This window comes from Pogoniulus pusillus, chromosome 11 (assembly GCF_015220805.1).
Source record: "Pogoniulus pusillus isolate bPogPus1 chromosome 11, bPogPus1.pri, whole genome shotgun sequence".
NCBI classification, from domain to species: Eukaryota; Metazoa; Chordata; class Aves; order Piciformes; family Lybiidae; genus Pogoniulus; species Pogoniulus pusillus.
In genome coordinates, this window is record NC_087274.1 from 11,481,699 (window position 1) to 11,621,701 (window position 140,003).

The following is a 140,003-nucleotide window of genomic DNA, read 5'->3' on the forward strand; positions in this document are numbered from 1 at the left end:
CCACTGGAGCCAGGCTCTGCCTGCTCATACCAGCACCACGCAAAGGTGAGAAAGGCTCTGCCAGCTGGAGCTGCTGAGCTGCACGCAGAGCCAAGGGAAGCAAGGCTGCAGATTTCTCTCCAGAGGTGAGGAGCCATGCCCCTGTGTGCACAGGGGCTCTGCTCTGTCCATCTGGGGCAGGAGAACAGGATGAGAAGTGTGAATGTAAACTCCTGAGCTGCAGAAATCCATCTGTAAGCAAAAGATCCCAAACCCCAGGCAATCCACGGTGCACAAATGGCTAATGCCTCGAGAAAGAAAAGGTAACAGAGCACAAAATTATTTTCCTCCAAATTAGGTCTGTTCCCCCCCTAATTTCATCCCTCACCTGGCACAGAAGGTTGATTCGAAGGAGTCTCAGAGGAAGGAAGAGACTCAGTTCTCCCAAACTCCTGCTGGATCCTGCACAGCACGTTCCTGCCTTTGGGAGAAGGGACATTCAGCCAATCAGTGCGGCAAGCAGCCAAGGCTGTCGGCTCTCCTGTGTGCTGGGACCTGCCGCACACCAGAGCCGCCGTGGGGACGGAGACAGTGATGCTCCAGCTGAGGGCTGAAGGCAGAAATGGCTGGGCACTGGTTAACTGTGCAGGTTGCCAAGGGCTCAGCCCCATGGCTTTGTGGAACAGGCCTGAGAACCAGGGCTGTAGCAAGGCTGAGCCCACTCCACCCACACCAACATGAAGCAAAGAAAGTCTATGCCCAGGTCTAGCCTGTGCCTCCAAGCTGATGTCCTGGACACTTCCCTTTACACCATCTCTCCCCACCCCTCGGTGCCAGAGCGGGAGCTGAAACGCTGGAGTCTCTGGAGCCCAGTGCGTGCTTCCCACTGCCCCCAGATCAGAGCTTGGACTCGCTCAGGACAATGTTTGCAGTCACAAACACAAAGCAAGAGAAGCCCCAGATGAGCACGAAGACGATCCAGAAGGAGTGGTGGAAAGGGGAGCGGTGCTTGTTAAGTGTCCCGCTGCCGAAGACCAGCTCAGTGTCCTTCCGACTGCAGTAGGCCAGGAAAGCTGGAATGAGGTACTGGATCCCATTCCCAGCATAGGCTCCTGTGATCCCCACCAAGGACTCCAGGTCGTGGGTGCAGAAAGCTACCAGCACTGGAGGGACCAGAGTGATGGCAGGAAAGACAATCCTGTCCACCACCCAGGGGTAGGTGCCCCCCTCCCGGTGGAAAAGGGTCTTCCAGTTGTTGCGGAGGGTGACAGCGATGATGGGGAAGTTGGTGCTGATGGTGAAGACGGGGAAGAGGCCCAGGAAGTAGCGAACGAGGGCGAGGCTGACGACCTCGCAGTTGGTGAAGTTGAGCGTGTACATGTCCATCAGGCTGGCGTTGCGGAAGCAGTAAATGGCGGTGAAGGAGAGGAGGCTGTAGAACGCCAGGATCAGGATGTAATCGAGCAGCACCAGCTTGTTGATGTGCTTCTTCTTGGAGATTGGGGTGACGAGGGAGGGCAGCGAGTGCTGGCACATGAAGGAGTAGACGCACACCCCGAAGAGATTGCGGATGCCTGACAGCTGCGCCATGGACGGGTGACCTTCAGCCTGGCCTCTGCTGATGCGGATGAGGGCCAGAATAATCATGAGGATGAAAGCTGGAGAGACAGAGAAGGTTTCAGGTCAAGCCCAGGTCTGCACTCCTCATGACCCTCATCCCAGCAGCACCTGCAGCCTTGGCACTGGCTCTCTCCTTATCTCGGGAGAAGGTGCTACATCAAAGGCAAGGTGTGCAGGAATTAATCACCACCTGCTTTCAGCACCACTCAGCAGATAAGGGAATGGCCTGGAGACTGCCTTTGGCAGGCATCTTCCTCCAGTCTCCTTCCTGCAGGACTCAGCCTCCCCACCCTGACAGCAAATGGTTGCTCTGAGCCTGTCAGAAGTGTAACAGGAACACAGCTGAGCCCTCTGCCTTCAAGGGTCTGTGCCCATGGATGCTTCTGCCAGGCACCTTGACCAAGGATCACCAGTTACAAAACAGCTTAGAGATATTTAGGTTTTGACCTCTAAAGGAAAAAGAGATCAAACCTGGCTGCAGTCAGTCCCAGTAATATTCCTACACATTTGCAACTGGACTAAGGCTTGCAAGAGCTCAGCTCTGTGCAGGGGCAGGTGCACGGGAGCACTACCAAGCTCTCCTGTCCCTAGGATCTGTCAAGCACGATAGAGCAAGGGCCAGCCAGCCATTTCCTGGGCAGCAGGAACAGGCTGGCTGTAGTTAATCCCAGGGTGAAGCAGGTCTGGAAGGGACTAAAGCAGCGCTGAAAAGGCTGCTATTAAAATTCATCACTTCTAGGTACAAAGTCTGCTCCCCTACCCTTGACTTGTGTCAGGGACAAGCCTAACAACATTTTACAAAGCTTATCACAAAAACCAACATGCTAGGGACAGGAATGAATTGAGGAGCCTGGGCTAATGCCCTTATTTACTCTGCTGCTGGAAACTCCAGCCAGCAGCAGTTACTGCTCAACTGTTATTCCTAGCATGGCACATAAAACCAGCAGAAAACTAATTCCAGTGTCACAGAAATCACATCAGCCTGGGAAAGATGATCATCAGCTGCTGGAGTTAACAAGGAACAGGGGGGAAAAAGGCTGCCTGGCAGGGCAGCGAGCAGCAAGATTTACAGCCTGGTGCTGGCAATGGATGATGAGCCAGCGTGGCTGGCACTGGGCTGGCTGCTGCACTGGTTTGAGCCATGGCAGCAGAGCTGTGAATTATCAGGTAATGGAAGAAGTAACAGAATGCTGAGGCTACTGCTACAGACAGCTCCAAGTGTCAGAAATATAGAGGAGCTAACCAGAGCTGCAGGCAGCCATAGGATCATTCTGGCTGGAGAAGACCTCCAAGATCATCAAATCTGACTGTCAGTCCAATACCAGCATAGCCATTAAAGCATGCCCCAAAGTGCCATGGCCATACATTTCTTGAACACCTCCATCCCTGGGCAGCCTGTTCCAATCCCTGACTACTCTTGCAGCACAGAAATGTTCCCAAATATCCAATCTAACCCTCCCCTGGCACAATTTCAGCCCATTTCCTCTCATTCTATCACCTGATACCAGGCAGAAGAGACTAACTCCCACTTCACTCCAGTCTCCTTTCAGGGAGTTGTAGAGAGGAACAAGGTGTTCCTTCAGCCTCCTTTTCTCCAGATTGAACAATCCCAGGTCCCTTGGCCACTCCTCCTGCAGCCAAGCCCACAGGAGGCTTGCCATGGGCACTGGGAGGCAAGCTGGCTTGCCGTGGCTTGACAGGGACACTCACTGGCTTGCTTCATGCTCAGTACTGCTCCAGGCAGCTGGTGGTAGGGAGCTCCTGCCAAGGAGGGGACTGGCAGTTACAGACCAGTCAGTGAGCAGTGCTGCTCTCCAGCGAGACCAGATTAACCTGAAGTGAAGGCTGCCCCCAAGCTCAGGCTCTCCTCTCACATCAATCCTCCAGGACCAGCATCCTGCTGAGCCCTTAGCAAGTCACACAGCACACTTCATCTCCTGCTGCCTCAGGAAACCTCTCACTTCCCACTGCTTCCCAGTGACAGGACAGGGCTAAAAGCTCAGCAAGCACTGGACTGATGACAGCAGATCTACTCCTTCACAGCACCAGGCCACTTTGGGAATGCTGGGCTCTTTTTACCCTGAGCAGCTGCAGAGGGCTCATTGCTCTGGGGATGTGCAGTTCCTCTTGCTCTCACCCAAGCCAGCAAATGAGGGACACTGAGCACTGCTATGGTTGCGGTGCCTCCTCTCCATGGCTCCCCGGAGGGGAGATGTGTGCCAGTTGTATCTGCTACAGCAAGAGAGCTGGAAAGAGCTGTGTTCAGGTGATGTGACATTGGCTGTGCTCCCTGGGGCTGCACAGGCTACAAGGAAGAGGAGAAGATGCCCTGAACAATAAGACAAACCAGGTTAGGCAGCTCTGGAAATACCCCAAGACCACTCCTTTCCTTCTTGCCCGAGCGAGGTGCTCAGCCTCTGCAGCCCAGTCCTGAGCTGGTCCTGTAGCTGGACTGGATGTAACAGCACAAGGCTCACAACCCTTCTCCTGCACACCAGACAGGAAATCTCCACCTGCTCTGCTCAGCAAAGTGAAGAGTGACCTATTTCTACCCCCCAAATTCACTCTCTCCATCAACACAGAACCTCACTTTTCCACACCAGTACTAACAGGACCAGTTCAGGGGAACTTCCACGTTGGCACCACATTCTCACATCACCTCTTCAGCTACAGACTCACAGGCTATCCTTTGCCTCAATGTGCTTTTCTGGTAGGAGCCACTGAAAGAGAATTCCTGTGGGTTCCCTTGATGATGGATAGAAGTTTTTGGCTTAAGCAGCTAGAATTCAAGCCTACTTCATTCAAGAAATTAAACACCTTAAAGTTCCAAGAAGAGATAATCCAGCACCAAGATCCCAGATCCCACTGTTTCCCACAAGGCAAGCTGTGCTACTCCTGCCTTAGCACTGGTGCTCTGCAGATGCATGATCCTGGAGAGGTGTGGGTGCTGGCTAAACTGGAAACAACCCCAGCACAATGCCAGCCCCAGAGGAGACAACAACAACAACCCTGCCCCAATGGTTGTGTTTTCTCTCACTCCCTGCAGCAGAAGAGTCTCTGGCGCCTGGAACTGGAGAGCTAGAACATTTGCATGCCAGATTTATCTGCTCCCTGGGAGGTGGTGAGTCCAAAACTGAAACTCAAACCTAGTCATGCTGGATATATCAGGACGAAAAGAAGATGACAGACTCTGACTGACAGGCAGCTGTGAGCAGACAAGAGGCAGCTCAGGATCCTCAGGCACACTCAGAGCTCCTGTTCACACTCTCTTCTACCTGGACAGCAGGTTGGAGGCAGAGTCACACTACACCACTTCAAGTCACCTGAAGCTGCCACATCAGCTGTCCAACAGCATTCCTGCACCACAAGGACCCTGGCAAGGTCAGACATCAGCTCATAAAAAACGCCTTGATACTCTAGAGGCAAGACAGAGCATATTAACAACATGCCCCAGGGATGAAACACCTCCAGATACCACCATCAACAGCCCCCCCCTCGGCACAAAACAAGGAGGGACAGTGATGCCACCACGGACTGTCAGTAGGTTACATCAAAACTATGTCCCAAGCCATGTGTTACACAAATGCTTATAAAGCAATCCAAGGTTTTGCTTCTCCTGATTTTCCATCGGTGTCCAGCCCCTCACACCACAGACAGGCTCAGCAGCCAGCAAGGCACAGGGGACACTTCTTGCCTCACACCTCCTCCTCAAGATGTTTGAGCATCATTGTTACTGAGAGATATAACAAAGTATGTATGTCATGAAGGAAAACTTGTGACAAATCTCACCGTAACTGCTTGTCCACCTTCCCTAAGACCCCTCCTGAAGGAAAGGCTGTGATGAATCTCACCATAACTGCTCATCCCCCTCTCTCCCAGACCCCTCCTCTCTGGCTCTTCTCAAAGCAGACCTTGCAGACAGTGACAGCTGCCTGTCCTGCTCCAATCGGGAGATGCTGATTGAGAGACAAGGCAGCTCTGCTATGGTCTTTGCAGGTGAACTAAGGCTGAATATGGATGAGCACACATCCAAGTAAGAGCACTCTGGGAAATATGGGAGTCTGGGGATATTAAGAAATACATTTTTGTGAACTTTGGTAGAAGTCTAACAGAGCTGCAGAGAAGCAGTGAAGATAATTTATCCATTCTAAGTGTAAGGCTGGCTTGGCAGAGTCAGAGCAAACCCCACTGTAAATGAAAGATGCTGTTTGTACACCAGCTTCATCTCTCTGCAGAAAGCCTATTGCAGAACAAAAAACACCAAGAAATCCAAGGCTAAAACATAGTTGGGTTTTGGTTTTCTTTCTTTTTTTTTCCTCCTACCATGGTAGGTTCCTGGAGGAAGAACTGATACTCAGAATGAATTTCTGGCTTAACCCTTCCTAGCACCTCTGGGATGATCTTTCACCAGGTGCCCCATTTTTGCAAGATAATAGAGGAAACCCTGCACTGAGCCACGCTGGGGAACAGGGAGAAGAAAGATGTCCTGTCATGTAATTCAGAAAGGGGTGGCTTGGGAAGGGGGAAGCAAGCTCAGAAGTGAGGTTCAGCAGAACCATGGAAGCTCTCTGTGACTGCAGAACAGAGGGCCAAAGAAGTTACACACCAGGTTCAACAGCAAACTTAAACCTTTGAAGCACTGCTTCCAGTTAAAAGAAGGATGGTTTTAGTAGCTCTAGAAACAACAAACTAGGGATGGGGGAAAAGTGAAACACAACAAAGGTTACATCATGACCACCTGAATGTTAGGAGTCAGAAGGGTAAAGTCCAAGGAAGAACAATTTTGCACATTCATTCACTACAGCTGGAGGAGTCACTGTCCACACCATCATCAAATGGCTTATGTTGGAAGGAACCTTAGAGATCACCTACTCAACCTCCCTGCCATGGGTAAGGAAGTCTCTCAAGTAGATTTGGCTGATCAAGGCCTCATCCACCCTAGCACTGAGCACTTATAGGGTGGAACACCCACACCCTCACTGGGAAACCCATTCCAGAGACTCAGCACCCTTGTATTGAAGAGCTTTCTACCTAAGATGTCTACAACTACCTGGGGGGAGGCTGTAGTCAAGTGTGGGTTGGTCTCCTCTCCCAGGCAACCAGCAACAGAACAAAGGGACACAGTCTCAAGTTGTGCTGAGGGAGGTCTAGGATGGACGTTAGGAGGAAGCTCTCCACAGAGAGAGTGATTTGCCATTGGAATGGGCTGCCCAGGGAGGTGGTGGAGTTGCCATCCCTGGAGGTGTTCAAGCAAAGCCTGGATGAGGCACTTAGTGCCATGGTGTAGTTGATTGGCTAGGGCTGGGTGGTAGGTTGGTCTGGATGATCTCTGAGGTCTCTTCCAACCTGGTTGATTCTATGATTCTAAGATCCAGTCTAAACCTACTCTCCTTCAGCTTAAAGCCACTCTCCTTGTTCTGTCTCCAGACAGAAAAGTCCCTCTGCAGCCCTCCTGTAGGCTCTCTATGGATACTGGAAGGCAGCTCTAAGGTCACTCCAGAGTCTTCTCTTCTCCAGGCTGAACAAGCCCCAGCTCCCTCAGCCTATCCTCACAGCAGAGGTGCTCCAGCCCTTGGATCATACTTGTGGCCTCCTCCAGACTCACTCCAACAGTTCTATACATCCTTCTTATGATTACACCAGAACTGAGGTGGAGGTCTCATCTTCTCTGACTCTATCCTAACTCCCATTCCTTCTTCTGGAAGCAAAGCCTGCTGAGACCACCACCCTACCCACTTGCCACCCTTCCCAGAGAGGCAGTGGCATCCAGCCACAGCAGCCTGCTGCCAGCAGAGCCAACCGCTGGCTGCAGCCCTGTCTCCCAGCCTGGATGTTTGTGTGAGCAGGCATCGCGCAGTGCCGCTGCCATGCTGGTGGCAGGGCCCATCTATCATGGCAGCTGACAAAGCTCTCCTGTCGAAGCAGGGAATCAATATGCCAGGCAATAATGATAATGAATCACCCTCTTGCGACGCCTGCCCCTCGCTCCCCTTTCCATACAATAAGTGGCATGATGGATTCCAAGAGGACAATGTTTTCATGAGCTTCTGAGCCCATTCTCTTCAGAAGGAGGAAGACCTCTCCCCAGCTTAACCTTGGTCTTGATACTTCATCAAGCCAAAGCACAGCAGACCTGTCTTAAACAGAAGAAAAGATCTCATTTAGTTCAACCTTAAGTAGCTCTTTCAGGAGAAAGGGCATCAAACTAAGAGCAGGGATGTGTTGCTGTGTGACCTGCTCTAAGTGATCCTGCTCTGGCAGGGGGCTTGGACCAGGTGATCTTTTGAGGCCCCTTCCCACCCATGACATTCTGCGATTCTATGTAGAGCTTCTGCTCTGTGCATACTGAACAGCACAGTATTGGGACATAGAATCATGGAATCAGCCAGGTTGGAAGAGACTTCTAAGCTCATCCAGTCCAACCTATCACCCAGCCCTAGCCAATCAACCAGACCATGGCACTAAGTGCCTCATCCAGGCTTTTCTACAACACCTCCAGGGATGGCAACTCCACTACCTCCTTGGGCAGCCCATTCCAGTGCAAATCACTCTCTCTGGCAAGAACTTCCTCCTAACATCCAGCCTATACCTTCCCTGGCACAACTTGAGACTGTGTCCCCTTGTTCTGTTGCTGGCTGCCTGGCAGAAGAGCCCAATCCCACCTCACTACAGTCTCCCTTCAGGTAGCTGCAGATAGCAATGAGGTCTGCCCTGAGCCTCCTCTTCTCCAGGCTGCACACCCCCAGCTCCCTCAGCCTTTCTTCTCAGGGCTGTGCTCCAGGACCCTCACCATCTTCATCGCCCTTCTCTGGACACATTCCAGTACCTCAACATCTCTTGACTCATTAAGGTTGGAGAAGACCTCCAAGATCAAGTCTAATCATGTCAAGACAGTCCTACCTTTGCACCTCTATCCAACAGTTTAGTTGTCTACTTCACTGCCAATGCAAATGGAAGGATGCTGATGTACCCCTTGGAGTTAGGTGCCTTCCATCAGAGTTTTGGGTAAGTTTAGGAGCCCACTGCAACTCTGAAAGTGCTAGGCAACATGGAAGCTGCAGCATCTGGAGTATTATAGCATGGCTGGAGCTCACCATGCTGGCAGAGTAATGAAGACATTGATTCTTACATTGAAAACTCATTTACCCAGTTTCTCCTGCAGAAGGTATATCCTGTCACTTGTTCATGACCTCCAGTTCACTGTCAACTCCAGAGCAGCCCCTGATATATTCCTCCAACCTTCAGAGGAGGTTTCTATATGAAATTAAAGTACAGAGGTAACATGAAAACTAGGTTTACTCCATCAGATGTGGGAGGTGGAGTACTTAAGGAACACATTTGGCAATGATAGAGCCTAAAACACTATCTCTAGGAAGATGAAGGATTTATGAGTGCAGAGACTCTGTGGAAGCAAGATGGATCTGTTCATAGAAGACAGCAATTCTCTGGAGAGAGATGCCAGGAGGAGGAGAAAAATTACTTCCCAAAAGAAAGGTATGAGAAGAAGTGCTGGGACCTCACTGTGGGTTTTTTTACCAGAAAGCAGGAACTTGCAGGGACAATGTTACCCTTCCAGCTCCAAAGCCTAAGGCAGGGGACCATACAGCAGAGGAAGCACGGCCACATCTGGGCACATGAAGACCACAGAAGTGGGATGCAGTTTGCAGGAAGGCAGTGAAAAGCCTCTTAGGCATCTCCACTCCCCTGCCATATCACTCTGCCAGGTTTGGCTAGCTCCTGCTGCATGCATTTCTGATGACACTGTTGTTGCCCTGGCTGTAGGCCAGGCAGAGCCCATTTTGCCCACAAACTTGATTAAAAAGTACCACCAGGACTTCTGGGCTGTCAGCAGTAGTTCAGCAAAGCTCCTCTGCTCTGAAGGCATCATCATTTCCCTGCTTCATCATCTGGGGAAGAGTTTGCTACGTGATAACCAAGATTTACAAGAAGCCTCCCCAACCATGGTAACAATTTCTGCTGTAGAACTAGTGGAGGAGTTGCCCTCTCTCAGCCCACATCAGCTGCTGTCCACAGACATCTGCACACCAGCAACAGTTTACAGGGAAAAAAAAAAACCAACCAAACAGCTCTGCACTGTAGTCTTTATCACGGATGCTTTATCTCAGCATATGGGAAGCAAAGAGCAGCCAGTGAGGCTTGTTTGCTGCTGGTGGAAAATTACCTGTGTAGTTTATTGTCCTCCCTCCTCCAGTCACCTTTGGCAGAAGCACCATAAAGCCTCTGCTACCAGAACTCGGCTCTCAGCTCTGCTGTTGACTTGCTCTGTTAGCTTTGACAGTCACTTCTCTCCCCGTGCTAGAATTTGCTCTACTGTCAGAAGGGAACAGCAAAAGCTTTGGTGTCACTACCAGCTGGAGCTGGGCACACTTTGGGAAGCACTGGGTACAGTGCCCTTGTGTTCCAAGAAATCTAAGTGCCCTGCAACCTTCTGCCATCCTGCTTTGGGCCCTGCTCAGTGAAGGTTTTATCCACTGCACACCAAACGAGAGGAGGTTAGAAGGCCTCACAGCCACTCTGACCACCCGTGTGAGAACCATCATAGAATCGTTTTGGTTGGAAAAGACCCAGGAGTCCAACCATCAACCTAACACCACCATGGCCCTTAAACCATGTCCCCAAGTGCCACATCAACACATTTTTTGAACACCTCTAGGGATGGTGATTCCACCACCTCCCTGGACAGCCTGTTCCAATCCCTGGCCACTCTTGCAGCAAATAAATTTTCCCTAATATCCAACCTAACCTCCCCTGGTGCAACTTGGGGCCAGTTCCTCTCATTCTATCACTTGATGCCAAGAAGACCTAGACCTTTCTGCAGGGCTTTCTGTTTTCAGTTCCCCTTCCCCAGCTCTCAGACCCAGCAGTTCACTTCCTGCTGCCTGGATAAAGTGTTCTTTTCAGGAACACTTCAGACAGGATCACAGTGGCCCTGTCCAGCACTGCACGTCACTCTCCATCTGTTTCCAAAGCTAACAAGGCTCTTCCACTCACCCAGGCACTGCTTCAGCCCACTGCCCCCCACAAGCAGCAGTGGGATGAGCTCCTCAGCAGACAACCCTGAAAGCAATGATGACAGAAGCACAGCCTTTTAACTAACTCTTCATGAATATATTCACTTCTCTTAGTGAATTATTTACCCCAGGCTCTGGGAGCAGCTTTCTCTGCTCCAAAAGGGATGCAGGAACATGAAGGAAGTTTGTTGAAGAAGCCTGTCAGAATGAGCATGCAACAGCGCCCTGATTTACAGTCCAGTTCCTCCTTCCTTGCTACTCTTGGATGCCCTGCTCTGTGAAAGGGAAGGAATGGGCAGAGATCAAACTGGTCCATTCTTTAGCTGTTTGCAGATAACTCCATTTCTGAGGTGAAAGAGAGGCCACCTTGAGGACTGGGGACACTGACAGACTAAGCTCTCTGCAGGAGACTGGAAATGCAGGACTTCAGACAATCGCCACACCCGCTCCTGTGTCAGCCTCCTCTGTAATTCTGTCTCTGCAGCTGAAGGGATGTAATAAAGTAACCCCTGGTTTCTACACCAAATCAGACCTTCTATGGATGGTAGCCCTGCTTACTACAGCAGCTGAGACCTTCCCACCAAGTGAGATGGGTTGAGACCGCTTCTCTGCAGAGAAGTGATGGGGAGTCCTGTGAAGAGCAGGGTTCTGGTTGACAGAGCAGAGCTAGCAGAGGAATTAGTGGATATGCAAAGTCAACCACACCAGCATGCTCTGGAGTGTCCTTTCCTAATTTATTCCCTATAAACCTTCTATCAGGTGCACTGGCAGGAGAAAAAGAAAGAGCTTAACACTGACTTCCTGGCCATTCTTGACCTTTTTTCTCTCCTGGACAGGGGAAAGACTTAGGGGAGAGAATTTACTTGTAGGCACATAGCTGTGAGATCATAGTTTGGACAGGGTTGGGAATGCTCTGTCTCAAGGGCTGCAGTTGCTTGGATAGATGTGGTATGATCTGATTGTACTACAGGGAGAGAAGTGAGCCTGCAGCAGCCAAGCCCAGAAGTTTATTCCTCTCTAAAACATCTCTTTATTAAAATACAATACTTTCTAATAACTACAATGCAGCATCATGAGCAGCACACAGAGCAAATGTGCCACGTGGGAGCTGTCTGGGAACATTTGCTGGAGACTCTTCAATAACAGCAGTGATAATCATGCTACCAGTGCCTTTAAAGCCAACAGTCCTCACCTATAGAGCTGGGCAGCTCAGGCTGTAACAGGCTGCAATTAATCGGGTTAACTGCTTAATACACAATAGCCCAATGTTTGCTGCTGAGCTCCACCAAGCCCTGGCCTTTTGTTATCTTTCCTAATCCATATCCTCTCCCATGACGCTGCTGGATGGTTATTATCCAATAATAAAGAGGTAGGGATGTGTCCCAGTGAACTGTGTCCCCTCCTCTGCTTTAAGAGTGCATCAGAGTTGCTCAGCTCAGTCCCTTGCACCAAGTTGTGCCCTCCAGCAGCTCATCCCGAACACCATCCATTGAACAGGATTGGAAAAGGGAAGGGAGGAAAAAAACCCAACAAACCAGCTAGATATTCAAGTCTCTTTAAGGAGCAATCCATCACCACCACAGATTTAAATCCTCCAGAGAAAATGAGCCTGAAGGCCAAACAGCAGAACTGAAAATACCAACAGCTCTAATTTATTGATGGCTTAGTTAGTTCAGCCTTCTGCAGGAGGTGCCCTCTTCCAGGAACCTTGTATAAGATCCAGAACGGGCTCCAAAACGGGTAAAGGACTTGGGTTGGTAACAGCTCCACAATTCTGGGAGGTTGAGGAAGAAAAGCATTGACAGGAAGGAATGAGTTGGAATTTGGGGAAGGAATCTTCACCCCAAGGGGAAAGTTCATATTGACCTGTTCAACTGGTCTGAGGTCTGTCTCTCAAGAGCACTGCTCAAGAGCTGGGCAAGCTAGCAAGGTTTGATCCTGAACTCAAGTCAAGGCTTCACCATAAGCACCAGCAGCACCAGGGTTTCAAACAAGTGTTTGTTCCTGTGCAGCCCTTTCTCCAGGAGAGCACAGCAGCCAGGTTTCCCATCACACCCTTAGGGTGCCTGTACTCAGTCTCCCAAGGGCTGACAAAGCAGCCTGATGAGTTTCTACAGCTGGAAAAGGGCTGAGAGCTTGTGCAGACAAACCCCTACACAGCGACAGCTCCCAGGGAACAGAGATCTCTAAGCCCAGCCAAGGCCAGCAGTTCGAGCACTGGCTGCTGCACTGAATTTAACCACTGGCACTCACTCATGCAAGGTGGCAATCAGTTCTGCAGTCAAGTGTGTAAGTTGTTACTCTTCAGAAGACTGCCAACAGCTCAATGCCTCTGGAAGCCCTCCCTGCCATCAGCCCCACTGCACCTGGAGACACAGATCCACCCTCTGTGCTCTATCAGTCCTGACAGAGAAATGCCTTGCTGTGCCAGCTTGGTTTCCAGATGAGCTCTGTGTTCAGCAGGCCCAGACAACCACAGTCCATCTGTTTTAGCTGTCTAGCAGGACAGCACTTGGGCTTGCAGCTCCTTCAACTCTCTCCTTTTTGAGGCTTCAAAGGTGCCTGTCTTGGCTAGTCTCTTCCAACAGGCAGATGAAGGGTTGATCCCTGCCACATCCCCACGTTCTTTCAACTGACCATTTTCAATCCCCAGTGTTTAGGACTGGCATTTTCAGAGACAGACTGAATTTTTCTCATCTGTGAGGTGTGGAAAGAGACTGCTGTAGGCTGTTAGCTGACGTGCTGCCCGCAACAAGCACGAGGCTCTGGAAAGAGGCTACTGACATTTGATTATCACTTAAATCAGGAGGAAGAGGGAAAGCAACCTTCAAAAGGCAAGGCTGACACTGTTACAAACACCAGCAGAAATGACCTTCACACACAGCTAGCTCTCCCTGCTGCCAAGAACCATCCTCTCAGCCACTGTCATCTGAATCGCCAGTACACCTGGGGCGGTGCAGCTTTACATCTCCGCTGCTGCTCCGAAATCCAGGGGCTCTCCAGCAGGCTGGGGAGAAGGCTGCACAGAGGGTCCTGCTGTAGGCACGTTGCAAAGCTTGTGCTAACCTCCCAGCTCAAGGGGGCTTGATTGTTTTTCTTTTTTTCAGATCACGATGCAAAACGTGGGGCAGCTTCCCATCCACACCAGCCCAAGAGGCAGAGCTAAGCTGCAAAAGCCACTGTCCCTCTGGGAAGGAAGATCTGCATTAGAAATCCTTTACAGAGAGGCTGGTGAGATGCTGGAACGGATTGGGCAGAGGTGTCATGCATGGCCCCTCCCTGGAGGTGTTTGAAGCCAGGCCTTCAGCAGCTTGATCTACTCTAAGGTGTCATGCCCATGGTAGGGGGGTTGGAACTAGGTTGATCTTCAAGGTCCTTTTCAATCCAAGCCATTCTATGAATCTATGAAACAAAGAGGTAGAGGCTGGCAGCTCTGGCTTTCAGCTCTCAGAAGGCTTTGCAAGACAATCACCTTCAGCACCACAAGGCTCAAAAAGAGCTAAAGAAAGGTGAAGAAAAGCCATCTGTGACTCTGTGAAAAGGCACAGATTATGGCAGGCCAACATCTCCCCATCTGGCCACCAGTATCCAGGCAGGAAAAGTTCAGAAGATCACAAAACGCCAGCCAAGAGCATTCCTTAGGATCTAAGCTTTCAAAGCATCAACAGAAGCCCAGCTCACAGCTCTGCTTTTGGAGGAGGGAACAGGAGCGACGTGAGGACACGGGAGAAGCCAGCTTGACAAATAGGGGCAGGGCCAGGATCCATCCTTACCCCGGAGTCTGCAGCCAGAGCTTTTCTCTGTTCCCTCCATCACGTGGCTGTTTGATAAATTGTCTTTCCTAATAAATCTATCTCTCCCTGTACACATACAGAATCCGTAGCTCTAAGTAGCCACTGAGGTGCTGTCAGGGTCATTAAATATCATTATCTGGGGCAGCTGTTCCCCAGCGTGCTGACGCAGGAATCAATCAGGCTAAGGCATGAATTTCCCCTACCCTTCTCCAAACACTGCCTTTGTCCCTCTCCATCAAGCGATGAAAAAGAGAAACAGTTCTGCCTTTCTGCCAAGCTTTAGCAGTCCTCAAACTGGAAGGAGCTGGCTGAAGGGAAACCAGCGGCAGAGAGGCAGGCATCAGGTTGTCAGAGAGACAGGATGAGGGCTGACTGATGTCTTTAGCAGGAAAGGGGATGTGGGGTGATTGGAAACAGGCCAGCGAGCTGAGCAGAGGTTACACTTTCTGCTATCAAAAACCACCCCGAAACTTCCTTTAATACCCCTTATGAGATAACCTCTCCCTCTGAAGAGCATGGAGGGCTTTCAAACCTTTCATGTGCTCAGACAACAAAAGGGAAAACCAGACATTCTGATTTGCACACCATCCAAGGTCAGGATTTGTTAACTCAAGCTCTTCAGCAGCTGAGACTTGAGGGCTTAAAAGCCAGCCTCATTTTCCTGGGTGATAACTGCTTAACCCTGCCTCAGATGTTCAAGAACAGAGCATCTCTGTTCCTCTCCAGCCACTGCCAGCCACTCCCAAAGACAACCACAGGCATCTGAACCTACAGAGAGTGGATGATACCGATATGAAGTCAGGTCAAGTGTAGGTGTGTGGTGGGGAATAGTCTGAGATTAGCTTTTGTTCCTGTTCCAGGTCAGTGATGAGTATAAACAGAGTCAATTCTGTGCTTGACTGGTCTGGACCCATGAAGCAGGAGGCAATCTGAAATGCTGCTGATGCTGTAAGGCCCCCTCTGGTAGCCACGAGCAGCTTTTCTGTCTCAGTTACATGAAACAAAACAAACCTCAGGATAAGGATTCTGTGATAAGCTTCCAGAACTTCACCTTCCCCTCAGCCTTGTATGCTGTGTATGCTCACACACAAGGCAGATGTGAGGCAGCTGCATCTTTAGATGACAAAAACACTGAAATAGCAGTGTCTTATTTCCCTGAAGGGAATTCTTGTCTTCACCAGAAGCTCTTGGCAATAAAGTGTTGACAAGAAGTCACAAGAGAGGAGGTTCTCAAGGACAGACTTGGGTTTGGGGGTTCCAATGCAGCACATCCTGTGCTAAAGCAGGCCCAGGGAAAAACAATGCAAGCTAAGGATGGGAAGCCTGACAGAAGTGTCTTTTGTTCTCAGACCAAACCAAAGACTGTTCAAAGTCTGTTGGCCACATGCTGAGAAAATGAGAAACTTACTGCTCAGCAGCAACTGGTGGGGAACACAGAATCACAGAACTGAGTTTGGTTAGAAAAGCCCTTTGAGATCACTGAGTCTAACCATTCTCTAACTCCACCATGGCTGGTGCTAAACCATGCCCCTCAGCACCACTTCTCTGCACCTTTTAAACACCTCCTGGGATGGGGATTCAACCACCTCTCTGAGGAGCCTGCTGCAGAACTTGAGCATTCTGGAACTCGTGTTTCAGAAGCTGGAGAACTATTTCAGTGAAGAAGTTTTGTGTAATACGCAACTTAAACCTCCCCTGCTGCAACTGGAGGTAATTGCCTCTTGTCCTATAACTTATTCTTTTTGAGAAGATCCCTGCTGGCTCCCCCTCTTCTCCAGACTGAACAAACCCAGTTCCCTCAGCTGCTCCTCCAAGGACTTTTTCTCCAGACTCCTCACGAACTTCATTGTCCATCTCTGGACTCATTCCAACACCTCAATATCCGTCTTTGAATGAGAGGCCCAAAACCGAATCTAGTACTCCAGGTGTGGCCTCGCCAGTTCCTAGTACAGGGTCCTATCACTTCCCTGGTCCTGCTGTCAGCCTTCTTGGCCACCTGAGCAGATGCTGGCTCATACTCATCTGAGTGTCAATCAACACCCCTGGGCTAAGCAGTTTTTCATCCACTCTGTCCCACAGCTGGAGTGTTGCAAGGGATTGTTGTGATCCACGTGCAGGTCTCAACACTTGGCACATTGTTCCCACCACAGCAGACTTTGCCTCTGCCTCTCACACAAACCAGCTCCATCTCCCAGCTCCCATCTGATTTAGAGTTATTTGTTTGGTTTTAATCTGAAATTTCATCCTAGAACAACCCCCTTTTTTCCTCAAAGGTTTATCAGGCCTGGACAATCCTTCTCAAAGAGGTAGTTTTGTCAAGCACTTGTTTCCAAACAAGAACACCTTGCTTAAGAGATGCACTGGCAGCATGACTCAGGTTCTATCTATAATAAAAAGATGGCCAAGATTCTGCCAAGACTCACCTATCCATCTCATGAGGGATGTCACAATTTGAAGATACTTGGTCTTCTGCACGTTGAAGAAGGTGAAAGGGCCCAGGAGGAGAGTGAATGCTGCCTGGAAGGACAACAAAAACACACAGTAAGTTAAAATCCAGAAATGGTATGATCAGAGAATAGTTTGGGTTGGAAGGGACCTTAATGATCATCTTGTTTCAACCTCACTGCCATGGGCAGGGACACCTTCCACTAGACCAAGCTGATCAAGGCCCTTTCCAACCTGGCCTTGTACACTTCCAGGGAGGGGGCATCCACAACCTCTCTGGGCAACCTCTTCCAGGGTCTCACCACCAAAATCTGCTAGTAAGATGAGTTTATCAATAAAGCAAAGCTGGCCTTGAATGTTCAACTCCAGACACGTCTGTTTGCTGTGGACCTTTCTTTGTTGCTTAATTTTACAGCTAGGCTGAAAAACAGGGGGTCAAGCAAGCTGTTTAGTATCAGAGAACATGCCTCAGGCAGAAGCAGAGCACAGAATCCTTTTGGCTCTGGCTGCTCCAGCACTCCTTTACTGACACATTTCAGTAAGAGCTCTGGGTGCAGTCTTATGGAACATGAAATATTAAACTGTGGCCTCTTTGTCCCAGTATATGCTCAGTTTAGGTTTGAATAGCAATAGCCACGACCAGTCTGCTCACATTAACATTGATGGGGTAGCTTCAGGCTGGCCCAGGCTCAACAGCAATGGAGCCAGGTCTGCCCAGAACATTTCTATTTTTTTTCCCCCATGCTTTAAGTTGTCTCTTTTAGAGCAGGAACATAGAACATAACAGTTAAGCTGCTGACTTAGAAGCTGAAAACTTGGGCAAAGTGAGGAAGAAAAACTAATCAAAGAGATACCCAGAAGAAAGACCTTCATTCAGTGTGGGAATTAAAGGCTCTGTCAATGAAGACATATCTTTCTTCACTGTCCTCCAAGACATATTTTAAGAGCCCAGTGCTTCTCAGTGAATCAAACTGGGATATACTGCAGTATCAGTATATCTGCTGCACCTCATTTGACTGCAAAAATACATCTAACAAAGCTGGAAATTCAGATTACACAGCTTCCCATGCTGAGTTTCTTCTAGCACTCTCCTAGGACACAAGACAACCATGCTCACGGAGTAATGAAACCATGGAGTGCTGTCCTCAGCACAAGAAGAATATGGACCTGTTGGAGTGGGTCTGGAGGACTGGAAACTCTCTGTTGTGAGGACAGGCTGAGAGAGTTGGTGTTGTTCAGCCTGGAGAAGGCTCCAGGGAGACTTTAGAGCAGCCTTTTGGTACTTAAATAGGATGAGAAGAAAGCTCAGAACAGACTTTTGAGCAGGGCCTGTTGTGACAGGACAAGGTGTGATGGTTTAAAACGAAAAGAGGGAGATTTAGACTAGAGAAAAAGGAGAAATGTTTAACACTGAGAATGGTGAGACCATGACCCAGCTTGCCCACAGAGTTCCAGTCCCTGGAACCATTGCAGGTCAGGTTGCTGGGGGCTCTGAGTAGCCTGCTCTAGTTGCAGATGTGTCTGTTAATGACAAGGGTTTGGACTGGATGAGCTTTAAAGTCCCTTCCAACCCAAACCATTCTGTGATTCCACACTGTGAGCCCAGGCCCAGAGGAGCAGTGTCCTGTACAGCACCATCACCTCTGCCTGGGTTCTGAGCAGAGCTTGAGTCCTGTCTACACCAGATAGAAGAGAAAAGGCTTTGCTGAACGAAAATGTATAGGGTTAACACTCCTGGGGGAGTGACCCTGAACCTGACCCTAGGGGTCTTGGCCCCTCCTCAGGGGTGGGCCACACTCCAGGTGATGGTTAGCCCACTCCCCCCACTTCCTGCGGTATAAAAGAGGAGCACTTCCTGCTCCTCGCTCTCTTGCTCTTGTTCGTTTCTCCTCTTACCTGCGTTCATGATCACACACACACACACTGATACTGCATACCAGCCACGAGGCAGAGACACCATCACACTACTCGGGTTGTATCCATCCCTGTTTTGTATTTTGCTGTTTTCCCTTCCTTATCCTCGGTAAACTCCCCTACCTCCAATCCCTTTTTCTAAGTTATTGTTAAACTACTTTTCCTTTTTAACTTCCAAATCGAGTGAGATTGATTTATTGGGGTGTCCCTACCTTTTATCTCTCTCCCTGTCTTTTGGGGAAAGGAGGGGGAGGAGGGGAGGGCACTCAATAAACTCTATAAACTCTATAAATTGTCATTGGGTCTACCAAATTTATAAGAGTCTCTGGGAACTTGCATTTGAACCCAAGACAATTTATTTGGCGCCCAACGTGGGGCTAGGTAGAAAGAATTCTTTCAGAGAAGATTTGGAAGTTAAAAAATGGATATTCTGAAAGTCTTAATCATTAACGCTTTTGCATGGCTGTTGTGGGGCTGGCTGTTAAAGTTTATAAGTTACCATGTCTTCTGGATTGTCATTGATATGCTCTGGGAATATTCTAAGCATTTGCCTGCCCGAGTCTATGCCTATTTCCTGAATTCTGTTAGTAATATCACTGTGTTTAGAAATGTTTCTGGAACATGGAATCAATCTGAGTATATGCATTGGAGCACAGAAGCTCCAGATATTTTGGGGGAAAAATGGTACTGGATAGCTGTTATTTCACTGTGTGTAAATTTGGGTTTGGGAATTAATAAGATAGCGGTGAACTGGGACACGTGGAAGTATCGGGTGGGCGCCGCCATTAGGGTGCTTAGGGGGAGGGGTGGTCCTCACTGCCTGAGCTGCAGCTGCGGGGGTTGGGCGACAGGGCAGGCCGTTCCGGCCGCCCCCAGCGCAGGCACCGCCCCTAGCGCGGCTCCGCCCCGAACTCCGCCTCCGGTCCCGCCCAGGGCAGCCCCCCGGACCCTGCCCCCTCAGCCCAGCCCCCTTCACCTAGCGCCAATTACCACGCGGCCAGCAAGATCAAATCAAAACCCTCCCGCAGATACCGATCCAGGGCAAGGGACCTCTTCGGGAACCAGCACCCCCCAGCAACAGCAACCAGCTGGAAATGGACCTGATAATGGAGTGATCCTTATCAGCTCCACGCCCAGAAAGGAAATCAGGCACATAAGGCAGGAGTATGCAAGGGCAAACGGACAGTCCCTTTTAGCCTGGCTTTTGAAATGCTGGGATGCAGGAGCAGAAACAGTGGACCTAGATCAGAGGGAGGCAAAGCAACTGGGATCCTTGTCGAGGGATGGAGGTGTGGATAAGGAGCTGGGAAGGCTCGATGGTACCCACTCACTTTGGGCCAGGCTTCTGATAGCTGTGAGGTACAGGTACCCGACTAAGGATGACATGATTTTCCATCCCCTTAGATGGACAGATATGGAACAGGGTATCTCATACCTGAGGCAAATGGCGGTTCAAGAGATAATTTATGGAGCCGACCAGAGGCCCTTGGACCCTGATGATGTCCGCATGAAGCCAGCCCTCTTAAAGAAACTGACTCAGTGTGCCCCTTCCACATATGCCCCCACATTGGGAGCACTGCTGCTGGGCAGAGACCCCAACAACCTTCCCACAATTAGGGAGTTTGTGAATGACCTAAGACAGTTTGAAGACAGTTTGTCGAGGAAAACCTTAATTGCCACTGTAGAGACCCTCACCCAAGAAATGAACGAGCTAAAAGCCTCTTTCTCTGAAATGCAGAAGGCAGAGGATGACTGCTCTTCACCTTCAGAATGGGTGCAAGTCTCAGCTATAAGGAACACACGCTGCCGTGCTCCTCCTCCTCCCCGCAGGAGACCAGCCCAGAGCAGACAGGGTACACACAGGGGGTCACTCTGGAGAACACTTTGTGACCATGGGGAAAACATGGATAGATGGCATGGCCAGCCCACCTCAGCTCTATGGGCCAGGGTAAGGGAACTGCAGGGGACAAACACAGGGAATAACTCCTCCAGAAGAGGGGTTGCCCCAGTGTCCCGCAGGCAGCGCTCTCGCTCAAGGGGTGGTGAAGCCAGTAACTCAGGTCCATGTGCCTCATGCAGTCACACTGCTCAGAATTAGAGGTGCCCTGTCTCCAGCCAGGCGGAGGCCAGGGATAACAGAGTATATTGGGACGTGTTTGTGAAATGGCCTGGCACTTCTGAAGCCGAGAAGTACAGAGCGTTGGTAGACACCGGTGCCCAATGCACTCTGATCCCCTCCAGCCACAGGGGGACAGAAACTGTTACAATTGCAGGAGTCACAGGGGGGTCTCAGGAGTTGACTGTGCTGCAGGCTGAGATAAGCCTCACCGGGAATGTGTGGGAGAAGCACTCCATAGTAACTGGCCCTGATGCACCTTGCATCCTGGGGATCGACTTTCTCCGGGAAGGGTACTTTAAAGATCCGAAGGGGAACAAGTGGGCTTTTGGCATAGCAGCTGTAGAGACTGCAGACAAAGAGCAGCTGTCTATCATGCCTGCCTTGTCAGATGACCCTTCCGTGGTTGGTACCCACAAGGTGGAAGATGTCAAGTTACCTATTGCTTCTCGTGTAGTTCATCGCAGGCAATACCGCACCAACAGAGACTCCCTGCTACCCATACAGCAGCTGATTCGCCGCCTGGAGCAGCAGCTTGTCATCAGCAAGAGCCACTCGCCCTTCAACAGCCCGATATGGCCAGTGCGAAAGGAGACAGGGGAGTGGAGACTCACGGTGGATTTCCGAGGCCTGAACGAAGTGACTCCTCCAATCAGCGCAGCCGTGCCTGACATGTTGGAGCTGCAGTATGAACTGGAAACAAAGGAGGCCAAATGGTATGCCACAATTGACATTGCTAATGCTTTCTTCTCCATCCCCATTGCAGAAGAATGTAGGCCGCAGTTTGCCTTCACCTGGAGAGGAGTCCAGTACCACTGGAACAGACTGCCTCAAGGGTGGAAGCACAGCCCTACAATCTGCCACAGCATCATCCAGACTGCACTGGAGAAGGGTGGCGCTCCGGAACATCTGCAGTACATCGATGACATCATTGTATGGGGTGAGACAGCAGAGGAGGTCTTCCAGAAGGGTGAGAAGATCATTAATATCCTGTTGGATGCTGGTTTTGCCATTAAGAGAAGCAAAGTGAAAGGGCCTGCCAGAGAGATCCAGTTCCTGGGAGTTCGATGGCAGGATGGCCGACGCCACATCCCTATGGATGTGGTGAATAAAGTGGCCACTATGGTGGAACCCACTAACCGGAAGGAGACACAATCCTTCCTGGGGTTTGTGGGCTTTTGGAAGATGCACATTCCCGGGTACAGTCAAATTGTGAAACCCCTCTTTGACGTTACAAGAAAGAGGAATAACTTTGGGTGGGGACCTGAGCAGCAGGTGGCATTTGACCAGATCAAACGAGAGGTGGTCCATGCCATGGCCTTGGGACCAGTTCGAACCGGCCCAGAGATTAAGAACATTCTCTACACAGCAGCCGGTGAGAATGGTCCTAGCTGGAGCCTATGGCAGAAAGCTCCTGATGAGACAAGAGGCCGCCCACTCGGGTTCTGGAGCAAGGCGTACAAAGGCTCAGAGGCCAAGTATACCCCCACAGAGAAAGAAATCCTAGCTGCCTATGAGGGAGTCAGAGCTGCCTCTGAGGTGATTGGGACGGAGTCACCACTCCTTTTAGCTCCAAGGCTTCCAGTCCTGACTTGGATGTTTAAAGGGAAGGGTTCGACTCCGCACCATGCCACAGATGCCACTTGGAGTAAGTGGATGGCTCTGATAACTCAGAGGGCTAGGATGGGGACTCTCGAGCGTCCAGGCATTGTAGAGGTCATCACCAACTGGCCAGAGGGCACTGACTTTGGAAAGCCAGCAGAAGAGAAGGCAGTGACCCGTGCCGAGGAAGCCCCCCATACAGTGACCTCCCTGAGGAGGAAAAGGCATATGCTCTCTTCACAGATGGATCCTGCCGCCTGGTAGGCAGCAAGCGAAGATGGAAGGCTGCCGTCTGGAACCCTACACGCAGGGTTGCAGAGGCAAGAGATGGAGAAGGCGAATCCAGCCAGTATGCTGAGGTGAAAGCCATCCAGCTGGCCCTGGACATTGCAGAACGAGAGCAGTGGCCAATGCTATACATCTACACCGACTCATGGATGGTAGCAAATGCCTTATGGGGGTGGCTGAAGGAGTGGAAGAGAAATGATTGGCAGAGAAAAGGGAAGCCTATTTGGGCTGCTGATCTCTGGCAAGACATTTCTGCACGCCTGGACAAACTGCCAGTTAAAATCCAACACATCAGTGCTCACATCCCAAAGAGCAGAGCCACTGAAGAACAGCAGCATAACCACCAAGCTGACCAGGCTGCCCACATCTGCCAGATTGACCTGGACTGGAAGCACAAAGGTGAACTGTTCTTAGCTCGGTGGGCACATGACTCTTCTGGTCACCAAGGAAGAGATGCCACATACCAATGGGCCCGAGACAGATCCGTGGACATATCCATGGAGGCCATAACTCAGGTTATCCATGAATGTGACATCTGTGCCACCATAAAGCAAGTCAAGCGCATGAAGCCTTTGTGGTACGGGGGAAGGTGGTCAAAGTACAGGTATGGGGAGGCCTGGCAGATTGATTACATCACTCTGCCTCGGTCTCGTAGTGGCAAGCAGTATGTGTTAACCATGGTGGAGGGAAGCACGGGGTGGCTGGAAACCTACCCAGTACCTCATGCTACTGCCCGTAACACCATTCTGGGTCTGCAGAGCCACATCCTGTGGAGACACGGTACCCCAGAGAGAATTGAGTCAGACAATGGGACCCATTTCAAGAACCACCTTGTAAGCAACTGGGCAAAAGAGCATGGGATAGAATGGGTTTATCACATCCCATACTACCCACAAGCTGCAGGAAAGATTGAGCGACACAATGGCCTGCTGAAAACCACCCTGAAGGCTATGGGAGGTGGAACTCTCAGAAACTGGGAGAAGCACCTTGCAGAAGCCACTTGGCTGGTGAACAGCAGGGGATCAGTTAACAGAGCTGGTCCTGCTCAGTCTGCCCTACTGCCCACAGTTGAGGGAGATGGAGTTCCTGTAGTCTGTGAAAGGAATCTACTGGGAAAGACTGTGTGGGTTGCTCCTGCCTCTGGTGGGGGAAAACCTATCAAAGGGGTGGTATCTGCAGAGGGTCCTGGTCACACATACTGGGTGATGATGGAAACTGGTGTTATCGAGTGTGTCCCTCAGAGAAATCTCTCTTTAGCTGAAAAGGTTTTGAAATCTCAGAGTTGATTCCATGTGTTCCAGATACTTTCAGGTTATCTTGTATTATAGTTGTATAATAGCTGTATCATAGTTGTGCAATACTTGTATCATAGTTGTGCAATACTTGTATTATAGTTCATAAGGGGTTACAAGTTGTTTTTGTAGTTATACCCTCACCACTACACGGCGTCCAACAGAACCTACATCACAGCAGCAGCTATCCAGAGTCCTACAACGTCGCATCACACCACGGCGTCCAACCAGAACCCTGCATCTGATTCGTCACTGATGCCCTGCAGTGAGAGACTGTTCCTGATTTCCCTCCAGAGGATGTCTACAGCCATCTCATCTACACCTGTTCCCCTGATGCCAGACACCAAGAGACTGTTCCTGATGTTTTCTTCGCAGAGGGAAAAGACTTTTCCTGAGTTCCAACAAGAACTGTTCCTGTTTCACTGACTTTTCTTCCGTTCCTGTCCTGCTCACACCTCACCAACCTGCACCGGACCAGAGGAGCACATCGCCTTGAGATACAGCCGGGGACCAAGAAGGACTTTAAGAACTCTTGACCCATGGACACTTTTCCCATCTTTGGAGAAGAAGACTGTTTCATAGGAAGGTGGAAGTGGTCTAACCAAGGGGTGGAATGTATAGGGTTAACACTCCTGGGGGAGTGACCCTGAACCTGAACCTAAGGGTCTTGGCCCCTCCTCAGGGGTGGGCCACACTCCAGGTGATGGTTAGCCCACTCCCCCCACTTCCTGCGGTATAAAAGAGGAGCACTTCCTGCTCCTCGCTCTCTTGCTCTTGTTCGTTTCTCCTCTTACCTGCGTTCATGATCACACACACACACACTGATACTGCATACCAGCCACGAGGCAGAGACACCATCACACTACTCGGGTTGTATCCATCCCTGTTTTGTATTTTGCTGTTTTCCCTTCCTTATCCTCGGTAAACTCCCCTACCTCCAATCCCTTTTTCTAAGTTATTGTTAAACTACTTTTCCTTTTTAACTTCCAAATCGAGTGAGATTGATTTATTGGGGTGTCCCTACCTTTTATCTCTCTCCCTGTCTTTTGGGGAAAGGAGGGGGAGGAGGGGAGGGCACTCAATAAACTCTATAAACTCTATAAATTGTCATTGGGTCTACCAAATTTATAAGAGTCTCTGGGAACTTGCATTTGAACCCAAGACAGAAAATTACAGGCCTGGAATGAGGTCTGAACATAACCTGAGAGAAGCTGCTGATAAGAAGGCAATGTGGGTGGTACAGAAGACAGCCCTGTCTGTCATCCATGGGATAGCATAGGCTAGTGATACACAACAGGTCCAAAAGCTGTAAGCAAGAGCTCTCTAGAAAGTCACAGCACACATTGTACAGATTTGTTGGGCATCCCAAAGGGACTTTTAAAGACAAATATGCAACATTAATATTTACACATTGCTCCTTTCCTTGACTCTTTCAAAGCAGTACAAAAAAAAGGTGTCACCAGGAGGGAAGGAGTGGGATTCAAAAGGGCAGGCTGTGGAGCCTCGAGGTCTCTGTCAACCCCAACAGAGTCAGTGACAGAACAGAATTGAAGCTATTTTAAGAGCAGTACAAGCCCAAGAAGCATTTTTTGAGACAGTTTCAGAATATCTGCAAGGCAAATTGGAAACACCTTGCATCCTAAGTATTCTCAGATGGTCAAAGTAAACCCAGAAGGGGACCAGGGGAGAGAACCTTTGCTTCCACACGTTGCTTGGTGGAGATAAATTCTGATCTCAGGCCATCATTTACACCAAGTCTTGTTTCTCCTGCTTGCAAGGTAGAGGGGGTGAGGAGGAATGGGACACAGAAAGCAGTGCCAGGATTTAGATTTGTGAAGTAACTGAGGATCTTTGGAAGGAATACTGAAATGGCATGGAGCACCACACCACAGGCACCACTGGAAAGACTAAGAGATAAACCAGCCTCAACGCTTCCAGTTTTAACACAGGAGCAAACCAGCCAGCTACGAGCACAGAACTGTTTGGGTTGGAAAAGCCCTCTGACATAGAGTCCAACCATCACCTTAACATCAGCATGGCTATTAAACCATGTCCCCAGGTGCCATGGCCACATGTTTTTTTAACACCTCCAGGGATGGGGACCTCACCACCTCCCTGACCACTCTTGCAGCAAAGACATTTTTCCAATCTAAACTCCCTGGCACAATTTCAGGCCATTTCCTCTTATCCTATCACCTTAGACTAGGCAGAAGAGACCAACCCTGACCTCGCTCCAACCTCCTTTCAGGGAGTTGTAGAAAGTATTTTTCTTCTCTTTTACAGATATTCTTTTACTTTTCTCCCTCTTATTTCTTTGCTCTAATCAGGAACTTAGCTTCACTTTCCTGTCACCTTATCCTGTCCTCCACAGCCATGGGACAGCATATAAGCCTGGAAAGACTCAAGAGACTTAAGAGTGACATAGGTGAGGGATTCAGAGCAAGCCAAAGCAGACAGCAATTCTTTTACTGGAAATTTTTCTGGAATTTGTGACTAATCTCTTCCAGGCTCCTCTCCCAGGACACAGCCTGCTCAGTGCAGCCTCCCTTCAAACCGTGTTAATAGCAGATGTGTCAGAAAGAGCTGAAACAAAACGAGACAGAGGAAGGATGGTGGTAATTAAGGGACAGGTGTCTTCTGCAGATTAGAATGCACCAGAACCAATTGCCAAAGCAGCACCTCGAACCATGGCAAACACTGACACAAGTTCACTGAGCACCGAAGCAGATGGGGCTGGAAACTTGATTTGCCTTGAGCAGAAGGAAGGAGCTGTGTTAAGGTGGACTTGAGGCTCAGCTGCTGAACAGCATCATTAGGAGCTGGAAAAATGGCTTCAAACTGGAAGAAGCTCAATTTAGATGAACTATTAGGAAGAAATTCTTCCCCACAAGGGTGCTGAGGCACTGGAACAGGTAGCCCAGAGATGCTGGACAGGCTCAAACACTGGAAGTGTTCAAAGCCAGGCTGGATGGGGCCTTGCGCAACCTGATCTAGTAGGTGTCCTTGTCCATGGCAAGGGGGCTAGAACTTGGTGATCTTCAAGGTCTCTTCCACCTCAAACCTTTCTATGATCTGCTAATGAAACATTAGGAAGAAATTATTCCCCACAAGGGTGCTGAGGTACTGGAACAGGTAGCCCAGAGATGCTGGACAGGCTCAAACACTGGAAGTGTTCAAAGCCAGGCTGGATGGGGCACAACCTGATCTAGTAGGTGTCCTTGTCCATGGCAAGGGGGCTAGAACTTGGTGATCTTCAAGGTCTCTTCCACCTCAAACCTTTCTATGATCTGCTAATGAAGCACAAGGAATTCTTCTGGATGTTCCACTTCACTCCCTGCAGTTATTCTCCAGTGCTCAAGGCACCTTAAAAGAACTAAATCCACAGAATCACTCTCTCAACCCTTTTCTCCTCTCTGTGGGCTTTTCTGCTCCACTCATGGAGAAAAGACAAGTTGCTGTGCCTGCATGGTCAGATTCCCCTCTCATCCTTTAAGATGATCAGCACTTCTGTTCTTAACAAGATCCTGGAGCGGGTCCAAAGGGACCAAGTGAGAGATGAATTCAAATGCAGCAGAAATGCATCAACTTTGCCACTTGACGCCTATTAGCAAAGCAAGATGGATACCCACGGATCAATACAAACAATGCTAAGGCTGCTTTGCTTTGCAGAGATCTGTGCCAACCACTTTTAGGAAGGGAGGCCATGGGGCACACTGAACTGCTTGAAAGGAGAAAGCAGAAGAGGGAATTAAACAGCCAAATTAACATCGCTTCAAAGTGAAGTCGGGTAAAGCTCCACAGGATTCTGCACCAGGAAGGAAAGAGAGGTCAGATCCTCACCAATAACCCAGAGGCCACACCTGAAGTGTGGGTTTGGTTCTGGGGCCCTCCATACAAGGACATTGAGGTGCTGGAGCAGGTTCAGAGAAGGGCGGTGAAGCTGGTGAAGGGTCTGGAAAAGAGGTCTTGTGAGGAACAGCTAAGGGAACTGAGATTGTTCAGACTTAAGGAAAAGAGGCTGAGAGGAAACCTTCTCACTCTATGATTTCCTTTTCAGGGGAAAGGAGGTTGAAGTGAGGTGAGGGTTGGTCTCTTTTCCCAAGGAACAAGCGGTAGAAAAAGAGGAAATGGCCTCAACTTGCACTAGGAGAGGTTTAGGTTGGATATTAGAAGAAACTTCTTCACTGAAAAGGTTCTCAGACTAGAACTGGTTGCCCAGGGAGGTGGTTGAATTCCCATTCCTGGAGGTGCCTAAAAGACAGAGATGTGGTGCTGAGGGCCATAGTTTAGCACCAGACTTGGTGGAGTTAGAGAATGATTGGACTTCATCTCAAGTCTTTTTCTTATCAAAATAATTCTCTGATTCTGTGACGCAAGGGAGAATGACTCAGTCCCTGGATTAGAGGCTCACCTCATCACCAACCATCAGAAGACTCTCAAGACCAGGAAGCCTATTTAAAAACACATCCCCAAAAGGATGAGAAGAGACTGTGATGCTTAGGAGGAGGAAGTCTGCTTTCTCTTTGTGGTTTCTCTCCATGCCACATACCTAAATGCTCTCCTGACCCATTAATTAGTTCCATAACTTCTAAGGAAAAAGCCCAAATAAGCACCTCAAACATAGATGCACCTCAAACATAGACCTTATGTTTTTTCCAAGCTCAAGTCCCCCCAGAGGGACATAATTTACAGCTGTAATTAAAACCAGCTCTAACCTACAGAGAACTGCCACAAGTCAAAGCCACAGAGCTCCTCCACATCAAAAAGCCTTCCTGAGTTTCCCAGATCACCTCTTGAGCCAGCTGAGATCTTTTCTTGGCTTTTTTCACTCTCCTCTGAAGCTTCAGCAAAATAACCCAAGGCAGAATGAGAAAAATCTTTAATCAAAGTAGACTCTGCTATTAGCGAGCTGGTTTTCTATTAGAACCAGGCAGGTGTACATGGCTGATTCAATGTTGAACTTCATCAAGGTAAGGGAGTCCCCCCTTCAGCTAACTTAATGAGGACCATGATGCCCATGAGCCAGCAATGTGCCCTGTGGCCAAGAAGGCCAATGGCATTGTAGGGTGGATTAGAAGCGGGGCGGTGATTAGGTCGAGAGAGGTTCTCCTCCCCCTCCACTCTGCCCCATTGAGGCCACATCTGGAATACTGTTCTGGACCCCTCAGTTCAAGAAGGTCCTCAGGGAACTGCTTCAGAGAGTCCAGAGCAGAGCCACAAAGCTGCTGAAGGCAGTGGAACATCTTCCTGCTGAGGAAAGGCTGAGGAAGCTGAGGCTCTTTAGCTTGGAGCAGAGGAATCTGAGGAGTGACCTCACTCATGTGGATGTGAAGCGCAGTGTCAGGAAGACAGAGCCAGGCTCTACTCACTGATGTCCAATGGCAGCACAAGGATCCTGCTCTGGCAGGAGGGTTAGACTCAATGATCTTTTGAGGTTACTTCCAACTCCTAACATTGTGATCAGGTCTATTAAACATTCTTTACATTCCCAAGGTGGCACAGAGAGAAACCTTTGCTGCATTTTTGCACTGGAGTTATTCCCTCATTTCTCCTCAGGCTCCTTCACGAATGAAGAAAGGCCAGCAAGTGGCCAGGCTTGCTGAGGAGGGTACATGGAATCCACAGGCAGCAAACAAACACAACAGACACGAACCTTGTTACTTTTCCATCCTTTCTCATGCTGGAAAGCAACATGAAAAGGCAGCACATCAGCGACCAAAAAAGCCTCAGTGTTATTCCTGCCTTTACTGACACTTCCAGTCAGATAATTAGAAGGCAGCTAGTGTAGAGGAAAGAACAGCAGCTTGTCACCCTGAATTACACTCTTCCCTGCAGGCTAGTAGGAGCAGCAAGCAGCACAGCAGCTTGCTCAACCCCTGGGAGGGTCTTCACATCCACTCCTCCCACCGAGGCAAGCCACGACAGTAGAGGCAACAGAGGTTTGGGAGCTTCTCCGAGCCCACAACTCAGCTGACACTGCTTTCCCAGCCTCTGCACCTGTCAGCTCTCGGTATTTCAAAGTGAAAAGCAGGCTGGTCAACTCGAGTCTTCTTGCCACAGGGGAAACTAGCTAGGGCTTACCACTGCCTGGGATGTATTTGTACATATATTTCCAAAAAGTACATTTTATTAAAGCTCTTGTGTTAAAACTTGGTTACATAACCTTGTTTATTGGCTTATCTTAAAAAAAGCAAAAGTAAGACCAAGTGCTAATAGGACATCTGGCTGGTTTTAGCAGCTTAGATTCAGCCAAGAGGACCACCAAGAGAGCTCTCAACCACTGAGTGATGGCCAGCTAATGCCAAGAGTCTTTCAGAGCATACAATCATGTTTTAAACCACTCCAAGGGCTGTATTGACCAAACAAGTTCTTTACTGACCTGAAGAGTCCATCTATCACTGAACAAGCACAGTTCAGAAGCTTTCATCTAGTTGCCAGTGTGCAACTTGTGCACAGAAAGCCACTAGAGCTCAGGAGGCACCATTAGCATCTCGAGCGGAGCTGACTCATGTATTAGATGCAGGAGTTACAGCATTAAGTCTACTGCCTGCACACCATTGGCAAGAGGACCAGCTGAAATCCAGTTTCATTCATAACTGTCATCAGAACCAGCTTGTTTTCATGCTCCACAAAGTCATCTGTAAGAATTGCATCTGTCTTTGGAGCTTGATGAGTAGTGAATTAAAAACCAAGAGCTGCTGTTTCTTGTTGATTCAGAGCCTAGAAACTTTCAGACAAGTCGAGAAGCAGCAGCAAATATACCTGAGCAATGGAGATTAACCTGTTTGAATGCAAGAAATGCATCAAGAGCTGAGCAAAAAGAGTTGGAGGGGTTTTGGATAAATGCGTTTGTGTGGCATGAGGCTACCATACCAACACGAAGTTATTGAGTTTCATATCAGGTATCAGGACAAGGATGCCTCAGTTTTAATATGAAGATAGTAAAGAGTAATGCTCTCCCCTCTCCCAACCCTCCTCATCCTCACTCAAAACCAGAACTCAAGCCAAACTAAATTGTTCCTTGGAGACTCTTGCTGGAAAAGACCTTTCAGATCAAGCCCAACCATTAAACTAACATTACCAAGTCTGTCTCAGACAAACTTCTTTTCAGGATAGTATCAACTCCACCTCTGCAGACAATGATGTTTAGATCTCTCAGAATCACACACCAGTAGAGGTTGCAAGAGACCTCTGAAGATCATCTCCAGTCCAACTCCACTGTCAAACCAGCATCACCTAGGGCAAGCCATATAGGAACATGTCTAAAAGCATTTGGAATCTCTCCAGAGAAGGAGACTCCACAACCTATCTGGGTAGCCTGCTCCAGGGCTCCAGCACCCTCAGAGTAAAGAAGTTTTTCCTCATGCTGAGGTGGAACTTGTGTTCCAGTTTGTCTCTGTTTCTGCTTTTCTTACCACTGGGCATCACCAAAAAGTAACTGGTCCACCCTTCTTGACACCCACCCCTCAGATATTAATTAACATTAGTGAGATCCCCTCTCAATCTTCTATTTTCTAGGCTAAACAGACCCAGGTCTCTCAACCTCTTCTCATAAGAGAGTTCTATTCCCTTAATCACCTCTTAGCATCCAGTGGACTCTCTGCAATAGTTCCCTTTCTCTCAAACTGGGGAGCCTAGAACTGAACACAATACTTCGGATGAGACCTCACTAGGGCAGATGGGGAGGAGAATTTCACAACTGTTAGCAATAGAACCTCACACCCACAACACAGAGCACAGCAAACAACCTGATTCTAATGGGAGCAAGCTGACCCTTCAAGAGAAAGTTACTGGTTTAACAGAAGAGGTTTTGCCCCCTTGGCTGGGAAGCTGAGGGCTTTCTACAGGACAATGTGCACACAGCATCGCCGCAGCAAGGCAAGGTACAGACAGGACCATGCAAGCTCTACTGAGCCAGCACATCCCAGAGGAAGCCTTGTTTGATTCAGTGCTCAGGCACAAGGACAGCCTCCTTCAGCAGAGCAGGGAGAAGCAGACATTTCATACATGCTGTCAGGAGCAGCAACTCTGACACCCGTTCTGCTTCTGCAAGACGTCCCCGAGCTGGGAGCGATTTCACAACCCAGATGAGCACTAGAGGGGACAGACAAAACAATCCAACCAAACCACACTGCACAAGTACCAAGATCAAACAAGACGCTAGCAGAACCAGGGCCTGGCTGCTCTGCTCCCAGCTTGGGTACTCTCCTCTCTACTGTCTAAAGAGACATCTAGGAAATAAAGCAAAAAGCAAAACCTGATTTACCAGCATTGACACAAGGCAGAGATTTTAGCCCTGCTTGAAGCAAACTTCTTGTCTTCAGCAGAGCAGTTTCTTATGAATCGCTGTTCCTATTCACACCTTCAGGGAAATTTAGGGTTGACTTTGGAGAGAAATATTAAATGCAAGGTGCTTTCCTCACTGTTTGTGACTCCTTGCTAAAGAAAGAAGAGCTTTGTAATGTTTCAGAGCTACCTGCAGCCTCTAGTAGGTCTTCTGCACCCCTTTCAAGTTGTGGCAACTGCTATGCTACCTAGCAGTAGGCTTAAGCTTCTTGTGCCAGGCCTTCAGTGCTTTTCAGCTAAAGCATATCAAGGGGACAGGGTCTTAAGTGCAACACAGTGTTCCCTCTGTCATCTCTCTTCCCCTTTGCTTGGGTGACAAGGCCACATTTCTCTCCAGCATGAGCTCATATCTCAAGCTAGAGAGCCAGATGGCACATCAGTGAGGGCAGCAATCCAAGCTTTCGTTGGTAAAGCTTTACCCCTTGCAGTGGACAGTACAAATATAAATACATGAAAGCAGTCTGATTGTTCAGGAAGGAGCATTTTAGAGAACTTCTAAAAAAAAGTAATAAAGCTGAAGACCTGCAGCCTCTCTAGGCTGGAGGCAGGGCTGCAGCAGAGGCTGTGCTGATAGGCAGCAAGTTATCAGCAGACAAGCGATAAGGAAGCTCAGAGTTGGTTGAAGAGAGATAAAACAACCATATAACATGGATTGGTCAAAGAAGTTGAGAGGCAAGAGGGATTTTAACCTCCAGATCCCCTGTTGAGTCAGGAAGTCACAACAGAGGGAGGATGCAACTGCCAGATATCCCACGAGGAATATTTATAGATAAAGAAACAAGGGCAGTTATGCTCCGAGTACCGCAGGCATCTGCTGCCACAGCAGCTCAGGTGATTAACATCCTGCTCTTGGGACACCTGGCAGAGGCTTGGGCTCATAACTCACACATGGCATATTGCTGGCACTGAGGAGCCTTCACCCACCTCTCTCCCAGTAACTCCAGGCAGGGCAGAGGTATCCTCCAAGAACGAAGGTCTTATATGCTGTCAGGTTGGTTTTTGCCAGTGAAGCAAGTGGCATTTCACCCATCTGCACCCGTGGTACCCTTCAAGCTGGATGCTGCCTCTCATAGCTCCTCTGCCCCATATGCCCAGCACTCCCTCAAAATGGAAGATCTTCAAGAGATGGCAAGAAGCACCTGTATCCCCAAAATTACTGACTTCAGTGGAGCTGAATATGACCCAGAGATCTTCAAAGACTCTAGTTCAGCAGCAGCTTTTGACTGCCCAGGGAGCACACAAGTGTACTTGTCCCTGCTGATGCCCTTGCAAGCTATGATGTAGCTGTTCAAAACACAGATATGGCACTTCAGGGCATGGTCTGACAATTGAACTGGATGATCTTAGAGGTCTTTTCCAGCCTTAATGATTCTATGATCTTGCTGGGCACCCAACACACCAAGGACCAGCAAGCACATGAGCAGCCTCTACATGCAGCCCTGGTAGGTCAAAGCAGAAGCAGCACAAGGACAGCAAGCAAGGTGGTACCAGAAGCTGCTGCTCTCCTCTCCCTATCCTGGCTCAGGACTGCAGTCTGTTTCTGGAGTTGGCCCACCTCTGAGCACAAGGAGCTTTCCACTTTGGAAAGAACACTCTGAAAAACCAGTTCTTCCTTCTTTTAAAGTTAAGAAATCCAGACACAAAGTCATCTAGTGCAAGGATTGCAGTTCCTGGCACACCTGGGATGTGCAGGATCACAGCCAGCGGCAAGCTCGCACTCTCCGGGGTAAATACACTTCCATTATCATTTTTCACAACAAGAGGAAGATGAAGGCCAGTAATAACCCTGAGGTGACTGGCATCTAATTTTTCATCATTGGAGTATTTATGGCACAGCCATTTGCAGCATCTTGTAATCACTTTACCGCCTCCTTGACCCCTGGCTCCCCCTTATTCTGCATCTCCTAATTGCATCTGAACAAGCAGCAGGAAAGCAGCAAAGTGGAAAGATGCAAGAGAGCTGAATGGTTGGTTTGTGATACTTGGAAGGACAGTAGAGGAATTGCAGAGCCAGGTTTGGCTGTTCCTCCCACCACCAGCTTGCTTTGACCTCCCACAGGCACTGAAACAGGAGTCTTCTTCCTTTCTGACACCAGGCAGCCATGAGGAGCCATCCTTTGCCTCCCCAGTTTATCAGCACATACCAGAGATTAATGAGTTTGCTCCAAAGTGTGAGGGCACACCCATCACACAGGGACACTGCTCAAAATCTCTGTGCACTGCCTCTCCTGGCAGTGCATTGGCTACTACAATATTTATATTGACTGCAGAAGCCCTTGGGTTAGGCAGTAGAAAGCAAGGGAGACATGGACCAGTGTGACAAGAGCCCTGCAAACCTATCAAGCTACAAACTGCCAGGGTTGGGAAGCACTTGGGTTCAGCAAGGATAACTGTTTCTGAAGGCCACTAACTCCTAATCTCCCACAACACAACCGTGGCCTCCACCACTAAGTCATCACTTTACTTTTTCCCTCTAAAAACTTCTCAGTTGAGTTTGACATGATTCTTCAGCTGCAGTTTTGGGCTCCCCAGTTCAAGAGGAACAGGGACCTACTGGAGAGAGTACAACAGAGAGCTACATGAAGATGACGAAGGGACTTGAACATCTCTCCAACGAAGAAAGCCTGAGAGACCTGGGGCTGTTTAATCTTGAAAAGAGAAGGCTGAGAGGGGATCTTACTAATGTCTAAAAATGCCTGAGGGATCGGTGTCAAGAGGAATCTGCCAGGCTCTTTTTGGTGGTGCCCTGTGATAGGACAAGAAACAAGGGTACAAGCTGGAACCCAGGAGGTTCCACCTCCGTGTGAGGAGAAACTTCTTTACTGTGACTAGGACAGAACACTGGAGCAAGCTGTCCAGAGAGGTTGTGGAATCTCTCACTGAAGAGATTCCAAACCCACCTAGATGCATTCCTGTGTGACCTGCCCTAGATGATTCTGCTTTGACAGGGCGTTGGGCTAGATGGCCTCTAGAAGTCCATTCCAAGCCCTAACACTGTATGATTCTATGATCCATTCCATTCAGGCAGCTCCTGCCTGACAGTGCAGAAGGAAAGGGCCCACACTTTGTAACTCCCTTGCAGAAGCAGAGAGGCAACAGACAAAGCCTTGTTGCCCGGGACTAGTGGGGAGTCTGTTTGCTCCAGGCCTTCCCCGCACGGTGCAGACCAAACTGGTGCAACAGGCTTCAGAGATCAGCCCTGCCTGAGAGCATTATACCTACTCCAACTGACAAGATAAATCCCAGCTGCATTATTTGTATTTATAGTCCTGCTTACAGAAGCATGAGCCACGTGTGGGATTTGCTGATGTAGTCCAAAAAAATCCACATTTTTGGACAAGAGCATCAGTGATCTCACCCAGACAGAAAGCACAATTTAGGAGGCTGTTAAGAAGCTGCAGACTTATTTAGGAGTATAAAGAGAAACCAGAGCATCCAGAGCTCATACCAGGGCACCCAGAGCCCTGTCCTCCATGGCCTCTGGCTAACGTTCAGAGCGACCAAACTGCACAGTTCTGCAGCCCTGGTGCTTCCTACCTGCGTGTTAAGGAATTCATGCTCATTTCAGGGGAGGAGAGCTCAAGATTGCTGTCTTAACTCGATGAAAACGCTGATGTGAATCAGGCAGGCAGCAAGGTCAGACCTCTGTTTAGAAACAAAACTGGTGTTAAAGCACCAACAAAACTGCTGGAAAATAAGCTGTTGAGAAAAATGCTGGTGTTGCATCTCCCAGGGGAGTGCTTAGCTGACTTAACAGGTCTTCTCCAGCACTGGATTCTAGGGTGCTGTCACTATCACTGCACAAAATAAGGGTGTGCAGCAGAAATGCATTTATTACTCATTTTCTACAAGCATGCCCATAATGAAAGGTCTGTGAGTCTGCTGAAACAGTTGTGTCCAAGGAAAGAGTTTTCAAAGGCTCTTTTTATAGAATCACAAAATGGTTTGGGTTGGAAGGGACCATAAAGATCACCTTGTTCCACTCCCACTGCCATGAGAAAGGAAGCCTTCCTCTAGACAAAGTTGCTCAAGATCCTGTCCAACCTGGCTTTGAACATCTCCAGGGAAGGGACATCCACAACGTTTACAATGTGCTGTAGTGAGTGGGTGGTCACAAACAGGTTTGGATTCTGACACTGCCCCTGTTTGGAAGAGATTAATTTCCAGCACCAGGAGAGATCAGTGTCAGCTCTGGTGCCCTGCTGCTGAGCTCACTCCCAAGGACAGCTTTCTTTAGGAGAAGCAGCTGTGTGGCCTCTCAGCCTTGCCAGGCTGACTGTGCTGGGAAGCAGGAGCTGTGGCCCAAGATCTAAAAACACCACTGGGGAGTTCGTACCTGCAGGGACTGCACAAAAGCAGAGATACATCTAGAGCCACTTCTTTGGCCAGTGCCTTTAGCTGGCTTGCTTCCAATGTCCATGTCCACCATCCATCATCACAAAGAAACACAGAATCATTAAGGTTGGAAAAGACCTTTAAAATCATCAAGTCCAACCATAACCCAGTGCTGCCAAGTTGTCACTAAACCATGTCCCTCAGCACCACGTCGACACAGCTTCTAAATCCCTCCAGGGACTGGGACTCAAACCAAGCACTGAAGTGTGCAGGCCATTTTTCTCTGGGGAAGCCAAGTGCATCTGAGCTCATCAATGGCCTCTGCCCATCACACCAGCCACTGTGCTACTCTTAAGGGCTGGCAGCACCTGCAGCACATCTGGCCAGGCACACAACCAGCATGCCCAGCACCCTCCCTTCCCACACTGCCCTTGCCAACCAGCTGGAAGTGGCAGAAGGCAAGGACTGGCCCTCTGGAAAAGCTCAGCATCCCAGTGACAGCATAACCCAGGCTCCACTTGAAAAAAACACCTCTCACTGTGAAGAGAACAGACAGCTCTGTGCAGAGAACACATTCCAGTCCCCTGCACTATTGATTTTCCAGTGAAAAGAGACAAGCTAATCCTTTAAAGTTAGTTGCTTCAATCCGTGGTCTTGCAGTTGCTGCACTAAGGGCTGCCTTTCCCACCCAGCCCTAGCAGCAGGGAGCGTTTCCCCTTCTGGCTCATGCTTCCTTCACTTAAAATGCAATCAGTTTCAAAGAAAGCAAGAAAAATCACATGCCAGAGGCTGAACTCCAGCTTCTGGGTCACTGGTACAAGTTTTGCCTCTGCTTCCACACCACCACATTCCTCTCTACCTTTGCTCTTGCCAAGTCAGGTAAAACTTCTATTCACAAGGCCAGTTATGAACAGAAGTTCCCTTTCCAGTAGGAAACACAAGGGGTGTGGGGAACTCCAGAAGAGCCAGTTTATCTGTCACAGGCCTATGATGAGTTAGCGACTGAAATAATTTATTGACAAGCTCACAGAAGAAGGATGGCCCAGGATGAAGGAGACAGGATTTATGCCATATTAACAAGGCTGTGTGCCAATTTCAACCTTATTAGTTTCACACTAACAAATAGCTGAGAACTGCCTTTCCCGTCCCATGCCCAGACACCATTTATCTGAAACAAACTTGGCTCTCGCCCTTCTTTAACCACTTCAGAGCATAGCAGCAATTTCACTGACCTTACTTTTTTGGAAGCTGACTAGATGAGATGCATGAGAAGCTGACCAGCCCCTGAGGCTGGGCTTTTAGCCAAACAAAGCTGTATTTCAGAGGCACCTGTAACAAACAGTTGGGGCTATTGATATTTATGCTTAATGCGGTACTAATTCCTCTGCTGCCAGAGCAATGGCTCAAAGCTCAGGTGCCTTCACAGACAGAAATGGCACAATATTCCAGACCCTTGAGAGGCTTTTACCTCTTTTGAAGGCTTCAGAACTGCATCTCTGCACAGGAGGCACTTTTATTTTTCTGCACATTCATTTCTATTTCTAAATCAGTATCACAATAAAACCACTTCAGAGCATTTGTGGGAAGGAAAATAATGCAATTATCTTTGGCAGGCAGGTCTTACCAGGAATCACTTCTTACAGGATCTGCAGGATGATATGTCAACAGTGTCCCCAGTCCTGCTCTTACTGCAAACTAGGTTAAACTGGAACATAATCACGCTACAGCTTGAGTGATTTATTTAAACGAGATGACGGCTTCACACCATCAGGGTAAGCTTCCAGCAGCTTTCCTTCCCTTCTCCTGGGAGCCTTGGCCAAAGCACCCCAAACCTTTTTGATTGATGTGCTGCAAATCAGCCCTCCCTGCTCCAGCCACCTGCCACTGAAGCAGCTACCTTCCCCACTGCTGGTTCTCAAGGTCTCTAGACACTGAGACCTGTAAGAATAAATATCCAGGAGACAGCAGCTGTGACCCATTTATTACCGGATGCTGCTGCAGGGCACAGCTGAGGAAGGCAGGGCAGAGGAGAAACACTTGCTGCAAAGGGAACAAGAGGAACAAATCCAGGTGTCCTTGGAAGAAGCACTCTGCTTGCAGCATTGCTCCAGCTCTGTTTCTCCAGCTCTCAGCTGGCGAGAGACAGCTTAGATCAAGCATGGATATTCAAGTACTGCCATGAGGGCTACCCTCATATCGCTTTCGAGAGGGAAAAGAAAAAAATCAATCAAAACCACCCACAAAAGCAGCCCACCACGCACAGAGAGAGGCCACAAGAGCCTCTTGCACTAAGCAGCCTGAAAGAACTGCCCCAGTGCAGGCAAATGTATCTGGAAAGATCTGTTTTGACAGCAAAGATCAGAGATACCTTTGCCCAGAGCAGGGGGTGCACACACACGTGGCACAGGCAGAAGAAGTGGTGAGCAGGGAAGCTGAGCACGTACAGCAGCGGCATAGAGTGCAGTGCTCCAGCCAGCACCAGAGAGAGCACCGAGGCAGAGGGGCTCTACATCAACACTTATCAGTTCAGCCTTGCATTCGCCCATTAAGTTCTGCTGGCACTGAGCGACTGTCCATGTCCTCAGCCTACCTCCTCGGCCCCCTGCACCGCCTCCCACAGCTGCCAGCCCGGCCTCGCTCCGGTGGCTGGGTACTCTGATCAAAGTGTCAGGCTGGGGTGACATTGTCCCCTCCTGAAGAGGGCCGGGAAGAGCCTGCGAGCCCGCTCATTTTATTCACCGCACAAGCACGTTTCCAACTGGGATAATCTCCATTAAACCATCTGCGCTCCCATCCTCACCCGGCCCGCACCCGCTGGGCTGCCTGCGATACTGCAGCATCTGCGAAGCGGCAGCAGCGGATGCCACGTCCCCTTTCCCAATCAGCTCAAAACCCAACAGAGACTCAGACAGAACAGATGCACCTGGTGGCTTTGACGCGCTACTGAGCCAGGCTACCAGGAGTACCTGTGCCAGTGCCTCTTCTGAAAGGCACACGGCTCCCCTGGAAGGTTGAAGCCATTTCCTCTCCATGCCGGGAAGGCACTGTGCAGCAGATCGTCAGGAGAGGGGGGCTGAGAGGAGAGGTTTTAGCTACAACATTGCAGAAGAGAAGTGCTGTTTGCCAGGTCATGAAGGCATTTTGGATCAGACGCTCTGAATGGCTGCTGATCCCCAGGATTTAATCTCCTCTTTATCTCAGGATCTGCTTTCTAGAAACAGAGACTATCATGTCACATACTGGAACAGAAAGACAAGAAAGTGTTGAGAGACCTGAAACTTAAATCTGCTGCCCCTTCTCCTCAGTCTCTGCAGAACGCACCCAGAAGGCAGGACAGAGTAACTGCACCAAAGAATGAATTCGGCATGGAGCAAACCTGACCCTGTCCTTAGCATTGCCATCAAGACAGCTGAGGGACTTGGCAGTCAATTGGGCTGCAGAGGACATGACAGCACGGTGACTATCTGAAGAGGAGACAGAATGCCATCGATCTGCTTTATCTGCAATCAGTGCTTGCCTTCAACAAGGTCACGGGGCCACCCAACACGTGCCTTTTTTCCAGCTGACTTGCCCTGTGTGGATTGTGCCCTCACAAGGGTGCAACAGCATGGCAAGTCTCACCTTTTCGACCTCCCAACAGGCCTACAGTCCCAAAGAGGCAAATATTAGCAGCAAGTGATGGGACAGGGACAAAACCAATCTATTGCAGTACTTCCTGTGCTTGCCTTCACTTGTTTTGCAAGCCTCTATCTTCCAGAGCAATTTACAAACAAGAAGCAAGATAACCATTTGCTCAGACAAAGGTTAATGGGGGCCCAGTGGTCTCTGAAGACTCTGCAGTCACACTTAGGTGTGAAATTTTGGAGAGGCAATAAAGATGCTGCCCAGACAAGCAAGTCTCAAGAGAAGAATTTAATCTGTCTAAATATTCTCATTATGTACATAGCTTTCAGCTCCCATTCACAGTGATCAGAGCAGACAGCTTCCAGAGGCCTTTTTGGACAATACACCGTGAAATAGGATTTTTACATCAGTCATTATTCCCCTTCTCTACCTCCATCTCAAAAAAAATCGATGTTTGAAGTGGGTTTTGTTGAAAAGAAGACCTAGCATTGACAGAGAAAGAGCTGACAGGAGGAAGGCAGCACAGATCTTTGGCAGACTGGTGGTACTTGGCACGAGACAGCTCCCATTGGCATCATTTTCCCAGAAAACCTTAAATAGATTATTTCTCCTGGTAGTCCAAAAAAAGGCTTTCTGTGGGGTCATACACAGAGTAAGAAATATAAGACTACATCCAGAGGCCTGCTTCAATGGAACAGGCTAGAAGCTCTGGGTACATCCACCCACCTTACTCCTAAAATTCACTTAAACCTAAATACAACACTAAGATGAGAAAACTGAAGAGCAGCATCTAGGACAATAAGTCTGATCCAAAAACTCAGCTGCCTTTCTTTTGGGATCGCAGTGTCCATCTGTCCCCTTGCCACAGGGGAACTTAAGCCTGCAAAAAGAGACCTTGTTTGTCCACTGAAACGTGGAACCTGAATTATTCTGAGCAGCAAGAACTCAAAGAACAAGTCAAGAAAACAGAGCAAGTCCTCTATGGGTATGATTCCCTGGAAGCAAGAGAGCAGCTATGCTCTTGATGCATCCCACCCTTCCTCACTTCTGCCTTTTGCCCTTCGGACAGGCAGGTCACAGCTCTTCTTGTATCTTCAAGGCTCCACTTGAGCAAGAAGCTTCGACAAAATTTGCATAGATAGTTACACAGTTTTGCTATTACATTTTTCAACTGAAAGTGATAGAAACATAGAATGGTTTGGGTTGGGAAGGACCTTAAAGATCATCAAGTTCCAATGCCCCTGCCATGGGCAAGTACACCTCCTAATAGGCCAAGGTCCCCAATGTTCAAAGCCTGGCTTTGAACGTTTCCAGGACTGGAGCCTACACAACCTCAAGCAACTTTCTCCCTCTGCACTTCCATCCCCACACCTCTCTCAGAGAATCTAAAAGTTTCAGCTGGTTTGCTAAAGTATTCACCAACACAGACTTCTCAGGGGTAGCCCAAACCTCAGACTTGAAGATGGAGTCAGCACTGTGGGTCTGAATGTTTTATATAATTACTACACTCCTCTCTGGGGAGAACATCATCTTTTTTGCTTTCTGGAGAATAAAACCATCTAGGCCAAGCAGGGAGTGGGATTAGTAGAGCTGCTGGTAGAACAAGTATCAGTTTAATCCTAGAATGGCTTAGGTTGGATGGAAATCATCTACTCCAACCTCTCTGCCACGGGCAGGGACACCTCTTAACTAGACTTGACTGTTCAAGGTCATAAACACCTCCATGGACAAAGTATCCAAAACCTATTTCAGAGTCTTACCACCCTCATGCTGAAGAACTTCCTAAGATCCAGACTAATCTTGCTCTCCTCACCTTAAAACCATTCCCCCTTGTCCTATTGCTAGGCACTCTCATGAAAAGTCCCTCTACAACCTTTCTGTAGGATCCCTTCAGGCACTGGAAGGAAGCTACAAGGTTTCCTGGGGGTCTTCCTCAGGCTGAACCACCCCAGCCTATCCTCATAGCAGAAGTGTCCCAGCCCTCTCTGGACTCACTCCAACAACTCTGCGTCCTTATAATGGGGACTCCAGAACTAGATGCAGTATTTGAGGTTTAGTTTGAAGAAGCAGGGGAGGCTTTGTTAAGGTCTCTACAACTCAGAGCTAATGCTGATACCCAGAAATCTGCTGAACACAGCAACTGTGGGACCCCTACCCAACACCTTCCAGTAACCCCACACAGACTGCTACATCCTCGCACAAACAATCACTTTCCTATTTCTAAGAGACAGCAGAGCAAAAGCACTGAAACGCTCATCTCAATTACTGAGCAGGGAGGGATTAACCACCACCAAAGACTCTGCAGATATTTATTCTCCAAATCCACGAGAGGAGACAAGCAGAGGCAAAAGCTCCTCTGAGAGTTATGTACACAGCCGGCAAGTCGAATGCTTACACAGTCTTAATTTTTTAATTTTTCAAGTCCTAACAACAATTATCTTCATGAATTATAGACATAATATCCCAGAGATGCAGGCAGTAATTAATGCATGTCTGCCTTTCCTGACTAGCTCCTTCTGCTGGGTCAGGGAGAGTTATTGAAATTCAGAAAGGAAATCTTCAATCTTCTGGAAGTTTTAAAGAAACAGAGCAAGACGCAATTTAATAAGGCAATAACATTTCTCTTAAATAATTAACTAGGCTTTGACACCCACTAATATTTCTGAGGCCCAGCTCTTGCTTTTGCAATAAGGCTGGAACAAGTGCTTTCAGGGATGTGAGCCACTGCAGGTCCAAAATATACTGAACTGCAAAATTGCTTCAGAGAGTCTTTGCCCCTGGATAAGAAGCATATGGAGGACATTGAACTGCTGGAGCGAGTCCAGAGGAGGTTACAAAGATGATCAGAGGGCTGGAGCACCTCTGCTATGGGGACAGGCTGAGAGAGTTGCAGTTGTTCAGCTTGGAGAAGAGAAGGCTCTGGGATGACCTTAGAGCAGCCATCCAGTACCTGAAGGGGGCTATAGGAGAGCTGAGAAGGGAATGTTACAAGCGCATGTAGCAATAGGAGGAGGTACAATGGCTTCAAGCTTGAGGAGGGGAAATTTAGACTGGAGATTAGAAAAAAAATTCTTTACAGTGAGAGTGGTGAGACACTGGAAGAGGTTGCCCAGAGAGGTGGTAGATGCCCCCTCTCTAGAAGTGTTCAAGGCCAGGCTGAATGAGGCCTTGAGCAATCCAACCTAGTGGGAGGGGTACTATGCCCTTGGCAGTGGTGTTGGAACTGGATGACCTTTAAGGTTCCTTCCAACCCCAAACATTCCAAGAATATATGGTTTTCTCTGCACTCACACTGCCAAGCTTCACTCCTGTTTCTTAACATTCTGAGACCCTCCTATGCAGCACTGCCATCCCTCCCTCTTCTCATTTTGCCCTACTGACATCTGTCTCCAGGTACAGGCAACTCAGCTCTTTCTCAGGCTCAGGAGAAGAGGCGTTTATCATCCTTTGGGAAAAGCCTTGATTCCATAGCAGAGCAGCACCAGAACACAGTAATAGATGCAATAGACCATCTTAAACTAGACAGAAAGCTATTACTAAAGCAGCATATAGCACTGGATGTTGCCTAAGCGAGCTGTTTCCATCATCTCTCAAAAAGCAGATTCTCCTGCAGCATAAACAATTTTATTCACATAAAGCATGTACTGAAGACAGCTTAATACACTCAACTATATTGACAACAATTACCTCAAAGCAAGAATTACTTAGCCAGCCACTGAAAAACCCCACCCTTTGGCACAGACTTATCACCTGCTTAAGCAATAAATAACTCCACAAGAAAGACAAAACTCAAACTCAATCACAAGGATTATTCCAATGGCTGAACTGAAACACAGCTAATGTCACCAAGCATAGAGAGAAGGCATTTGGCCAAAAGGGTCGGACTGAACTGAAAGTTTCACACTTTTGCTGTTCACTTGAGCCACATCATCTCTACAGTAAAAAGTCCTTACCCAGTAGAAGTAAAGTTTAACTGGAAATCTTGGTCATCCCAGTTTCAGAAACTCACCAGATAGAGTCTGTAGGCATCAATCCGTCGAATTGGCCCCCAGCACTTGTCTGTGTCGTTGTACTTTGTGCCATCTCCAACGCTGCAAGAATGGTTGCCAGTGGCACTGCTGGGAAAGGAGGGAGAAACAAAAGACAGTAATTAACTCCTAGCAGATGTCTTCCTCTCGCCTGCATTCAGGAGAGAGGAATGGTCAGAGACCTGAAGTGTTCATTCCTCCTTTCCTTCCCTGAACATTAGACTGTGTAACAGAGCAAGTCACTGAGCACTGTACGTTTAAAAGGGCAAATTCTTGACTTGCCTGCAGTTCTTTAAAATTTTGGTCAGCAAGTCTGGGTGATACATAAGGCACTGAGGACTTCCATTTCCAAGTTGAGAGTCCAAATCCAACACAGCACAGATTTGATCAAGCAAATCTTATTTATGTTTTTTTTTTTTTTGAGAAAAACTGGTCTCAGTCCTGAGCTAAATCCATGTAATGTCACCACTCACTGATCATAAGCTTGGTATGCATCACACCTCTCACCTCTAATCTAAAGAGACAGATAAGCCAAAATACTGCACAGAGTATGGCAATCAAACTGGTAAGCAACAGGTCCCATGTCTGCAAGGTGCTGAAGCTGGAAGAAATACTTCAACTACTTTTCAGGCAGGCAGCAGGCCATGAGGTGGGGAGCATAAACCAGCTTCACCTTCCCATCCACAAATGATGAACTGTCCTCAAGTCATTTTTCCACTCTGGTTTTGAGAATGTAGAGCTGATCCCAGTCAGACTTCTCACTCCATCAAATCCTAAGCCTGCTGTCCTCTCTGGTAGCACACAATCCCCAGCAGTAAGCACACTCACCAGGTCACTTGCATGAGAGAGACTGGAACAGCCGCTGCGTAGATCGCCAGGTCTCCGTAGAGGTAGATGATTATGCAGAAATAGAAGAGGTTGACACCCACTGCAGGAAAAGAAAATGTTGTACAGAGATAGCAAAGTACACAGAGACTCTTGAACTCTGAACTTCAAAGCTAAAGCCTTCTCAAGGTCTTCAAAACAAATCACTATTTGTCTCCACAGCTTGCTTCTATCTGCAGCAAACTCAACCCAAGGGTCCCAGCAGTAGCTTAGGGAACTTGGCCACAGCAGTAACTGATGGGACACAACCTGCCTCAGAGCTCAGCTCTGCTTCCTTCAGTAGGCCCTGACACTCAGCTCTCCAGTTCAAGCCCAGCTGTGGGTCAAGACCAACAGGTCTCACGTAAGTCATCTGCCAGTTGAAACTGTCAACTCTGAGCAGCCACAGGCAAATATCTAGCTGACGATCACAGACATGTTGTGAGTGCAGCTTGACAAGCAGTGAAATGAAAGAAGATGCTTTTAGTCTCTGTTGCTTCCAATCCCTCTGCTTGCAAACCTGCAAGACCTTCACACTGGGCATTTGGCCCTGCAGAGCTCAGATTCCACAGAACTGAAATGGAGTTGCTTTTGGAGATTCCTTACCAACAGCAGCTTGAGCCAAGGCTCAAACCTGCAAAGCTCTGAAACTGTTTCTCTAACTCTCTTACCCTATAGCCCCAGCCTATACTATTCCTGCCTCATACTTTCTCTTGTTTTTCTGCCCTGCCTTCACCTAGGAGATTGAAAAACACAAGTAAATTGGGTGCACAGCCCAGCCTTATTGGGGCACAAGACAGTATTTTGAGGGTTAAAATCTGCAGTGATAAAAAAAATGCTCGATGAGATCCAAGGATTCTTTTATTCCAAGCAAGTCAGTATAAATCTCACAAAGAAAATCAAACTGGAACATGTTCTACTTCAAAGACAAATGAGCTATGAAAAAAAAAAAAAGGAGGAAAAAAAAAAACACCACAAACAAAAGGCCTCAGATTTGTTCCATTTAGAAAGCTGACACTGAAAGAAAACAGCTCAAGGAACTTGCCCATATTTTTCAGTGGTGATGCTGCTGTCCAAAACTTGGGTTCTTTGCCTGGTATGTGAAGAATAATCAACAAGGAGTCAAGGTATTTGTCTTGTGTTTCACTTCTGTGCAGGCAAAAGTGCTAGGTGGCAATATGCAAAGCTAGCACAACTACTTACAGCTACATAGAATATTTACATTATCTAGGACACATAAACATTCCTTCTTGTTGTTTAAGCACACTCCTACTTGATAATGCTTATTTCTTTCTCTTGATTAAAAGTGCAGGGCACTCTGAATGTCCTGTGCATGCTCAGTGGGTTGGAGACTTTACTTGGATGTGGGTAACAAGTTCTGCAGGTGTCATTTTTATACTACAACCAGCTAAGCTCAACTAAAGGACACAATTTAAGCAGTTCTAGTGGTATCTCTGGCCACAGAACCAGATGAACCTCCTTGTTCCTTACTTAAAAGCCTGTTTACTTCCTGTTTTCTCTGTTTTGAAAGGCTCTGCTGTTTTCTGCAGAGCACTCCAGCTTATTCTCTCTTCTCAAAGCCTGGTCTTGTGAAATGTGTCTTTTTGTTTTCATTTTTTACCTTCCATCAATGCCACCTGATGCTTAATCTCAATGCAGCTTGGGCAAATCAATTCACTTCTCCAAGTCTGTGACAGCTATCAATCAGGGACAGCGTTATGGCAGGAACGTGGACTAACATTCCTACAGTGCCTGCATGAACCCAAAGACTTGCCATGCCTTGTCATCACACTGCCTGGATCTCTGGATGTCAGGAAACATTAACAGGCATTCTCCTTCATTTAAATAAATTATTCAACGTGCTGAGCCTGCTCAGAATAAAACATTCCTACAAAAAAGGCTGTATTGGGAAAGCAGCAAGAAAACTTCCCCGGTCCTGTAGAGCAGCACACTAAGGCAGTGCTCTGGAGTTGGTCCTGGTTTCTCTAAACAGATGGAGATCTTACAGAAACTGTCAGATCATTTCATAGAGATCCTTGCCTTGTTTTCTTCCCCGGGAATGATTTAAGATGGTTTCACACTTGAGGAGTCTCAGCATTGCTCTGAAGATGGTAACAAACTACCTACTAGTTTTTCTCTCCAATGTCCCATTAAAAGGGTTTAAAGTTGTAACAAATATCTGACATAGCACAGAAGCTACAAGACACAGGATTACACAGACCCAGACAGAGATTCTGTTTCGGGATCTGATGGTGATTTGAGGTCTCAGCTGCCCTCATCTCCCAAGTAAGGGTAAAGTGGCCAGCTAAGCCACAACAGCATCCACCAGCACACTCTATATCCCTGTTCCTGTGCCCACCTCTCTGTCTGTGGGAAGTCCAGGTGACACTCCCCTCTCAAACTCATCCTCTTGAAGGCAGGAAGACTTTAACATCAGTTCTTTTATAAACTGCTGCTGACCCTCCCTGATCAATACTTTTCATTACTGGACAGAAAATGGGGTAAAAATAAAAATCAATGACTTCCTGTGAGGAAACAGCAGGAGAGATGTGCCTGGAATCCATTATTGCAATAAATGACTGCTCAGTCCCAGAGGAAAGCACCCAACATTGCGAATTAAAACAGAAAAAACCCTGCAGTTCCTCAGAGCCAGCTCTTTTGAAAGAGCACACAGGCCTCTCAACAGCTGAAACCTAAGTCAGCTCCCTTTAAGAAAGCAGACAGTCTGAAATTGAGATTTATCCCCAGCTTACCTCCCAGGACTGCAGATTCAACTGCTGTCAGATCGGTGGAAATAAAAATCAGTCAAGAGAACGGAGCAGAGAACTCACTCGAAATCAGAAGCTTTGAGGTCTGTTGCAAAGCTTTCAGCAGCCCTCCCTCTGAAGGCTGCAAAGCCCTCAGACACCCTGAGTTTAGACCCATGCTTTGTACAGCATGAGCAAAAACCCACTCAGATGTTTGCTAGATGTTGGAACCACAGAAGATGGTGCTGGGACTTCCCAAGGACAGCCCGGTTCCTGAGCAGCGGCAACTGGTCACAGAGCAACTGCCCTTATCGAAGGCCCTTCTATGCCACCATCAGATGGAAGCACCTCAGCAAGAATCTGCAGAGGGAGGTACTTAACTGGTCTCTTCTCTGCAACAGATCAGCAGACCAGACGGTGGCTCTGAGCTAGGACTTGGCACCAGTGCAGGGATGGAACCTCATTGCTGGGCACAGAGGAAGGGAAAGTAGCACACTAGTTCCAGCTGCCCCAGAGCCTTCACTGGGCATCCCTCATCTCATACTGAGTGTGCCTCATCTCATTAGGAAGGCACAAGTGGTTTCAAGCTATGGTCTGCAGCTGTTCCTTGTTTTCCTTCATCTCTTTGCACTGGGCTGAGGAAGTCCCAGAGAGGATCCCTAACAGAGAAATCAGATAACTCCAGCTAAAGCAACATTAAGAAGAGGGATTAAGATTTAGATACTAAGCAGTTTATATCACTTTGCCAGGCAGCACACAACAGCGCTGACGGGAGACAGGACGTAGGTTTCCAGCGCCCTCTACTGACTGAGCAGAAGCCAGCATCAAGTCAGGTAAGTATAGAAAGCAACTGCCCGATGTCTGGCTGGCTTTGGGGGGTCTGTACCATCAGCCCACAAGGCACACACAAAGCAGGGGCCTTCTGGAACTTGTTCATAGGATCACTCTGCCTCCAGCAATCCCCCAGCACCCCCTGCAGCTGAGCAGACCCATCCTTAGCCACGCTGCTATGGCCTGTTACATGGTGCTTGCTCTCAAAGTATTTCCCAAATATTCCTCCCTATAGGATGACTGAGAGACAGGAAAGTGTTCATGGTGTTTTACAGATAGCAAAGCATCCAAGTATGCCAAAAGCCAAAGCAAGCCAGTGTGACAAGCAAGACTAGGAACAAGATGCTTCTGAGCCTCCAACAAACTCCAGTCTCTTTCTCCTCTTCTCTGACCAGAAAAGTGGCAGCATGACCCAAGGTGGATTATTTTGATAGTCCTAGAATCATAGCATTATTTCAGCTGGAAAAGAACTCCAAGATCAAGTCCAACCATTGACCTAACACCACCTCGACCACCAAACCATGTCCCAAAGTGTCACATCCACATGTTTCTTGAACATCTCCAAGGATGGTAACTCCACCACCTCCCTGGGGAGCCTGTTCCCATCCTTGAACACTCTTTCAGAAACGAAATTTTTCCTGATCTCCAACCAAAACCTCCCCTGGTGCAATCTGAGGCCACTTCCTCTTGTTCTACCACCTGATACTAGAGAGGAGCAAGGCCCAGAATGCAGGGAAGTAAAAACTGTTTTCAGTTGGACTTTAAAATCAGAAACAATTTAGGTATCAAAATTCTTCTCTCTTTAAGGCCAGCTGTCCTTCAGAGGTAACAGTTTTACTCTGGCATAAAGCTGATGTAACTTAGTGGAAAAAAACAGCCCATCTTGTCTTTGTGAAGTGGCCAGTGAACAAGAGGAAAATGTCACTTTCCACAAGAAATGGGGCCTGACAGGCTCAAAACTGCACAGCCACAGTGTCTGACGATTTCCTGGCTCCACACAGCCTCGAAAATGGACTCTTCTACCAGGCTGAGAATTTCCAGCATTGCTGTCTGCATTTCCATTGTGTGCAGCAATGGATGGGGCTCTGCTGCAGTAGGGTTACAAGTCTGGTCCCCTGCATGCAAGAGACACTCTTTGCTTTTAAAGGCAAAAAGACAAGACAGCTGCTTATCATATACACACCAGCAACCCTTTCAGCATTTCATCTCCTCAGCAGCTCTCTGAGTGATTCTCTAGACACACACCATTCTCAGAAATTCTGCCTCAAAGACTCTTTCCTTCAGGCTGATGCTTCCAGAGTTCAGGGAAGCCCCAGCTTCTTATTCTGGAATGCTAGAATCGAGTTGGAACTAGGAAACACATCAGCAGGGTTCTGCTGCTTTAGACAGTGGAGATCAGAGGACAGACCTCAGACAGGTTAAGGGCCATCAGAAAAAGCACTGATTTGCACTGATCTGTCTAGAGAAACTGAACCCCTAACCTGCAGTATTTTAGCCAGTTCTGCTACTCACCCCTTCAGGCCCACCTGAAACACCACACAGAAAGGTGAATACAGTTCACAGAGATAAGCACAGAACAGAAGGTTGGAAGGGACTCCAAAGATCACCTGGTCCAATCTTTACAGGAATGGCACTTTTGGGTAGAACCATCGCAGACTCAGGATGGAAACTACAGTAAACATAGTCCAGTGGTTTTAAATTAAAAGAGGGAGATTTAGGCTAGGGAGAAGAAAGAATTTTTTTATGCTGAGGTTAGTGAGACCTTGGCCCAGATTGCCTGGAAAGGTGGGAGATGCCCCATCTCTAGAGCCATTCCAGATCAGATTGTTAGGGGCTGTAAGCAACCTGCTTTAGTTGAAGATGTCTCTGCTGACTGCAGAGGGGTCTGACTGGATGAGTTTTAAAGGCCCCTTCCAACCTAAAGCATTCTATAATTCTGTGCAACTTCAGGACAAAGCCATACAACAGACATGCAGGAGGACCTGCAGGGCCTTATGAAAACATGAATCACTTGCCTTTATTGAAGAACATGGATGCCATCTGGCCCATTTCCACCCTCTCAGTGATTTCAAACATGTTGGGTGAGCCACGTCTCTCTGCAAAATGGAAACAGGAAAGTGTTGCAAACAGTCCCTCCTATAAGTTCAGAGGCCAGACTACCTGAAGACCCTCAAGGAGCTCCAGCAACAGTCTGAAGGACAGGATTGTAACTCCACAGCTGCAGAGTCACTGGTCCAATTACTCTGAGGAAGTTAGCTTGAAAAGTGTTTCCAAAGTAAGATGTTCTCATCTTAGTGACCTAGAAGGAAAAGATCTTTATCAGACTGCAGAGGGTGAATTGAATTCTCAATGAGTCTTATCTTGGAACTGCTAAGGACTTTGGGATGTGAGTGTGTAGAGTTAAGGGTGAAATGGGCAGAGGAGTTCTGCTCTGCTTGCTGGAGCCCACTGGGACATTGTCTGCAAAGAGACCTCAGACCCAGTGAAAGCATGAACTGGAGGCACTTACGGACTGACAGGATAGGTCGTGTCTCTGCTCGCTCGTAGCCATCTTGGACGAGAACGTCACTGTCAGATACTCCAGAGGAAGAATCTTCATCTTCATCATCCTCCTGGAAGAAAAGGCCAGACCACTGCTAAGATGGCTGCTACTCACAATACAGGCTGTAGCAAGCCTGGTGTCATAGTTTCACTTTGAGAAACTCAAAGGAAGGTCCTGAACAGGGACAGGTCATGCAAACAGAGGCAGCAATCTCAGGCTTGGGGTACTGTACACAGCAGAAAGGGCACTAGCAGAGCAGGCTGAAGTAAGTGACAGATCTGCAGGGCTGCCGTCCTCACCTAGGTCATGCACAGTGTCTGAATGATGCAGTAGTACACAGAAGAAGGAATTTAGACCTTTCTGGCATATCTGTAGGGTTGCAGAACCCTGGGTAGATAAACAAAATCAAATTGAATATAATCTTAGCTAGTGAAAGCTGAGAGGTCTGGCTCCTGACTCTGAACCACCAATAACAGACAGGGACCTCAATCGGTGCAATCAACTCTGCCACACACTGATCCAGAAACGCCAGCAAGCCAGGACTCAAAAAATCCCCAAGGAAGTTTTACAGCAAGGACATACTTCAGGAGTGTCCACTCCCTGGGATACAGCCCAAGTGACACCAAGAACATCCAGTCTGTCCCAGCTATATGACCTGAAATCAGCAAGGATTTATAGAGCTCAGCACACTCCAAATGGCACCAATATATCGGCTGCCACCTCTCCACATTCAGGAGCAGTGTTTCTGGCCAAGGAGAGCACAATCAGTAAGAAATGTGAACAGCACAAGAGATTTTTCAAAGCAGGAGCAGAAAATCCTGTCTTTAATGAGCAACCCCACAGGGAACTAACAGCAGTATTTTAGATGGCAAACTTAAGCACAGGAGAAATTTATTCGTTTAGAGTTCCTAATGAGGCAAGGCAACGATACAAGGGAATCTCAGGCAGGTCCTGCAGGATAAAAGAACAGGGGGAAATGGGAAACTGAGAACTGAACCCCCCACAAACCTTGTGTTTTTCCATTCTCTTCCATTTCAGCTGGGCATTTGCAGCAGCCATGGCTTCCACCACAAAGGTTGTAGTCATATAGCTAGAGAGAGAGATTCCATTGATATCCATAACAGTCAAGAACTGCCACTGAAGGGAGATGGAAAATTATTCCTGTCTGTTTGTAGGAACAAACCCACCAAAACAACCCTTCTAGCAGCTCCCCACACGCACACAGTGTGGTGTTGGTGCAGTGTTTCATCTCAGTTTGTAGCTCCCTTCTGCTCCTGAGATTAATGTGTTCAAGCAGGCCACAAAATACAGTAAAATGTAACATGCCTTCAGATCTAAGACAACATTTTGGTTATCTGGAAGGCACCTTCCTGTACTTCCTGTGGGTAAGCCAGCTAGAGGACTATGCTCTTGGCTAGAAAGCAAGTTTCCTTCATCTTTATAGGGCCTAGGAGGAGAAGCACAGCACTATTCTAAAACTTATCTACTAGGGCCTGTGATAAAGGTACTTATGGTCCCTTAAAGAATCTTACAGCATCAGAAGTGAAGCAATAATACAAGATCAAGGAGCAGATCACATCTGCATGCAAATACACTTTGCTAGAGGCCATGGGAATGCTGTCCAGGAAGACAGCAAGAGTCACTGCTGGAAAGAAAATCACAAACTCAGCTAAAAATCAGTCCTGTAATTTTAAAGCCACAACAACAAACAAGCCAACCTCAAATCAATCTTACTTAAGGCTTTAAACTGGCTTCTCACAGCTTCAGGAACTGGACTTACCAAGCTCAAATGAGAGATCAGTTTTGCAAGAATAAGAGCAAGAAGTCCTGCTCTGAGTCCCATGTAGCAACTTCCCCCTGGACTCTTTCATGCTCCAAAGGGTCCCCAGTGAGCACGAGGAAGTCACGAGCACCAGAACTAAAGCAACAGGGTAAGGCAGCTCCCTGGGCATGAAGTACATTGAGTTGTGCCTTCCCACGTTAAACCAGTGCAGTTTTGGTTTGCTGGTTTATGCTCTTCTACTGACCTTGAAGGATTGCCTGCTGGTGATGAGTTTCATACGTTGAATTTACACTTTCAAACTGATGTATGTAAACAGAATTGCCTCCAAGGCCCCCAGTGCCTGGTACTCCCATGGTTATATTTTATCAAGGCTCTGCAGCACATAGCTTTGAGGTAGGGAACTCAGAAGCATTACTACAGTCAATCAAGTGCCTCTGCTCCAGCAGCACCTAACAGATTCAAAAAGCACTGCCTCCAAATCAAAGGCACGTTCTGGCTGACCCAGCTGGTTACTGACAAGAAAGGCACCTCTCAATTCCATTCCTACAAACAGCAGGAAGGGATTTTGGTTTATTTTATTTTAAAACTAAGCAAGAAGCAAGCAGGGATTCACAGCCTGTCACAATTATTATTCCATTAATAACTACTTAGACACCAGTGCTGTATCTGCAGTCTCCAGCTCCACCTACTGCTGCAGCAGGGAGACATCTGGGCAGAAGCTCAGGGAGCCGGTGTGGACATCAGGAGACAAGCTCCAAGGTCCTGAGCAGTAAAGGCGTGTGGGGGATAAAGTCCTGGCTAGACAGTGATTTATTTTCCTGACACTTGTAGCTGCACAAAGCACAGCTGGAAGCCAGGAGAAAGTGAACACAACAGGTCTGCAGCACATCTGCACCTCACAAAGCAAAGAAACGATCTCATGTTACCTGTCACCTGGTTAGTGTTTGAATCATAGAATTGTTTTGGTTGGCAAAGATCTCTGAGAAGGTCTCAAAGAACTGATCCAGGACAGAGGCAAGGATGTGATGCATCCACAGCAAGCAGAGTGCCAAAAAAAGGAAGAGAAAGGCCCAGAAGCCTCTGGACTGGGAAAAAGAAAAGCCTCAGGAAATGAGATACAGCACTCAGAAAACATATCCCTTCTGATAAGGTCCACAGGCAACATGAGTGCAGAGACCAAAACTCAAGCAGCAGACAAGCAGAAAAGTCTTAGCACTGTCCTTGGAGTCTCACCCACCCAACCCCCACCAATTCCCTGATGGCATAGACTCATGTCCTACCTCATAAACCCCAGGAACATCAGGAGAACGAGGCTGACAAGCCACCCTGCTGTTGCAAAGGCCTTTGGCATGGTCAGGGCTCCTGTTCCGACGATGAGGTTGAACATGTAAACCAGACCAACCTGAAGAGAGCCACACAAACCAATGTGAACGTTTGCAGCCATGCAGGGAGAGAATCAATGGAATTGCTTTGCTTGGAAAAGACCTTTAAGATCATCAAGTTCAACCATTTAATCCAACACTACCAAGTCTGCTGCTAAAACAATGCCCCTCTGCACATCTACTTGGCTTTTAAGTATCTCTGGGGACGATGACCCAACCACTGCCCTGGGTAACCTGTTCCACAGCTTGACAACCCTCTCATTAAAGATTTCTTTCCTAATGTCTGATCTAGAAATGCCTCTGGCACAACTTGAGGCTGTTTCTTCTTGTCCCATCACTTGTCATTTGGGAGAAGAGACCAACCTCCACCAGGCTCCAATCTCCTTTCAAACAGCCAGAAGGCCTCCCCTCAGTCTCCTTCTCTCCAGGCCGAATACCCCCAGTTCCCTCAGCTACTTCTCACCAACCCTTTTCTCCAGACCCTTCACAACCTTTGTTGCCCTTCTCTTGTCATGCTCCAGCACCTTAATGTCTTTTTGTAGTGAAGGGCCCAAAAGTGAACTCAGTATTTGAGGTGTGGCCTCACAAGAGCTGAGTCCAGGGGGCGACCACCTCTCTAGTCCTAGTGATTACAGGCTGGGACACCTCATGTAGGTACCGACTTACAGAAATCTTCCAGCAGGCAGGGTGGGAGTAAGCCCATGCTAGAAATAAACACAGGAGGGGACTGATAACCAAAGAGCAGGAAGTCAGTGTCAGCACATTTCTGGAGAAACTAACATTCCTCTCCATTCTTCTAATTAACCCACACTGTAGGCTGGAGCCTCTCCTTATTTTCTGCCCTGAACCTAAGTAGTTATGACTATGTCCACAGGCTACCTTTCAGTATCTCTTGCTCTTTAGTCTTAGTTAAGCAGCACAAAAAAACCCAGAGTTCAAATTCAGAGCACATTCTGAACAGATTTTAGTTTCTGGAAGGAAAAGGCTTTATTCTCTCTGGCCTTTTTCTGCCCAAGGGTAAAAGATAACCATGCATCTGGACAAGATCACCCTAGCCTATAAACTCCAGATCAAAAATTGCCCTGAAGTTGTTTTGTTTTTTCCTTTATATAGATCAGGGCCACTCCAGAGAGGAATTAGTAAAGAACTGTGTCTAAGCAGACTTTCTGGGTGTGGAGCAATTAAGATGAGAACTAGTCCTCAGAGATCCCATGAGCACTCCTGTCCTTCCTTCTCCTGACGTAAGCACAGCAAATACATCTTTTGATGAGTCTCCCAGAACAACAACAATAATAATACTACTAAAAGAACCCCAGCCATTGCAGCTTACAGGAAAGTTATTTCCCTGCAGCTGACAGCGCTGTCATTCCCCAAGCACAGCTCAAATGCCCGTGGCCATCAGTTACTCTTCAGTGAAGGACTCTTAAAGAAATAAAAAGCCTCAGGTGATCTTTCCTTGACTTTGGTCAAGTAGACAGAGCAGAGAATGGTGCCCTTGTGTGCAGTCTGGCCAGACATCTTCAGGGATTGAGGGGAAAGTCAGAGCTTTTGAGATTAGACTGCAGAAAATTCATGCAACACCAGTATGATAACATAAGAACAGGTGACACTAATCCTTCAGGGTCCTGACGTCCCAGTTACTGTCCTGTTCTCCGTTTCCTCAGTTGTGACCTATTTCTGCAGCCTACTATCCAATTGTTCTAAATTCAATCACTGACACAGGGATGAAAGTTTTAAACCTTTTAAAAGCCAATATTGGTATCTCAGGACTGGTTCTACATTTAATTAATTCACTTCAGAAGAAAAAGAAACACCCAGCATGACTGCAAGGTGCTGTTTTTAAAAGCTGACACTCTGTGAGTATCTGTGGCTATGAAAAACAGCACTTCCAGCAAGAGGAAAGCAGTAGTTGACTGCACTTTCTCAGGACAGCACATTACAAGGAAGAAACACCTCAGTTACCAATTTTAAGTGAAGTAGGATAAAAGAAATGACCACAACAGCCACAGATTGGTAAACCTGTAACAAATGCAGGGGATATGAAATGAAAGAAAGAGAAGCACAAGGTTTCAATGTGACAATTCTCCTGTTTAATCCAGTTTCACTTGACAATTTGGGTTCATAAAAACATTCAGAGACTATAAGGAAAGTGTTTAGAGGGAAGCAAGAGCTGGTGTGGGACACAAAACTCTTTTTAACACTTTTATAACTATACCTTAAGCAGACATCATCCCAGACAGATCCCACAGAAAGGGGTTTGTGATGTCAAAGACACTCCAACAACTGTAAGTGAAGCATTCTGAAGCACCATTTGACTTCCATCATCTCTTGAACTATGGAGGTTATGCCCATGGGGAAGGAGGAAGTGAAAACACAATGCTGAGAGGATTTGGAAAAGCCACATGAGCAAAGCCACAAACAGCAGTACTTACATAAGGAGAGTAGAGCTCTCCTGTGTCAGTGATGCCACCAGCCATGTTGAAGGTGATGGTGAGGCTCAGAGAGAAGCAAGGAGGGTGTTTTCAGGGAATGTTTTCAGCTTTTATTGCCTTTAACCTAGAGAAAGATCATAAAGTTGTGTGAGCTTTGTCAGGAAGAGAAGGAATTCACAAGTCAGCTTGTGCATGTGGCTCTTACTTGAGCAGCAGGGGATTTCAGCAGGACCTTGCACCTTGGACACAAGTACCCCACTTGGTTCAATACTCTATGAAAGTTTCCTGGGCTGCTAAACAAGTTTGAAAGTAACCAAAAGGCCTCTTACAGCATGGTTTTCCAAACTTTACCTTCCCCAAACAGCCAGAGGGCCCCTACCAGACACTAAAACCTCAAGAAAAACATCATCCTTGAGGATGATCTCATACTGCCATTTCATGCAGCTACTACCCTCAACGCATATCTGCCTGCTGCACATTGGAGCAGTAACTAAACTGTCTGCAGTATCTTCTCATAATCTCAAGCACAGAAATAAGCACACAAATGAAAATAGTGAAGCTATGAAAAAAACAAGAATGTTTCTTAGATGTACCAAGGTTTCCAAAGCAGAATTATTTGGGGATGTTGACAGTGGATGTTTTGAAAAGCAGCTGAGGGAACAGAGGTTGTTCAGCCTAGAGAAGAAGCAGCTGAGGAAACACCTTCTGGCTCTCTACAACTGCCTGAAAGGAGGTTGGGAGTGACATGTGTGTTGGCCCCTTCTCCCAGGTAAGCTATTGGGGGTGGTTAAGGTTGGACATTAGAAGACACTTCTTCACTGAAAGGGTTCTCAAACCCTGGAGGTTCTCAAACACTGGAACAGGTTCCCCAGGAAGATGGTCAAATTCCCATCCCTGGAGGTGTCTTCTAGACAGAGATGTGGTGCTGAGTGACATGGTTTAGCACTGGCCGTGGTAGAATTAGAGAACAGATGAACTCAAAATAACCTTAGAGGTCTTTTCCAACTGCAAAGATTCTGGGATTGCCTCAGAAAAACTTCAGGGGAGAAGGAAAACCCCAGCTTTCCAAAAGGTTTTGGAGTCACTAAATAACAGATCAATTCCTTAGGTGCTTTATCAAACTCCCTCATACTTTCACATGTACTCCTACTTTGTCAGGACCAACTGGGACATCAGCACAACTTTTGCAAGCTCGGTGCAGCACTCAACCCAAAGGGTGCATCAGCTTCCACATCCATGCTAGACAACTGAAATCCAAGGGGCAGCACAATAGCTTGTTATGGGCACAGAGTGGCACTTGGAAAAATAGGCCAAGCAACTTCTTTTAGAACAGACTAAGACACAGGTCACTAAAGCCAAGCTTAACAAGCTAAGAGAAGCCAGCAGGACTAGGGGCACGCTAACAGACCCCTCAGGACACAGCCAGGGGATGTGTGCTGCTGCAGGGCTCCTGGGAGCGGCCCTACCCCAAGGCACAGAACTTGCCAAGGCCTCCAAAGCTCCCTGTCCATGCTGCTCCCAGACATAAGGGGATCTGCCCCACAGCTGGCAGCGCTGCTCACCCGATCTGTCCTCCCTAGGAAACCCTCCCGATCACACAGAAACCCCTCACAACACCGACAGCACTCTCCTGCCCCCCTCAACTCCCATGGCCCTGCACCCCTGTTAGGGCCCTGTCTGTCCCATGCACCTTCGCCCCACACCGAGACCCCTCCCCAGGCCTCACCCCGGGCTCCTGCCCCACCCACCGGGTGCCCCTCCAGGCCTCAAGCCACCCTTCCCCTTCCCCAGGTGCACCCCAAGCCCCCGCCGGTGTGTGCCGCGCCGCGCCCCCGCCCGCCTCACCCAGCCCAGGCCCCTCCGGCGCCTCACCGGCGGCCGCGCGCGCCGCGGCCCCGCCTCCTCATCGCGCGCTGCACACGTGACCGGCTCCGAGCAGGGGGCGGGGTGAAGGCGCAGGGCGATCATTGGACATTTATATCACGTGAGTGGCGGAGGGGGCGGGGCCAGGCCGGGGCGGGGCGATGACGCGGCACGGGGCGGGGCGGAGTGCTGCCAGGTCTCTGCGCATGCGCGGACGGGGACGCGGAAGGTAGCGCTTCTCTCGCGGTGCCGGGGTGCCCCCGCCAGCCCCGGGTCTCCCCTCGTGGCCCTCGGTACCCCTTCCAGTCCCGCATCTTCCCTCGGGTCTCGGTCTCCCTTCAGGCCTGAATCGCTCCTTAGGACCCAGAGTGCCCCTCGGGCTTAGATCGCTCCTTGGGCCCTAAATTTCCCCTCAGACCCCGGGACGCCCATCAGACCCCGGGACTCCCCTCAGACCCCGGGGCTCCCCTCAGACCCCGGGACGCCCATCAGACCCCGGGGCTCCCCTCAGACCCCGGGGCTCCCCTCAGACCCCGGGACTCCCCTCAGACCCCGGGGCTCCCCTTACACCTTTATCTCCCTGGGGCCCTCGGATGTCCATGAGGCACGTAGTGTGTTGGAGCTGGACTCTTCCACCGCCACTTGGATCATGGCAGATTTCAAGTGACCCCTGTCAGGGCTGACGGGTCTCTTGAGGGCAGTTGGCACTGATGCAGGCCTGCTCTGGGTAGAGGGGAGAAAGGGGCATGCGGGAAAATTGTTGTAGGGTGTGTTGATGTGAGCTGAGGGCTCACATAGAGTGTAGCTGCCATTGGCTACCAGAGGGCTCTCCAAGGGTACTGTGTCATATCCTGGCCTCACTGGATACAAAGTGAGGTCTTGGGTCTGTCTGGCAGTGCAGAAGCCATGAAGATTAACCAGAACACTGTGCTGCAAGGACAGAGGGTGACCCTGGTGCCATACACTTCTGCACATGTGCCCCGGTACGTGGCTGATCTCCTCCACTGATACTCTATACTGATCTACTTCTCTTTTTAGAGGAAGGTGTTGGCTTGATGGCTGCAGGGCACTATTCTTCCTGGGAACCACATAGTAGAAGGAGCTGTCCTAGAAGAACAATCAGTTTTGCCCTCCTTGCCTGGCAGCAGACATCCCTAGCATGTCTGTGCTCTTTGCCAGGTCTGCTGCCAAAGAGAACTTTGTGCTACTGTGTACCCACAGGAAGGGAATTACCTGGCTGTGAGTGAACTGCCAACAGTGCTCTTGTTCAGTCATGTCTTTCTCTAATGATGGTGGAAGAGCAAAACGTCAGTGTGTAAAACCAGATGGGTGTGTGATAAATTAGAAGCAGGAGTGCAGACAGTTTGTAAAGTGTTGGCCTGGCCAGCTGCAGCCTCAGCACAAAGAGGCCAGTATTACTCATTTTGTCAGTGTCTGGAGGATGCTGTATCAATCTCAGTCAGGGTGGAATGCGCCAGCATTCAATGCTCAGTAATTACAAAAACATTACGTTTGCATCAGGCATTATTCAGACAAAGCTACATGTTGGAAAAACTTGTTAAATTCCTTGGAGAACACAGATTCCTTTGTTAGATGAGAGAGAGGCCTGTGGATACTTTGAAATTGCTGTAAATATATTATTGGTATGAGTCCAGGCTGGGGATGAGTGGATGGAGAGGAGTCCTGTGGAGAAGGACTTAGGGGGGGTGATGGGTGAAAAACTGGACATGAGCTGACACTGTGCACTCTCAGCCTAGAACCAACCATGTCCTGGACTGATCCCCAGCAGTGTGGGCAACTGGTGAAGGAAGGGGATTCTTCTCCTCTGCTCCACTCTGCTGAGACTTCACCTGCAGTGCTGGGTCCAGCTTTGGAGTCCTCAGCACAGGACCTGTTGGAGCAGGGCTAGAGGAGACCACAGCAATGATGGAAGGGCTGAAAGCCCTCCTCTGTGAGGACAGGCTGAGAGAGTTGGGTTTGTTCAACTTAGAGAGGAGAGGGCTCCAGAGAGACCTTTTTGTGGTGTTTCAGTGCTTAAAGGGTCTGATCAGAAAGTTGGGGACAGATGTTTTAGCAGGCCCTGTTGTGACAGGAGCATGGGTGATTGTTTGAAACTAAAAGAGAGAAATTCAGACTAGAGAGAAAGAAGGATTTTTTTTACATTGAGAATGATGAGACACTGGCCCAGGTCACACAGAGGTAGTAGATGCCCCATCCCTGGAACCACTGCAGGTCAGATTGTATGGGGCTGTGAGCAACCTGCTGTCGTTGCAGATGTCCCTGCTGACTGCAGGGGGTTCAACTGAAGGAGCTTTATTAAAGGTCCTTTGCTACCCAAATCATTCCATGGTTCTGTGAACATCAGGTGGGTGTTCCCTGCACTGGTGTATGACAGGCTGACCCCCAGAGCTCTTGTGGAAGTCAGGCTGTGTGGCTGTAGCTCACACTGTGATCTGGTTCTGGGTCCACTTGTCAGGTACCACGAGTGGATGCAGTCGGAGGAGCTGCAGCGCCTGACAGCCTCTGAGCCGCTCAGCCTGGAGCAGGAGTATGAGATGCAGCGCAGCTGGAGGGAGGACACAGACAGTGAGCATCTTAAACTTTCTCTGAGGGGGGAGGGGGGAGGCTGAGCAGGTTCCTTCTGCCCTGTGAAGGGCCCACAGTGGGCTGAGGCACCTGGTGAATTGGTTCTGCTTGCTGAAACAAGATGGGAGACCTACAACAGTAGCTTCAAATCAGCTTTCTGCTTATAGCTGCTCAGGGAAGTAGGGACTGTCCAGGGCTATTGGTGTCTGTTTGCTGCAGTTTCTCAAAGATTACAGGAATTTACCTCCCACAGTGCTGAGCTGCTGCTGCACAGTCAACACTCCCCATACCTGATCACCATAGAAAGGTGGAAGGCACTGTATTTTGCTTTGAGAAATCAAATGACTTTATAATGACCTGGTGGAGGTGTGTTGGGTGAATTGGCTCACTGTCTTCTAGAGGTGATGAATCACTGCCCATAAAAGCCTGGTAGGAATGTGGTGAGCCAGGAAATACCAAGGCTGGCAAAGACCTCAGCCTGGAGCATTTGTCTTAGCTGGCATTAAAAGCCCTACTCAGCAGCAGCAATACAGACTGGGTGAATCAGTGGGGCTCTGTCTCTTGAGCATGAGCCCAAGCAATATGTGCTCCAACCTGAGGAATGGTTATTCCTTGCCCAGACTTGCTGCCCTGTGAGACAAGGCAGGGAGATCTCAGACATGGGATGGAAGCTTTGCTGCTTCTTAAATGGACTGTTTCCAGTCTTGGTGTCTGCATTGCATTTTTCTGGGTGGAAGCTGGCACACATGGTTTGGGAAAGCCAAGTTATTTGCTCTTCCTCACTGTTAACACATGGAAACTGCTTTCTCTGTCCATTCCACGTCTTGAAAATTTCATCCCTCAGTAATTCTAGAATCATAGAATGGTTTAGGTTGGAGTGACCTCAAAGATCATCTAGTTCCAACTCCCTGCCATAGGCAGGGACACCTCCTGCTAGAACAGGTTGCTCAAGGCCTCATCCAAACTGGCCTTGAACAACTCCAGGGAAGGAGCATCCACAGCCTCCCTGGGCAACCTGTGCCAGTGTCTCACCACCCTCACTGGAAAGAACTTCTTCCTAGCATCCAGTTTAAATCTCTCCTCTGTCAGTTTAAACCCATTTCTCCTTGTCCTGTCATTACAAGACCTTGTCAGTAGTCCCTCCCCAGCCCTCCTGTAGCCCCCTTCAGATACTGGAAGGCCACTCCAAGGTCTCCTTGAAGCCTTCTCTTCTCCAAGCTGAAGAGCCCCAACTCATAGCCTGTGCTCATAGGAGAGGTGCTCCAGCCCTCAGAGCATCATCTGTTGATAACTCTGTGCACGCTCTGAAGGTGCTGTGCTGTTTGTGTTTCCCCAGAGTGCACCTTCATCGTGCTGGACGGGGAGCGGTGGGATGGGCAGGACCAGGACTGCATGGTAGGGGATGTCAACCTCTTCCTCACCAACCCTGAGGATCCCACTTTGGCCGAGGTGGAAATCATGATTGCAGGTCATGTTCTGCTTCACGGCTGGGGCCTTCGTCGCTGTGGCTAAAGCCTGCTGCTGGGAGATGTTATGTTCGGACCTGATCAGTATCCTGTGCTGGTCCAGGCCATGCTGTGTCTGACCTGTCTCTCCTAACTGGATGCTGACTTCATTGCTCTCTCTTTCAGAACCTGACTACCGTGGCAGAGGGTTTGGCAAGGAGGCAACACTGATGATGATGTCCTATGGTAAGGGTGGCTCAATGCAGGGGAATGGGAGCAGAGTGGGAATATAGTCTAGAAGCAGTTATCTTGGTGATACAAACAGGGCAGCAAGGTACATTTCTGCCCCAGAAACTGGAGTCCTGTGCTTCCAGAGAGGAGCAGGTGAGGGAAACACTTCTCTTTCTGATTTTTTTTCCTAACAGGAGTGAGAAACCTAGGGATCACCAAATTTGAGGCTAAGATTGGTCAGGAGAATGAAGCCAGTATCTGCATGTTCAAAAAACTCCATTTTAAGGAGGTACCAAGCCATCTTGTACCTAGTCAACATGAGCAATGTGTGTCCTGTGTCTGAGGTGGTTTTCCTCTCTGTGGTGCAGATTGCTGTCAATAGAGTTTTCCAGGAGGTGACACTGAGGCTGGATGTCACTGACCAAGAAAGAAGGTGGCTCTTGGAACAGACAAACCACGTGGAGGAGAAGAGCTACACTGAACTGAAGCTGCCAGCTGGGGTGCTGGAGAGCTGACAGGAATAGGCCCGGTTTCCAGGGAGGAGCTCAATACTGTGGTGAGGTCTGGATACGGAGGCTACCAGCCACTTGACTGTTTTTCCCTGTCTCCTTTGGTTACTTACTCATCAACTTTGCAGCTTGTTGCAGCAGCCAGGATCACTGCCTGAAATTTGGACCTAGAGAACAGCTGCTAATTCGTGGTCTTGACTGGAAATTAGTTTAACCTGCTCAAGCAGAGCCTAAAATCTCCAGCAGTTAGTGATTCTTGGTGCCACGAAGAATCTGGACAATCATCACCCACTGTTTGTTCTCCCACTGTCCTTCCAGCAGGACTCAGCAGCTTAGCAGAAGCAGTTTTCAGCATGCAAGTAGCTCAGTATGTTTTCCCCTGAATAAAAATAAGTGACAAAGGTCTGAGAGGCCCAAGCACAGTGAGAGCAGTGGGGCTTGGCTGCTCACTTTGGCCACCGAAAGGGTGGTCACCAGTTGTGAAGGACAGCAGAGACTCTCTGAGGCCTTCTGGTACCTGAAGGGGGCCTCTGAGAAAGCTGGGGAGGGACTTTATACAAGAACTTGTAGTGATAGGACAAGGGGGAATGGCTTTAAGCTGCGATAGGGGAGACTGAGGGTGGTTATTAGGAAGAAATTCTTCACAGTGAGGGTGGTGAGACACTGGAACAGGTTGCCCAGGGAGGTTATAGATTGTCCTCTCCCTGAAGATGTTCAGGGCCAGGTTGGATGGGGCCTTGAGAAATCTGGGGTAGTGTGAGGTGTCCCTGCCTGTGGCAAAGGGATTGGACCTGGATGATCTTTAAAGCCCCTCCCATTCTATGGTTTTATGATTCTAGGGTATGGAGGGTTGCAGGGGGCTGCTGCTGGGGTACTGGAAGTGAGAAGCCAAGGTGTGAGTGAAGCCACAATGGTTGTTTTCTGGAGCAAAGCCTTACCCCAACTGCTGTGGAACAAGGGGGAGTGCTGAGAACAGTGCCAAGTCTCAGGGCGATGTGGTGGAGCTGGAAGCCTCATTTGGTCGATGGAGGGATGTTGCACCTCATTTTGCCAGGCTGCTTTCATGAACATGCAGAGGCTCCCACAACTGAAAGTCTGAAGAGTGTTTCCCTGCTTCAAGGAGCTCAGGGCTTGCACTGCTGAGCCTGGGGCCTCCACTTGCTGCTCTGCAGGATGAATGAGGGCAGGAACCTCTCTTTCTGAGGGCAGGAGCTGTCATATGTCTGAGATCTGTGACTGCAGATATTGAGCCTGCCCTTCCCTGCCCTCCACAGAAGGGAAGCCTGCTGAGAGGAGAGGACAAAAGGTGGAAAGGACAACTGATGTTCTTCTCTCTTTTCCCAGTGTCACAGCAGCCATAATGGCTAATTCTAGAGCAGAAATTAATTTGTTCAGTCACACAATGTCAGGTAATAGCTTTCAGATTTATCCAGGGATGTTTTTATCGCTGTGGAGTATTTAGTGTTGCTGTGCCTGTGTCTTTAGGGCCTGGGGGCTTTAGTTTTTCAGTTTTAGTTAATTAGTTGGTCCTCTGAGTTACATTAAAACCAAGCATTGGAACAATGTGCTGTGGTATTTTAACCAAGTGTTTAGCATCGATTTAGTTGTATCAAAAGCTTTGTGTGGTGCTGAAGAGCAGCTCTCCTTCCAGCTGGGATTACTATGATGAGGGCTACTAATCCCTGTGCTCCTCATCACCTGCTGCAGGAAGGGATGGCTTTAGTCCCCCAAAGACCTGCTGGGTTAGCTGCTGGCTCTGAGCTCCTTCCCTGGAGCCTTTCATCCTTCTGCCAGAGGAGTAAGGTCAGGCTGGCAGGAGAGATGGAACAGGGGCTGGGATTCTCTCCTCTAGAAAGTGGCTAAGGTGGGAAAAATAATTCCTTCTGGCCTTTACTGCCAGGGCTGAGGGGGGCAGCCCCAGCCCTGCTGTGGTTCCCAGTACCCAGCCGGTTGCTCCGGAGCCAGTGAGTGCCCCGTGTGGCATCCCCGGTCCCCCAGCAACGCCAGCACTCCCCCGCCTCCATGGGGCTGGGAAAAGCCTTTGCCCTGGCAACTCGAAACAAAGTTGGGTCTGTCCTGCAGCCACAGCCCTCCCCCCAGGCTAGGCTCGATCAGGGTTCCCACAGGGAGCCAGTCCCCAGGCTGTTCCGAGTGGGCAAAATGGCAAAAGCTGCTCCTGGCCTACACTGGGTATCCCCACTCCTGCCCTGCATGGGCAGCCCCAGCCCAGGCAGGTAGAACCTGCTTGCCCCAAGGGGTGAGGATGGGGAACGAGGGGACACAGCTTTAAAGCATCCTCCAGGTTGAAATGGGCTCCCCCAGCAGGGAGTGACAGCCTGTATGTCCTCCACAGGTGTGAGGCTCCGGTTGTCATTAGAGCTCACTCATCTGCTGAGGTAGAGGAGCATTTTAGGGGATTGGAACAAGGAACAGGAGTATGCAGAAGGGCTGGAAGTGAATATGGCAGGAGCAGAAGCTAGGGCTGCAGGTCCACAGCACTCCATAGCCACCACTGGGACCACAGCCCTGCCTTGTCCTCGGGAAGCCACCACCCCACTCTCCCTGGTGCAGCCATGGCGCCAGCGAGTCTGGGCCCACTGAGCCACACAAGCTAAAAATATCCTTGACAAGCAGGCAGGGTGGCTTGGGGAGCAACCAGGATGCGACCTTGGGACTCAGGCTCACCCCAACACTTCTCAAGAGGGGCTGGGGGCAGATTTGGGCTCATCCTTCAGCCTAGCCAGCAGACACAGATTAAAGCCTTGCACCACCCCCACCCCCTGCACTTCCCAAGGGATTTAATCTCCTCTAATCACCCTGAGGCATTAACCCACACTAGGACCAGCTCACTCCCTCCCTGACACCCCTCCCCCCCAGTCTGTCCACACCAGGTGCTGAGACACCCCTAAACCAGCTCCTGTGTCCCTGGTCCTGGGAGTGTGTGAAAGCCTCTTCTCAGCCCCCCACCTCCATGGCACAGGGAGCCCCTTGCAGGGAGCCTCTGCACGCCCTCGGGCTTCAAAAAGGATTTAGCCTTAACCCAGCCACGTGAAGTCAGGAAGGTTTATTCCAGTAAACAGTTTCTCTTCAGCTCGACAGTAAAACGAACACCTGATCGCAACACACAGAAACAAAACATCCACAGGAAGGATTTCCACAAAATACATTAAAAAAAAAAGAGAAACAAACAAACAAAGTGTGATTGGAAAACTCTTATTTCAGAAAACAAAAACCACCCCAGAAGTCTACTGAGAAGCCTTTAAATTAAAGAATGATGGATTCAAACCCTGATCAGCTCCCTCTAGGAGTGAGTGGGAGCAGAGGAGATGACTTATTGCTTGCTGTGCTGGCTCCAGACACCCTCTCCTCTCCCCCCAGGATAGCCCTCCCCCAGTCTAAGGGCAGGGTGCTGAGGGTTTCCCCGCTGTGCTGGGCACCTGTGTGCCTCTTTGCAGCTCTTGGAGGAGCCAAGGGACAGGGTCATCATGGACGGAGCTTGCCAGGTGAGGGCCAAATCCCCCAGGAAGGAATGGCTGTGGTTGGTGGCTGGGGAGGGGGAAGTTGCTAAAAGTCTCTAAAAGCCTCAAGTTTCGCAGTTAAAGGGCAATGTGGAGGGGAGGGATCAAATGGAGATGGAGTTTGGGAACAACCAGGGAACAGCAGGGATCAGAGATCTTGGGCCTCCCTAAATCCTTGATCCCTCACCCTAAGTCCCTGTTTGTGCCTATTGAAGTGTGGAGAGCTTCAAGGCAGGGCTGGAGGAGCACCCTAAGGCTAGGTTCACGGGAAGGGGCACCCTCTCCAGAACACCCCAGGCTCTCTCTAGCCTAAAAGCACCACCCAGGACCCCGCTGCCGGGATGCTCGCTGGCCACCGAGCTGCTGGGAGCCTGTGGTGGGGACAAGGAGGATACAGGAGAGGCGGGTACAAGGCTGGGGGGGGCCTTGCCCCCACGCCAGGGGGTGTTCACAGGTTGCTGAACAGTTCATTTTTCTTGCTCCAGTCCATCTGGGGCGCTCGCTTGCTGGTGCGCTTCTGGTGTGCCCGCTCCTTGGCCACGGCCAGCGGGATGTCGAGGTCCAGAAGGGAGCCGGACGCTGAGTGCCGCTTGTCACCCTCCTGTCCATCAGGCTGGGGGGCGAGAGGCTGCATCAGCCCCATCGTACCCCCCAGGACAGCCCTGCCCTGACGTCGGGGAGGGCTCAGCCCAGATGCCATTTCCCAGCCCCTGCTTTCCCCTAGCCCTACCTCACTCTGGGTCTCGCCGGACTCGGGGGACACAGCCAGCAGCTGGGGCCTGGACTGGCTCTCAGACACGGAGTTGGGCTGTGGTTCTCCACCGTTTTCCTGGGGAGAGGGAGCAGGGAAGAATCACGAGCAGGGCCTGGAGCTGCCAGTCCCACCTGGGGGGCCATAAAATCCACCCCCCCACACATTCCATGTAATCTCCTGCGAGCTCCCGGCTCATAAATACCTCCAGCTCTGCCCATCTGGGGTGGGGAAGGATTAAAGCCCGGCCTGGCTGCCCTGGCTTTAGCAGGAGGAGGAGGAGGGTGGCTGCAGGGCTGCATGCTACTTCCCTGCAACAGTACAAGAGTTCCCAGCCACGCAGCACCATGGGCATGGAAGAGGAATAGGAATACAAGAACTGCAGCCACCTTCATAGAATGGTTTAGGTTGGAAGGGACCTCAAAGCTCAGCCAGTTCCAACCCCCTGCCACAGGCAGGGACACCTCCCACTAGAACAGGTCACTCAAGGCCTCATCCAACCTGGCCTTGAACACCTCCAGGCAGGGAGCATCAACAACCTCCCTGGGCAATCTGTTGCAGTGTTTCACCATCCTCACTGGAAAGAGCTTCTTCCTAACATCTACTTTAAATCTCTCCTCTGCCAGCTTAAAACTGTTGTTCTGTCATTACAAGACCTTCATGACAGTCCCACAAGCAAGCCCCTTCCTGTGAGGCACCAGTTCCCAGTTCCCTTCCCAGTGGCACCTGTTCCTCTATGACAGCTTGGGAGCACTGAGGTTGCTGGTGGCATTACCCATGGGCAGAGGGGACACCTAAAGTGGTCTTTGCCTGGAGGCTGGCATAGATGGTATTAAAAGCACAATGAGGCACCTCTTACCTTCTCTATTTCACCATTGGCAACTGGTTCTGGCAAGGGACCTGTGGGGCAAGGACACAGGCAATAGGTCAAGATGTGATTGCTCTGCCCCCTCACCAACTGGCAGAGTAGTGCCTAGTACATGCTGCATGTCACCAGTGCTCGCCCAACACTGCCCAGACTCTGGCTTGGTCCCAGATTCAACCCAACCCTCACAGCCAGCCCCACAGCATGGGGGAAACTATTGGGCATCAAAAACCTCCCCATGATGGCAACCACGATGTGGAGCCCAGCGAAATCCTCCCTGAACTTCCAGGGACCACTGTGACAGATGGGAGGAGGCCACGGCTGAGTGAAGGCTGTGGAGGAGAGCGAAGGGCAGCTGCTGCATATTTGTTCCTCAAGCCATAAACCCTGCCAAAGTGCAACCCAGGGCCATAAACCCACCCTTCTACAGCCCCATTACCCTGGCATGAGGCCCTCAGCCAGGAAAGTTGATGCTGAAAGCAAGTGACCCTGCTTGTCCCCAGTGTGATGAGACTTCCACATCCCAGGGCTTGATGACTCTTCCAGCACCCCCAGGTTTGGTGACAAGGTGGCAAAGAGCCAGCAGAGGTGGCACAAACCCCCTTTCTGCAGCACAACTCCCTAGCCCACCTGAAAGGTGCTCCTCCGAGGGCACCACCTTGCACTTCTTGAAGAACTCATCTGTAAGGACGTCCACCACCAGCAGCCTGGTCTCGTCGCCACCTGCCTTGATGGCTGCCACCACGTCAGAGTGCTGCTTGCCCTCCATGCACACCCCATTCACCTGTGGGTATGGCACCATGTCACCACTGAAACCAAGGGACACCTCTGTCTCTGGGTACCAGCCATGGTACCAGTCACAGCCCCAGCACGGCCATCCCACAGCCCCCACAGGTATCTGCAGCCTGGCAGGGATTAGCAGTGAAGCCAGCAGAACCTCATTAAAAGCAGATTTTCCTCCAAGTGATTAGCACAGGATCATAGGTGCAAAGCTGGCAGGAAGCATCCAGCAGGGCATGGAACCGAGGCTGGAAAAGGAGATGGCCAGCACAAGCAAGGTGCAAAGCCCTCATGTCATGACATGAGCCCTGGGGACTCCAAAGCTGCTCCCCAGACAAGGCTGCAGCCCCACACCCACACGAGCAGCAGGGTCAGAGCTCAGCCAGTCCCTACCCCCATGGGTCATCATCCCTCTTGGCACAAACCCTGTCCCCATCTCCACCCTGCTTCCAGCTGACAGCAGCGCTTGGGACCATCATGCACCTTGTCCCCAGCCTGCCCCACCCCAGGGACACTCCTGCTCCAGGTAGAGGACAGTGCTACCATCACTTAACCCCCAGTCAGCTCTTCAGTGCCCATCCCCAGCCCTCTGCAGCACTGCTCCTCTGGGTGGGGTCCAGCTCGCTGGCACAGGTGAGGCAGCTGCACCATGAGTCACCATTGGCACTGGGGACACCATGAACCATCCAGCAAAGAGCAGCTTCGTGCCAGGAGCTGGGACTCGAGGGAGCACTGAGCTTTTGGGGGACCCCTCCTCTGCCCCAACACACCTCAACGATGCGGTCCTGGGGGGCCAGCCCTGCCGCCTCCGCTGGCGAGTCTGGGTCCACGGCACGCACGTACTGCCCTGGGCGCGTCTTGTCGCTGTGCAGGTTGAAGCCATAGCCGTTGGCACCCTTCTTCATGTGGCACAGCCGAGGCCGCAGCTCCTCCTGCAAAGGCAAAGAAAACCTGTGAGGAAGCTGCTCCCAGACCCCTCCAACACCCAGGCACAGCGCCAGATGTCTGCTTGGGTAGCAGGGACGTCATCCTCAAGTGGCCACCTGCAGCCAGACACCTTAAGTCGAGACACTGAGGTGCCAAAACACCTTATGAGGCCAGGCTCTACTTAACTAATTAGGTGCAAGGCACACTAATTGCAGTGAAACCTTAAAGCAACATGTTATTAGGTGTGTTCCCAGACCATGTTCTTCCTTTTGGGATCAGGATTGCAACTGCCATGTGAAGCTGGAGGAGGAAATACATCCCAGGCTACTGGGAAGTACCCACATCCCATCCCACCCAGGAAGTCCTTGCTGCTGGAGAAGTGTCAGACATGGGTGCAGGTGCCCTCCACCACAGCAAACCCAGCCATGGGATCAGCAGGACAACCCCACCCCAAAGCACCCTGCAGCCGTTGTGGGAAGAGCAGGGCCACAAAGAGCTCAAGCAGAGAGCCAGACGGAGCAGCACACCCCAGTGCCCCAGTACGACCCCTTTGTGATTGCAAAACAGAAACCAGCTTGACCAGGCTGGCACAGGATAGGATGTTCAGCTCTCCAGCAGGCAACACCCAGTCTGTCTGTGCCTGGTTTCATCCTACCTGTGGATCTAGCAGCAACTGGAGCTGGGGAACCTGACCGGGACAGCCACAGCCCCACTCCCAAGCCCCACCACAAGCACAGTCCCCCATACTGTGAGCAGCAGGAGCACCTCTGGCAAGTAGGAGCTCACCCAGCTGGCAGAGGGATGCCCGGGAAGCATCAGAGGAATCAGGCAACACCAACCAGCTGCTTGCCTTCAGTGCTGTCGGAGCTGCTCCAACCCAGCACCCAAACACCACTTCTACATGTTCATGGTTTGATCCTGCCTTCTCCACCAGCTCCTGGTGGGCTTTGGTAGGGCTGTCACACTTGAGCTCCTCGAACACTCTTCAGCATAAGGAGTTACTACTTATCCTTTTTTCTGATTCTGATTGATCTCCTTTGGTACCTACAGCATCCCTGGGGACATACACTGCAGCAATTTCCTCTGATGCTCTCTACCCTTCCTGCTATAAAATCCCCTGGCAGCACCGCCATGGCACATGGTCCAGGGTGACACATTTACAACTGCCAAGCCCGATGCTGTGATAAAATCCCATCCCCTTGCACAACGCCTCTCTGCCAGGGTCAAGACTGGCTGCGATGCCAGCACCACTCACCAATGCCCGGGGCAGCAAAGGTGAGCCCAGGACACCACACAGCACTGGCAATCCTGTAGGATCCACTCCGCTCATGGAAATGCCCAGTGTGACAACCCAGCTACACCCCCAGGAGCTCGTGGTGTCTTCTCTGCAGACACGCAGTGGGTTCCTGGCTGAGTGGAGGATGGTGACACCTTGATTTCACCCCAGCCACTCCTCGGTGTGTCCCCTGTACCAGTGGGCTGGGCTGTAAGCTCTGCACTGGTACATGTGCCCAGGCTGCCGTGACTACACCCTCCCTCCACCCAAGCAGTGAGGGTGGGGATAGGGAAGAGCCAAAATAAGCCCAAAAGCAGAAGCTGGTGGAGCCTGGAGGAAGGCAGCACCTCCCTGCCCTGGCTGTGCCCCGGGAAGGGGGTTTGGGCTCTGCAAGCACTCACGCTCCCGGTGCCCTTGGCAGCACCACAGGGTTGCTCCACACCGATAGCTCGGGACAAAGCCGGAGGGAGCACCCGGCAAGCGGTGCTGGCAGCGCTCCCGGGTGAGGAGGAGGGGGAATTTGGCTTCCACCCATACTAACAAAGCCCCAGCAGCCTGGGCTCCTTGAGACACTGGGGCCACGAATTCGGTGGGGCATGGAGCAGGAACAGTGCTCCAGGGTGGACAGATGCCTTGGGACAGGAGGACAGGCCACGGCCAGTGAAGGCAGGAGCACCCGGTGTGGTGGCAGCCCTGCTGAGCTGTGACCCAGTTCCCCCCAGTAACCCATCATCTGTACCCTCCCCAAAGCCCTTGTGACAGCAGATACCCTGCGGGCAGCCACCCCTCTGTCTCCCCAGGACAAAAACAGAAACGCAGCTGATCCTGCCCATCCGTGGAGTGAGCACTCCACGGGAGGGTGCCAAAGTGCCCCTGGCCAGAAGGGATCCGAGATGAGAAGGTTTGAGGTCAACATCTGGGATGCACAGAAGCCTCCCCAGAGCCTCGGGGTCGGGAGCCGGATGGCAGGCAAACGGAAATGTCCCTAATGGCTCTAAGCTTCTGCATCCTCTCCTCTCAGCCCAGCAGCCCTCCCGCCGCGCTGGGGCAGGGATTAGCTCCTTAGGAGCAATTACAGTCTCCGGTGGGGAGGGTGGAATCAGCACCCAGCACGGGCGTCCCATACCACCCTTTTCCTCTGCATCCAGGGCTGGCAGAGTGGCATCTCCTGCAGAGAGGTCCACTTGGGATGTGGAGCTCAGCAGCATTGCAACTCTATTGCTATACTGGAACAAGACTTGGGGCACCGCAGGATCCTTATCCACCCAGCATCGTGCTGAATCATCTGTCCAGCACCTCCTGCAGGTTCACCAGCCTCAGGGACACAGAAGCCCAGCCGCATGGTGTGCCAGGACCTGCTTCCCAATTCCCAGCCTCCCCATCAGCAATTTTAGTCCAAATTTTGAAGACAAAAGCTCCAGGAAACTCCCTCCAGTGTGGGAACTCCCCTCCGGGATCCTTCTCTCTCCAGAAGCATGCTGAACAAATCCTGCCCAGCATCTCCTGCAGAATCAACAGCTCTAGGCATGCACGACCCCAATCACATGGTGTGCCAGGACCTGCTCTCCAGCCCTCCCATCAGCACTCTCAGCCCAGCTTTTGAGTCCCGAGTCCCAGGAAATTCCTCCCAGCCCTGCAAGCAGCAACAAGCCCATGGGCAGCAGTATTCCCAGTTACTCAGAGGAGCACAAGGGCTGCAAGGACGCCTGGGCCAGCAAATTCACACGGGTCCCAAAATCTGGCGCACGCATTTGGGCTTCATACAAAGGCGATGCAAAGCAGCCTCCTCGAAGCATCCCTGTCACGTCCCGTTTGACTGGAGCTGCTTTTCATGCAGCTGCCTCGAGAGGAAATTTAATTCATTTTCTAATTAGACACCAGCTACCCCCAGCACAATGCTGCAAAATGAGGGGTGGGAGGGAAAATCTGCTCTCTCCTATATCCCCAAAACTCAGCCCTGGGAGGCTCACCCAAGTTTTAAAAGGAGACATGAGCACTGCTGGCAAGGAGAGCTCTAATTTAGCATGAAATTTGGAAAGGTGAAGCCCGCAGCTCGTAGCAAAAGCCTTGCCCTGCTACCCTGGTGAGAGCAGCCCCAGTCCGTGCCAGGGTGCTGGGCTGGCAGCTGTGGGTGCTGCTCCACCACTGTGTGGTTTGCACGAAACTGTCAAGACATGTGAAAGCAGCAGAAGCCTCCGGAAACACAGGCGGTGTTGGGGGGAGGGGGAACCAGCCTGTCATGGCTACTGGCAGAGCTCTGGGGACAGTCCCCAAGGCCCCTGGAAACACAGCTGGCTTCACAGGAGCACTACAGTCACCTCGGGTGTACAGCTGTCACCTCGCTGATTCAGAGGAGGGCATGAAACAGCTCCTCAGGTAACTCTAGGGAGATTCACAACCTCCACCCCAGCATGGAAAGGTTTGCATGTCCATGGTTTTAAAGGAATGAGAAGGGAGCCTAAGATGACCTCCCCCCTGCCCCAAACTTCCTCAGCCTATGCCCAGCAGTGGGAGCTGAGGGGGTGTCCAAGCTCCCCGGCACAGGGTTTTTTTTGCCAGTCACGTAGGACTCAGCAGAGTTTGGAGAGAGGCTGGATCCGGCTCTCCCAGCTGCAACTGTCTCCAGGTTGCTTAAGCAAATAAAGGCAAGCCCAGGTCAATAAAGCAAACAGGACTCTGACACATGCAAACCTCCTGGATCCCGGGGGAACCCCATGGAACTGTCAGGCTGTGACAGGGGACTACAGGGGGACAAACACTGTGGCTGCCCACTGGGACACTACTACATCAGTGTGTTCCCAGCTTGGAGAGAAATCCCTTTCACAGTATCACAGTATCACAGTATTATCAGGGTTGGAAGAGACCTCACAGATCATCAAGTCCAACCCTTTACCACAGAGCTCAAGGCCAGACCATGGCACCAAGTGCTTTGGCTCTGCTGGGCATCTTCCCACCCTTCTTGGTGGGCGCCAGGCTGTGGTAGTGTCTCTAAACCTGCCTTTGGTGTCCTGCACTGAGCCCTGCCCCCCAGCCACAAGATTTCCTGCTACCTGTTGAGAAACCGTCCTGGGCTGTGCGGCAATGTCACTCCATGTCACCCTCACCACCCACTTCCTGCTCCCGTGCACAGAAGCCGCTTGTGGTAACTGCGTGGGGGGCACTCTGAGCCTGTGACCCAAGCCAGGACAAAGCCCATGGAACATCTTCAGCTGGGTCTACTCCCCTCCCCAAAGCCTGTAGGGCATCTCCAGCTGGACCTGGACCCCCAAAGCATAGGCTGCACCCTGAGTCTGTCTCCCAAGGCTGAAGGGACGTCTCCAACAGCAGATGCCACTCTCCAAGTCCATACAGCATCTTCAGCCAGGGCTGTCCTCCCAAAGCCCACGGGAAAACTCCATCCAGGACTGCCCCCAGCCAGAGCCCATGGGACATCTCCAGCTTCCTGGGCCCTTTGCATCACTCTAATTGCTCAGCCCCTTTGAGCAGCTACCCCACAGCGTTTGGGCTCTGTTCCACTTTGGGACTGCACATCCTCAACCCTCCCCAAGAGGAACTCACCTAAACTGCATTAACTACATCCCTTTTATTATTCCTAGCCCATGGAGGGCTCTGGGAGCAGAAAGAAGGGCACAGACGGTCTCGCTGGCCCCGGGGGAGCACTGGCACCGTGATATACGTGAAGGCAGCACTGCAGCCCAGCACAGGGCCAGACCCTAGGGACAGCGAGCAAGTGGGGCATTCACAGGAGCAGAGCTTGTTCCCACCTGAACAAGCCCAACGAGGAGGTGCCAGAGCAGAGTTTTAGCCAGGCAGGGATAAGACTAATGTCCTGTGATGGACCAGCCCAACCTCGGGCAATGGGTGGTCAGCATAAGGCTGAAGTCCAACAGGAGACATAACGAATGAAAACACTTTGTCCTCAGCAAAACCCTGTGTGACAACAGCTCGGTCAGGCACCAAAAGGAAGGTGCACAGCAGCGATCCTTCACAACAGATTTCTGGAAGCAGGTCTTAAAAGGTCCTTATAAGGTCCCGCCACCCCTGAGGATACCAGAAGCCTGATTCTTGAGAAGCCAATTTACATCTCTGTTGTAACAACAAACATCTGCGTCTGCTGGGGAAATAAAGAGCAGAACGATCAGCGGCAGCCAGAGCTGTCTCCTAGGAACGGCTGCGGGCAGGAAAGGTCAGCTCCTCACCTTTCTACATCACTCTGTTTGTGCAACCACTAACTCCTACACATGGGTAAGGACATTCCTGAGTTAGTAAGTGTCTGTACCTGGGGACAGTCACAGTAAGTCCCCTTATCCTGGGAAAGGCTTTTCCGTATCCTCTCCACAACAGTGACCTGACGCGCTCATGACACAAGTGACTGCCACAAACACCTGCAGTCACAGCCCACCCCCCCCACCTCCTCCAAATACTCTTTTTCACAGCTCAGACCTCACCGCTGGTGCATTTCTCACCCCATTTTACCGGCCCTGCAGCACAGAGATGGGCCAAAAGGCTCCAGGACACGACGGGCTGCTTAGTTATGGGTCTAAAGGGACCCCCGAGTAGCTTAAGGTGGGGGAGGTGAGTCCAAAGGGATCCCTGGGTGGCTCAAGGAGGGGGGGAAGGGAGGGTCCCGGGTGCCTGTCTGACCCTGCTCGCCACCCAGGCAGCCTGGAAGCACAAAGCGCTAAGCAGTAACAAGAATCGTTGAGTATCACAAAGACAAAGCAGCATAGGGCGGCGGGGCCCGGTGCAACTCGGGAGCAGCGTTTAATGTGAAGCGAAAAAGAAAGTACCGAGAGGGAAACCACACAGAGTGCCCGAGGCGGAGGGGCCACGGCAGGCGCTCCTCCTCTCCCGGCTGGAAGGCGACGACCGCGGCCCGGTCCCAGGACGTCCCAACCCCCACTCCCTCCCTAAACACTCCCCCTGCACCCGAAACTTCCCAGCGCCTCAGACCAGTTCTCCGCGACACACGTTTATTTACCCGCTGTCCGCCGCTGCTGGGCTCCCGTACCGCGGGTTCCGCCGGCTCCGGGGCCGCCTGGACGCAGCTCACGGGGGACTCGCTACTCGTCCCGTTCCGCTTCTGCAGCTGCTCATCGGGCACCGAGTCTACGACAAGGAGACTGACGGCCCCGGCGGCGGCACGGATCCGCTCCACCACCTGCTGATGGCTCTCCCGCTCCACGTTCTCTCCATCCACCTCCAGCAGCCGGTCCCCGGCCCGCAGCCCCGAGCGCTCGGCCGGTGAGCCCGCCTCTACCAGCCGTATGAACTGGCCCGGCTTGCCCTTCTCGCCGTGCAGGTGGAAGCCGTACCCGTCCGGCCCCCGCTCCAGGCGGCACAGCCGCGCCGCGGGGCCCGCACTGCTGCTCATGGCGGGAACAGCTCCACCGCCGATATCCGCGCCCGCACCGAGCGCCTCTGTGCGGCCAGCCCCTGCCCGCCACTCTTATACCCGGGGCGGAGCGAGGCGCAGGCGGCCGCCAATCGCGGGGCGGAGAAAGGCGGCTCCAGCCAAATAAGGAGAAGGAGGGGCGGGGTCACTGTATGCAGGGCGGGGATATGCAAATATGAAGCTCCCCGCCGGGGCGTCCTGGGCACGGCGCCTTGGGGTCCTCCTGACCGCCCGTCCCTCCACCGGGGGGGGGCTGACTGCTCGTCTGTGAAGTCGAATCGCTCCTCCGTGGGGCCTGACGGCACCCGCGTGGGGTCTGAACGCTGCCGGTGGTGCCAGACCGCGCCCTGTAGGGCCGAACTACTCTCCTGAGGGACCAGACTCTCTCAGGGGGACCAAACCGCTCCTGAGTGTGGTCCTATCGCTGCAAGTGGGGCCGCAACGCGCCCTGTGTGGTCGAGCCACTCCTCTGTGAAGTTGAATTGCCCTCAGTGCGACCAGACAGCTCCTGCGCAGGATGCGATCGCTGGCAGTGACGCCGCGCTCAGTGGGGTCGCACTGCTCTCCCGTATGGCCTGACCCCTCCCAGTGGATTCCAACAGCTTCCCCGTGGGGCCGTCTCCGTCTCTCCCCGCCACCGACCGAGACCGCCGGGGCAGCTCCCGCTCTCCTCGTCGTGGACTGGCTTTGCCTTCCCCCGGGGACACAGCCCCGACGATGCCTCTCGGGGCTAGTCCTTTCCGTCCCTTCTCTCGATCCTCGCCGCTGCTGCCCAGGCGCTGGCGGGATGCTTGCAGCTCCAAAAGCGGATTAAAAAACGCAAACTGAAACTGCGTGGGAAAGCAACACGAAGGCCACACTCGCCAGTAACCGGCTGTGCCGTGGGAATGAGAGAGCAGCTCTGCTTCCCTAAGTAGTCCCCGGACCCCTGCTCGGCAAGCTGGAGCAGGGTGACCCGAAGGGAGGATCATCTTGTCTCAGCCCTTTGTGCTCTGCTTGCAGCTGGGGAAGAAATGGCAGCAGGGGGCTATGGAGGTGTGAGATCCTGCGGTTTTGGGACAGCAAGGACAGAGCAAGGCAGAGCGGTCCCCTGGCTCTCTGGGTTGTCCCAGGGGAGGGTGGAACTGAGGCACCATCTCACTGCCAAACTTCAGGACCCGGCTGAAGTCCACAGTGGCCAAAGGTCCCTGGAGCAGCCAGGATCGGGTTTAGCTGGGCTGCCGCTGCGTGGGTGAGGAGGTGATGGCAGCATGGACAAGGATCTGCACCCAACCCCTGCTGCAGGGATCTCAGTGGCCAAGAGACACCCCACTGTGAGCTGAGAGTGGCTGTGCTCCAGCTCCGTGGGGCTGGACTGGGAGAGCATGGTGGGCTCATTTGTTTCCTCCACTCGGCTGAGCATTTGTCCTGAGAAAGGCTGTGAACAGCAATCCCACGGCAGCCGGCGGCAGATGCCTGCAGAGAGGAAAACCAGGGCAAGCGTGTCGTGGTATGGCCCCAGGACAAGGGGGGGTCTATTGCCTGTGTCATCCACGCGGCACACTTCCCCTCCCCTGCTCCCTCCCCCCCCGCCTTCGCAAATGGGTTGTAAGTGGCATGTGTGACGGGAGGGGACGCTTTTTGGGAACACTGCCCCAAGTCAACAAACAATCCCCAGCTCCGTGATGGGTGCTTTGCAAGCAGAAAAGGCCAGCAGCAAAGGAAACAGCTGGAGCTGCTTTTGGGTCCAGCACATCCTGGCAGTGCCCGCAGAAGGGCAGGGTGCGGGTGGCGCCATCGAAGCTCAGCTGCCTCCTACTGCCAGGGCCCTTTGCGGCTCAGCGGGAGGTTAAAGGAGCTCAGCTGGAGGGGGGGGGGGGGGGAGCAGAAAAGAGCCAGCGTCTGTTTGTGTTGAAACCATCCAGCATTTTTTGCAGACATCAGCCAAGCAGCAGCAATGCCATTGGTGGGAAGACAGAGTTATTTGGGGAATGCTGGACTCCGCACCATGAGAACAGCAGGGGAGGAGGTTGGTTTTAATTTAACAGGCCATGTTTACTCTTCCCCTCTCACCTTTGGACTGTCTGTAATGTGGAATGAAAGCCCCGACGAGGAGGACGGGGCTGTGGGTAGTTCCCTCTCCCAACGGGGGCTCCCAGGACCCCCCTTCTCCAGCCCTGAAGCCTGCGGACACAGCAACCTTCCTCCCACGTTGCAGACCCAGGGCAGGGGTTTCTCACGCAGCAACAAACCAGACTGATACAAAGCCTTGAAAACGCCCAGCTTTAGCTGCGAACTTGAGAAAAGAGAACCGGGAGCAGCGCAGAGGTGAAAGAAACATCGGGGCCGGTGAGAGCTGAGCAGCTCAGTGCAGGACCAGGGAAGATGCTGGCAGGGACAGATGTGCAGGATGGTCTCCAGCTCCTGCAGGCAGCAGAGCCATGAGTTAGCCTCATATCAGCTCTTTAGCTACACAACCAAATATTCACCATCTCTCTGCACTGAGCAGTGTGTAGGGGATCTGGCAGTGTGCTGGAAGGATTGGCAGGGCTGAGCTGAGCATCTAGGATGTGCAGCAATGGGGTTTGCAAGACTTGCACTCTGCACCTTGCTGGTGACCAGCACAGCAGCTTTCTATGGCTGAAGCATCTCAGGCATCTGGTTTCCAAACAGTGGGTTCCAGCTGCTATTTTCCAGCAGCAGGAAGAAACAGTTGTGTTAAATGTGCAGGGATGGGACACAAACCCAGCCTGCCCTGGCAGGCACAGCAGCCTCAGGCCACCATGGGCACCTCCGTCTCACCAGCTCCAGCCTGCATGAGGCCAGAGATAGTTTTGTTGGAAAGGATTGGTAAGAAAAAGGATTTTCTTGTTCAGAACCGCCCTCCTCCAGTCTCTAATTCCTTTGGCTACAAGAGAAGTGAAATAAAGATTCTTCCAGATCACTACGTGTAGCAGAAGTGCCCCAAGCGTCACCTAGGTGCTCCCAGGGGTTTTATTTCTTATGCTGGCTGTGTGGTCAGGGAGTAGGCTTGGCTGAACACTTCCTCATCCCAGCCTTTCCCTTAGTACAACCAGGACTCATCAGGGACATCGCTGCCCTCATGGAGGCAGGAGGGTAGAAGCTGACAGCAGCAACCACAGCAGTGAGGAGCTGTGGCCAGGTAAGGGACGAGCTGCCCTCCAGGGTGGGGCAGCCTGAGAGGCAGAGCAGGGCTCTCTGAAGGGAAGCCAGAGCCCAGCAGCACTGAGGATGTGGGGGGCTAGATCAGGCCCTTCCAGCCAGCTGAGAGCAGCAGGAAGAGATGGGATGGCTGCCGTGAGGGAGAAGACCAGAGGCTGCATGAGGGCTTGTCCATGGTGCACACACAGCCCCTTGAGATGCTCTAAGGGGCCCCCAGCTGGGCTCAGGACTGTGTTCTGCATCTTGATCATGTGCTGGAAGCATCACTGTGGCTTGTTGGCCAGGCTGGCAGTCATCACCCTATGGTGACTCCCTTGGTGACACATGGTAAGCTCCAGGTATTGCCCCACTGGGCAGCAGGATCCGGCCCCTGGATCCTGGCACTGGGGTGTTGGCTGTCCCCATGCACACTCTGACCCGTTGTCCTGTTCCATCCACACCTGGCTTCGAGGAACCTGGCTCCTTTGGGTAGTTGAGGGCAGGACTGGGCCCCTGCTCTGCCCTGCCAGGCTGTGTCCCTGGGGCTGCCAGCTCCTCCTGGCTGTTCTCAGGCGAAGGCACAGCAGCTGGACTTCTTCTTCTGTGACTCGATGTAGTCGTGGATCTGGAAGCGAGGCTCATCTGGCAGCTGCACTGCACGCTGCTTCAGCTCCCTGTGGTATGGGGGCAACATTACTCCACCTGCCCACTCCAGTGCTGGCATGGGGCCAAGGGAACACCTCCCTTGCCTAGGTCCCCTAGGTACTCACTTGGCAATAGCCAGGAAGGCCAGCTCCACGTTCATGCCCGTCTTGGCGCTCGTCTCCATGAAAGGCACCCCGTACTCCTGCAAGGGCAGCATGGCTCCATCAGTGGCCAGCCCTGAAATGCCCTCCTGCCCCTCCAAATTGTCCCTGTCACCTGGCTGAGGCTTGGGGACAAGGTGCCATCCCCTCCCTGCCTTGCCCTAGGCAGCTGTTGTACTGCCCACACTAAAGACAGGTGGATCTGGGTACCCATTGGAGGGGATGGCAGAGTTGGGTGGGGATCCTGGGTGACAAATGTTTTTCTGGGTGGGGGGCTGCAACTGTGTTAGACCTTGGCATGGCTCACCCTGGCCAGCGATGCTCCATCTTCTGTCCTCACAACTCTCTCATTACTCACATCAGCCTGTTGAGGGAAGGAAAGTGTCACCATGTACCAGGGACAGCTGGTGGCTTGGGGGCATCTGACATGCAGGCACTATGGGGTGCACAAGGGGCTGTCAGAAACTGGGGACATCAGAGATCCAGGAACATCCAATGCCCAGAGAAGAATCAAGGGCATGTTGAATATCTGGGCCCTGGTAGCATCTAGGCTGTTGGAGGGCATAGAGGACTTGGGGACACTGGGGGGCCTGGGGCAGCATCCACTACCTGGGACATTCAGGGTCCAGGGGGTGCTTCTGGTACCCTGCTGGGAACTGAGAACCCAGCACCATCCAGGATTCTGAGGGCATCCAATCCCAGGGGAAAATTCAGCACTAGTTAGTCAAGCAGTGTACATCAGTAGAGAATCTGGAATCTGACTGGAGACCTGGGACATGGAGCTGCCTGGGATTTAGGGGCGCATCCAGGAGCCGGGGGGTCACCCTGTTCCCAGCAGCACCCCATACCCTGCAACATCCCTCACCAGGAGCATCCCATGCTGGGAGCCGCAGCCTCCTGCTGCCTCCTGCTGACTGCTGGGAACACCGAGGACACTGTTTCCCTCGGACCCTCCCGGACCTCTCCAGCGTCCCCAACGCTTCGGGTTCACCTCTGTGCCTGGTTAAACCCATAAAGCAGCAGAGCAGGAAGGCTGCCCCCAGCTGGCACACAGAGCACCCTCCTCATTCCTGGGGACGGCACAACACAGCACGGCACGGCATGGCAAGCTGTGGGGTTAAGGGGGACCCTGCACACACCTTGTTGCCCAGCAGCATGATGACCACATCCTTCTGGGCATACTCATGGATCTCTGTCAGCCAGGCCTGTGGGGCAGCAGGGCTGTGTTGGGATGAGCAGTAACCCAGTGTCCCCCTGCCTTCAGCCTTCACACAGGCACACACACACACACACATGATGTGAGGATGGGGAAAACACATTTTTTTCTGGCATGGGAACCACTCCATCATCACAGCCCAACACTTCTGAAGACGCCCTGGCTCCAAGCCCAAGCTTTCAGGCAGTTCAGGTCCATCCCCACCTTCTATCCCTCCAGGTGTTTACACTGTCCCCAAACAAAACTCACCCAGCCCTGCAGCACTCAGTCAGGCACCCTGGGGATGAGCTCCCAGCCAGCTTGGTATGGCCCAAGAAGCCTCTGCTTAGGTGTAAAACAGGCTTCAAAGAGCCCCAAATACCCACCCAGGACACCCACAACCCCAGTCCCCAGAGAGAAACATGGTCCTGACCCACAGATGGGACTCACACGGATGTTGTCGAAGGACATCTTGCTGGTGATGTCGTAGAGCAGGAGCAGGGCTGAAAGGGAATAAGCATTGCTCTGCCACAGGAATGTGCTCTGGATGGAACCCCCACACCCACCGGACCCCAAACCCACCTTGGGCATCCCTGTAGTAGGCATGGGTGACGCTGCGGAAACGCTCCTGTCCTGCCGTGTCCCAGATCTGCTAAGAAGCCACCCTGGTGAGAGCAGGGAGGGGAACACCCCCACCCAAAATGAGGATGCCCCTGTGGCTCCTGGCCCCACCAGGCTACTATGGTCAGCCTAGGGTGGATTCAGCAGGCTGGCTGGAAATTGCTCACCCCCTCCCAAAGCTCACCTGCAACTTCACCTTCACACCATCCACGGCCACCACTTTGTTCTGCAGAAGAGAAGGAGAGTGTGTTCAGCAGCCCAAAGCACACTATAGTGCGGGTGCCAGCCAGCCCTGGCATGGAGCTGGCTGTGCCCCAGCCCTTTGGCTGCTCTCTCTGGCCTGGTAGGATAGAATCATGGAATTACAGACTGGTTTGCTTTGGAAGGGACATGGAAAGGTTCTCTATTCCAACTTCTCTGCAGTCAGCACTGCAGCTAGGGCAGATTGCTCAGAGCCCCAGACAACCTCATCTGGAATGGTTCCAGGGATGGGGCACCTCCCATTTCTCTGAGCATCCAGGGCCAGGCTCTCACCACCCTCAGGGTAAAACATTTCTTGCTTCTCTCTAGTCTAACAGTCAGGATGAAGCCAGGCTGGACATTGAAACCTCACTGCTAAAAACCTTGGTCCTGCCAGTAGGCCGTGATGCTACGTGCTGGCTACAGGGACATCTCAGAGCAACATCCCCTGTGCCAAGGTGGGAAAGTGCAGTATCAGGCCCTGATGCATACAGAACAGTAAGATCCCAGCCTTCCTTTGTCCTGATGCTTTGCTTGTCTCCTGCAGCCAGCACCCCTGTCCCGTGGCTCCCAAGTCCCCTAAAGAGCCAGCTAACGATGCCATGGCCAGGAGAAGCTCAGCAGAGCTAAGTGGGGAGGTCTTTCATGAACCACATGCAAATGTGCATTTATGGTTAATATCTTAGGGTGCTTTTTGGATGTTTGCCCATGACAAAGCCCTGACTCTCCTGGCAGGATCCCTCTTGCTCTGTGTGACAATAGAAAGGCCACTGCACTATAAATTTGGGCTGTGTGCAGCAATTTAAGTCCTTTTCATGCTACAGGCTTCCTGGAGACTCAGTGGGTGGTACTGAGTGGCCAGCTTGGGTTTCCTTGCTGGTGGGAGCCTTTCTTGGCCCATAAAAGTGGTAGCAGACACTAGGCTGGGGGGCTTCTGGTAGCACATGGCTATATCCAGTGCAGCAGGAGGAAATCCTCTGGGTAAAGGCATTTTGCAGTCAGGCAGCTAGGCTGGGGCTGGGGAAGGGAAGAGGCATCTGCAAGAGAGTGAGGAAGGCAGATCTTGAGCTTAAGTAATCGTTGTAGCCAACTCAGAAGCACAGGGACTTCTCTCCAGAGGCCAGAAGAAAGAGAAGCAGCAGCTACTGGAGGGCTATTTTAAGACTCTTAAAGAACTGTACTTAGAGAGATGAGTCTGTAAAAAGAAGACCCCTATAAATAATTTGGTTGCCTGGAATTGTTTGAAATGGAAATTCAGCCCTTGTGGAGATGGCAAAGATCGACAAAATGGGCTGATTAAAAGAAAAAAAAAGAGAGAAAGAAAAAAAAGTGACTTTGGAGACCAGCACAAGTTGTCAGCTGCCGGAGGGGATCCCTGGCACAAAGCAGATCAGATACCTACAGGCGGACAATACCCCTAGGGCCACCAGTGCTAAGTCCAGCAGTGCAGCAGTAGGACATGGCACTTTCCTTCTTTCATGACATTGTTTGAAGAAGAGACCAAGAGGTCCCTTCAAAGTGATCCCCCAGCTCTCTCTTCCATCCCCTGTTCACTAACACCCCAGTTCCCCTCTGCAAGCCAAGAGCACAGCTGGGGCAGCAGAGGCAGCAGAAATGCAGAGGCAGAGGAAGCTCCGACCACATTTGACACATGTCAGACAGAGCCCTGCCCAGAGACATCCCTACAGCCCCCAGCCTGCGGAAATGCTGCTCTGCCCTGTGCTGCTAGCAGCTCTGCCTGGGTTAGCATCCTAAGAAAGGCCCTGCAGCTGGAATCTGGTGACCAGAGAGCATCAAGAAGGTGTTAAATGGGATCCAGGGGTCTTAATGCCTCAGCAGCCCATTTCAGCCCTTTCAAGTCACAAAATTTGCACCACCACAGCCACTGGCCTCAGGCCAGCCAGTGGAGTGTGCTGGTACCCCCTGCACACCCCCAGGATGGACTAAACTGAGGCTGATTTAAAAATAAGAGGTGATGTTCCAAGTGGGCTTCTCCATCTGGTAACACTTCTTCAGGCAGAGGTGGGAGGGTTTCAGCAAGCACCTGCAGCCAGGTAGGAGATTATTTGGGATGCAGAGACTGGAAACACGTTTTTCCCCTTCCCAGCACAGTGCCCTGGCCAAAGTGCAGGTAAGGGGAGGTGAGGGGCTGGCAGCCATGGTGGTCTCACCCGGAAATCTATGCCCACGGTGGCTATGAAGGTCCCGGAGAGAAAGGCTCCGTCTTTGAACTGGAGCAGGAAACAGGTTTTCCCCACGCCTGAGTCTCCAAGTAACATCACCTGCAAGATGGGTGCAGGGAGAGGTGTCAGCAGGATGGGGAGGGTGGTGCTGAGCCCTGCTCAGTCCCATGTGTCTCTCCATTTCCTTCCCCAGGGCTGCTTCTGCTGGGTCTGGGGAGATCCATGAGAGCTGGGGGCAAGATGGGACCCTCAAGGATGCAGCTTAGCAGCACCCCCAGGTGCACTCAGGCACCAGAGGAGAGGAAAGCAGAAGAGGAGGGCTGGGAGAAGGCAGGAAGATATGTCTCCTGGCCTGACTCGGGCCGTCTCCCACTCTAGAGGCTTCCTGAATATGCAGAGCTGCCTCCACCCATGCTTTATCCCCAGCCTGGGTGTGCCCAGCCCCAAGGGCTGATGCATGGTTTGGGCAAACCCCTCTGTGTCCGGGACTCTCACCCTGTCAGTACCTAGGGCCCTGCTTGCCACAAACACCAAAGCAAACATGGTGCCCTTTCCCCTCCTGCTAAGCAAATAAGCTCAGTCCAGGCTCCTTAATCACTCCAGCACTGCCAGACACGGGCAGGATCAGCGCTGGTCTGATGCTGATCTGATGCTGATCTCCAGAAGCACAGTCTTACCTGGAACTGTGCTCTCCTCCCTGCTCACCCACAGCAGCTCTTTCATGCCCAGCAATAATTAACCTAAAAATGGCAGTGAGCAGGACTTCAGCAAGAAGACCCATACCCATGTGCAAGGTGGGCACCTTTCAGGGATGCTGGAGCCTGCAAAGCAAACCCTTGTGGCCCCATTTCTCCCATACTGGGGAATGCAGTCAGCCACAGCCACCCTGTGCAGGATGGCACAGGAAATGGATCTGCACAGACAGAGCTGGGAGGCTGGGAATGCTCTGCCTCCTGCCAATCCACTTTGACGGTCAAAATCCTTCCCTGGGACACCCTCACCCAGCCCAGGCTGGAGGGCAGCTGGGAACCCTGCTCACTTCTGCCTGCACCTTGCTCCACATCAAGGTGGCAACTGTTTTCCTCTCAGACACAAAAACTGGCCTCCACTGAGAGGAGCTGGAGTGGTGAGGACAAAGGTGAAGGAATAAAAGTAGTTTAGGGGAAGTGGCAGCACATGGGTCAGCTTTGGGAGCCAGCTCTGCAAGACAGCGAGGTCTCAGGGCTGGCACCATCAGCACTGGGATCAGACTGGGGCTGTGGAGTAGATTATTCAGGTAAAAGGTTCACAGTTCCTGTACCTCCCCTGTGCCCAGGGTGCCTCCCTAGGGCAACCCTTAGCAGAGCTGAGCTGTGGGGATGAGGGGTTCTGCCCTGATGCCACTGCCTCCCACCCTGGTGCCCTGGAGGTGTTGTGATGGGCTGGGTGGGGTCCTGCTTCTCCTGCCCTGTGTCATGGGGAACACCACTGGAGCTCCCCTTGCCCAGGGAAGGTCAGGAAAGGTTTCACAGGGCAGAGCTCGGCCGCGTGTGTGTGTCCCTACCCAGGATGTCTTCCTGCCCTCCCACAACCCCCCCACATTATTGTGCTGGGGGTTGCCGTGACCTCCATCTCCACCTGCCCCGGGGCAGGAACACACCCGGGGCGAAGACTTCACACAGTTCCCGAGGTAGGGACCTTCCATCCCCACATCGGCTAGATCTGGGACCCCCTCGGGGCAGGGCAGGCAGGGCTGGAGAGGCTCAGATGGGGCCGTTCCCTCCTTCCCCGGCCCGCAGCCTCTTGCTGGAAGCCACCGCGGCAGCGGAGGAAGAGGGTGATCCCCGAGACACCTCCCGGTCTCCCCCAGACCTGTGGTCGAGCTGAAGTCTCCATCCCCGGCATGGCTTGAGGGGGTCCACCCATGTTTCCCCCCCGTGCCCCACGCCGGCTCCCACCTTGCCGGCCAGCTCGTAGTCCTGGGACAGCACTGGGAGGTCTTCGCTCCGCTCCGGGGGGCTCCCGTTCGCCGCAGCCCTGCCGGGGCCGCTCATGCTGCGTCCGAGCAGAGCCGCCGAGTCCCGGCACAGAGAGAACTGCGGCCACACCCGGCCCGGCCCAGCCCGCCTTCCTCCTCCTCCTCTTCCTCCTCCTCCCTGGCCAATGCCACCCCCGACCTGGCCCCAGAGTGAGGAAGAGGAGACTGAGGGTTGGAAACCTGTCCGCCTGCACCCCCACATCGGGGCTGCGTTTGCCAGAGGCTTTTTTGCATCTTCCGTTGGGCAGAGCCCGGGCACATCCCTGCGGGCACATAGATGGGGAAAGGAGGAACCGCTCACGCTGAAAGTGAACGGCCCCCAGGGGGGTGAAGATGGAGACCCTCCTGCTGTCAAAGCGCCCCCAGCGCCATCACCCCATGCCGGTTGAAGGTCAGGAGGGACGGCAGGGACAGTGGAGACAGCAGCTCCCACTCCACCAGCACACCCGACGGCTGCCGAGCTGGGTCTCGGCTCAGCAGCAAAGCTCGGCGGAGCGGGGAGGAAACGAGAGGCAGCAGCCGCTGGCCGGAAGCCCTGCGCTGTGCTGAGCTGGTTCCGGGCTGGGACATCTGCTGGGGGTCCTGCTCCCCGCAGCTGCTCACAGCCCCCCGCAGCCTCTGCCAGCCAGTGCAGCCTGGCTTACAGCACACTTCCTCTGGGAAAGGGCCAAGTGTGGGAATGCAGAAGAGAGCTTCAGGAATGTTGCTTTACCCAAAAACTTACTCCATGAAACTCCATCCAGATCCACGTGCTGCGGCTGCCTGGGGTCTTCAGGCTTGTAAGCACCACTCCACCACCAGCAGCCTTCAGCACTCTCTGATCTGTTTTCCCTGGCTCACCCATCACATGCCAGGGCTTATCCCAGTGCAAAGCCCCCAGCCTTGCTCGCACCACTGGGATTCAGGCATGCAGGGCTCCAGGGCAGAGGTGTGCCCGTCAGAGGCTGCAGGAGGTCTGATGGCAGAGATGTCCTCTGTGACAGCATCTGCCTCTGCACCTTCTCTGCTGCCAGCTCCTAATCAAACCAAGCATTCCCATATCCCTCAGGAAAGGGAACCTGTATTTCCAGTCCCGTAGCTGCACTCAGAGCCAGCTGGGGGATTTATAGTTAATATGTATTTATGGTTTTGGCCAGGGAAGTGCCCAGAGCTGAAGGCTAGAGGCTCTCAGAGTTCCTAGAGCTTGCTGAGGGCTGGGAGGTGGGGGCTGGAAGGATACAGCAAACTGTGCTGGTGCTCACAGAGCTGATCAGGCAGGAAAAATGCCTGGCTGAGCATCACCTCTGCACACTGTCATGTGCTGCAGGAGAAATAAGGCAGCTGGGAGCTGGAAAAGATTGGGAACACAGGTGAGTCTCCTCAGCCTGCCCAGAGCTGAGGTGCAGAGGCCCCGGGCCTGCCCTGTGGACATGGACCCTGAGCTGGTACCATATCTCCTTGCTTCCTTGGCCTGGCCTGGAGAGAAAATACCTGGGGGTAGGAGCCTTCCCACAGGTAACAGTCTCCCTATGGGTAACAGCAACAGCCAAACAATTGGGCAAGAGCCTCTTGCTGAGCTCCATCCTTGCCACAGGTGCTGGGTGGATGCTGAGGAGATGCAGATCTCCCTGTGTGATGAGGTCCCAGACTCGTGTCTCTGTCCTAGGCTCCCCCAGCAGAGGGGACACACGTGTCAGAGCCACTCGATGGCCCCGCAGCAGCTCTGCAAATAGCACTGGACAGCAGCCGAATGCTTCTCCCATCTGCCTGACTTTTGATGAGGGCCTGGGGCTGACACAGGCAGGACTCAGACTGGCTCATCCCTGGCAGAGCACGGCTGCTCCAGAGGGAGCTTTCCAGCTGTGATGCAAAAGGTCGAGCTCAGGCACAGTCTCATCAAGGCTACTGGGACATAAAGCTTCCTCCATCCTCCCCAGCAGCTCAGATGTGCCTGACTGCAGTTTGCCAGCAAGCACACAGCCAAACCAGGGCCCTCATCCAGCAGCACCGAAGCAAAATCTGCCAATTCTTTGTGCTCAGCACCACTTTGAATTGTAAAATCACAGGTTATGATGACCCAAATGAAAATGCTCCATAAGTGTGAGTGAGGTTGTACAGCCCAGGGAGCAGGGATGAGGCTCTTACCGTAAACCCAATGCCCACAGTGGCAGAGAAGGAGCCAGGGATGAACTTGCCCTGGTCAAACTGGACCAGCAGAGATGTTTTCCCCACACCGCTGTCTCCAACCAGGATTGTCTGTAAGGAGCAAGTAAAGAGGCATTGGTGCATGGAGCAGTTGATGCCTGAGCTGGAAGCCAGGGACTGGGTGCTTGGGGAGGGAATGCTGGGGGGATGCAGCAGTAAACGCAGCATGATTTGGAGTGGAAGAATTCAGCCCTAGATCATGGCAGAGAATCTCAGCAGCAGATTGTCCCCATGGGCTGCTGGGTGACAGTGTCACACCTAGACAGCTTATCTCTATCTCTCTGTGTCCTGTTCTTTGTTCTCACCTTTGCTCTTGCTGCTCATCCAAGGACCATCTCTGTAATAAATGAAATGTGCTTCAGGCTGAACTTTGGTCATGAGCCCCACTATGCCCTCTCCAGGTGCAGAGAGGTGGAAGAGAAAGCAAAGCACAGCCCATCTCAGAGAGCAAGCAGGAGAGATGCTCCTGCCCCAGCCTTGGCTCACACAGCCCTGCTGTAAAACCTCTTTGGGAGGACTCTGTCAGGTCTGGATTATGTCCAAAATTGCTTAGTAAAGAGGTTGTCTCTAGCAGCTGCTGCTTACAGCCTCTGCCACAACCCTGCAGCCTCTCCAGGGCACTGGGTTCTCTTCCTGCACTAATGCCTCAGACCTGCAGTGCTGCCCTTCTCTGGCTGCTCTGTTTGAACCCAAGGAGTCTCTCAGCCTCTCTAGCCCACGGGAAGATCCAGGGTTCTCTCACATGAAGCAAAGCTTGTTCCCAAGCAGAAGGGATGGGAGAGCTGTGCAGATGTCAAGGCTGGGGCACTTTCATCACCTCCAGAGCAGCTTCCACACCAGCCTTCGGCCCTGGTACCCACATTGCATCCCTGGGGAGCTCATGATCCCTTCTGCTTCTGCCTCTGTTCCTCCAAATACCCAGCCTAAGAGAGACCAAGAGTGCAAACACAAGCCCCTCCCTCCCCTCTCTGACAGAATCTGGGTGTTGTTCATGGAGCTACTGGCACAAACATTCACATCCTTTCAGGAAATCAAGGCACTTCCAATCCTTTTGCAGGGCCATGAGTTAAAATAAACATTCTGCTGGCTGCCTTCTTAGTCAGGAGTGGTTTTGTGTCTGCCTCTCAGCACATGGGTTCCTTTCTGAATCCTAGCAAACGCTGAGCTGATCCCGGGGCAGTGTTTCCTCTGTCACTTGTCCCCTGCCACCCCTGAGCCAGTGAAGTGCTGGGGCTGACCCCCTGACTCTCTGCCATACTTTGCATCTGCTGTTTCCCTTCTTGGTTTGTGTTTTGTCTGATGCAGTTCCAGTAGCTCTGCCCCATCCTGTGACACCCTAGCCTTTCATCCCCATCTCAGGTGGCATCAAGGTCACTTGTAGCCTGCTGAGTGGCAGCTTCAGTGTTTTCCTGATGGCCAAAGGAACCTCCACTCATGGCTGGTCCTATCCCTCCATCATTTTGTCTACACTGAGGGGTCCTGGGGTGAACAGAATGGTTTGGGTTGAAGAGACCTTAAAGATCATCTAGTTCCAAACTCCCTGCCATGGTCAGGGATGCCTTCCACTAGACCAGGTTGTTCAAGCCCCTGTCCAGCCTGGCCTTGAAACACCTCCAGAAGGGAGCATCCATGATGTCCCTGAGCAAGCTCTTCCAGTGTCTCACCACCTTCACTGTAAAAAAAAAATTTCTATGAATCCAGTCTAAATCTGCCCTCCTCAAACTTCAATCCATCCCCTCTCATCCTGTCACTAGAAGCCCTCGTACAAAGTCCATCTCCAGCTTTCTTATAGGCCCCCTACTGGAAGGCCACTGATAAGGTCTCCAGCCCCGCTTCAGAGACCATGCAACCCACTGGTGAATCGCAGGTCAGATGAGTGGGAGAGAAAGTGCTTAACCAAGTGGCTGAATAGCCCTGAAAGATCAAAACCTGATCTTATGCCCTGGGAGGCCATAGGGATCCAGCCACTGAGCATGTGCCACAGTGCCCAGCACTATGGCACCCCTTGGACTCTGAAGGAGTGGGCTGAAATCAAAAGTCAAGGAGCTTGAGGACCACAAAGAAAGCAGGAACATAGATGGATTGGCAGAGGGCCAGCATCCTGCCTTACATAAAGCACCACACCACAACCTGGCTGCAGCCTGCTCCTGCCGACACGCTCCCGTGAAACGCCTGCTGCCATGAATCAGCGCTTTCCCTAGGCAAAACACATCCCCAACCCAAACATCTCCTGGGAAAGGCCTCACCTGCCAAACAAAGCTGTTGGCAGGATGGAGCCCAGTACCTCTGCAAGGCTGAGAGGCAGCAATCTGGAGCCAGCTCTGCAGCCAGAGATTTCTCCTTCCCCCTGACTCAGCGTCAGGCTGTTTGTGGGTCACTTGTACATTCAGAGCAGTCTACTGGGCTGAAAGCCTGCACCAGAACTGGAGTGTGTGTGTGTGTGCTGGGAGGCAGAATTCTGAGTGAAACCCTTGCACATGGGTCAGAAGAGCCTGGCCATCCCTTTCCCTGTGGGGAATTTCACTCTCCAAGCCTCTCCTGAGACCAAGACATGTTCCCCCTGCTAATGATTGGATTGGATGAGCTTAAAGGTCTTTCCCCATCAGAAGGATTCTGTGAACAGGATCTGCCCTGGAGCATCCACGAGGATGATCAAAGGGCTGGAGCACCTCTGCTATGAGGACAGACTGAAAGAGTTGAGGCTGTTCAGTCTGGAGAAGAGGAGGCTCCAAGGTGACCTTATTGTGGCCTTTCAGTATCTGAAGGAGGCCTACAAAAAAGCTGGGGAAGGACGGGGGAATGGAGTAAAGCTGGTGGTGAGGAGATTCAGGCTGGACATGAGGATGAAGTTGTTCTGCATGAGAGTGGTGAGAGCCTGGACTGGGTTGCCCAGGGAGGTGGTTAAGGCCCCATGCCAGGCTGGATGAGGCTGTGGGCAGCCTGATCTAGGGTAGGATATCCCTGCCCATGGCAGGGGGGTTGGAACTAAATGATCCTTGTGGTCCCTTCCAACCCTGACTGATTCTATGATTCTATGTTCCCAAGAATTCCTTACTGTGGGCCTCCCACACTCCAGCATTGCTTCTTTTTTTGGTGATAGAGGAGACATTACTCCCAGTAAAAATACTGGTGCTGGGAGTGCTTCACCCTGAAGCACTCTTTTTGGGAACAGTTAATGCAGGGAACAGCATTAATTATAGAGGAAAGAGAGTTGGCTGCAACAAGCACCAGAAAGCCTCCAGAGCCCAGAATTCATGGAGAACATGTATAAAAGACAAAGTCTGCTATCAATAATTTAACTGGGATTTATAATAGAGATAACTTGTGAATTGTTTCATGATTTAATAATAATGCTACTAGTAAAAGTTGGCCTGAATCAGCCAAGAGTTTTTCCTAATGACTTCAGGAAAAGCTCACGGGTTTAGTGGAAGCAGAGCAGAGTGGAAATCACTGTGACCTTCCTGGTTATGAAATAAACTTAGAAGCAGAATAAAACCCCTGCTGTGGAGTGGATGTGGCTGGCCAGCTGTCAGACCTCAGACTGGACGTGCCTGAGTCAGGATGAGAAGAAGCCTTCCAGACAAAAAAGCTCTGTGCCCACTCTGCCAACACTTTTAGCCACAGCCTGGCTTTTCCCAGCATCACCTCACCCCTCACCCCTCCACCCCCCCCCACAGGTTTTCCTTTGCCTGGGAAACTTTTGTTTCATGTTTTGATGATCTCTGGCAATGGAGTGTTGCTTTCCTGGGGTCCACACACAGAAGGACTAACCAAAGTGCAGAAGAAAACCTGGCCAAGACTAGGACAGCTGCTTGACAGCAGTCCCAAAGCACCATTCCTGAGCTTCAGCACAACCACAGCAATCCTTGTTTCCATCTAAACCAAAGTATTTCCACTGGGTGTGCAGAGATAAGCTCACTTCAGCACCCCCCACAGCTTGTCTAGACTATGGCTCCAGCAGAAAAGTGGCACAGCTTGTGGGACACACCCCAAGCAGACCTGTCTGCTCTGCCCTAGGGAAAGAACAAATCTCTCTTTCCACCACTCACATGAGAAGTTTTGGGGTTTTCAAATCACTGCTGTCTTGGTGTAGGTTGCAGAAACAGAAGAGAGTAATAAGGCAGTGAAGGCAAATCTACTCAGGTCTTCCCAGCCTGTGTTGGCAGTCAATAAGCAAAGATGTTCTGGTCTGCTATGTCAGGGGAAGAGCAGTGCTGCTTGGCTGTCAGAGCAGCTCAGGGAAGTGAGTGCTGCATTCCCAGTGCCAGCCAAGCAGCAGGAGATCTAGGATGGCACATGTGGGTTAAGGGTTTTTTCCCAGTTGATTTTTGAGCTTCAGCATGTGGTAGCTGGACTTGAGCTAACAAATAGCTTGCAAGAGGAGGGAGAGGTGCTCCACATGGGCTCTGCTGTTGCTCTCAGACAACTGCTGAGGTTCCAAACCCAAAAGTTTGCTCCCAAGTCAGCAAGGTTTGTCATAACACCTCGTGGCACTTGTGTACGTGCACCCCAGCACAGCTGCCTGCAGAGCTCAGCCAGTACTGGGCACTGAGGAGAGGTCTGGGAGGGAAACTGTGGCTCCTTTGAGCCCCTCACCACACCACTGTCACAGTCTCTCAGGGATGCATTACTCAGACTTACCTCTACCTGCTCTATACACAAAAATGCACTGTCTCTTCCCTGCTCCAGGCAGTGCTCCAGGGCAACCTGGATGCTGTCTTGACCTGTTCTGTGCTACAGGGACATCTCAGAGTTGTCCCCAGACTGCCAGACAGTGTTTTACCATGGTCAAGCCCCTTTAATGCTGTCTCAAGTCAGGACCCAGAACCCTCTGCAAGCCCTGCTCGGCCCATGCCCTGGCAGAAGCTGTCTCAGCCCTGAAGACATGAGCTCAGGGGCTGTGCATCAAGCAAACACTGGCTCAGATCCTGCAGAAAATCCTTGTTTGCAACCCCTGCTAACACCTTGGATCAACCACAGCCCAGTGGCACATCTCTCTCCCTATGGGACTTGTTCCAGCTAAAGACATCCAAACATTCAATGGGAGGAAGAATGATTTGGCAATGGATCAAATCACCTGAAAGATTCTGTGCCAAGTGAAAGTTTTCTGGAACGTCCCAGAAGAAACCTTTGCTGTTCCTGCTTTGATTTCCTTCTAGCCTGTTTCCTCCCCAGGCCTGGGATTAGCTACCAAGCTACCACTTAGCCTTTGCCTCCAGAGTGCAGAGCTCTCCCGGAGTGTCTCAGCACATCTGAAATGTGATTCCTTGCTCAGAAGCAGAATCTAGCAAGGTATTTGCTGCCTCACACCCCTGGAGCAAGAGTAGGCTTGTTTCTGCAAGATAAGCAACCCAACTAGAAACAGCAGCAGAAGAACAAAGGAAACAGCAAAGAACATGGGGCTGGGATGGTTATTTGCCCAGGCAGCTCTTCTGCCCAGAGACTCATTTCCACCAATCTCACTCCTTTCCTGCAGCAACTCATTGCTGGAGAAGAGAGAGTTAAGGCTTTGCAAAGAATCAAAGTTTCTTGAGTCATCCCTGGAGGCATGTCCTACTCGGTGCACAACAGAACAGAGTTCCTAGTAATTTCTATTTTCCTGCTAATCAAGTGCTGAGCACGTTGCTCTGAGTAGAGCAGGATGTAAAATAGACTGGGATTCGTGAAAAGGGATCCACACAGCCCCAGCCCTTTCCACTGCTTTGTCCCAGCTCCCCAGGGGCGTCACTCTCTGCACCGTCACTGGGGACTGCAGCAAAGCGGTGTGAGGACAGCGAGAAGGAGTGATGGGTAGATTTGGCAAAGATCTGAGTCCCTTCCAGGTCTCCTGGAGTTGCGGCGCAGGATCTGACTGCAGGGAGCAAAAGCTGCGCTCCAGCACAGCCTGCAGAAGAGCCTGAGCCACCCCGGTCCTGCGCGGTCAGCAGCAGCCCTGGCTACCCTCTGTCCTAGAGGGTAGAGTCCTAGAGACCCCGCAGAAGAATTTCAAAGCAAGGAACGCAGGGACCCCGCGTCTCCTGGGTCACTGCCATTTCACGGCCGGGAGGTCCCAGCTCCTTAGGCTGGCTCTGACCAAACAGATCCCCGGGGTGCAGCTCCTCCCGGGCCCCGTGGGCAGCGGGAGCAGCCGCACGCCGGCTGTGCCGCACGCCTGGCCTCTGTCCAGCGCTCCTGCCGGTAAACACACTCGGTCCTGCTGCAGCCCTTCCCCACCTGCCCCCCATCACCCGGAGCGGGTGGGGGAAGAAAGAGCTGCAGTCGCACCCCCCAGAGACACACCACCAGGATGGTAGGGGGTTGTAGGTGAACCCTACCAGGGAACAAGAAGCCAGGAGAAAAGAGCGCCAGAGTTTGCCGGGGAAGTTCAAGCAAGAGCCTGACCGCGGCAGCCGCGTCCCCCCCCGCCTCTTTCCGTGCATTTCACAGCCCACCTCCCCCCAACCCTGCCCCGACTCTCCGAGCACCGCTCAGCCCTACCTTGTGCAGCAGGGCCTCGTTGTAGACGCCCACCCCGGAACCGCTGGCGTGATCGCCCATGACCGGAGTGCATGGGCCGGAGGAGACGGGCGTGGGGGAGCGGGCCGGAGCGGGCCGAGCTGCTCCTGCAGAACGGCGGACAGCGCCCGGCCCCGCCTTCAGCACCGCGGGCAGCGCCCGGCCCCCCTCCGCCGGCGCCTTCGCTTTAGTCCCGCTGTGGCCCGGCCCGGTCTGGTCTGGTCCCGTCGGTCTCAGTCCCCTTAGTCCCGGTCTTGCCCCGTCTTATTCCCTTAGTCTAAGTCCCGTTAGTCCCGGTGCTGCTCCGCAGAGGCCGCGGTTCAGCCCAGTCCGTCCCCCGCAGGACAGCGGAGCGGTGCCCGGCTCCTCGCCGCCTCCGCCGTGCCGGTCCCACTCTCGCCCGGTTCCCCCGCCCAGACGAGGACGGCTGGTCCCTCCTGGGGGCGGGGAGGACGTGGGAGCTCACATACACGCACGAAGGACCCGTGGCAGCTTCCTCGCAACCTCTGGTCCTCCTCCAGGACCCCCACTCCCCAACCCCTTAAGTATCCGCTTTGATAGCAGCCCCTGCCCCGGGGCTCCCTGCCTTGCCCTTGCTACCGGGAAACGCTGCGGGAAGCATCCCCGGGGCACAACAAGGAGGGGCTGAAAGGCAGCCCAGGGCCGAGATGCTTCCTCCTGCCAGTTCAGATCAGTTGCTGTGCCAAGAGCTCAAAGCCAGTTCTGCTGCACCCGTGCTTCATACCTAGCTCCTTGGCATTCGGTTCGGGGAGCCCCACACCCGGGCTGCTTCAGCTGGGCACCCCTGAAGACACCAGCCCAGACAGCTGTTTTGAGTTCATGGGCAGTGGCAAAGCAAAGAACTGGATAGTTATCAAGGTTAGTGGTGTGTCACCCCGTGGAGGAGCTTGTGCTAGCCAGGCCACTTCAGCAGCAACCAGTGGCAACCTAAGCCTGGCCACCCCAGCAGCTCCTCTCTGAAAACCCACAGAGCCCAGCTCGTCGCCTGCCTGAAGGGAAAAAACAACAGGAGGAGCCTGTGCCCAAATCTGTAGGTAACAGTCTATATCTCATTGAGGTCCTGTTATTTACAGCTCTCTTCAGAGCTCTTGTCGATTAGAGGACTTCATTTAAGAGAGATTCAGTACAGTCTCCAGCTCCCTCCTTCCAGATCAGCAGACAGCCCCAAGGCAGAGGAACAGATCAGGCTTCCAAGAGCCATCTGCACCCCATCCGACTGCTGCTCAACTGCCTGGGTCTGACGTTGCTAATTATATCTGTGCACCATTTCCTCTGAGACCGGAGGTGGTTGGGCCGGGTCAGATGATCTCTCTTGGCAGCAACAGCCAGAAAAGATGAAAAACAAGCCAGAGAGACCAAAGTTTTCAAGGCTTGCCTGAGGCCAAGAAGCTCAACCTAGCCCATATAGACCATCCTGCAGCCAGGTCACCTGTTGGTCTCGTCTCAAACACTGGGAGATGATCGATAGCACAAAAGGAAGTGATATCATGAACCACGGTGTCTGGATCAGAGAATTCACAAGTGGCATGGCCAGCACCACAATTCAGTGTAGCACACACCCCTCACGCCAGGTAGGACCATGAAGATGAGAGCAGCAAACCTCAGAGGGATTTCAGCAAATCGAGGGCAACTTTCTGTCCTCTTACATACACCAAGAACCTGAAAAAAACCCAGGGCTGTCAGCACAGCCCCTTCCATGGGTGTCCCAGTGCTGTAATGGCCCCATGAGGATGAAGACCTAATCCTAACATGTTTTGGGTGCATGCTCAGCCCTCTCTTGCTCCAATATCCATGTAGAGTGAAGCTCTGCCTTGCTCCAAGCTGTATGCTGGGTCACACAGACCCCAGAGACCCACATTTGCCATGGCTTTGTGCTTTGTGCTCAGACAGACCTCTCCTGGAGGATGTGATGAACTTAGCCACCAGTGAAGAGGAGAGAAAGCCCTCAGCAGACCACTGAATTTGAGAGTCCAAGCCTTTTTACCTCTGGAGGGGATTTCCACCCCATTGCTGCTGCAGAAAGAGCTCTGAGGGTATCCTTTGACCCAATATCAGGGTACAAGGTTTAGCACCAGACTTGGTAGATCTTTCCAATCAAAACAGTTCTGTAATTCTATGTCAGCTCCAGCAATGTTTGTTTCCCTTTTCTGAGTCAAAGGAGAGCAGTGAGGAGCTGCTGCTGAGCAAGGAGAGCCTTGTAAACCCGAGTTGTTCTTTCCTCCTGCAGACACCGCCCTTACATCAGGGACACGTTTGGCTCAGTGGGTTTAAGGGTGCTCAAGAGAAGACAGCTTTCCTATCTACCACGATACCAAGTGTAAGGCAGCCTAATGAGACAACTCGGATTGCTGGCAAAAGACAGGCACCAGAAAAGCCTGGCGCTGTTCCAAGGGCTCTGTGCCACTTGATGGCTCTGGGAGGCCTGACCCACGCAGATAAGTGGTTTGTGCAGCTTTATCGGAGCCCAGCAGCCTGGCATTTGCATGTCCCCCCTCCCCTCACACACTGATGAACGTCTTCCCCCCCACACACCCAAAGCAAACCAACCCTCCCAGCCCCCAGCAGCAGTTCCTGGGAGCCACTGGGCAGTTGATAACCCCGGGCAAGTGTTGACCATTTGAAACCAGTGCAGAGCGATGAAATCAGAGGAAATGACTTGCAATCAGCAGGAGATTTCTGAGGAGCCTGCAATTGAGCTCCATTGTTTGGTCATTTGCTGGTAGATTGGATCTCTGATAGCTTAATTGCTTGTCTGTTTGCCTGCAAGACTTCAATCTAACTCAAGACTTTCTGCTTTCCTGTGACTTGCTCCTTCCAGGCTTCCCAATCCATTGACCTGTTATAGTATCACCCTGAACTGCCTGCGCAACATTTTTGGGGGGAGATCCGATCCCTGCCAAAGTCATTCATTCTCTGTGCACTAGGGAGGAGTCAGAGCTTCATCCTCTGAATCTGCCCCGTTTCTGGATTTCACTGCGCTAACTCCTGCCTTGACCCTTTTTAGGTGAGGAGCACAGCCCAGAGTAAACTCACCACCACGGATGCAAGGACTTTTTTACTAGCTTGAGTCAGGAGATCTGGGCGGGATCTGGGCTTATCTTGGTTATCTGAGATGGCAGCGGAAGGGAGAGGTCAGACAGCGGTGCTCAGTCAGCCAGCACTAAAAGAACTACAGTAGTGATTGTTCAGCCTTTTCTCCTAATGACAGTTCCCCCGAAGTTGCCAATGCTGCCCATGAAAGCACAGCCTGAAACACCTAGATCGGTTTTCAAAGGCTCTACATTAAGTGACAGGATCAGGAGGTGGAAATGTCACTGAAGCCCAGTACTGAGCTGTGGTGGTGGGTTGTAAGGTGGGATGGGAGCTGGGGAGGATCTGCTGGGGGTCTGCACTCACTCACAAATCAAATTACTGCCTGTGCCCGGGCCGGGGGGTGCTGGGGGTGTCCTGCATGTGGCTCTCTTCTGCAGGCGACCAGGCAGTCAGCGTGGATCCACACCATGCTCTGCTGCACTGGTTTCTCCTTGAACTGCTCCTGTCTGTTTCTGGTTTCATCACTTTCAACCTGACATTCGCTCTAATTGGGATAAATAATCACAGCCTCTTGTAAGACAGAACCTCGTGAGTCAGCACTTCAAGATTCCTTGCTCCCGACCTTCTTGCTTTTCACCTCCAGGAGCATATTCACAGGCTGCTGAGACAGTTTGGGGCCAAGGTGTTGAGCCAGAACATCAACACCTTCCAACCACTGCAGACAGAACCTCTGAGAAATATCAGAGTAAAACCCCACGTGGGAGTTGCAGTTTGGTGCTGGGCATCTGTAAATCCCTGCAGTGTTTTTGGAGGAAGGAAGGAGTCTGCCTTCAGCCACTGTGATGGAGTCAGGAGCTCTTCTGGAGATTAAGCCAGTCCTGGGGACTAGAGTGACGGCAGGGCACTGGCCCCAGTCTGTGCTGGGGGTCCCATCCCCTGTGTGGGCAGCTGCTCACCCTGCCTAGAAACCAAACCTGAAATAGAGAAAGGGAAGAGGAAACAAAACCTCTGCGATGGAAACAGCACAGATGCGGCTCGGCAAATTCCCTCAGCCTCTACCAAAGTGACTCTTTGAGGAAGGGTTTTTGGGTAACTGAGTTTCTCTCAAAGTCCCCAGCCAGCAAATGCCCTTGTAGATGCCTTCTCCACACATGTTCCAGCTGGAGCATCTACCTCTGAGCTGCTTCTCCCATTCCAGTGGAGGCCATGGCAGGGACAGATCTCCCACACGTCCCTGGGCATGCAGAAACCCTTGCAGGGTTGCTTGATGTCTGCCTCTCCTGTCTGACAAGTTCTTAGCTGGGTTCACATGTTCTTGTCTGTGCTTTGAAAATCTGTGTCCTCTGCCACAGCCCTGCACGTTGTGTCCCACCAGTACATTGCCAGGAGAGCTGGGGAGCAGCTCTCCCATCCCAGCATCCATGCTCTTGGCTACACCAGGGCAGCCCAGACTCCAGAGCAGATACAAACCACAGCTCCTCCAGCCACTTGTGCACACAGCACAGAGCAGCCAGGTACCAGTGGGAGCAGAGCTTGGGCCACTGGCCCACAGTGGTTTGAGCCAGTCCTCAGGATGTTTCTCCCCTTCAGCATGAGGTTTTCCCCTTTGAAAAGCAGAACTTAATTTGTCATCAGCCCTGAAACTCTTAAATAGGGGCAGGAAGCCAAGGAGGTGAAGGGCTCCTTCGAGTGCGGCACAGCCACTCCTGGGTACATGTTGCTCCGGGGAATGAGGACTGAACCTGCAGCTGTCCAGTGAGTGGGATGGAGGAGAAGTTCCTGATCTGGACCTGGATTCTCCTCCCAGGTGAGAGCAGGTTCTTCTTGTGTGGATGGGAGTGGGTAAGGGCTCACTGGGGCTGTGCCAACCTTCCAAACTCCACATCCTCATTCAGCAGAATTGGAAAGGCCTTGCAGATAAATTTCTTCCCTCCTTTCCCCTCTGCTAAGAACTGATTATTCCAATCCTGAGCAGAGGCTGGCAACTTCTTCCAACTCTAAGACCCCTAAAGACACCTCAGCAGGGAGGCTGTGAATCCTGTGACCCCCTCAATACCATGAGGGCAGTGGGCAGAGTGGGTAGGGCAGGCAGGATGGGCTTGGTACCTTGTGCTGCTTGCTGGCAGAGATGGCTTTAACAGAAACCCAAACACTTTGGAGTGGACAGCAGCACCCTGGGGGGGCTGGCCTTAGGGAAGGAACAAGTTGTGTACAAGGAGATGTTAGGTTGTGGTTGGACTTTTCCAACCAGGCAATTCTGTGATCCCACAAGGATGGAGATGAAGCTCCCTAGGGGGCTGCAGAGTGTGTGGGGTGCAAATATTTGGCATTTCTTCCTTCTTTTAAACATGGCCCTGGGGGAAACTGTCCTGCCCAAGGCTGGGAGGGGCAGCTCTTCTCCACAGAGCCCACTGGAAGAAGCAGAAGGGGGGTTACAGGCCCTGGGGTTTGATGGGGAGGCAAAGAAAAACTGTGTAGCTCCCCCACCCTGTGCCTTCCCTCCCTTCCTGGGCTCTGCACAGCCTCCCCCAGCCTGGCACTCGGTCCCCAGCCCTGCTGACTTTGGGAGAGGTTTTCTGGGTAGCATGGAGGAGCTCATGTGAAAGGAGGCCAGGCTTGTGCGTGGGCTTGTTCTGACATGGCCTCTGTCCCTGCAGGATGCTGGGCTCTGCGGGGGCCCGAGGAGGTGAGCGGCTTCCTGGGAGGCACTGTGGAAGTGCCCTGTGAATATGAGCCAGGGCTGGAGGAGGACAACAAGTACTGGTGCAGGGGCAGAAGCTGGATTTTCTGCTCCATCCTCGTTCAGACCACGGCCCCTGGTGATGAGGTGTGGGGGGGAAAGGTCTCCCTGCGAGATGACCCCACTCAGCATCTGTTTGTGGTGACCATTGAGAATCTCAGAGTGGAGGATGAAGATTGGTATTGGTGTGGGATCCAGGTAGATCACTATGACCCCATGTTCCCTGTCAGGGTGTCTGTTCTCCCAGGTAAGTGTGTGGCCTGGCCCTTCTGCTCTGATGGAGGCAGGAGGGGCAGAAGGAAAGGGGAAAGGGGAGGGTTTTTTTTGTGAGAGAGGATGAGGAGAGCTGGGGATGGAAGAAATCCTCTTCCCACTTCATCATCCTCTCTTGCTCCTGCACTGCACATTCTACCCTGGGGCCATGCTCAGCAAACCCACATCACCTCCCTGCCAGCAGCCCCTGGAGCCTTGAAGCTCTAAACCACCAACCCAAGGTACAGCCCAGGACTAAGGGACATGCACCATGGCATTTTGTGTCCCACCTCTTTGCCCTGCAGTGACCTCCACAACACACTCTGACCTCCACACCACACAGAGGGAAGAGGCACTCCCCTGGAGCTGGACTCCCCTGGAGCTGGAAACCACCATGTCTACACCAAAAGTCACAAACCAGCAGGCTGGGTGAGTGACAGTGCCAGTGCCAGTGCCAGCATTAAGGAGAGGGACAGTCCCCAGCCCAAGGACTGGGCATTACGAGGATGCAGCTGGCTCCAGCCCACCCACAGGGCTTTAGGGCCATGGGAGCATCTCTGGAGAAAGCAAAATGTGATGCAAAGGATGCTGCTGTAAGCCCTAAGTGTCCACTGATGTGGCTTCCAGAGCTCCCTGGTTCCTACAGGGCTACAGGAGACCCTCACCTCCCAGGCAGGTTCCTATGGAGGTGAGGGATGAATCTGTGCAGATCATTCATGTCAGCTTGTTCAAATACAGCTTGTACAGGCACATGGATCCCTGCCCAGGAAACCTGGGAAAAATCCTTGGAAGATGCTGTGTTTTGCTAAATGTAGGCACGAAAGTCCTCCCTGGGGCACAGGGCTGCAGAGAGGGCAGCACGTCAGGACAGGAACACCCCTTTGTCTCCTCCTAGCACCCCAAAACTGCTTGTCCTGGTCTTGACGCTCTCAGCTGCTCTGGTTTTGGGCATCATCATCTGCTGCAGGATGAGAAGAGCATCACTGAAGAAGAGCAGAGGTAAAGCAATGTGGGAGGCCAAGCCATGGCTGTGAGGTGGTTATGGGTGTCTCTGTGCTGCTTCCCAGCTCCTCTTCACCCAGTCAGTCCCCACTCTCTCCAGCTGCCCTCCAGCTCCCTTCCCAGGGTCTGGAGAGAGCTTGGGGCAAAAGGGTCTGATGCCCTGCCCAGGATCCCAACCCACTGAACTCCATGGTCCAGGGGTCTTTTGGTAAAGGCCAGACCTGAGACTGCACAGGAGCTGATGTGAGCACCTGTGGGTGGGCTCAGGACCCCCTGAAACCCTCCCCTTCAGCAAAGAGAGCTCTGTGTTGGTTTGAGCCATTTCTCTTGTTTTTCCCCAAGCACCTCAGGCCACGGAGATGAAGATGAGCAAGGACCTCCAGGTAGCGTGGGTGGATGGGCAGTGGGCTAGGGGTCTTGTGATGGCTTCATCAGGAGGGAACCACTGACTGGAGCCCCCCTTGTCCTCAATACACCTTGTGCCCTGCAGGTGCCTGCAAGCTGGGGACAAGCAACCATTTCCAACAACATCTACGTGAACACAGAGTGGGAGCTCAGCTCACCTGAGCATGACTATGAGAACAGCCCAGCCAAGGGGCAGGTAAAGAGGCTGAGGCAGATCCTGGGCCACACAGCAAGCTGCCCCATGGGTGCTCCTTGCTCCCAGCCCTGCAGCAAGAAGGGCAACAGTTTAGGGCAATGAGGCTGGTGCAGGGTCTTCAAGACAAGCCCTATGAGGAGCAGCTGAGAGAACTGGGGTTGTTTAGTCTGGAGAAAAGGAGGGGAGACTTCAGTGCTCTCTACAGCTTCCTGAAAAGAGGTAGGAGTGAGGAGGAGGCCAGCACCAGGGGAGGCTAAATTGGATATTGGGAAAAGCTTTTTCACTAAAAGAGTCATGGAATACTGGCCCAGGCTGCCCAGGGAGGTAGTGGAGTCATAGTTCCCAAAGATGTTTACAAGCTGTGTAGATGTAGATTCCACACAGCAGCCCTTCCCCTTCCTCTTTCCCTTTCCCCCTTTCCCCTTTCCACTTTCCCATTTTCCCTTTCCCCTTTCCCCTCACCCTTTGCCCTTCCCCAACTCTTGCAGGCAGCAGCATTCAAACCCTTCAGGAATGGGCATTATGCAGACAGAGGCTTTGAGTGCTATAGCCGAAGTGGACCTGCAAAGTGCCTCAAATGTTTGCATTTCTCCCCCATTCCAGGACTTGGAAAAGGGATCCATTTTAGGCTCCAGATCTCCAGAGCTGCAGGCAGTCTACATGAACCTGCAGTGAGCAGCTTCACTCTCATGAAGCCTCATGTCTGAGAGCATCATTCCCTGCAGCGTTCCCAGCATCCAGGTTGTGTTTTCCCGCTACTGCCTGAGCTTCTTCTGTGTCTCCCACGGAGATCTCCTGTATCCTGCAGAAGTGATCCCTATCTGCTTTGTACCACATGAAACTGGGGACCCCATTGTGCCAGGGGGTCTCTCACTGTACCACGGAGGTACCTTTGTGTGGCAGGAGGTCCCTCAATGTGCCACACACACCACTGGGCCAGCAATATTGTTCACCCCCACCCTGCCATGAGGTTATTAAATGAAATGAGGTCAGAGGATTTGGGATGTGTTTAAAATATCTCCCAACCAAGGGTTAAAAGCCCAACATCCCCAGGCTGTGCTTTGAGGACCAGGAGGTGTTGTACCCTGGCAGTCCTTTCTCAGCCTCCTCAGTTCTTGTGCTCAGCAGTGGGCAGCACAGCAGGAGGAAGGGGAGGTCTGTGTCCAGTTAGAGATGTGACCTCCATCTCCTCTTTGGTCCTGGTGACTCTGAGGTGCCCCACAAAGGAAGTGATGCTGTGGCCAGTGTGGTCACCCCTGTTCCTGCACAGCCTTCAGACTTCTGCTTCTTTATTTTCTCCTGGCACCTTGCTCCCTTTTCTCTGGGTCTTTGTGCTGAGCCAAGAGGCTGAAGGGCAGGGTGGGGTGGGGGTGAGTCACAGAATCACAGAATTAACCAGGTTGGGAAAGATCTCGGAGATCATTGAGTCCAACCTACCACCTTCTAATTAACTAAACCATGGCACCAAGTGCCTCATCCAGTCATCTCCTTTTAAACAGCTCCAGGGATGGGGACTCCACCACCTCCCCGGGCAGCCCATTCCAATGCCAATCACTTGCTGTGGAGAGCTTCCTCCTAACATCCAGCCTAGACCTCCCCTGGCACAACTGGAGGCTGTGTCCCCTTGTTCTGTTGCTGGTTGACTTGGAGAAGAGACCAACCCCACCCGGCTACAGCCTCCCTTCAGGTGGTTGTAGAGAGCAACGAGGTCTGCCCTGAGCCTCCTCTTCTCCAGGCTGAACAATCCCAGCTCCCTCAGCCTCTCTTCATAGGGCTGTGCTCCAGCCCCCACTGGATCCCTGCAGAGCTCAGCTGCAGGGGAGTCTAATTGTGCTCCCTCCAGCCCAGCCTCCTGTGCAGACATCAGGTTTTCATCTGTGTGTGGCAGGCTGTGGAGCTGCAGAAGGAAAAGCCCCTGTGTGGGTGGGCCACAGCATCCACCCAAGTAGAATCACTCTTCTGTGAAACAGAAACCTGTGCTGCACTTCTAGAGAGGAGCAAAAACCACAACGATAGAAAGCAAGAGAAGTAGGCAGATGGTGCACAAAGGGCTTGTGGACAGCCTTGTGGCAGCAGCCTGGGCAGTGGGTGGCTGAGCTGGAGCTCAAGCTAGGGGGAAACTCAGCTCTATCCCTGCTCCACCACAGGCCAGAGGATCTCTCTGGGAGCCACTTGCTCCCAAGAGCAGCCCAAGCCTCATCATCTGCAAGAAGCTCTGGTGCTGAACAGAGAGGGGGAGCTGCTGCCTGGACCAGCTCCAGGGATGCAGCCATGCTTCCAGTTTTCCCTTGAGCCTCAGTGTGGTCATGCCTGGGCTAAACAAGCCAGAGGAAGCCCCAAATCCTCCCAACCACTCCATCCCAGTGAGCACCACTGACAGAGTCAACCCACAGCTACCCAGCCACGGCCCTTGGTGCAGTTACAGCAGCTCTGGGTGATCTCCAGATCACTTCTGCTCCCTCCTTTCCATGCAGCTCATGTCTCCCACTTGTCTCCAGACCACCTTGGTGCACAAATCCCAGCAAAGCCTGAGGGGCTGGGGCCAGGCACCCTTACCTCAGCAAGGGCCTGGCATGTGCTTCTTAGCTGAAACACAACCCAAGGGCTGAGCTGACACCTGCAGAGGCTCGAACTGGAGTGGGAAGAGGACAATGTAGTGTGTCCACAGATCCACCCTGCTGCTGCCAACCCTGTGGGGGTCTCAGGGTCCCCAGATGAAAGGGAAGGAAGCAACAGACTCTATAAAAACCACCCAAGATCTGCAGGTAAATACTGCCCAAGGAAGTGATGGGATAAAGAGGCTTGAGAAACTCCTGGAACACTCAGGTGTGTGCACCTGACTCTGTCCTAGAGAGTTCTGTGTGAATGATCATGAGGGAAAGTCAAAATCGAGAGTGAAAAGCTGGAAAAGGAGGATTTTCCTGGTTCACATCCTTCTCTCAGGTAAGATATGGAAGCTCAGATCAGGTAGTTCCCACCTCATGGGCTCTAGCATGTGTGGAGAGGCTGGGACAAAGCCTTCTGCTGTCACAGCCCAGGCTCTTGCTGCCACATCAAGAGCTCACATGACACTGTTGTTTTCCTGTGGCCAGCGGGTTACTAACAGACTTGATCTCTGAGATATGTTTGTTGCTGCCAGATGGGGCAACCAGTGGCCCTGCTGCCCTGCAATGGGCCCTGGGTCTTCCTCGGGGCTTTTCACCAGTCCACAAATGGTCTTTCCTCCTTTCAGTGGGATCTGAGGCTTCCTTTGGGCTTTCAGCAAGTCCACTTGGGCCAGGGAGATATGAATAGGTGGTAACTGCTGACAGCAAGGAAACCAGGAGGTGGGACATGGGCAGTCAAAGTGCTCTGGATGGTCATAAACCTCTTGCAGGAGAAGTTTCCAAACTTCTGCCTAATTGCAGCATGGTACCTCACATACTGGATGGAGCAGAGGGGAAGATCCTGGATTTAGGTTCCTCCTTTATCCTCAGCAGAGCCAGAAGCTGGTGGTGGTTTGAAAGATGCTTGGATGAGGAGTTTAGGGACGTGGTCTAACAGTTGTGAGCAGGGAGATGTTAGCTTATGGTTGGACTTGATGATCTTAAGATCTTTTCCAACCAGGAGATTCTATCATCCTGATTCTCTCAGCAATCAGTCTGTCCAAGGAGTGGGTAAAAGCTGCTGAGAGAGGGTAAAAGCCCAGCTCAGGAAGGGCAGCTACAGCCTTGGGGCCACTCATCCCACAGTTTGAGTCCTCTCCACGTTGTAGTTTATTACTACAACCATAAAGGTATAAAAGCTGATAGGATGGTGCACAGAAAGCTGGTTTGTACTGGTTTGCTGTCCTGCTGGTGGAGCACAGGGCAGGAAGAAACTGCGAGCCACAAGGCTTAAACTGAGGAGCCCAAAACTGAATACTGTGTTCAATTTTGGGCTCCCCAGTTGAAGAGGGACAGGAATCTGCTGGAGATAGTCCAGCAAAAGGCGACGAGGATGATGAGGGGACTGGAGGGCATGGCTTATGAGGAGAGGCTGAGGGACCTGGGGCTGTTTAGTCTGGAGAAGAGAAGACTGAGAGGGGATTGGGCACTGTGGTAAAGGGTTGGACTTGATGATCTGTGAGGTCTCTTCCAACCTTGGTGATACTGTGATACTGTGTGTGTGATTTGATAAAGGTTTCTAAGTATCTGAAGGCTGCCAGGAGGGGGGAACAGGCTCTGCTCGCTGCTCCCTGGGATAGGACAAGGAGCAGTGTGTGTAAATTGCAGTAAAAGAGGTTCTGCCTCAACACAAGGGGGAACTTCTTTACTGTAAGGATAACAGAGCACTGGCACAGGCTCCCCAGAGAGATTGTGGAATCTCCTTCTCTGGAGCCTTTCAAGGCCTGTCTGGATGTGTTCCTCTGTGCTCTGTGTTAGATAGAATTGTCCTGCTCTGGCAGGGGGTTGGACTCGATGATGTCCTTGGGTCCCTTCCAACCCCTAACATCCTGTGAGCCTGTGAACCTGTGATCCAGCTTCAAATGAGGTCTGCAGGAGTGGCAGGAGAGCAGTGGAGAAGCTACTACTGGAGAAACTGGACCCTGGACCAGCAGCATGATGCTCCCCCTCCATGGATGTGCCAAATCAACACTCCTGTGCTGGCCTGTGAGTGCCTCTGGGGTTTGCTGACACAGGTGAATCAGTGCAGGGTTGCACCTTGCCCTGTGCAGGACTCATGGAGAGGCACAAGGTCTTCTCTGGGTGGTTTTTCCCTGCCACCTTCCACCCAGTTTGGTTATTACTGCAGCAAATGGATTTATTGGTGTCAGGCTGCGAGTTCTGGTGGCCCTGCCAGGTGTCAGCTGGTGCACAGCCACATCTTGGAGTTACTTTCATTCTTCTGCTGACATCTAGTGTGGAAAAACCTGTAACACACAGCACTAAATGGCATGGGAGGTTTGGGTACTGGGCAGATGAGGCTGTTTCTTGCCCTGTTCATGGCTAAGCAGGCACCACCACCTTCCTCTGTGGGAGACAGTGAATTGGGTGACCAGCAGCAAGGGAAGATCCTGCAAGCTGGTGCTCGCTGGTGTTTTCAGGTGGAGCTGCTGAAAATTCATCCTAGCTGGAGCAGGAGAATGCATTGCTCTCTACCATTGTTTGAAAGGAGGTTGGTGTGGGGTGTGGGCTGCTCCCTTCTGCCATGAAACTAGCGACAGAACAAGAGGAAATGGCCTCAAGTTGCACCAGGAGAGGTTCAGGTTGGACATTAGAAAATAACTTATTGACTGAAATGGTTCCCAAGCCCTGGAACAGGCTGCCCAAGGAGGTGGCTGAATGCCCATCCCTGGAGGTGGTCAGAAGCTGTGTAGACAGGGCACTGGGGGACACGGTTTGGTGGGCATGGAGGTGCTGTGCTGACAGCTGGACTCGAACTTAGAGGTCTTTTCCAAAGCCTTGCAGCAGGGTTTAGGCTGTTGCTGGTGGCAGTGGGAACAGTCCAGTGGGATGTGATGGCATTTCTGGTGGAGAAGAGGAGTGTGCCTGTGAACTACATCAACAGGATCCACTGACAGGACGAGGAGTAATGGGTTTAAACTGGCAGAGGGGAGATTTAAACTGGATGTTAGGAAGAAGTTCTTTGCAGTAAGGGTGGTGAGACACTGGCACAGGTTGCCCATTGAGGTTTTAGATGCTCCTTCTCTGGAGGTGTTCAAGGCCAGGTTGGATGAGGCTTTGAGCAAACTGTTCTAGCAGGAGGTGTCCCTGCCCATGGCAGGAGGTTGCAACAGATGATCTTTGAGCTCCCTCCCAACCTAAACCATTCTATGATTCTATGACCTTTAGGCTAAACAATCTCAGTTCTCTCAGGCTCTCCTCATGCTCTCTAACATGCAGTATCATAGCCTAAATGTCAGGAATCTGCTAATTTGGTGGCTAGGACTGCTGTGAACTCAGGAAGAGCTCCAGCATGGATGCACTGTTGACACTGGGCTGAAGGAGAAGCATTCTCAGGCCATCATGGAGCCTGGCATCTCCTTGTGCTTCTCTTTATAGAGCTCCACCTGAGAGCATGTTCTTGCCTAGAAACAGCTCTATGCTATCACAGAACCACAGAGTTCTGTGATAGGGGTTGGAAGTGACCTCTGGAGATCATCTAGTCCAAACCCCTTGCCAGAGCAGGATCACTTAGAGCAGGTTGCCCAGGATGGCACTTACTAAGTGGAGAAAGCCAAGGCCTGGAGAAGTGGCCATGAAGCAGGGTAAGCTCACCATGCTGTCCTGCCTCTGTGATGAGCTCATTGCTGGGGACTGGCAGCGTTACCCTGCCTGCTGTGACAGCAAAGCCCCCAGGCAAGGTGTGATTTGGTCAAAACTTAGTGATTTATTTTATTTGCTGAAGCTGGAACTTCTCAGAGGTCCTGCTAAAGCTTCCCTGAGCAACGTGTTTCAAATCCAGGGCAGGGGGGAAGACTTTCTTGTCAGACCTAGAGAGAATGAGAAACAGGCAGACAAAAAGGGCATGAACCTGCAGTGTGAGCAACAGAGACCAAACTCCCTGCTCACCTCCCTGCAGACAAGATGCATGACCTCACCACCCCCCCGAGTCCCCCAGGAGCAGGGTCAGCCTGGGAGCTGCCTCTGCTTTATCTTCTGGTGAACAATTTCAGATCTCTTCTTGACAGGCAGTGGGAGCACCGTGCTGATGGCAAGAGGTGTTTGGAGCCCACTGTTTCTTGCCTGGCTTCAGTGACAGCTGTGAGGAGGCGTTAGCAGGTGGTGGGGTGATCAAAGGGAGAGGGGAGGCATTCCCCAGTCCCAGAGGGATGCTGGTTCTCACTCCAACGCCACCTTAGAGCAGAGGGCAAGGGAGACCAGGGGTTTATGCCTGCTCCCTTTGGCTTTGCCCTGGTCTTTCTTTAACATGATTAACAGCAGCAGTCAGCTGATGGTGATTTAGGATGTGGAAAGCCAGAGCTTTATCAGTGCCCCCATCCTGGCTCCTTTCAAGTCTCCAGTAGAAATCTCACCAGCAGGAAGGTGTAAACTGGCTCAGTTTGTGCCTACCCAAGGCAATGTGGCCAAGCATCATAAATCCCATCAGGCTGTGGACATCAGCACAGCCTGCTCAACAAAGGCAAGACTCCCAGCAGTGATGAAGAGAAGGCCTTGTGCTGCCTGGGGTCAGTGTCACAAAGTGAGCCCCAACTCCCTCAGTCTTGCTCACAGCAGAGCAGCTCCAGCCCTCTGCTCATCCTCATAGCCCTTCTCTGGACACCTTCCAGCACATCCATATCCCTCCAGGTGGGGTCTCACCAGTGTGGAGTAGAGGGGGAGGATCACTTCCCTTGCCCTGATGCCTGCATTTCTCTTGATGCACCCCAGGCTCTGGTTGGCTTTCTAGGCTGCAAGAGCACACTCACAGCTCATATTGAACTTCTTGTCCACCAGCACCCCCAAGTCCCTCTCCTCAGGGCTGCTCTCAAGCCAGTCCCTGCCCAGCCTATATTGGTGCTTGGGATTGCCTCGACTCACTTGAGCTTCCTCAAGTGTAGGTCCTGGGTACTTTGGGTTTAATCCTGAGCAGACTTTTAGGGATAGGTAGAGGCTGGTAAGAGATTTTTGGGCATGCTGAGTGAAATCCATCTCACCTAGCTTGGCCAGAGTCCTCTGTCAGCAACCCCTGGAGGTGTCTGTGTGCTGCTGCTGGCTGTGTCGAGAGCTTTAGACTATATATATATATATAAAAAACTGTAGTTAGGATCCAGAAGGACACTGAGGACAGAAAATCCAAATGAAATAAAGGTTTGTGGATTAAACTTCTCTGGAGTAGCCTCTTACAAGGAATTCAGTTTCTTTCCATTCATTTCAGGAGAACTAAACCGAGTGGTGGCCATTTTAATGCTGCTTACAAGGCTACAAAGAAGTTTAACGTGACTTATCTTAATCCACTTGAAAAATCAATTCAGATTAATTTCCCTGAGTGTCTTGCATAGTTTGCCTTTGATTTTACAGATGTTAATTGGTTTTATTGTGCTTGGCTGGAGCTGAGCACGGCTGTGTCTTCCATCAGTCACAATGAATGCTCCTGTGGTTATGTGCAGACTTTAAATACAGAGCTTATATGGGGGGTGTAGGGTGGAGAGTGCTCCTAGGTAGATCCTGTTAACAACTGCTCAGAATCACTGTGGTCAGCAGGAACCTCTGAAGGTCCTGAGTTCAGCCCTCCTGCTCAGAGAAGGGTCTCTCTGAACTGCCTCTCTCCCCAAAAGTTCTTGACTTGGAGCTTTCTCTGCAACTGAATGCCCAGGGGTTTATTTTGGGCTATGGACTAAGCTTCAGCAAGGAACATAAAGAACCAAAGAATAACCTTCTTTCCTTTGAGTCTGGTAGATCACTGGACCAGGCTGCTCACAGAGGTTGTGGAGTCTCTCTTGAAGTAATTCAAAATCCATCAGGATGTATTCCTGTGCAACCTGCTCTGAGTGGTCCTGCTTTAGTAGGGGAGTTAGACTTGATGATCTCTAAAGGTTCTACCCAACCCCCACCACTCTGTGATTCTGTGAAGTGGGGCAAGCTCCTTTGGCCCATGATGACTACCTGCAATGTCTACAAGGATGGAGACTCCAAAACCTCTCTGAGCAAGCTTTTCCAGCATTGGTCCACCTTTTCAGTGGAAACCTTCATTTTCTTTTATGTTTCAAACCCACTCCTTTCTCTTTTTGTTTCCCTTAGCATGTGGTGCAGAGACAGAGACGGAGACAATCAATAAGTGATCAACACTGCTCCCTGGGAATAGCCTGGGAGATCATCCAGATCACCCTGGAAGGTTTTAATGTTGATATAAATGTTGTTTGGCAAGCTTGTACTTCAGCTGCTACTCTTTTGAGGCTGAGACTTCTGGGGCTGATGCTTACCTTGGCATGACATACAGAACATTGACCAAACAGGTTCAGAAAGCACACTCAAAGAACATGTCCTGAAGCACCCTGCAGAAAGGGAGAGGGGCATGGCACAGTGATGTGGAGATGCCCCTCAAAATGGATGTGTTTGGCAGGGTAGAGGCCTGCATATCCTACCAATGGACCTTGTTCTTTCATGGGGTCACCTAGAGTGTCATGCACCAGTCTGAGTGTGGTTCTGCTGAGCCCCTCTGCTGGAAACTCAGGATAATGTGCCCGGGGCAAGATTCCAGTCTCATTCTGTTTCTTTGTCCAGCTGCTCCCTTGAAGGCAGCTGAGTCAGAAGCTGGCCAGTGCTTAGGTTCTGGTGTGGTGCCAATGCTTTTGCTGCAGGTAGCTGGGTGAAGGAGGGAGAGATGTTTCAATAAGGACTTTTGTAAGCAAATGTGGTTCTGAGCATCCCATTATTTAGAGGACAGAGCTTGAGAGTTCATGCAATTGTTTATCCAGGGGTCAATGCAGATTGTTCCCATCAGTATGTTATAGAATCATAGAATCAACCAGGTTGGAAGAGACCTCCAAAATCATCCAGTCCAGCCTAGCACCCAGCCCTATCCAGTCAACCAGACCATGGCACTAAGTGCCTCATGCAGGCTTTTCTTGAACACCTCCAGGGATGGTGACTCCACCACCTGCCTGGGCAGCCCATTCCAATGGGAAATCACTCTCTCTGGGAACAACTTCCTCCTAACATCCAACCTATGCTTCCCCTGGCACAACTTGAGACTGTGTCCCCTTGTTCTATTGCTGGTTGCCTGGCAGAAGAGGCCACCCCCCACCTGGCTGCAGCCTCCCTTCAGGTAGTTGTAGACAGCAATGAGGTCTGCCCTGAGCCTCCTCTTCTCCAGGCTAAACAACCCCAGCTCCCTCAGCCTCTCCTCATAGGCTTTGTGTTCCAGGCCTTTCACCAGCTTTGTTGTCAATGCAGATTGTTCCCAGCAGTATGTCAAACAATACTCTGGAGGATGGGGTTGTGCCACTGCCCTGCCATGCTGGCCTTGCCACACTGGTGTGAGTAAGCAGGCAGAAGCCAGGCTGACCAATGCTTTGTTGCCATTTTCCCTCTGCTGCACCTGGATAAAAGCTCTCAGCCTCCAACTCAGCTGTCAGATGACTTCAGGATCACTGTGGCACTGGAATGGTGGAAAGTGTCTCCTGTTCTTCACAGAGAGAGAAATATGTCATTGGAATGGGCTGCCCAGGAGGTGGTGGAGTTGCTGTCCCTGGAGATGCTCAAGAAAAGATTGGATGGGGCCCTTAGTGCCATGGTCTGGTTGATTGGCTACGGCTGGGTGCTAGGTTGGACTGGATGACCTTGGAGGTCTCTTCCAACCTGGTTGATTCTATGATCCTGTGATTGATCTTCCTGCCCTCCTATCTGCAAGGAGCACAAAGAGCTGCGAGTGAGGCTGGGGCAGGCATTGCTTCTGGCAGGGTCTTTCCGTGCAGTGACCCGCCCAGATCAGCCAAGTCTCTCTTCCTTCTCCAGGTCTGCGTCTCTCGGCTGGGGAGCCGCAGGCGGCTCTTGGGCCACAAGAGGGAGCTCTCAGCCCGCTGCTGGCTCTGCTCTCTGCATCTCCCTCTTGCCCTCCTCCTCCCCCTCCTCCTCCTCCTCCAGCAGTAGCATGGATCGAGCTCTCTAGCCCCTGTTCCCCAAGGGCAGCCCCCTGGTCTCCCTTTACTTGTCCCCCAGCCCTCCCCCTGTGTCTTTGCTCACGACTGTGGGACCCCAGGGAGCTAAAGCTGGTGGTGACTGAGGACTGCTCCTGTACTGGGTGACTTCCTCACTCCAGTGTCCCGGCACTCTGCCCATGTTCCTCATCTCCTTGGTGACTTTTGGCTTGATCCCAGACCAAGAGTGGCAGAGGAGACATCTGTAAGAGGGTCCTTTTGTGGGCTAATGTAGGCTAATGTGGGCTAATGCACTCTGCTAAGTGACCTTTGGGTACCCAAAGTGACATTTACAGCCTCCTTGCACCGAGGACTGAGGAGCAAAAGGATGGGAAGCAGAAACACCTCCATGCACACCCCACTGGTGTTCAGCAGGATGGGTCAAGCTGCAGGCAGCAGATCCGTGGAGCTGCAGGGACTGCTCAGAAATGCAGAGATCAGCAGAGACAGAAGAAAAAAGAGAAAGAAGCTTTTCCAAAGCACTTAGCAGAGTGCTAAGGCTCTGCTCTGCTCCATCATGGCCCCACCCTGCAAGTGAGGAAACTGAGGCAGGGGCTGGAGAAACCGTTTGCCAGTGGTCACCTGGTAGAGGAGAGCTTTTCAAGGTGCTTGATCAGTGCTGGGCCAAGTGCAGGGTTAGCATCAGGCTTTTAACTCAGGCACTTCCATCCCCGGGGCTGTGATGGGCAGCACAATAAACATCTATCTGTACATTCAAGTGCAGAAGTGCTAGGGGAGAGTAAAGGAAAAGGCACCAGGGCAGGGGAATGTGCACATGGTTCTTCTACTGCTCACCAAAGGGTTGGCCAGAAGCCAGATTCTAATTTTTTGAAAGCTTTCCTGGGGAGAACAAGATAAAGAAAACCCTGCAGAAGGCCAAGCCAAAGTCACTGGGTGTTGAAATCCAAATGTTTTAAGTTTATTCTCATTTAACCTCTAGAAAAATACATGAAATGGAAACAGAAACCCCCTTGCTAAGGGCCCAGTGAGGCAAGAGTCAGAGTCTCATGAAATGGTCCTACAAGATGCAGTGTCTCAGAGATGAAGCTGGACAGGAGATGTCCATTTCATGTCTCTTTAGCAGCTTCAGGGTAGCATCTCCACCACCAAAGGCCAGTAAATGGGTGGATGTGTAGCTAAAGGAAAAGCTGTTCTGCTGCTGGGTGTGTAACAGCTGCTTCTCAGAGAGGCTGCTCCGTCTGTGTGATGAGAAATGTCAAACTGCACAATTAAATCAGTTCCTGTGGGTTTGAAGCCTTATGGATCTGCAGTCCTAAGGGCTCTCTGATGGATCTGCTGCCCTTTCAGCAGTACTTGTTACAAGAGCATTTTGTTCCAAAACACTGACTAGAGTAAAAGGGTTGTAAATTGCACCCACGAGTAACTTGGTCTAGTGGAGGTGTTGGGCTTCAGTAAGCCTCCAGAAATCCCAGGATAGAGCACTGCTGCTCCTCTCTGCAGGCTGAAGCTTCCTTTCTCCTGGCAGCACGCTGCACCCACACCTGGAATGTCCCTGGCTGTGTCCATGCCTGCACTTGTCCTGCCAGAACTAAGATTTCATGCAAGAGAGATGTGCTTCCAATTGTGTGGAATGTACAAAAAGGAGAAACAGCCACAAAACCTCCTCGTTTCGAGCTGTGGCAGGCACAGGACCATCTATGGACACAAGTTCAGCCATGAATCCAGCTCCTGCATCCAGGCTCAGTTTCGGTCTCTCCATTCCCCAGCACAGCCTCACCAAACTCCACCTCCCAGCACTCATGCAGTGGGTGCTCCTGGCTGTAAGCTAGGGGGGATCACAGCCATGAGGGAGACCTCCTTGATCTCTACAACTCCTTGAAAGGAGGTGGGGGTTGGTCTCTTCTGCCTAGTATCAGGTGATAGAAGGAGAGGAAACAGTGGGAGGTCTCCCTGCCTATGGCGGGGGTTTGGAACTAGATGATCTTTGAGGTCCCTTCCAACCTAAACCATTCCATGATTCTATGAAATGGCCTGAAATTGTGCCAGGGAAGATTTAGGTTGGCTATTAGGAAAAATTTCTTTGTTCCAAGAGTGGTCAGGGACTGGATCAGGCTGCCCAGGGTGGTGGGGGAGTCACCATTCCTGGAGGTGTTCAAGAAACATGTGGACATGATGGCCTGGGACACGGTTTAATGATGGCTGTGGTGGTCTTAGGTTGAAGGTTGGACTCAGTGATCTTTCCCAACCCAAACGATTGTGTGATTCTGTGATCACAGTGCTGGCACTGCTTAGCCCCATGCTCCAGTGCCACAGCTAAAGGCAAAGCTGGAGGAACCTCCACCCAAAGCTGACTCTGCTGCTCTGCTCAGCTCTCATTTCATCTCCGCAGCCCATGCCCAGGAGCTGTGTATTTCATCCCAGGTGTGCCAAGCTGCTCCACCCCCAGGCTGTGCGCAGGGACTGGCATGCAAATAAGCCCACTGCTGCCACAGACTATGGTAATTAAAAGTGAAGCAGTAAAACAAGCTGCATCCACTTTAGTGGGTTTTTTTTTGGGTGCACATCTCCAGCAGCACATGGTGATTGGACTCAGCGAGGAGATATTTCCAGCTACACAGCAAACTCCAAATAGCCTGGAGAGAAGAGAGGGGAATTCAGCTGGTGCAGCAATTTCAGATGTCAAAACAAGTTTCCTTCTTAATATGAAACTATTTGGATTTTGCATTTTTAATTAAAGCTTTTAATTACTCGACTGTATTTTATTAGCTTTTATGAAGACAGCTGCTGTAAAAGCCACCAGCCAGAGCTGTGCTCTGAAGCACTGCTTGTCCGAGATGGGGTTTTGGTGGTGAACAGCTTCATTGTGCCTAAATGGGAGCTGTGTAATTTAAACTAGAATTTACTGTCCCGCTTTGATTGAAACTCTTTTATGGCAGAGACAATAAAAAGCCTTGGTGGGAGCATTTGTGTGCCCATGGCTGGGTGGGGATGCTGTGCTGGCAGCCCTGGGGACTCGCCTGGCAGCCCTTCCCATAATCAGAGAATCAGAGAATGTCAGGGGCTGGAAGGGACCTCCAAAGCTCATCCAGTCCAACCTCCTGCCAGAGCAGGGTCACCTAGAGCAGATCACACAGGAAGGCATCCAGGCAGGTTTTAAATATCTTCAGAGAGGAAGACTCCACAACCCCCCTGGGCAGCCTGTTCCAGGGTTCTGTCCCCATCACAGGGAAAAAAATTCCTCCTCATGTTGAAACGAAACTTCCTATGCCTCAGCTTCCACCATTGCCCCTTGTCCTGTCACTGGGCATCACCCAGCAGAGCCTGGCTCCAGCCTCCTGCCACTCACCCTTTAAACACTGATGAGGTCACCTCTCAGTCTCCTCCAAGCAGCTCAGCCCCAGCTCCCCCAGGCTCTCCTCATAAGAGAGATGTTCTGTTTCCTTAGTCATAAGGATGAGCATTGGCTGCTTCTGATAGGGTTTCTCTGTCTACCTCACCTCCCTTTTCATATGGTTTTGTCTTTGAGCCAAATACAGAACGGGTTGGGTTGGAAGGGACCCCACAAGTGTGCTCCTGCATTACTGGACAGGTCAGCAGCCTTCTCTCCAGAGACTCTTCTCTCCAGGCTCACCTGCAGCTTCTGGAGAGGAACTCTTTTCTGCCCTCTTTTGTGTTTCAGGAGGACTTTGGCTGGGAGGAATGTTGTTCCAAGGAGAGGACACTACTCAGCTTGGCAGATAGGTGCCACGGGGACAGCAGTGGAGACCCTGCTCATGAGCACTCTTGTGCATGGGCTGGAGGGTGCTGAATTCACTGTCTTATGGCTTACTTTGGATGATGCCTGTGCTGGCAACGGTACGTGTGGAGCACTGCAGTGCAGATGACAGATGGATTCCTCCAATGGGTGGATTCAGACATGCCTCCTGTCTACCCCACCCCCAGGGAAAGCTACTGTTTGCACTGAGGGCTGCCCTTTGCTTGGGGACACTTTTCTCTGATGACAACATCTGTGTCCAGCATGACAATGGAAAGGACACTGACATCCAGGCAGGGGCATGTCCCAGGAGACCTCCAGATGGAAATGACAGTGATGGGAATGGTGTCCAGCTGGTCAGTAGCACATGTAAACAGAGCAACACAGTGTGGAGACCTGGTTGGGCTGGAACTAGGGCAGAAAGTGCTCTAAAAATCTTATATCTGAGCCCAGTCCAAGTCCATTTGTCTGGCCCTTAGCAGGGACTCAGCTAGGCTGTGGCGTGGTGGATTTATTGGCTTGAGGAAAAGATCAGGCATCATTTGCTGTCATTTCATTCATCTTTCCAGGTCTGAGCCTGATGCTAACACTGAAACTCAGCCTTCTCTGGCATGGGGCTGGATGGAGCCAGTACGATGAGTGTGCAGCAGATGCTCCTCCTGGGTGAGTGGTAAATGCAGACTCAGCTTCTTGTGGCTTCTAGTTCCTTCAATGGGCACTGGGATGTTGGCAGGGAATCTGGATTTGATGGTCTCTAGAGATTCCTCCCAACCTCTTACACTCTGTGATTCTGTGATTGCAAGAGGAAAGAGAAGAGTGGAGGGAGAAAAGAAAAAGCACATGGGTGTGAAAAATGAATGCAAGGAAGGAGCCAAGGTGGAGCTGGAAGGGAACAGTCTTCCTGTCACTTCATGAACGTGCTCATGCTGCTGACAGTGTCACCTTCTTGATTTGTAGGGGCAGTTCTTAGAGGAAAGCAGCACCAAGCTGTGGCTCTGAGGGGATGCCCCAGGGAGCAGCCTTCCTGAAGAGGTCAACAGGATATCCAAAGGGTGAGCCTGGAGCAGGAATTCTGACTTCACTGGGTCCTAACTGTGGAGTTACATCAGCTACTGGACTGGCTGCTCACCTGGGACAGGCAGCAGCCCTGGCTGGGGCAGTGTCTGTGCTGCTGTGTGAGGGCTGGGCTCTGCCCTGGTTTGCCTGGGACAGAATCCTTGCTCAGCCATGGTTGCAGGCTGTGGGAGAATTCTCCCGCAGCAGGACATGAGCTGTAAACATGAGAACTTGTGATGGGAGAATGTCCTTGAGCTGGAAGCTACAGTGAGCAACCCACGCACACCTGCAGGGGGCTGGACCTGCTGGCCCCTGAGGCAGACATAGCTCCAGGGGGCTGAGCCTGCCAGTCCACTGGGGTGGGAACCAGAGGTTGTTTTGGCACAGGGCAACCTATCTGCACCTTGCACGTGGCTCTGGGCCAATCTGTACTGTCCACTAGTGCCAGCCCCAGGCTGATTGCATACACCTCCTCTGAGCATGGTATAAGAGGCTTCGCTACCCTAATGAAGCTGTACTGCTGCATAGAAGCTGCTGAGTCGACTCGTCAGTACCCCGATCTCGCCTCTCACCAGCCTCCGGACTCCCACAGCAGGCTATTAGCAGGAGTCAGCCAGGACCACTGGCTTGAGCTGGCTCCAGGGGATTCCCAGACCAGAAACATCAAGCTCAATATAAAGGGGGCTGAGGATGGGGCCTCCTGCTTGAGTTCCTGCCCTTGCTTAAGCTGCTTTTGTCTCTGCCACTCTTCTCCTTCTCCTGAGGACTTCCCTTTTTATTGCAAGCACTGTGCATTTTCTGGGCTGGGTACCACTTCATATACATTGTATTTGCTGCAGCCCTCTGAGCATCTTTGTGGCCTCCTCTGGGCTCACTCCAACTGTTCCATGTCCCTTTTGTGCTGGGGGCTCCAAAACTGCACACAGTTGCTCTAGGACAACGCTCCAGCAGCACCAAGATGCTGAAGTAGAACTCCAGAGTGGCAATGCCCATTCCAGCAGGGTATTTGTGTCTCAACACCACGGGGGTGGCTTTTCACTCTTCATTTATCTCCTCTTTTCTTTTGGTTTTCTTTGCTGTAGAGATCTTTAAGGGAAGGTTTCCACAAAAATGAGAAGAAAAAAAAAAAGATGCAATATTCTTCTGCAATGTCAGTATCTGGGCCTTGCTGCAGCTGAGAGCTTGTACTGATGAAGATTTAATGCAAATCAAATGGACTTTTCATCTTAGCAGAAAAAAGTATTTACAGCCCATTAAGTCGATGAGAAAATTGGTCCTTTTTTTTTGGAGGGGAGTAGAGAAGGAAAAAAAAAATAGTGCTGTGTAAAAAGAACAGCAACAACCACCACAACAACAAAAAGTGGCCACAAAAGGCCACTCTTAGCTCGAGAAATTTAGCCTGAGAAATTGATCAGCTTTGGGAGGATGGAAAACTCATCATTTATATGTAAAAATACATGGCTTCTAATTACGCAGCCAACTCCGGCTTTACTCATTAGCTGCTCTGCCAAGTTACACAGGGGCAAGCTGGCTGGAATATTTTATATGGCTTTTCATCCTGGCTCAGAAAAGGCAGCACATGGCTCCGGCAGCCTTTGTTTGCCTCGGTCACAGGGCAGGGAAATGAAGGCAGAAAACAAACCCCAAAGGAATGAGGAAAGGTTGGAAGTTCTGAAGGGAAGGGGAAAGCGAGTGCCTGGTAAGGTGCTGACCCCTTCGGGTGGCCCAGGGCAGCTCTTTGTGGGTGGGTGCTGTGCCCTGAGGCCATGCAGCCAGGGCTGATGGTGAGGGCTCAGACAGGAGCATCCTGAGTGAGTGGGCTCCAAACCGAATCACAGAGGCACAAAAACATCCAGGCTGGCAAAGCCTCTCAGGATCACCAAATCCAACCTAGAACCCAACTCTACAAGATTCACCTTAAACCGTGTCCCTAAGCACCACATTCAAACCACCCTTAAACACATCCAGGGGTGGTGACTCCACCACCTCCCTGGGCAGCTCATTCCAGTCCCTGACCACTCTCTCTGTGAAAAACCTTTTCCTAATGTCCAATCTAAACCTTCCCAGCCTCACCTTGAGGCCATTCCCCCTTGTTCTGTCTTCATTTAGCTGTGAGAAGCACCCAGCAGCAGCCTCTCCACAACGTCCTTTCAGGTGGTTGTAGACAGCAATGAGGTCTGCCCTCAGCCTCCTTTTTTTGTTTTAGGTCTGCCCCCTCTTTTCACCTGGGTCACATCCACGTCTCCTCCTGACATATGCTTATGTCAGCTTCAAATGCCTCTGATAAGACCCTGCCTCGCTGCCGCGATGGTCGATTTCTGCACCTAATCACTCTCACTTCCAAGACAGTTTTTCTTAATGCCTCCCCTGAAATATTTCCATCTCTAGCTCCAGCCCCCAGCACTCCTTGTTTTACTGTTTCCAGATCATTTGAATAATCCCCCTCTCTCCTTTGATGGTATTTCCCTGGAGGTATTTATAACATTATCACTCTCCCCATTTAATCTCCTTTCCTACAGACTGCTCAAAATGAAACTCCCCCCAGCCCCTCTCTCCTTTTGCCTCTCAGCTTTGTGTGGTTGTGGCAGCTTGTTTTGAGCTGTCTCCAGTTTGGGGTGACCCCTTTGATCCCCTGTCATGGCTGAAGGCAGCTCATCAGTTAGGCTAGTGGAGTTGGTGAGGGGTTTTGAGCACAAGTCCTGTGAGGAGCAGCTGAGAGAGAAATGGAGTTGGTCAGTCTGGAGAAAAGGAGGATGAGGGCAGACCTCATTGCTCTCTACGACTCCCTGAAAGGAGGTTGGAGTGAGGTAGGAGTCCGTCTCTTCTCCCAGCTGATAGGACAAGAAGAAATGGCCTCAAGTTACACCAGAGGAGATTTGGGTTGGATATAAGAAACATTCCTTTATTGAAAGGGCACTGGAACAGGCTGCCCAGGGCAGTTCTGGGGTGAATATCCCTGAAGATGTTTAAAAGTGGTTTGGGTGAGGAATTTAGGGACATGGTCTATCAGCTGTGTACAGGGAGATGTTGGGTTATGGTTGGACTTGATCATCTTAAGGGCTTTTCCAACCAAGAGATTCCATGGTCCTGTGATTGTGGTGCAGCAGCACAGGGCTGTGCTTAGCCCAGGGGCTGTGCAGTCCCTTGAAGGACTTCTAAAGGACCTTGTGTAGTTTAGGGCATCTGTTAGCATCTCCCCAGGCCAGGAGAGCTTTGCTGCTGAGCCCAGTGTGGTCTCCCCAAAACATCTTTGTTGTTTGCTATGAACAGTGCTAAGATGACCCTAAAATGAGCCTGGAGTGCCAAGGAGAGCAGCAGGTGTCAGTGCACCCTGAGCAGCTGAGGTCTGCTAGGGTGTGATGGGTCCTGCATGCTCAGACAGTGAACCTGTAGAGAATTTGGAGGGGATCTTCCTTTGGGATTTGGGCTATTTTCTGTGCACAAAAGCCTCTGAATGTGAGCTGCTGTGAGCATGGGGGTACATTGGAAACCTACTCCTGCTGTGAAAGCAGACAAACCAAATGCAGCCAAACAAATGTTCTGCCCTTTTTACCCAGGGACAAAGTCAGGCAGGGCACTAAGTGTTTCTAGAAGACTTTGGTGTCCTACTCCATCCCTCCCACCTCCCTGCTGCTGCCTCTTTCTCCTCTCTCTTCCTACTTCTGTTAGCAGAAGAGCTCAATCCTCTCATGCTGAGTCAAGCTGCAGACGCTAGCCCTTGTGAGTGGGGAGCAGAGGGTTTTGGGGGCAGAATCAGTGTGAAATTCTAAATTGAAGTTCTTCTGCAGGACCAACAATATCTATGGGAGTTCAAGTCTTGCAGGAAATGCCTGATTTCCATCCTCTCCCCTCTTTTCTTTTCCCATCAAAGTCTGAATTGTGCATTTTTTGCATTCTGGAGGAGAGGTCAAAAACTTCTGGTGGAAATGGAAACTGGTTGATGTTTTTAAGAACTTGCCCCAGAAGAAGGAAACCTCCTCTGGTTTTCTTTACCCAGAGCCTCCTAGGCTGAGCTGGATGATTGCACAAAGCTGCTGGATGTCGTCAGACCCTGGGTTAGAGCTGGGTATCTTTATCTCCATGACAAGCCAGCTACAGAGGTCTTGTTTCTTCCTGGTCCAGCCATGATTGCCATTGGATTCTCAGAGATGACCTGAAGCAGAGGGAACAGCAGAGAGCAAGACTTCAGCAATTTGTTGCAGTGTAGGGGGGAGCCTGAAGCCATGGACAGCAGTGGGAAGGTTGCACAGTGGAAAATGCCAGCACCAAGCTGAATGTAGGCCCCCCTGATGGGCAAACCGAGGTATTAATGGAGAGAGGGGAAAGAAAGCTTTGAAATACTTGCATCTAAGCAGTGATTTTCCAAGGACATCACTCTGGCGGTGTGCTACTGACTGACAGGAGGCTTTGAAACCTGGGCTGGGGAATATGGGTAGAGAAACACATCTTTCCCCCTTGAATATTCCCTTTAAATACAAATATTCCATTTAAATACAAAGAACATTTCCCTTTGCCACTTTCTGGCAAAAGAACTGGGAATGGGGACCTGTGGACAGGGTCCAGCATAAATGTGCCAGCTGAAAAGTTCCTGCTGAAACAGAGAAACTGAGTTTGTGGCTCCCGTGGGTGAGTTTTGGGTGGGATCTCTCTGGTTTTGTAGTAGATGTCCCTGTTGCTGCAGGGTTGTGTTTTTTCCCCACTGGAACCACTTCTCACCATGCAGGGCTGTGTAAGAGCTGCCATGGCACTGGTGTCTGCAGGACAGGATGCTGAAAGTGCTGCCTCATGTTCCTTTCTGGCTCATAGCACCCAACACCTTGTGTCACCCAGTAAAGGGGAATTAATGGGCCAGGTTCACAGTAGCATCATTGTTTGGCATGTGTGGGATGTGGAAGGCAGCCCTCCCTTTTTGCTCTTACCTAACGGGCCAGAAATCAAGGGACGCTCAGAGCAGAAAAGCCAACCCAGCACCCCCCCCACCCCCCCCAAAACCCTCAAGTCTTATGTCAACCCTTAAGTTGTATGACAGAGCAGTAAATAATGGATCTGGTGACCTAGACCTGCAAATATTTACATTCCCTTGGCTTGGCTGATAGCAGGGGTTCCTCTTACCCTGTCTCACCTAATTAGCAGAGGGCTACAAGAAGCCAGTGGTGGGTTCTGGTTTCTTTTTCACCTCGTTTGTAATGCATGCAGCTCTCTGCCTTGCCATGCAGCTTGCACATGGGCACATCAGCAGGAACATATGGGCAAGGTGTGTGGTTACCCCAGGGACTGACAGGGCTCACATGCAGCAGCAGCAGCTCAGAGGCTGAGAACAAGTTCCTGCAGCCACCCAAGAAGGTGCTGGCCTTAATCCCCTTTTGGCCTGGAGTGTAAAACCTGAGGGTTGCAAGAGACACAAGATTCCCAGTGGACTCTGAGCTCCCTGGTTTTAGGGCTGCTCCATCCCATGGGCTCAGCGGGCTGTATCTGTGTTCCCACTAAAACCTTGCTCATGGTACTGGAAACAGTTCCTGGCTCATGTGCCGCCCTGATATGTGCCCAGGCTTGGTTTGGGAGGGTGCTGGCTGGCATGGGTCAAAGCTGTGGTCAGGGATGTCAGAAACAATCAAAGTTCATGCTCAGGCTTGTGTGCTGGGTCCCTTCAGTTTGCATGTACAGAGGCAACTTGCTGAGAGCAGGACCAGTTGGAGCAGATGCAGGAGCATGCAGTAGGAGACATGCACAGTTTAGATGATCAGCAAGAACAAGAGAAGGTGGGACAGGAACTGATTTGAGCTGATCAAACTGCAGTGTGGTGAGTGCAAAGAGTATGTCCAAGCTAGCTTCAGCCCAGCTCATCTGGCAGTAGTTGCAGAGGATCCAGACCTGTGTGGGGTTCGCTGTGGAGTGGAAGCCTCCCTGTGCTTACAGCAGAATCAAAGGATGGAAGGGATTGAAAGGGACCTCCTGAGCCCAGCCGCCCTGCCAAAGCAGGATCACCCAGGGCAGGTCACACAGGAACACATCCAGGTGGATCTCAAAAGTCTCCACAGAAAGACCCCACAGCCTGCTCCAGAGCTCTGCCATTTGCACAGTAAAGAAGCTTTTCCTCACATTGAGGTGGAACTCCCTGCATTCCAGTTTGTATCCATTACCTCTTCTCCTATCACAGGACACCACTGAAAAGAGTCTGGGATCCTGGCCCCATCTTCTTGACACCCAGGCTCTGACTCAATTGACCTGACAGGAGAGAAACAAAGCCAGAACCAGCTCCAGGTCAAGACTCAGTGAATGTAGCCAGGTGGGGGGTGGCCTCTTCTCCCAGGTAACCAGCAATAGAACAAGGGGACACAGTCTCAAGTTGTGCCAGGGTAGGTCTAGGCTGGATGTTAGGAGGAAGTTCTTCACAGAGAGAGTGATTGGCATTGGAATGGGCTGCCCAGGGAGGTGGTGGAGTCTCTGTCCCTGGAGGTCTTCAAGAGAAGACTGGATGAGGCACTTAGTGCCATGGTCTGGTTGATTGGATAGGGCTGGGTGATAGGTTGGACTGGATGATCTTGGAGGTCTCTTCCAGCCTGGTTGATTCTATGATATGATTCTATGAATGGAAACCTCTTCTTTTGGTTTGTTCCTCAAGCAGCTTTTAACACAAATGGTTCTGAATAATGATGTGATGAAATAATTAGTTAACACAACCAACACTGGCAGTTTGAGAGTAAAGATTAAGTCTTCTTTACACCAACAGACAACTCTTTCCTTGTTTTGCAACACAAATCCTCCAGGTCAGTGGTAGGAAATGCCAAAGCACAAAAGAGGAATTTCGTTGGGGTTTTGTGTTACTCCTCTTTGTCACCTGCCTTTACCCCAACCAGTGCCCCAGGAATTCTCAACTTCTTAAAGGATCACAAAACCCTTTAGGAAAAAGGCAACCAAGTTAAGATAAATCTTTCTAACTGCTGTGATGGGTTGGAGAAGGGATGTTAACACTCGGGCAAAAGGTAAATCATAGTTTACTCCTCAGAATTGGACATTGTTTGACTGGGCACAGAAAACAGCTAGGAACAGGCTTTCCCTTCCAGAAATGGGAGCATGTGGTTTTCTAATTGCATTTGTTTTGTGGACCAGCTGAGGCTTGTGGACCATCAGTGGCCTGCAGATCACAGCTGAACAGTCTCTGAGCCCACATGCTGTGGGTGATGTGCTGCTGCCCAGGAGCTTGACTGACTCATGAGATCTGAACTGTGAAAAACTGGACCTGAGAGAGGAGACTTAGAGGTGAACTAATCAATGTTTTTAAATATCTGAGGGCTGGGGGTGAAGAGGGAGGGGACAAACTCTACTCAGCTGGACCCCGTGATAGCACAAGGGGCAATGGATGTAAGCTACAGCACAGGAAGGTCCACCTCAACGTGAGGAAGAATTTTACTCTAAGGGTCCCAGAGAGGTTGTGGAGTCTCCTTCTCTGGAGACTTCAAGACCTGTCTGGATGGGTTCCTGTGTGACCTGAGCTAGACTGTATGGTCCTGCTCTGGGAAGGGGAGTTGGATTTGATGATTCATGGAGGTCTCTTCCCACCTCTAGCTTCATGTGATCCTGTGATCTCTTCCCTGCCTGCCTCAGCCCCTGCAGGAGATATGAAGATCCATCAGAGGATGTTTGCCTTCAGGGCTGGCTGGAACATCACCCCCAGAGACTCTGGGCTCTAAGTGTGAAGGGTTTTGTTTCCACGTGTTGCAGTTGAGTAGGGTACAGAGGGGAGTCAGAGGCTGTCCAAAAGAGTCTGGGTTTGGTGAAGGCTGTTAGCTGAAAGCCTGCTGCTTTCCCTGAGCTCTTGATGTGCTTTAAAGGCAAGGCTGGGTAAAAACCATCTTTCTTTGTGTGTTAGACCAGTTTACCCACCAGATGCACAGCTCCAGCTTTGCTGACAGCCATGCTGCTGGGGCCTCTACTTTCACAGCCCAACTCCTACCAAGTAATCAACCAAATCTGTTCCATTTCCATCTGTAGATCACTTCATCTCCATCAACAATGCCTGAGGAAAGTAGGACACATGGAGCATCCCTTGGAGCATGCACAGACACAATTGCTGTCCTTCCCCAGCTGCTGTGCTGTTGGGGGGAGCCATATTTCTTTATCATGCTCTTCCTGCTGCTGCTTTGCTGCTCCTTTGTCTGTTCCCCAGCAGTGATATGTTGAGCCTGGCTTGCTCAGCTGGAAACGAGTGGTGCGGGTCTGGTGGAAGGCTGGGAGCTGGCACAAACCCTGGGCAGGGAGGCAGGCTGGGGCATGTAGGGTGTTTGCCTGGTCCCAGGGTGAACATCTGCAGAGACACAGGCTGCCACATGTGATATAACAGCACTGGGTGGCTCTGCATGTGCCTTCACACAGGGCTCTGCTTGTCTTGATTCCAAAGCTCCACCTGGTTTTAGCTTCATGGTGTTGTTTGATTTAATTCAGTCTCTCAACAGAAATAGTGAGCACATTTTGACATTAAAGATGAACAACTTTCTTCTCCTGAAAGCAAATCCTCTGGGTTGGTTTGAGAGGGTTTTTTTTTGGTGACTTTTTGGTGGTGATTTAGTTTTTGTTGGTTGGTTGGGTTTGTTTATTTTAGAAACTTAGAACCATAGAATCAACCATGTCGGAAGAGACCTCCAAAATCGTCCAGTCCAACCTATCACCCAGCATCCAGTCACCTAGACCTTCTATTTTTGAGGTGCCTGCAAACAGGAGGTGTAGCATTGCTTCTGGGTTGGATGGGCAGGAGAAAGGAGTCAGTGGCTTGCAGACTCAAGCTGACCCTCCCCTCCTGCTCGCTCTTTCATACCTGGCTGGCTCTGGCCAGGCAATGAGCAAAGCCTGGGCACTCTTCCTTTGAGCTGCTTAAAAAAGGAGCCTTTTAGTTGCCTTTCATGGTCATCCAGCAGTGCAGAGCCCATTAACTCCACTTCTTGGCTGAAAAGCCTTTGCTTCTGCTGGGGCACTCAGTTGGCTATTCCCTGGAGTCCAAATAAAACTTGAAACGAAAGGAAAAGCAGCTGAGGAATGCGGGGTTGTGTGACATGCTGGCCCAGAGTGGAGGAGCTTTGCTGCACAGGGGATGGCCTTATTTTCACTTCCTCTTGATCCCAGTGTGCAGTGATGCAAAGCCCCCTTGGAATTAAATTATGAAGCTGGTGATAAGAACATCATGCTCAATTTGCTGGCGTTCCGCTAAAATGTCACCCACATGATTTATATGGAGGAAAGGATAAAAAAGAGGGGGACAATTAGGAGGTTGACCCTACATAAATTAAGGAGAAGACAACCCCCTCCTCAAGCCAAGCTAGTTTGGTTGGGGTGGATTGGGTTACCAGAACAACACTGCTGAGGGAAGGGGAAGAGGAGGGGGCTGGATATAAAGGGGCGGATTGGGGGTGTGGGGTGGCAGCAGGACTGGGTTGGGGAGGGAAAAAACTAAAGAATGTGAGTCTGTACCACTGCCATCAGCATCAGAGGCTCTTGGGAATGAGTGTGAAAGGAAAACAGCCTCTGTGCTGCACTCTGGGTACTGCTTTGGGGCTTTTGATATGCCAAAATGGGGCTTCCAAAATGTTTGGGTGGAGGGAGGGGAAAAGCTGCTTCTTCCTCTTCTCCTTAGCATGAGTTGCAAGCAGAACAACTGCTTCCTGAGGTGGGCTCTTTGTTGACACCCACCCTAACATCTGTCTTCAGTGGCCTTTTCACAGGATCACAGGCTCACAGGATGTTAGGGGTTGGAAGGAACCCAAGGAGATCATCGAGTCCAACCCCCTTGCCAGAGCAGGACAATTCTATCTAACACAGAGCACAGAGGAACACATCCAGACAGGCCTTGAAAGCGTCCATAGAAGGAGATTCCACAACCTCTCTGGGGAGCCTGTGCCAGTGCTCTGTTATCCTTACAGTAAAGAAGTTCTCCCTTGTGTTGACGTGGAACCTTTTTGCTGCAATTTACACCCACTGCTCCTTGTCCCATCCCAGGGAGTAGTGAGCAGAGCCTGTCCCCCCTCTCCTGGCAGCCTTCAGATACTTAGAAACATTTATCAAATCCCCTCTAAGCCTTCTCTTCTCCAGTCTAAACAGCCCCAGGTCCCTCAGCCTCTCCTCATAAGCCATGCCCTCCAGTCCCCTAATCATCCTCGTAGCCTTCTGCTGGACTCTCTCCAGTGGATCCCTGTCCCTCTTCAACTGGGGAGCCCAAAACTGAACACAGTATTCAAGATGAGGTTTGAGCAGGGCAGAGTAGAGGGGGAGGAGAACCTCCCTTGATCTGCTAGACATACTCTTCCTAATACACCCCAGGATCCCATTGGCCTTCTTGGCCACAAGGGCACATTGCTGCACCATGGGTAACTTGTTATCCACCAGGACACCCAGGTCCCTCTCCACAGGACTGCTCTCCAGCAGATCACCTCCCAGGCTGCACTGGTGGAGTTTGTTATTCCTCCCCAGATGTAGGGCTCTGCACTTGTTCTTGTTGAACCTCATCTGGTTCCTCTGTGCCCAGCTCTCCAGGTCTCTCTGGATGGCCACACAGCCTTCAGCTGTGTCAGCCAAGCCTCCCAGCTTGGTGTTGTCAGCAAACTTGCTGAGAGACACTCTGTGCCCTCATCAAGGTCATTGATGATGATACTGAATAGGACTGGCCTCAGCACTGATCCCTGGGGGACACCACTAGTCTTTTCTCCCTAGGGTGCTTGATGCCAAAGGAAGAAGCATGGATGAGGTGACAAGGAGAAGGTGAGGACCTAGAGAGCCAAGCAGGAGAATGTGGAGATGCTGGAGCATGTCCAGAGAAGGGCCAAGAGGATGATCAGAGGACTGAAGCTGTGAAGACAGACTGAAAGACCTGGGGCTGTTTGGTCTGCAGAGGAGGAGGCTCCAAGGTGACCTTCTTGTGGCCTTTCAGTATCTGAAGGGGGCCTGTGAAGGAGCTGGGGAGGGATTTTTTGGGATGTCAGGTAGTGACAGGACTGGGGGGAATGGAGTGGAGCTGGAGGCAGGTGGATTCAGACTGGATATGGGGAGGAAGTTCTTCACCATGGGAGTGTTTGGGGCCAGGCTGGATGAGGCTCTGGACAGCCTGATCTAGAGTGGGGTGTCCTTGCCCATGGCAGGGGGGTTGGATCTGGCTGATCCTTGTGGTCCCTTCCAACCCTGACTGATTCTATGACTCTTTGGTAGATCCTGTGGTCTGCATGGGGATGTGACTGCATTCTATGCAAGTGGTGCAGCAGAGCCTAGTCCCTGTCAGGAGGCTGTGAGGATGCACAGTGAGGTGTGAGAAGATACAGTAGGGACACCAAAGCATGAGACACATCTATGGCTAGCTTGGGTTTCAGAGAAGGTTCATCTGCATTCCCTGCCATGTGCATCAGGTGCTTTGGCAGTTGCTGAGCCTTCAATAATTATTTGCCACATGGATCTCTACCTTCCTCAAGATGTCAAACTGAATATCTTTGAATTTCTTCTGGTTTCTTCTCCCTAAATCACACTCATTGTCTCTGCAAGGCTGATGGGGGTCTCTCTCTAGCTCTCAAAGGTGAGTTTGCACTGATGTTATGTGCAGCCAGGAAAGAGCTGTGGTTCCCCATGGGTAGCCCCAAGAAGATCCATTGAAGTTGTGACCCATTGGGCTTCAGCTACTGTGTACTGGACCCCACGCAGCCTTGTGAATGCCTCTTTATCTTACTTTGCCATGCTCCCTGCTTGTCTAGGCTGGGGGCCTTGCATCATTCTTACAACACTTCTCAGCCTGACCTGTAATGCCCTGGGTTGTACAAACAGTCACATGAGGGAATGTTATTCATGTCTCATACAGAGCTTCTACTATGTCTTGGGCAGTGGATGACAAACTTTGTGAAAGAAAAGCTACTGCATAAAGCCCAGTCAGCTCCCCTCGAGGGCCAGCATCCTCACTTCTTGTGCTGCAGCCAGGGAGGCTCCCATGGGGCTGTAATTTGTTGCTCACAATAGCTCTCTGTGGCAGAGGGGATGGATAAAGCTTCCCTTCATTGGGCAGTGACTGCTGCGCTGCAGCCACAGTGAGCTGGAGCTGCGGGCAAGTGCATGCAGGGGAGATGCAGCAGCTGGAAGTTCCTGAGGCTGTGGGATGCTGCAGTGAGTCTACTCACTGTTTCCCAGTCTGACAGGCATGGGATGGTCAGGTCTTCACAGCACTTTGGGTTTTGTAACTGAAACATAAGGTGCCAGAGAGCCTAAATCCCATGAGTGACACATCCCAACAGTTCAGCCCACCCAAAATCCCCTCAAGCTTTCAGTGATAGAATCCCCCAAACACAGGCTTGAAACTGTAATTGCTGGCAGGCATGAGAGTGTCAGGTCTCCAGAGCATTTCAGGTTTGGCAACCATAAACCCCTGAGTGATCCATCCCAGCAGCTCAGCCCAGCCAAACTTTGCAAACTCTCTGACAGGAGGCTGCAGTGAGCTGGGGGTTGGTCTCTTCTGCCTAGTATCAGGTGATGAGAAGAAATGGCCTGAAATTGTGCTAGGGGAGGCTTAATTTGGAGATGAGGACAAATGTCTTTGTTGCAAGAGTGGTTAGGGATTGGAACAGGTTGCTCAGGGAGGTGGTAGAGTCCCCATCCCTAGAGGTGTTCAAGAAAGAGGTGAACATGGCACTTGGGGACATGGTTTAATGGCCATGGTGGTGTCATGTTGATAGCTGGATTGGATGATCTTAAAAGTCTTTTCCAACCTAAACAAATCTGTGAAAATCTCCCACAAGGCCTCAATGATAGAAAAAAACCCCCAAGCACAGGCATCAGGCATGTTAAAACTTGAACTGCTGCTGAAACTCTTCTTCCCAACTTTGCAAGGCTGGGCTCATGCCTTTCTGATACTGAGTGATGTTCGGCTGGATGCTAAGGCAGTCTGGCTTGGTGACAAGTGCTGTGTGGAGAGATGCTTTATGGGGGCCATCATGGGGCACTTTATCTGTTGCCCCTTGCAGGCTGCCAATTTGTTCCTTATTTATTCTCAGGGTTATGTTCCTATCGATCCCTCCCCCTGCCATTCCCCCAGCCACGCTAAATGAGGGAGCACGGAACAGAAGCGGGTGCAGGAGGGTGGGACATTGGCTGGCTCAAGGGACTGCAGTTGGAGTGTGGCTGCCACCCCAGGTCACTGGCTGAATTGGGGGTCTGGGCCATCATTAGTCCCCTGGCTTCCTTTTGACCTTTGCTGGCCCCAGCTGAGGGTCCAAGTGCTCCTGCTGTACTGGGATGCTCATCAGTGGGAGTAAGGGTTGAATAAATGAGAGAGGGGGAGAGGAAGGAGCTCAGAGGTGGCGTGGGGTGGAAAGAGACCCCATTAGTCCTTGTCAGTGGCGGGTGGTGATGATGCAGCCCTGCAGACAGGCTGACCTGGAGGGAGGCCCTACTTTAACCTTCTATGTGGGGTTCAGAGAGGGATTTAAAATGCTATTTTAGAGAGGGGGAAAATGTTTAAAAAGGAAAAAAAAAAGGAACAAGAACAAAAAAAAAAAGCCCCAAATGGAGCAGACACAGGAGCAGGGTTGGTGAATGGTGTCCCCACACCAGTGGCTCCCCCACACCAGTGGCTCCCAGCCCTGCCCTGTGTCCAAGGGACTCCAGTCTCCAGGCATCTCCAGTTGCCCTGAAAAGAGTCAGTGTTGTGAAGGGCTGGCCTTTGGTACTCCAAGGAGATGCACATGAGGACCCCACACTGGGGAGCCTTCTGCCACAGGGGTGCTGGGAGGGCTGTGCTGGAGTGCAGTTGCTGTGGTTGTAGGACAGTGAGGGTGGCTGCAAGGTGCTCCTCCATGCTGGGCCATGGGGCACTGAACATGCCTGTCCCAGAGGACCTCTGCCCTCAGACAGGGGCAGTGATGTGGCTGCAAGGTGTCCCTCCATGCTGGGACAAGGGGAACATGTCCCACATGACCAAAGGGCTGGAGCAGCTCTGCTGTGAGGAGAGACTGAGGGAGTTGGGGCTGTTCAGTCTGGAGAGGAGAAGGCTCCAAGGTGACCTTCTTGTGGCCTTTCAGTATCTTAAGGAGGCCTACAAGAAAGCTGAGGAGGGACTTTTTAGGCTGTCAAGTAGTGATAGGACTGGGGGGAATGTGACAAAGCTGGAAATGGATAGATTCAGACTGGATGTTAGGAAGAAGTTCTTCACCATGAGGGTGGTGAGACTCTAGAATGGGTTGTGCAGGGAGATGGTGGAAGCTCCATCCCTGGAGATGTTTAAGGCCAGGCTGGATGAGGCTGTAGACAGCCTGATCTAGTGTGAGGTGTCCCTGTCCCTGGGGGGTTGGAACTAGATGATCCTTGTGGTCCCTTCCAACCCTGACTGATTCTATGATTCTAAAGGACTTATCCCTCGGGCAGCCAGGCTGTGGCAGTGGCCATGCCACTTGTCAGCTGTGTCTACACAGTGGCAGTTGCCAGCTTGTCTGAAGGCGATCCCAAGCCCTACAGACAAGGGGAGGGTTGTGCAGGTGACCTGTGCCCAGGGCTGGCAGTCCCTCCCCACGCAGTGCCACCCGCTCTGCAGGACTGATGGGAGGGCGCAGGAGGTATCGCTGCAATCAGCGTCTGATGCCTGGGCTAATCAGCTGGCCCAGCATCTAAGCACAGCTCCTTCTAGTGTGCTGAGCAAAAGCAGAGGGGAAAGTGGCCACTTGAGTGCCCCTTTCTCTCTCCTCCCCCTGGGCATGCACTTGTGTTAGAGGGCCTGAGTGCTTTTATTTTGCTGAAACCACTCAGAAGTGGAAAGCACATTGCATGTCTCCCTCTTTCCCCCAGCTCCCTTGAGCCCTCCCGGCTTTAATTAGTTCCATCTGATGTTCAGAGGCTTCCAAGACATAAATGTGCTTTCAAACAAGTTGAAAGAACTGCTAGTGGCAGAGCATAGGGAGCTGTGCCACCAGTGCCCAGGCTGCCAAGGGACATCAGCTGAGCACAGCGCCCTGCCTGCAGCCAGGCTCCATTTCTCCCTTTGGCCATGGGGGCAGCCCTGCTGTGCACATTTTCTGTGCCCATCAGCTGAAGTTGCAGCCAAGGTGGCCTTGAGCAGGGTGCTGAAGTGAAGGATCCCAGAGGAAGATGAGGCAGCTTGCTTGCTTGCTGTACAGGCTCCAGTCTGCTTCCTTCTGCTTCCCCCTGCTCATGGTTTGCTCTAAGCGTTCTGCCTGCAGCTGAGCTTCTCAGCTCAGCTGGAAAGAAACAATGATGCAAAAGAAACACTTTCTCAGAGTCATCTCATCTTGTTGCTCACAGACACTTCACCTGTGCTGAAAAAGACTTCATCTTGCCTGCTGGAGTGTGGAATGCATTTAAAATCATAAGCTAGCACTGAGGAAGCAGAACAAGAAGTCCCAGGCTCACAGGAATGGAGCTAACCAGAGTCCTATGGAACACGAGGGACAAACCTCACTTTGACACAAGAGGGACAAACACCTCTGTGGGCCTTGCACTGAAGGTTTTCCTTCCTCCCCTCCCTGTTCTGCCTCTGTCCCTACAAAACACTTAGTCCTCAGGACAGGCTGTCCCGAGGGCTGCTCTTCCAGTAAAGACATTTCTCCTAATATCCAGCCTAAACTATGTCCAGTTCTGGGCTCCTCAGTTCAAGAGGGACTTAGAACTGCTTGAGAGAGTCCAGCACAGAGCTACAAAGATGCTGAAGGGAATGGAACATCTCTCTTACGAGGAGAGACTGAGGGAGCTGGGGCTGTGCTGCTTGGAGGAGACTGAGAGGTGACCTCATTCATGTTGACAAAGATGTAAAGGGTGAGTGACAGGATGCTCTGCTGGGTGATGCCCAATGGCAGGACAAGGGGCAATGAGTGGAAGCTGAGGCATAAGGAGTATTATTTCATCAAGGGGAAGATTTTTTTCCCTGTGAGGGTGACAGAACACTGGAACAGGCTGTCCAGGGCGTTTGTGGAGTCTTCCTCTCTGAAGATATTCAAAAGCTGCCTGGATGTGTTCCTGTGTGATCTGGTCTAGGTGACCCTGCTCTGGCAGGGGGTTGGGCTGGATGAGCTTTGGAGGTCCCTTCCAGCCCCTGACATTCTGTGATTCTGTAAACCTTCCCTGGTGCAATCTGAGGCCACTTCCACACCTGAGGCAAAGATGCTCTCTGAAAGGGGTACATCTCTCTGATCATGCCCCTGTACTTGGCACTGGTGAAGCCACACCTCAGCTACTGGCTTCATTTTTGGGCCCCTCAGTCCAAGAAGGACATTGAGGGGCTGCAGCATGTCCAGAGAAGGCCAACAAAGCTGGTAAAGGGCCTGGAGAACAGGACTGAGGAGGAGCAGCTGAGGGAACTGGGAATGTTTAGTGTGGAGAAGAGGAGGCTGAGGGGAGACCTCATTGCTCTTTACAGCTCCCTGAAAGGAGGTTGTAGTGAGGTGGGGGCTGATCTCTACTCCCTAGTATCAGCTGATAGAAGGAGAGGAAGTGTCCTGAAATTGTGCCAGGGCAGGCTTAGGTTAAAGATTAGGAAAAATATCTTTCGTGAAAGAGTGGTCAGGGATTGAAACAGGCTGCCCAGGGAAGTGGTAGAGTTCCTATCCCTGGAGGTGAAATGTGTGGCCATGGCACTTGGGGGCATGGTGATATTAGGACTCGATGATCTTAGAGGTCTTTTCCATCCAAAACAATTCTATGCTTCTATGAAAGCAGTAGATCTCTTCTGGAGTCTGTGCAGTAGCTCCACTTAGACTTAGCAGCAGTTTTGTTCTTTCAATACTTGTTGTCTGCCTTCCAGCTTCATACCTGTCTGCATTTTGTCATGTTTGGCTTAATTTCATTTTATGTTTTGTTGAAAACCACTCTGTCAGGTCAGTGCACTTGTCTGGGTAGAAGGTTCTGTACTTGGCTAACAAAAGCTCCCCCTAAGCACAAAAATCAAGTGCCAGAAGGCTTGTGCAGCCTCACTCAATTACAGCACATCTCCTGGAGTGATTTCCTCCTCCAAAGAACTCTTCTGCTCTCATGTGTAATTATGTAGTGTCACATTAGTGAGACCCTTGCAGCTGTGAATCCAACTGCTCTTTCCTGGACAGTGTCCTGTTTGTGAATCATAGAATCAATCAGTTTGGAAGAGACCTCCAAGATCATCCAGTCCAACCTATCCCCCAGCCCTCTCCAAGCAGCAGAGTCCCAGCTCCCTCAAGCCCTCCTTGTAAGAGAGATGTTCCATTCTCTTTATCATCTTTGTGGCTCTAATGATGGAGTTGTACTGTTTCAGGTATCTGTTCTTGAAGTTCTCTGTGCCACCGCAGCTGAGCCAGAATGCTTTAGCTGAGCTTTGGTTTCAGCTGCTTTGGTTAGAGTGAAAACGTTGATCAGACAACACTGAGTCCTCGCTGCAGAACAGCCACGGTGAGCAATCTGTTGCCCTGAGAATGAGGTTAGGTTTTGGAGCACTTGTGGGATCTGCCCAAGATTTTGCCCAAATTGATTTTTGGTGAATGGGCTGAAGCCTCAGGGTGGGCAGATTTAGACTGGGTGTTGGGAAAAAAAATCCTTACGCTGAGGGTGGTGAGACACGGGAGCAGGTTGCTCAGGGAGGCTGTGGATGTCACCTACCTGGTGGTCACCCCCCAGGATGGACATCCAGAGGTGTCCAAGGCCAGGCTCGATGAGGCCTTGAGCAACCCGAGCTAGTGAAGGGTGTCCCATGGCAGGGGAGCTGCAACAAAATGATCTTCAAGGTCCCTTCTAGTCTAAACCATTCTATGACTCTACAGTGAGATACTCTAGCACCTGAATGTTCAAATCTTAGCCAGGGGAGATTTAGGCTTGAGGTGAGGAGAAAGTTCTTCACTGAGAGAGTCATTGGACACTGGAATGGGCTGCCCGGGGAGGTGGTGGAGTCACCGTCCCTGGGGCACTTCAAGGCAAGGTTGGATGTGGCACTTGGTGCCATGGTCTGGCCTTGAGCTCTGTGGTAAAGGGTTGGACTTGATGATCTGTGAGGTCTCTTCTAACCCTGATGATGCTGTGATACTGTGATAAATTAAGGCTGAATCTTGGTTGTGAATCCTTCTAAAATGGGCTAGAATCGAATCCTCTGGACACCACTGCCAGTTCTCTGTGTGTTTGCAGTCTCATTTTCTCCTCTTCATAACTACTTTCTCCTTGTAATCTTTCCTCATGGAGTAGAGAAGCTGGAATTGCCTCCTTGGAAAACATTATCTAATAGATTTTCATAGCAGAAACATTCTCTAATAGATTTTCATAGCGTGTTGGGTTTGCTTTTGGATTCCTTTCAGTTGCAATAATATTTTAACAGTTGTTTCTGACAATTGTGGGCAAATATTTGTAGGGCTGTGTGCCCTCTGTGGTGGATGCTGTCGCTAATCCTAAACAAAGCTCTTAAGGCTCTGGGGCTTTGGGTTTTTATGGATGGTGCTTTTCATCACATCTTATACAGGTATAATTTAAGAGCAAACCCTTACAAAATTGATGCTCTGGCCTTTAATAAATAAACAGATGATTGCTGTGAGAGAACATCCTGAGTAGTTGAGCAGCAGCAGAGCACAGTTTTGCTCTGCTTTGAGTTCTCCAAGTACAGCCCTGTACAGAAGAGCTCTTAAGTATGTGCTTAGCCTCAAATGTATGAGTAGTTGCCCTGAACTTGATGCACCTACTACAGGTTTGAAGTCAAGCACTTGCTTAACTGCTTTGTGTGGTTGGAGCATATAAAACAGCCATAAATCTGGAATGACTGCATTCCACCTTTCAGCCCTGCAGAAATCTGGTTTAAGACCTTGAACATATGCATTTTGCTACATCGTGTGACCCAGCAAGCTGTTCATGAAGAAGGCAGCCTTGCAGAGAGTGTCTCATAATTCTGCTTGTGGTTGTTCAACTTGGAGAGGGCTCTGGGGAGATCTTATTGCAGCCTTTCAGTGCTTCAATGGGATGAGAAGAAGGATGGGGACAGACTTTTGAGCAGGGCCTGTGTGTGACGGGACAAGGGGTGATGATTTGGAAGTAGAAGAGGGAGATTCAGACTGGAGAAAAGGAAGATTGCTCCTGAGGATGGTGAAGACCCCAAGTTGCCCAGAGATGCCCCATCCCTGGAACCATTCCAGTTCAGGTCATCTGGGACTTTGGGCAGCCTACTCTAGCTGCAGATGTCCCTGCTGACTGCAGTGGGGTTGGACTGGATGAGCTTTAAAGGTCCCTTTTCACCTAAACCATACTCTGATTACGAGAATCATCTTCACCAGAGCAGGAGGAAGCTGAAGAAGCTCAGATTTGAATTAGTCATCTATACTGCTGCTGGCAGTTGTGTGTGAGCCCTCAGCCAGGACTGACTGTTCGGGAAGTATCACAGAACCATAGAGTGTCAGAGGCTGTATGGAGCTTGTCTGCAAAACTCTTCCCTGGGGAGAGAAGGGAAAAAAAAATTGTGTTCTCCTGACTCAAAGCAACTTTGTCTTGTACTGGTTTAGAAGTGTTTATAAAAGCATCTTTCACATCTCCCTGCACATTGCACTGGGAGATGTGAAATCCTTTTCCTTTTCCTTTCATGAAGTGCAGCAGTGCTGGGGGTGGGGAGCAGGAGGTAACTGGTGAGCTTTGCAGCTCAGCTGGTAGACTGCCTGGAAAGCAGCCAAGGGGCCTGGGTTCAGTCCTCTGATAAGTCATCAATTTCTTTCTCACCAAAAACATCTGGTTTTGGATGCTGAGTTATGAGCTAATATTAAATACAAAAGTTTATAGCATCACATATATAATATTGTTGATTAGAAGCATCAAGTAAAGTAATTGACCAGAGGGGACTTGGTGTGAGCAGCTGGTAGAACATCTGGAGGGGAGCCAAGGGGCCTGGGTTTAATTCTCAGGTCATCTATTTCTTTCTCACCAAAAACATCTGGATTTGGATGCTGCAAAGCTACAGACTATTGTCTCATGGAAATGTGGTGGGGTTTTTTTTCTGGGATCACACTTTTTTCCCCCCTCCTTTATTTTTTTTTCATGCTAATGTGATTCCAGGAACGTTTCCATTAAGCATTTACACCCAGAGAATCCTGTGAGAGCGACAAGGAGAAGGTGCATTCTTGCACCCTGCTGAAGTCAAAAGCAAAGCTCACTTCTGAACTAGAAAACATTGACTCGGGATGTTTTTTGGGCATAACTCACCGTTTTGAGTAGCACGAAACGTCTATTTGCGTTGACCCTGCAAGCCTGGCACTGCCCTGGAACGTGGCAAATTGCGCTGGCGGAGCCTGCCTGTGTCCCTGGTGGTTGTGGCTGCCAGGGTGGGTGCCGTGTGAGAGACGTGTCCCAGCTTGCTGTGGCCAGAGGCTGCCCTTGCCCGGGCTCTGAGCTCGCCGGGCACTAGGTGTCAGAAGAGGCTTACGCTTGTGCTCTTTCCAGCCCCGGGGCTGCAGGGCAGCTCAGCATTGCTCCCAGAGCCCAGGGGAGGGACCCCTGTGGGGACCTGTTCTCAGAGCTGTCCCAGGAGATGCATTTCTCTGCGTTGGTAGAGGCTGCATGGGCAAGATGCGAGCTCAGATGGAGAGCAGGGAGTGTCACTGCTCTCTGCTTGTCCTTATTCATAGAATTCAGAGAATCAACCAGGTTGGAAGAGACCTCCAAGATCAGCCAGCCCAACCTATCCTCCAGCCCTAGCCAGTCAACTAGACCATGGCACTAAGTGCCTCATCCAGTCTTTTCTTGTACACCTCCAGGGACAGTGACTCCACCACCTCCCTGGGCAGCCCATTCCAATGCCAATCACTCTCTCTGGCAACAACTTCCTTCTAACATCCAGCCTAGACTTCCCTCGGCACAGCTTGAGACTGTGTCCCCTTGTTCTGTTGCTGGTTGCCTGGCAGAAGAGCCCAACCCCACCTGGCTACAGCCTCCCTTCAGGTAGTTGTAGACAGCAATGAAGTCACCCCTGAGCCTCCTTTTCTCTAGGCTGCACACCCCCAGCTCCCTC

General features: G+C 51.3%; 4 protein-coding genes across 14 annotated transcripts; 1 reads left to right on the forward strand and 3 right to left on the reverse strand.

Moving 5' to 3' along the window:
* Positions 1-303: 303 nt before the first annotated feature.
* TMEM104 (transmembrane protein 104) lies at positions 304-58,938 on the reverse strand. 3 transcript variants are annotated; one of them, XM_064151083.1, is made up of 10 exons: positions 58,869-58,938; positions 56,997-57,120; positions 54,463-54,584; positions 52,408-52,489; positions 51,367-51,469; positions 50,873-50,953; positions 45,244-45,343; positions 44,397-44,502; positions 16,849-16,942; positions 304-1,637 (listed from the first exon to the last, which is right to left on the reverse strand). In XM_064151083.1, exons 2-10 carry the CDS (start codon positions 57,039-57,041, stop codon positions 877-879), a joined length of 1,494 nt encoding a protein of 497 aa, XP_064007153.1. In that variant the 5' UTR covers positions 57,042-57,120; positions 58,869-58,938; the 3' UTR covers positions 304-876. The 3 variants fall into 3 exon arrangements, with proteins under 3 accessions (XP_064007153.1, XP_064007151.1, XP_064007152.1); XM_064151081.1 differs by having other exon boundaries at positions 44,397-44,505; XM_064151082.1 differs by having other exon boundaries at positions 44,397-44,505; positions 58,864-58,937.
* An 88-nt stretch (positions 58,939-59,026) lies between these two features.
* NAT9 (N-acetyltransferase 9 (putative)) lies at positions 59,027-65,193 on the forward strand. Of its 5 annotated transcripts, XM_064151093.1 has the most exons (8): positions 59,027-59,088; positions 59,756-59,842; positions 61,336-61,445; positions 62,782-62,913; positions 63,077-63,136; positions 63,316-63,410; positions 63,490-63,682; positions 63,759-65,193. In XM_064151093.1, exons 1-7 carry the CDS (start codon positions 59,066-59,068, stop codon positions 63,634-63,636), a joined length of 654 nt encoding a protein of 217 aa, XP_064007163.1. In that variant the 5' UTR covers positions 59,027-59,065; the 3' UTR covers positions 63,637-63,682; positions 63,759-65,193. The 5 variants fall into 5 exon arrangements, with proteins under 5 accessions (XP_064007163.1, XP_064007162.1, XP_064007166.1 ...); XM_064151092.1 differs by having other exon boundaries at positions 63,490-65,193; XM_064151095.1 differs by having other exon boundaries at positions 59,039-59,088; positions 59,761-59,842; positions 63,490-65,193.
* A 1,486-nt stretch (positions 65,194-66,679) lies between these two features.
* NHERF1 (NHERF family PDZ scaffold protein 1) lies at positions 66,680-77,195 on the reverse strand. The gene is made up of 6 exons (XM_064151084.1): positions 76,729-77,195; positions 70,315-70,476; positions 69,395-69,548; positions 68,759-68,799; positions 67,879-67,977; positions 66,680-67,761 (listed from the first exon to the last, which is right to left on the reverse strand). Exons 1-6 carry the CDS (start codon positions 77,119-77,121, stop codon positions 67,597-67,599), a joined length of 1,014 nt encoding a protein of 337 aa, XP_064007154.1. The 5' UTR covers positions 77,122-77,195; the 3' UTR covers positions 66,680-67,596.
* Positions 77,196-79,026: 1,831 nt separating this feature from the next.
* RAB37 (RAB37, member RAS oncogene family) lies at positions 79,027-96,505 on the reverse strand. 5 transcript variants are annotated; one of them, XM_064151086.1, is made up of 9 exons: positions 96,007-96,505; positions 89,470-89,580; positions 83,090-83,131; positions 82,867-82,933; positions 82,735-82,787; positions 82,229-82,294; positions 81,397-81,453; positions 81,054-81,130; positions 79,027-80,957 (listed from the first exon to the last, which is right to left on the reverse strand). In XM_064151086.1, the coding sequence occupies exons 1-9, from the start codon at positions 96,064-96,066 to the stop codon at positions 80,852-80,854; spliced, it is 639 nt and encodes a 212-aa protein (XP_064007156.1). In that variant the 5' UTR covers positions 96,067-96,505; the 3' UTR covers positions 79,027-80,851. The 5 variants fall into 5 exon arrangements, with proteins under 5 accessions (XP_064007156.1, XP_064007155.1, XP_064007158.1 ...); XM_064151085.1 differs by lacking the exons at positions 89,470-89,580; positions 96,007-96,505 and adding exons at positions 85,317-85,427; positions 87,266-87,436; XM_064151088.1 differs by lacking the exons at positions 89,470-89,580; positions 96,007-96,505 and adding an exon at positions 87,266-87,436.
* Positions 96,506-140,003: the final 43,498 nt, after the last annotated feature.

Excerpts from the sequence above, each read along its gene's own strand:
- RAB37 (XM_064151085.1), bottom strand. The coding sequence starts at position 87,361 with ATGAGCGGCCCCGGCAGGGCTGCGGCGAACGGGAGCCCCCCGGAGCGG. Across the intron at positions 82,788-82,866 it reads CTACTACAGGGATGCCCAAG|CCCTGCTCCTGCTCTACGAC; the intron begins GTGGGTTTGGGG and ends ATTCCCTTTCAG. Across the intron at positions 80,958-81,053 it reads GCCTTCCTGGCTATTGCCAA|GGAGCTGAAGCAGCGTGCAG; the intron begins GTGAGTACCTAG and ends CCCATACCACAG.
- NHERF1 (XM_064151084.1), bottom strand. The coding sequence starts at position 77,121 with ATGAGCAGCAGTGCGGGCCCCGCGGCGCGGCTGTGCCGCCTGGAGCGG. Across the intron at positions 70,477-76,728 it reads CCAGCAGCGGCGGACAGCGG|GAGGAGCTGCGGCCTCGGCT; the intron begins GTAAATAAACGT and ends TTGCCTTTGCAG. Across the intron at positions 67,762-67,878 it reads CCGGCGAGACCCAGAGTGAG|CCTGATGGACAGGAGGGTGA; the intron begins GTAGGGCTAGGG and ends CTCGCCCCCCAG.
- NAT9 (XM_064151092.1), top strand. The coding sequence starts at position 59,066 with ATGCGCGGACGGGGACGCGGAAG. Across the intron at positions 59,089-59,755 it reads CGCGGACGGGGACGCGGAAG|TGCAGAAGCCATGAAGATTA; the intron begins GTAGCGCTTCTC and ends TCTGTCTGGCAG. Across the intron at positions 61,446-62,781 it reads CTGGAGGGAGGACACAGACA|AGTGCACCTTCATCGTGCTG; the intron begins GTGAGCATCTTA and ends GTGTTTCCCCAG.
- TMEM104 (XM_064151081.1), bottom strand. The coding sequence starts at position 57,041 with ATGGCTGGTGGCATCACTGACACAGGAGAGCTCTACTCTCCTTAT. Across the intron at positions 54,585-56,996 it reads GAGAGCTCTACTCTCCTTAT|GTTGGTCTGGTTTACATGTT; the intron begins GTAAGTACTGCT and ends GGCTCTCTTCAG. Across the intron at positions 50,954-51,366 it reads ACGACCTATCCTGTCAGTCC|AGAGACGTGGCTCACCCAAC; the intron begins GTAAGTGCCTCC and ends TCCATTTTGCAG.